The following is a 142,476-nucleotide window of genomic DNA, read 5'->3' as shown; positions in this document are numbered from 1 at the left end:
TGAGTGTTCCATGTTGATAGTGTCGTCGTAAATTACAAGTGTTGATTAGACAAAGTTAAATTAATTCGTCATAAATGTATTTGTTAATAATTCTATTTTACTACAATTAGAATACTTTTCTGTAAACTCGTTGATATTGATTAAACAGATTCATACTTCTCATTGACTTATTTTAAGCATAATTTATTGAATAAAGTTTGCGAATTAAGAGTTTTGACAACCCAAGCAAATTACAAGTGTAGGTGGAGGATGTAAAACGTGTAATGGAAGTGATAATCGGAGAAAAAATAAATCGGAGAAAGAGCTTAAAATGTCTTAAAACACTAATTTTTATCATCCCGAAATTTCAGTGTCACAATGACTGTTTGAGCATTTAAATTACACCGAAGAAATTGAATGCGTTTGAACTAAGTTAATATAAACAAGTTTACAATAAACAGTTTAACTTCGGATTTACAATTTTTTATATAATCAAGTTACCAATGTTCAAAACCAAAAGTTAGATTATTGTCCCAAATTTCTAAAATTTTATGCCGAAACCAGGTAATGGAAGTTTACAAATCAAAGATTTAATACCCGGTTATAGCTGCAAGGCTATAAGTGAAGCTTTTTAATTACTCTCAAACAATGTTTGTAGGAATTATATTAGTCTCATGATCTGACCCATTTCTTTCTTCGGCCTCAAAATTGGATAAACAGTAAAAGCGAGAGGGAATTGTGCCTGAGCGCCTCTACTAGAGCGCGATGAATATGGATACACAAATGAGAGGCCAGTTTCCAGACTCAATTTTGCTTTCAAAAAAAATTGTCACGAAAAAGATTTCAATAGACAGTTCAACTAGGCATTTAGAGCGTGTTGTCTACTGAAGTTAACAAAATGTATGATTATCCTCAATTTCTTCCCAAACATTTGTACTTGAAGCAGTAAAGTGCAGATCCATAAATCAAAACATTGACACGCGGTTATACCCGTTCCAGAGCAATTCTTTCAACGTTGAAATAACTACCCGAAGTAAAAAGGTAATAGTAAATTCAGGGCTCTGTGGCCGTATCGTAAACATCTGGGTGAGACCTAAAGGTATACGCTTAAATAGATTAGCCACCAAGTATTAATTCGACAATTAACATGTTATGAATTTATCTTTTAATAAAATTGACAGTATTGCCTAATTGTCAATTCATTTTTTTTTTGTTTTAATCATTCTTTAAAACTAGAAATGCCCAGACAAACGCAAGCCAGCAAAACCAGTGTTACGAATCCGGTGTTGTTACATACAAACCAGGGTGGGAATATTAACTCAGCGTATAAGAGGTACTTTAACGCATCGCCTGCGCGTAGTGGTTCTGCGGCCGCGGTTTACAGAAGCAAGTCCAGACCTGAAACTCCAGCAAAGTTTGTTCCGGCAACTGCGACGTCTAGGAGCGAAGCGGAAACATCTACCGCGCTGCTTTTTCAAAGTCCTCCTGCAGTCGTGAACAGACCTTTAATTGATTCACCACCAATCAAAAACAGAACTGACATCACTGTGGTTTCGACGGGTGCTGGTGATAAGTACAGCACGAACTGTTCCTTTGATTCTGGGGTAGAGAACAACGCGTCGTCAAATGACGAATTATGACAATTGTATCATATTGAATCAAATTAGACTTGGAAAAATTATGGCGGAAATTTTGTTTGCTTTCATTTCAACGCGCGAAAATGAATCTAAGGTATGAAATTTTAAATTAAAGCGGTTTCGGGGGAAAAAGTGACGAAAAAAGTTTTAGTTGGAGTTAAAAAATGGAAAAGATGAAAATTGAGTTTTAATTTCATACTAATGACGTGTTCTTTAGCGCAAACGGAGGCCTTTTTTGTTAAAATTTTCGGAATATCAAAATATGAACTTGAATTAAGTTTATGGCGCTTTTCATGGGAGTTTTCCCCCAAATTTGTACCTTTTATTAAAGATTTATTTGTCTACTTTTGATTTGCTATGTTTTAATGTTTTAGCAGTTTGATCAAGCTAGGTTTCTGATTTTGCGAACACGTTAGAACTCTGTGCGTATGTGCTGGGGGGGGGTCAGGAAATGGTACGAAGTTGAAGCATTTTCATAACTCAATAATTTTTTTTGACATTTTAAGTTAAGTTGATTCGGACCATTTTGTGCGTGTTGAAGTGGAAGACGTACTGAAGAATAGAGTATAATCAGTAGTGAAAGCAGTATCAGGATAAATTATCTGTTGTCTTTGAGTGTTCCATGTTCATAGTGTCGTCGTAAATTACAAGTGTTGATTAGACAAAGTTAAATTAATTCGTCATCAATGTATTTGTTAATAATTCTATTTTACTACAATTAGAATACTTTTCTGTAAACTCGTTGATATTGATCAAAAATATTCATACTTCTCATTGACTTATTTTAAGCATAATTTATTGAATGAAGTTTGCGAATTAAGAGTTTTGACAACCCAAGCAAATTACAAGTGTAGGTGGAGGATGTAAAACGTGTAATGGAAGTGATAATCGGAGAAAAAATAAATCGGAGAAAGAGCTTAAAATGTCTTAAAACACTAATTTTATCATCCCGAAATTTCAGTGTCACAATGACTGTTTGAGCATTTAAATTACACCGAAGAAATTGAATGCGTTTGAACTAAGTTAATATAAACAAGTTTACAATAAACAGTTTAACTTCGGATTTACAATTTTTTATATAATCAAGTTACCAATGTTCAAAACCAAAAGTTAGATTATTGTCCCAAATTTCTAAAATTTTATGCCGAAACAAGGTAATGGAAGTTTACAAATCAAAGATTTAATACCCGGTTATAGCTGCAAGGCTATAAGTGAAGCTTTTTAATTACTCTCAAACAATGTTTGTAGGAATTATATTAGTCTCATGATCTGACCCATTTCTTTCTTTGGCCTCAAAATTGGATAAACAGTAAAAGCGAGAGGGAATTGTGCCTGAGCGCCTCTACTAGAGCGCGATGAATATGGATACACAAATGAGAGGCCAGTTTCCAGACTCAATTTTGCTTTCAAAAAAAATTGTCACGAAAAAGATTTCAATAGACAGTTCAACTAGGCATTTAGAGCGTGTTGTCTACTGAAGTTAACAAGTTGTATGATTATCCTCAATTTCTTCCCAAACGTTTGTACTTGAAGCAGTAAAGTGCAGATCCATAAATCAAAACATTGACACGCGGTTATACCCGTTCCAGAGCTATTCTTTCAACGTTGAAATAACTACCCGAAGTAAAAAGGTAATAGTAAATTCAGGGCTCTGTGGCCGTATCGTAAACATCTGGGTGAGACCTAAAGGTATACGCTTAAATAGAGTAGCCACCAAGTATTAATTCGACAATTAACATGTTATGAATTTGTCTTTTAATAAAATTGACAGTTTTGCCTAATTGTCAATGCATTTTTTTTTTGTTTTAATCATTCTTTAAAACTGGAAATGCCTGTTTCCAGAATCAGTTTTGTTTTCAAAGCAAATTATGTTGAAAAAGATATCAATAAACAGTTCAACTTGGCAATTGCAGCGTATTTTATAATCAAGTTACCAATGGTTTCCAAAACCAAAAGTTGAATGAATGCCCCCAGTTTTTCATAAAATGTTATAGATAAGTGAAAGCCTACAAATCAAAGAAAGATTTAACACGCGTTAACAGCCTCAAAGCTTTATGGGCGATTTTTTAAATACTCTCGAGACAAATTTCTCAGCAATTATATTAATCCCGTAATCTTTGTGGGATTTTTGAGTTTACTGATTTTTCGTCTGGCCTGTTTAACTAGTCGGCCCCAAAACCGGATAGACAGGAAAACGGGGAGAGAAATATGTGACCGAGCACCTCTGTTCGAGCCCGATGAATATGGATAGACAAATGCGAAGCACGACGTAGGATGTTGTCCCTGAAATTGGTTGTTGATATTCAAGACCAATATTTGTTATGCGGATAAATAATGCGCCAAAATTCTGTTTTCTGTGAATTGAAATAACAGTTTTATCTGGAACAACCTGGAGAAAAACAGAATAGTACATTCAGGATTGTGTGGGCGTGCTGCCGACATTTCGGCGTAAACTATGATTGTATGTTAAATTGCGTAGCCAAATGTATTATTTCGACAGTTGTCAGGTAACGGATTTTTAGTTATCCCAGTCAAGAGTCTTTGTGCCGATATGTCTCAAAAATATGTAAAGAGAAAAATCGTTTTTTGTTCGCTACAGACAATGCGTGATTCACAGAGCTACGCTCAAAGATGTGATATTCTCTCGTCTAATTATTATGAATTAATTTATGAATCGTCAAGAAATGGTGCTGAGAATCAATATTCGGTTCAAATTGGTGAATCTAGATAACTACTATTAGAGTTAGATTAAGTGATGTAAAATCTTCCCAGCATGTATTAAATGATGATGATATCTCCGGAAGTGTGAATGAACTCTTAGAAAAGTGCAAATGCATTCCATTTATGGTTCCCTTTGCGACTGATTTGCTGAAGCAAACCATATTGGGTAACCCTTGCGACCCCCACTATAAATCACGGTGCTAAGATTAGTTTTGTATCTTGACTTTTTCACACTGATAATGGGTATATATACAGCTGATTTTTGAGTCCTTTTTCATCCCCAAATTCAAATCACCATCTTGATCTAATAATCAGATCTCTCTGGTAAATCTCTAAATTCTTCTGTAAAATATCATTCTGTTATTCTCTCATTTTGTGAGAAATTAATTCTTTTACTTAGTTAAAAACGCTTTTTATTCCGCTTGCGAAAATCCATAACCCAACAGGTTATGGGCCCAGCATTTTTCTAAGTCATAAAATTGATTTCCAAAACAAAACCAATTTGTTGTTGACAGTCATAATCCTTTTCTGCTTAGTACCTTTTCTTTTCACAACTGTTTTGCCTGCTCAAACTCCAATGGATCAACAGACAGTGAAGCTGCTGACCTACACAGGAAAGGCACAGGACTTTCCAATCTGGAGCACAAGATTTATAGCGATGATGCAGACGAAGGGACTCTACAAATCACTACTGGGGAAAGAGGAGCAACCCAATGAGCCTGCGCCACTGGCCAATGGGGCAACCAATGATGAGAAGAAGAACCACAAGGTGCTGAAGGAGTCATATGAGAAGGAAGTTGCAGACATCAAGGAGAAACGGAACAATGTGTGGTGCCATCTGGCACTGACTCTTGATGCAACAAGCCTCATGCTGATGAGACATGACTGTGTGGGAGATGATGGCATTGGAGATGGAGCAAAGGCTTGGAAGCTTTTGCAAGAGAGATTTCAGAGTGTGGAGACGCCGACAGTGGTGACTTTAGTGGCACAACTTGCTCGACTGCTGCTCGAGGATTCTGAGGATTTGGACAGCTTCTTCATCAGAGGACAAGAGTTGCTCACAGAGCTACAAGAAGCAGGGGAAGCAGTCTCAGAGACCCTCTTCAACGCCTTGGTCCTCAATGGTCTGCCAATGAGGTATGAAAGTTTTGTTATACAGGAAAGCTTCAACCCGGCAACGAGTTTCACAGAGTTGAGGAAAAGGCTGCAGAACTTTCATGAGAGCACGGTGCAGAGACACAAGGGACAAAGTGGTTCAGCAGTGGCACTGGCAGTGAAGCGTCACTTCAAGAAGGGACCCAAGAAAGGAAACTGCTTTGTGTGTGGGATCCCTGAACACTTTGTCAAGGACTGCAGGAAGAAGGAGACAGCACAATGCAGCAAGTGTGGTGAGAAGGGTCACCTAGACATGGCACGCAAGAGACAAAGAGATGGAGGCAAACATGAGTCAGTGGCAATGGGTCCAACATTGGCTACACCAGACGAGGAATGCTGGGCAGCTCTTACCCAGTGGATGACAGTGGACAGGCATGCTAGTGGACAGTGGTTGTACAGATCACATAGTGACGAACATCGATGCGTTCCTGGACTTTGTGCCCATTCAATCAGTGGTCAGAAATCCCAACGGAGAGGCTTCCAGAGTGGTGGGCAGAGGCTGTGTGAGGATCAGCATACCCTCAAACAAAGGGGAATTCCAATGCGAACTCAAAAATGTTCTGTGCGTAACGGATTTTTCTTCAAACCTCCTAACAGTCTCAAGATGCACGGAGTGGGGACATAGCTTCACTTTCGATAGAGGAAACAGCTGCATGAAACTCCAGAAGGGAACTCGGGTAAAACTAACCCAAGAAAATAATTTGTTTTACTTACCCTGCAGCGTTCTAGAATTCAAGATAAGTTCCAACTGCGTGAAACTTGACAGTGCAAGGAAGTGGCACAGACGATTGGGTCATTTGAATCAAGCGGATGTGGTCAGGAATGCACCAGAGACAGTGGGGGAACTCGATGATGTATGCAATGTGTGCATTGGCCAAGATCACAAAGACTCCAGTACCAAGAGTGGCAGAGACCCAACGAGAAGAGAAGCTGGAGAGGGTGTTCACAGACGTGATGGGACCTTTCAGAGTAGAGTCACTGTCAGGGTTCCGGTTCTGCATAGTGTTTGCAGACCAGTACACGAAGTTTGTGTTTGTGGACTTGCTTAAGGCAAAGAGTGAAGCACTGGCCAGCCTGAAGAAATTTGTTCTCAGTGTGGGGACGCCCAAGAAGCTGAGGCAAGACAATGCGAAGGAGTTTCTCTCAGAGCAGTTCAAGACGTACTGCTTAGATGCAGGCATTCTACAGGAAAAGACCATACCAGAGACGCCACAACAAAATGGGTTAGCTGAGAGGTGCAACAGAACACTGCTGGAGATGGCAAGATGTTTGCTCATTGACTCAGGACTTCCCAAGATGATGTGGGGAGCAGCAATTCTTCACGCAGCAAGGATCAGCAACTTGGTTGTGAGACGAGGAGAAGAAAAATGCCCAGCAGAGCTGATGAGAGTCTTCATGAGGAAGAGGGACAGAGAAGTCAGCAAACTTGAACCCAAGGCACTGGAAGGAAAGTTTGTGGGTTACACTGAAGGAGAAAACGGATACCTGGTGTACATACCCAACACACGCAAGGTGATGGCAGTTCGAGATGTGATCATCAAGGAGTCTGAAGTGGGCTCAATCCCTGACAACAAAGAAACGGCTGGCCTACTAGATGATGGGTCGGAACTGGGAATCTGGCACCCAGATGATGGTCATCAAGACGATGACAACAGAGAACGAAAGGACACATCTACTGCAATAAAGGAGGAGTGGCATGACGCAGGGAGCGTGAATACTCAAGAAACAACACTGAGACCAGAGGCCTCAGATGTTGGAGAAACAGCACTAGATGAAGGATCTACTGCAACAAGAGGGAGTTACAGAGACTCAGAGTCACTGGAAGTCAGTGACACAGAAGACTTCTCACAGTTAGAGACAGTTGGCTTCAATGAAGATGCACTGGAACACGCGGACAGAGCAGAGCCCAGACGAGGGACACGAGCAAGGAATGTTCCGCAATTTTCTGGAGAAGTCAGGACACATCTTGCTGTGACTGAGGGCGACTATGTGGAGCCCAAAACAGTCTACGAAGCCAAGCAAGGTGACGATTGGGACCAGTGGCACCGGGCAATGAAAGACGAGGTCAAGGCACTCCAAGACAACGAGACTTGGAACCTAGTGAGACCACCCACAGACAGAGACGTCATACCGGGCAAATGGGTCTACAAAGTGAAGTTGGGACCCCGTGGTCAAGTGGACAAATACAAAGCGCGCTATGTGGCGAAAGGCTTCAAACAAGTGGAAGGACTGGACTACTTTGAGACTTTTGCGCCTACCTGTAAGCCAGAGACATTCAGGATTCTACTTCAGCCATCAGCGAAGCAGGGCCATGTGATGCACCAATTTGATGTCAAGACTGCTTTCCTGCACTCACCAATCGAGGAAGAAGTGTATCTGGAACAGCCACAGGAATTTGTAAAACGCGGATCAGATGGGGAGAAGTTAGTATGTCGACTAAATAAATCAATTTATGGTTTGAAACAGGCTGCTTACGACTGGTACAAAGAGCTGGCAAACTTCCTACTGAGACAGGGGTTCACCAGAAGCAGGAACGATCACTGCTTGTCAGCAAGATCAGAGGCAGAGGATCACACCTTCATCTTGGTCTGGGTTGACGACATCATAGTAGCATCAAGAAGTATGACAGTGGTCTCTGATGTCAAGAAGGCACTAGAAGCATCCTTTCACATGGAAGACAGAGGGAGACTACACTGGTTTCTGGGTCTAAGAATCAGACGAGAAGAGGGCAAAGTCACAGTCGACCAAGAACGCTACATAGAAACAATGCTTGAGCGGTTTCAAATGGATCAATGCAAACCCTCAAGAACTCCAGCTGATTTGAATTTGAAACTTCAGACAGCACAGAACGGAGACGAAGAAGTGGACCAGAGGATCTACAGAAGCTTGGTTGGATCACTTCTGTATCTGGCCAAACAGACGAGGCCAGACATCATGTTCACAGTCAACATTCTGTCCAGACACATGAATGCACCTACCAATCAACACTGGATGTGCGGAAAACGACTTCTGCGATATCTTCAAGGTTCAAAAGGTTTAAAACTTACTTACACAAAAGAGGCTAGTTATGATTTAGTGGGGGAAAGTGATGCAGACTGGTCTGGAGACGTGAACGACAGAAAATCAACAACGGGCTATTACTTCAAGCTCAACGGACGTGGCGCAGCACTCAGCTGGGGTGTCAAGAAGCAGGCCACAGTTGCTCTTTCTTCATCAGAAGCAGAATATCAGGGCATGGCAGCAGCAGTTCAGGAAGCACTCTACCAGAAACAACTTCTAGAGGATTTTGGCATCCAACAGAAACGTCCAATAGCAATTGGAGAGGGCAACCAAAGTTGTATCAGACTTTGCCAAAACCCAGTCATGCACATGAGGAGCAAGCACATCGAGACAAAGTTCCACTTCATTCGTGACAAGACTGAGGATGGGACTATTTCATTTCATTACGTCCCTACAGACAAAATGGCAGCGGACATCTTCACAAAGTCCTTACCCGTTTCGAAAGTGGAAACATTCAGAGCAGTTCCGATGGGAGCAGACTCTACGCAATTAGCTCAAGTCTGAGTGGGGGTGTTAGAATATCGATCAAACTATAGTCTTAAACTTAGTGAGAATTAGAAAGAAAGTTTGACTAACCAGATTAGAAAGACAAGCAATATGACTTCGATCAAAGAAATTATATAAATGAATCGTCAAGAAATGGTGCTGAGAATCAATATTCGCTTCAAATTGGTTAATCTAGATAACTATTATTAGAGTTAGATTAAGTGATGTAAAATCTTCCCAGCATGTATTAAATGATGATGATATCTCCGGAAGTGTGAATGAATTCTTAGAAAAGTGCAAATGCATTCCATTTATGGTTCCCTTTGCGACTGATTTGCAGAAGCAAGTTATATTGGGTAACCCTTACGACCCCCACTATAAATCACGGTGCTAAGATTAGTTTTGTATCTTGACTTTTTCACACTGATAATGGGTATACATACAGCTGATTTTTGAGTCCTTTTTCATCCCCACATTCAAATCACCATCTTGATCTAATAATCAGATCTCTCCTGTAAATCTCTAAATTCTTCTGTAAAATATCATTTTGTTATTCTCTCATTTTTTGAGAAATTAATTCTTTTACTTAGTTAAAAACGCTTTTTATTCCGCTTGCGAAAATCCATAATCCAACATGCCGATATGTCTCAAAAATATGTAAAGAGAAAAATCGTTTTTTGTTCGCTACAGACAATGCGTGATTCACAGAGCTACGCTCAAAGATGTGATATTCTCTCGTCTAATTATTGCCCCCCCTCCCCCCTATTTTGCGTTTGAGCAAACACTAGTATGCTAAAAAAATCAACCTCAGGTTGCTGTGAGGTAATCCATTGTTCGCACCATTGTCACTTCTTTGCTCATTTTCAGTGTTTTGTAATATTACAAATTCCTGCATCCAGACTCAATTTTGCTTGTAGAATCATTTTTTAAAATAAAGATCCACTGGCGAAAATAAAAACGTAACACTTGATAATTTCTGGAACTTCACCCCCGGAAAACTTTACAGTGAAGAAACAGCTAACGGTTCATCTGCACAATAAGCATAAGAGGGGCGAGCCCGAAACGCATTTCAAATGCCAAAAAGTCACAGATATATTTTGTGTGCAGAAAAGCTGCGGACATATTGTGACAGGAGAACAATTTTTCTATTTTTGACAGCAGGTACTAAAGGACGAAAGTTTTTCAATAGTTAATGTCCTCATCCGGAATCCCACACTAAGACTTTCCGTCAAATTTTAGGCCCCATAGAAACATCGGATCTTTTTCGTTTGTGCCCCCCACCCCCCCCCCCCCATTACATAGTACATTAGCACGTACCATTACATAGTAAATCATTATGTAAAAAAGGCACGTGCGTCTGGGGGATGCAAATAATATGCACTCACTAAGCTGGGGGGGGGGGGGGGGGCACAAACGGAAAAGATCCGAAACATCTTATGTACAACCTCGTGATGTCACTTGTTATCGTTATATCTTCTTTGCTACAAAGCAAAATACGACGTTGGTCAACTTAGATTTACTACGGGAAACACACAAAGAACAAGGGGAACTTCAATATATTGGAGCTAAAGGGCCAGTAAGAGATGTCTTCATCGCAAACATAGTGGATGAGGAAACCCAGAGGGTGTTATTAAAAGAGGCAGTCGACACGCGTTTGTACAATAATTAAAGTTTGGCTCGTGAAAGAGAGAGGTTGTCTCGCTTCCAATTGGTTGAATATGCAAGTATCCCCTGTTGACCAGACCGATCAAAAACGTTCCAATTAGTGTGGGAAATGACCGTTTTTGATCGGTACTTTTAGGTAATTATTGTTTTTGATTGTTTTCGATCGTTTTTGATCGGTAATTTTACGAAATGATTATTTTTGATTGTTTTTGATCGTTTTTGATCGGTAATTTTAGGAAATGATTGTTTTTGATCGTTTTTGATCGGTAATTTTAGGAAATGATTGTTTTTTATTGTTTTTGATCGCTTTTGATCGGTAATTTTAGGAAATTATTGTTTTTGATTGTTTTTGGTCGTTTTTGATCGGTAAATTTAGGAAATGATTGTTTTTGATTGTTTTTGATTGTTTTTGATCGTTTTTGATTGGTAATTTTAGGAAATTATTGTTTTTGATTGCTTTTGATCGTTTCTGATAGGTAATTTTAGGAAATGATTGTTTTTGATTGTTTTTGATCGTTTTTGATCGGTATTTTTAGGAAACTAATGTTTTTGATTGTTTTTGATCGTTTCTGATAGGTAATTTTAGGAAATGATTGTTTTTGATTGTTTTTGATCGTTTTTGATCGGTAATTTTAGGAAATTATTGTTTTTGATTGTTTTTGATCGTTTCTGATATGTAATTTTAGGAAATTATTGTTTTTGATTGTTTTTGGTCGTTTTTGATCGGTAATTTTAGGAAATGATTGTTTTTGATTGTTTTTGATCGTTTTTGATCGGTAAATTTAGGAAATTATTGTTTTTTATTGTTTTTGATCGTTTTTGATCGGTAATTTTAGGAAATTATTGTTTTTGATTGCTTTTGATCGTTTCTGATAGGTAATTTCAGGAAATGATTGTTATTGATTGTTTTTGATCGTTTTTGATCGGTAATTTTAGGAAATTATTGTTTTTGATTGTTTTTGGTCGTTTTTGATCGGTAATTTTAGGAAATGATTGTTTTTGATTGTTTTTGATCGTTTTTGATCGGTAATTTTAGGAAATTATTGTTTTTGATTGTTTTTGGTCGTTTTTGATCGGTAATATTAGGAAATGATTGTTTTTGATTGTTTTTGATCGTTTTTGATCGGTACTTTTAGGTAATTATTGTTTTTGATTGTTTTCGATCGTTTTTGATCGGTAATTTTACGAAATGATTATTTTTGATTGTTTTTGATTTTTTTTGATCGGTAATTTTAGGAAATGATTGTTTTTGATTGTTTTTGGTCGTTTTTGATCGGTAATTTTAGGATATGATTGTTTTTGATCGTTTTTGATCGGTAATTTTAGGAAATGATTGTTTTTTATTGTTTTTGATCGCTTTTGATCGGTAATTTTAGGAAATTATTGTTTTTGATTTTTTTTGGTCGTTTTTGATCGGTAAATTTAGGAAATGATTGTTTTTGATTGTTTTTGATCGTTTTTGATCGGTAATTTTAGGAAATTATTGTTTTTGATTGCTTTTGATCGTTTCTGATAGGTAATTTTAGGAAATGATTGTTTTTGATTGTTTTTGATCGTTTTTGATCGGTAATTTTAGGAAATTAATGTTTTTGATTGTTTTTGATCGTTTCTGATAGGTAATTTTAGGAAATGATTGTTTTTGATTGTTTTTGATCGTTTTTGATCGGTAATTTTAGGAAATTATTGTTTTTGATTGTTTGTGATCGTTTCTGATAGGTAATTTTAGGAAATTATTGTTTTTGATTGTTTTTGGTCGTTTTTGATCGGTAATTTTAGGAAATGATTGTTTTTGATTGTTTTTGATCGTTTTTGATCGGTAAATTTAGGAAATTATTGTTTTTGATTGTTTTTGATCGTTTTTGATCGGTAATTTTAGGAAATTATTGTTTTTGATTGCTTTTGATCGTTTCTGATAGGTAATTTCAGGAAATGATTGTTATTGATTGTTTTTGATCGTTTTTGATCGGTAATTTTAGGAAATTATTGTTTTTGATTGTTTTTGGTCGTGTTTGATCGGTAATTTTAGGAAATGATTGTTTTTGATTGTTTTTGATCGTTTTTGATCGGTAATTTTAGGAAATTATTGTTTTTGATTGTTTTTGGTCGTTTTTGATCGGTAATTTTAGGAAATGATTGTTTTTGATTGTTTTTGATCGTTTTTGATCGGTAATTTTAGGAAATTATTGTTTTTGATTGTTTTTGATCGTTTTTGATCGGTATTTTTAGGAAATGATTGTTTTTTATTGTTTTTGATCGTTTTTGATCGGTAATTTTAGGAAATTATTGTTTTTGATTGTTTTTGGTCGTTTTTGATCGGTAAATTTAGGAAATTATTGTTTTTGATTGTTTTTGATCGTTTTTGATCGGTAATTTTAGGAAATTATTGTTTTTGATTGCTTTTGATCGTTTCTGATAGGTAATTTTAGGAAATGATTGTTATTGATTGTTTTTGATCGTTTTTGATCGGTAATTTTAGGAAATTATTGTTTTTGATTGTTTTTGGTCGTTTTTGATCGGTAATTTTAGGAAATGATTGTTTTTGATTGTTTTTGATCGTTTTTGATCGGTAATTTTAGGAAATTATTGTTTTTGATTGTTTTTGATCGTTTTTGATCGGTATTTTTAGGAAATGATTGTTTTTTATTGTTTTTGATCGTTTTTGATCGGTAATTTTAGGAAATTATTGTTTTTGATTGTTTTTGGTCGTTTTTGATCGGTAAATTTAGGAAATTATTGTTTTTGATTGTTTTTGATCGTTTTTGATCGGTAATTTTAGGAAATTATTGTTTTTGATTGCTTTTGATCGTTTCTGATAGGTAATTTTAGGAAATGATTGTTATTGATTGTTTTTGATCGTTTTTGATCGGTAATTTTAGGAAATTATTGTTTTTGATTGTTTTTGGTCGTTTTTGATCGGTAATTTTAGGAAATGATTGTTTTTGATTGTTTTTGATCGTTTTTGATCGGTAATTTTAGGAAATGATTGTTTTTGATTGTTTTTGGTCGTTTTTGATCGGTAATTCTAGGAAATGATTGTTTTTGATCGTTTTTGATCGGTAATTATAGGAAATTATTGTTTTTGATTGTTTTTGATCGTTTTTGATCGGTAATTTTAGGAAATTATTGTTTTTGATTGTTTTTGGTCGTTTTTGATCGGTAATTTTAGGAAATGATTGTTTTTGATTGTTTTTGATCGTTTTTGATCGGTAATTTTAGTAAATTATTGTTTTTGATTGTTTTTGATCGTTTCTGATAGGTAATTTTAGGAAATGATTGTTTTTGATTGTTTTTGATCGTTTTTGATCGGTAATTTTAGGAAATTATAGTTTTTGATTGTTTTTGATCGTTTCTGATAGGTAATTTTAGGAAATGATTGTTTTTGATTGTTTTTGATCGTTTTTGATCGGTAATTTTAGGAAATGATTGTTTTTGATTGTTTTTGGTCGTTTTTGTTCGGTAATTTTAGGAGATGATTGGTTGTGATTGTTTTTGGTCGTTTTTGATTGGTAATTTTAGGAAATTATTGTTTTTGATTGTTTTTAATCTTTTCTGATAGGTAATTTTATGTAATGATTGTTTTGATTGTTTTCGATTGTTTTACAATATTTTACAATCTGCAATTATTTTTCTGTCATCCCATTGTAACTCATTGGAAAATAAAACTCATTGGAATGTGGGTGATTCGCTCGTACCAGAGGCAGCTGTAACAGTGATTTGTGACGGGTTGCATCTACTAATTAGACGAGGTTGTTTTCAAGATTTGAATTAATCTGAACTAAATAAACTCAGTATCCTAATGGTAAGGAAAACGAAAATTAAAATAAATCGTCCAATTAAAGAAAAAATTAATTCCAATTTCCTAAAATGATCAGTCAAAAATCTAGGCCAAATACTGTAAAATAATCACGTTCAAATATTATACCCATAATTATCAAAAATAACGAAGAGTCCCTTTTAATCTACATGAACACATTGTACAAACTACTGCGTGACGGAGATTTTATTTTAATTTAATTGTTCCAATTTTTTTCACATATTTTCAATTTTTTAATCAGTTCCGTCTCAAAAAAATTAAACGAACCCGCCAGCCAAAACACAGATTAACATTAAACATTTGATCTCATTTACGCATTTAGCCAAATCAATCTACATCCCGACATGGCAAGTCAACACAAACTAAACATCATTTGTCGAGATTTTCCTGGCCGTTATAAGATTTAAAGCAATTTATTTGGACTCAGCGTGGTGCTTGCAGTATTTCAAACAGCTATAGGTTACAACTAGTTGCGCTCCAACAAACATTTTGATTTCTAGAAAGCATTTTAATTGTAAGTCGAAGAACAGAGGATCACATCAAGAACATTTTCGATTTTTAGAAATACATGTCAAAGACAATTTTTGCGTTTTAACTTTCCCATATGCCACTTTCTGAAAACAGAATTTAAAAGCTTGGATACAAAGCTCTCAGAGACGAATGTTTCGCCCTCAAATCGAAATCATTAGCATTTTGACACGCACAGCACCAAATTCAATGAGGAAGTTAAGGTTACTCTGGGTTCTGTTCATCATTTTTTAAAATTCATACCAAATCTTGTTTTATCTTGTTCGGCCTTCAGCAAAAAAAATATTAAATTCAGGGTTGTGTGGCTTATCGTAGACATTTCGCTGTAAGAATATATGCTAATAGTGCGTGGACTACAAGTATTAATTCGACAATTATCAGGTAATCGAGTTACGATTATATTAGTTTTCCTGTTATGAAAAACAAGAGTAAAATTGACAAGTAGTTGATTTCATTGGCATAGGTGCATACTTCAGTCTGCAGTAAATTGAATTGGTATGAATCTACTACAAGTAGAACTTAAAAATTTTTGCATGATTGAGAAAAATGCTTGCCTAAAAAGTTCCTATATAGAGAAACTGCTACCGGTTAAAAGAAATTAGAGTTTGTTCAGATTTTATTAATCGCAACAAAATTTAAAAACATTGAGCACAATTGTCGAAAATTCCACTGACCGTCGGGAAAAACGGTAATCATCTTGATTTTTGACAGCTCTATTTTTGCTGGCAAATTTCTCAAAAGATTATATATCTCACAAGCACAACATACCTTTAAAACAGACACAAAATTTTAAAAAAGTGATTGACATTTGAGTGTTGAACAATAAAACAACAATTTTTCTAATCTTGGAAACCTACAGCTGAAACAGTTGAATCACTGATAATTTCACTTATACTTCAAGTTCTTACAAAATTAAAAGATAGAGAAGTCACACAGATCCTCATTTGAAAATAGAGCACAAAGTCACGGTGTCTGCCAGTTTAAATGATTAAAAAAAATTACATAAAGAAGATTGAACCAAGGGTTACACCAAACCTAGTGGATAATGAAAAGCACTTCATTTTTTGAGAATTTTTTAACTTCGACAAAATTGGGAACGAATTAGCCAGGGATTCTCGTGCTGCGACACAACATGAGTTGTTCATTAATTTTTAGACGCTAAGTTTAAAACTAAAATGTACATTTCCCATACGCATGGGCGAACATGTCTCTCACAATGGCTGCGTTCTCTTTTTCTCTCTCTCCCCGGGCCGAGGCGTCCACCTTGATTCCACCGTTATTAAGCGAGAATAAGGGTATAACGCAATTTTCACTCTTAAAAAGCATGGAAAAGAGTGTAAGAGTGTAGTTTTGGGAAAATGACACTTTTTTGTACATTCTTATACTTCTTATGTCCAATCTTAATACACTTTTAATTATACACTGTAATTACACTCTTTTGTTCACCCTTTATTACACTCTTTTCCCTGGGTAAAGCCTCTGCGAGTATTCTCAGCTCGTTCATAGCTTTTATGTTATGTACGATATCCCCTGAATATGTAAAAATTATGTTTTAAAAAGCTGATTGCTTGAGCTTGCTTAATAATTACTACAAAAACCGATCATAAGAGCTTTGTAGTGATCGGAAATCAGTCAAGTTTTGAAAAAAACTTGTTTGTTTAATTATTCTTCTACGAATACTTTAACGCCTTCGCCGCGTTCAGGGTTGTTTGGTTTTGCTGCATTGTTCACATTTTTTTTAAACATCTATAGTGGTTAGTATTAAGGTGTTTACCAAAAAGTTTTTATTATTGATCCAAACTTTAGGCATGAAATGGATCAAATTTTCAATAGTTGTTGATTTTGATCTAGATTTGATTGAAATTCTATACTTTTACTAAGATAACAAAACATGCTTCCACAACATAACAATTATACTAAGTATTTTTGAAAGCTATATCAAAAAACTATTAGAGAAGCTTTATAGTGGTTGGAAACAAGTGATTTTGCCCAAGATTTATTGTTGATCGTTCTTCTACCAGTTTTGAAAGCCTGGATCAAGTTCAGGGTTAATGATAGCCCAGTTTGCTCTTTTTCAATACAATTTGTGATTAATGTTTAGTGGTTAATCAACAATGTTGATTACTACTAAAATATTTAAAATTGTACCAATATTTTAGCAAAAACAGAGCAATTTGTTTAATAGTGGTCAAATATTACCTTGTTTAGATTCGGAAACCTGTAAATTTTTTTAGCATAACATAGCTAAACCAACAAAATTCACATCATTAAAAAGAACTTTTAAAAGTACTTGAAAGAGCCGATTGAAAGTGCCTTGTAATGGATCAAATTGGTCAATTTTTGCAAAAAAAATCTAAAACAATTATACTTTAACCAATATTTCAATGCCTCAGCCAATTTCAGTTGTGTGACATAGCTAATTTTGTTTGTTTCTTTTTTCAATTTTTTTTAAAAAAACTATATTTGCTAGAATACAAAAGATTGTAACTACCAAACATTTTTAATATTGTCCCATACTTTGAACAAAAAATTTGATCAAACTTCAACTAACTGTTGATATTTCAGAAACCTCTACTTTCTTGCAAAGATAAGAAATTTCGCCCGCAACTCATTACTCAAGTACTAAAAAATTTGAAAATATTACAAGAAAAAGATTGCAGGGGCTCTGTTTTGTTAAAAACCAGTCATTTCTCGGAAGATTTATTGTTCGCTGAATAATGCTTCTACGAATGGTTTAATGCCTGGGCCGAGTTCTGGGGCGTTTGAAAGCTCTTTTTGTTGCATTGTTTATGTGTTTTTTAAATATCGATAGTGGTTAGTTTTTACAAGTGGTTACTACCAAGGATTTTAATTATTGTCCCAAACTTTGACCATAAAAGGGATTAAACTTCAAATAGTTGTTGATTTTTACCTAGTGTAGATACCAAAACCTATAGATTCTAACTGAGATAACAAGCGTACGCAAAATGATGATCATATCAAATATTCCAAAAACTTTAATTAAATTGACTGAAGAAGCTTTATAGTGGTTGTATAGAATCTTAAAATTTAGTGTGGACGTTTTCCCTATTCTCAATTCTACAAGTGTCTCGGATAAAATATTGAAGAGGAATACTACTAGGAGGGGTAGTAACCTCACAAGCCTAGTGCTATTAATTAGAAAAGAAGGTTATACCAGGCCCTCTGTTCAAGCCCCAAAGAAAGTATTTTTAGGTGCAGAGAACTGTAATGAATTGCCAATAATATTGATGATATTAGAATATGTTTGTAAGGCCTCTCTATGTTATATGATATTTTAGCCTTTAAGAAATATTTTACCAAATGAAATTAATTGGTGACTCTGAGATTGAGAATTATACCAGGTCCTCAATTCACTATCTAATTAATCGATCAACCAATATACTTAAAACAAAATAGTAGAAGACGTAGAAGAGCTCCACAATTCAACCAGACGATTATTAACCAACTTGATAGAACGTTAAGATATTGCCCATCAGGTAATTCAGGTTACTGCAGACCGTTTTTATTGTCTACTTGGTTCACCATTCCATACTACATGGGATAACTTAACTTGCCAAGTCTTCGACGAGCAGGCGGGCCTGCCCTCAAAGTGGCTTCACTATACGGTCTCATGGAAGGAGCTCGGCCGATTAACACTCTCTGAAATCAGTTGTCTTGAGGTTGTCCTGGACTCGGTGCTGTCCTCCAGTTCGTTAAGCTAACTTAACCTAATTAATGGTTGGTTGATCACTATTTTACTAGTCATAAAACTAATATAATTCCAATAAATTGAAGCTAGACTGAGTATGAATTCAGATCCTTAGAATATATGCGCTGTTGATTATTAGAAAACCGAAAGAAACGATTAAGTTTTTCCCAGTCTAAATTATTACAAGGCTATGGTTCCTTCAGAACAACTGGTTAAAAAGGTCTATGAGTGCCAAGTATCGAAGCGTTTAGCAAATACCTACGAGATACCAGTTTAAGCTCTACTAAGTTATAAGAAAAGGTCTAAAGAGAGAAAGTAGTTGAAAATTTTCTAAGTTAATTTAACGAAAAGTATAGTTACCAGAGTACACTAATTTCAATCAAAATCTACGATTATATTACAGCGACTGAGATCTGTTAACTCACTCGTCGAATCAAGTTACTACACGAAATTCATTATAACAACAATATAGTTATTTTCCGAATGGTTTTGTTACATCAATCATTGTTAACACAACAATCATTCGCACAAATTGTTCTCTCCCTAATTTGACTAAAATAGTGCCGTATATATACTGCTTATCTATGTTTGGTTAAGATAGTTTAGTCCTATTTTTACCAAAAGTTCCTACTATTTGCGTGAAAAATAACTTTTTGGGAAATGTCTTCAGAAGTTCATTCATGACTTTGATAACCTAGGACCCTAATTCGGGTTTCTAATCCAATATTACGTGGTTGAAAATTTTAGTGTTCAATCTATGATATAACCCTTATCAGAGTCAATATTTACTTATTCAGCCGTTCTCATCAGTTTAAATTTCTTCACTATTATTATCTTTGTACAGTTTCAAATTCAGATTTCGGTTTTGTGTTGGGAATAATTCAAAGTCACTATTCATCTGGTTCTTTTCCAAAAAACGCTTAAGTTTAACTTTCCATTCCTACATATCACCCATCCGGACTAAATTATTCTCCTGAATAGTGAAACACAGTGAAATAAGAGTATAAAGTAAAAGTATATAAAAGCACCATCACCATATTTTGCGGTACAACAATTTTATTGGACTTGAGAGTCTTTGGTTCGCATTCTATTTACAAAGTCAAGTCTTTTTTCCGTATGGGTTGCCTTCCCAGCATCTCTGATTTGATCAGTGGGCGGACTCTCCATCGGACCTCTCTTTTGTTCAAAATGTAAGGTTTCTCCACTGTCAAATGGGTTGCAAGCAGGAATCCACGCATCCATGATAAGGTTTTGGAAACGCCATTTGCTATGAGGTTGGAACAACCTAGAACTTCAAATTAGTCTGCTCTGTCATCAGTGGTCAACGTCGTGGTGTGATGTTTTCTTCTCTGTGTATAACAACTTGCTTTCATTACGAACAGAAGGCTCCAGTTATCAGAAGACACGGCAGGGTGACTGGTCAGGTCAGCTTTGTTTGGGCCTCCATAATGAAAGTTGAGTATTACAACTGATGTAAAGTAATGAACCAATCGAAGGCCTCAACCGTCTCGACCACGCTCAAGATGCAAGTTAATGCAAGGTTGATATAATATTGAGTGGAAGTAAAGTTGATCCTCTGAACATGTTGTCTGTTTCCCTTTAATTTGTTCAAAGAAATCCGAATTCAACTGTGTAAGTTTGTAACCATGGTTGCAGATGAGGAAATGATGAGAGATTTTTTTTATTGGAGAATGCATGTCTTCTACAGTTGTACCGTTCACTCAAATATAATCAAATGAAATTTAAGCATCTAATCAATCAGGTTGGTTACTGCGCCAAATGATTGAGTAATGTTCTCTCTATATAGTTATAAGGAGTACTACAGAGTTCTGCAAGAGGTCTTTTTTTGTATGTCTAGCAAAACTGCAGAGGTTTTGCTATCTTTGTTTTTTGTTTTTTTTAAAAGAGTTGCCTATTCGGTTTCAAAAAAAAATAAAAGGTATTCTAATCCAAAGAGTTGAACTGATTCCCTTGTTGCAATTACCTGACCCTGCAGTCGTCGCCAGAGCATAGAACCTAGGAGAAAAGAAAACAACTTCTATTATTAAATTTGGTTTGGAGCAAATTTTTTTAAAAAAAACAAGAAAAATAAGTATTAACTTCCTTGTTTTTTTTTTGCCAAACGAAACAATACCTTGATAGGAAACTTGTACGAAAATTTCTGAAACCAAAAAATTGAAGAATTTTGTCGCTATTTCAAATGAACAACGACTTTAGATTTCCTTTAATTTTTTTTAAACAATTCTCAAGTGGTTTGTTCAGTTCATGGATTTTGTTTTTGCCCGAAAGCATTTTTGTAAACAAAATTCGTTTTGATTGCTTACGGTCCTTTCCTGAGAAAATCCTTCAAAAAAAGATAAAATAAAAAAAAATCGTTTATTTTGAATAAATGTAAGAGCAATAACTAAAATGAAATTAACAATAAAAAACGACAATTGAGTGAATAGATTTTCAACCAGCACCGAACAACGAATTTTAGACAGTCTATTTTATGTTGCATTTTAGGAAGTTTCTATGAATAACTGAACGTCTGGTTTTCCAATTCTTTTGCTCTGGTCTCAACTTTGCTATGTAGCTTGGGCCCAATCTCTACCATAGTGGCCGATTTGCTTGCACTTGCTGCAGCGCACTATTTTTCTTGCTGCTGATTGCTGCTGTTCAATTAGATTCTGTTGCACTCGAAGCAACCGGTGCATGTCCCCTCGAAGCTGCTGTTGTTCTTTGAGGAGTAGCTTTAGCATTCGGAAAAGATCCGTACTGCTGACGCTCTCATCTATGTGCTTGGTCGCGCCTATTTCATCACACTTTCCAGCATCTTGAGGCCTGTTTGGAGTAGGATGGACGGTGGCCGTAGCGCTCCACTTGTCCTAGTTGTCTTGGGCTTGCTCCATGGTCAAATCGATAGCTTTGCTTAGGGTTACAGATAATCCAATATAAGGCATCTCTCTCAGGTGTTGCTGAGCTGTTCGTATTTAAGTCCCTCCAAAAACAACCAGCTAGCGAGGCGATCCAGTTCTAGAGTGCTGATGTTTGTGTCGGTTTTCCGGCACACTGTTACTGCCCTGTCTGCCCAGCTTGTCAAGCTCTCTCCCCTCCGCCGGAAGGCTGGCGGGATTTTGGAGGTGGCATCTGACATCTCCGTTCTTTTTCCAGGTGGCTTCCTGTCTTTTGATTTATTTTTCACCCTCGGAATCCTTTTGGGTTCCGAGGGTGAAGAAACAATTTCAAAAAAAATGTTTACGGAAAACGTAGTTCTTCGAGAAAGAAAGGTCAATAAAACTATCTTCTAATCAGAAGAGTCCCTCTGTGGTCGCCAATATAGAATCTGAATATTTATTGTGGAGGTTTTACCCTATTCACAATTCCACAAGTGTTCTCGGATAAAATCTTAAGAAGTAATACTAGGAGGGGTAGTAACTTCACAAGCCTACTGCTCTTAATTAGACTAAAGGGTTATACCAGGCCCTCCGTTCAAGGCCCAAAGAAAGAATTTTCAGGTGCAGAGAACTGTAGTCAATTGCCAATAAAAATGATCATATTAGAATATATTGTAATGCCTCTCTATGTTATATGATATTTTACATTCTGAGAAATGTTTTATCAAATGAAATGAATTGGTGACTCTAAGATTGAGAACTATACCCAGGTCCTCAATTGACTTTCTAATTAATCGACCAAACAATATACTTAAAACAAAATAGTAGATGACGTGAACAGCTCGTCGATGTTCACTACACAACTCAACCATACGAGTATTAACCAACTCGATTGAACGTTAAGACATTGCCCATCAGGTACTTCAATTTACTGCAGACTGTTTTAATTGTCTACTTGGTTCACCATTCCATATTACATGGGTTAACTTAACTTGCCAAGTCTTCGACGAGCAGGCAGGCCTACCCTCTGAGTGGCGTCACTATACGGTCTCCTGGAAGGAGCTTGGCCGATTATTACTCTGAGAAATCAATCGTCTTGAGGTTGTCCTGGACTCGGTGCTGTCCCCCAGTTCGTTAACCTAACTTAACCTAATTGTTGACTGGTTGATCACTACTTTACTACTCACAAGACTGATTTAAATCCAATAAATTGAAACTAGACTGAGTATGATTTCAAATCCTTAAAGATGTATTGTGAAGTTACTAAAGTTGTACAAATGCGCTGTTGATTATTAGCAAACCGAAAGAAACGATTAAGTTTTTCCCAGTCTAAATTATTACAAGGCTATGGTTCCTTCAGAACAATAAGTTACAAATGCCTTTTAGTGCTAAATATCGAAGCGTTTAGCAAATACCTACGAAATAACAGTTTAAGCTCTATTAAATTATAAGATAAGGTCTAAAAAAAGAAAGTAGTTGAAAATTTTCTAAGTTAATTTAACGAAAAGTATAGTTACCAGAGTACACTAATTTCAATCAAAATCTACGATTATATTACAGCGACTGAGATCTGTTAACTCACTCGTCGAATCAAGTTACTACACGAAATTCATTATAACAACAATATAGTTATTTTCCAAATGGTTTTGTTAGACAACGCGCAACACAACAATTATTCGCACAAATTGTTTTGTCCCTAATTTGGCTAAAATCGAGCCGTTTATATACTGCTTATCTATGTTTGCTAAAGATAGTTTAGTCCTATTTTTACCAAAAGTTCCTACTCTTTGTGTGAAAAATACTTTTTTGGAAAAAGTAGTCAGAAGATCGTTCATGACTTTGATAACCTAGGACCCTAATTTGGGTTTCTAATCCAATATTACGTGGGTGAGAATTTTGGTGTTCAATCTATGATATAATCTTTATCAGAGTCAAAATTTAATTAATCAACCGTTCTCATCAGTTTAGATTTCATCACCATTATTATCTTTCTACAGTTTCAAATATAGAATTCACTTTTGTGTTGGGAATAATTCAAAGTCAGCATTAATTTGGTTCTTTTCCAAAAAACGCTTAAGTTTAAATTTCCATTCCTACAGGTTGGAAACAAGTCAATTTGCGCAAAAATTGTAATTATTGGTCTTTTCTTTTACCAGTTTTCAAAACATAAGCCAAAATCAAGGTTAATGATAGCCTCATTAGCTGATTTTTCAAAGCAATATTTGATTTTTTTAATGGTTAATTACTAAAGTTGATTAATACCGAAATTTTGAAAATTGTACTAAAATTTTAGCTAAGAACGGAGCATTTTTTTAAATACTTGTTATATGTTGCCTTGTTCAGTTTCGAAAAATTATAGGTTTTTACTGCTTAACAAAACTCAACTAACAGAATTAACATCATTACAGAGATCGGTTAAGAGTTCGGTAAAAACCTGAGTTTAGGGTTCTTGCAATGGTTTAAAAAACGTCAGTGTTTGCAAAACCTCCTTAGTTTGCTTGCCAATATATCAATGACTAGGCCGAATTTAAGAGTGTATGATGGCTCTTGTTTTTTCGCTTTTGATGTACGTTGTGAATCATTATAGTAGTTAATCTTTAAAAGTCTATTACACTTCATTTTTTTAAATTTGTCTCAAAATTTTCCAAAAATTGGAGCAAATTTCAAAGAAAATTGATAAATGTTAGCTTAATAAAATAAAACAACGTGTAAGTTCTTGGAATCATAACAAAGCTCAACTAACGAAGATAATAGAAAAAAAGGTTTATAGGATCTTCATATTAAGCTATAGAAAAAGCTCCTTAGTGCTTGCAAATTGGGCCAAACTTTCGAAAATTTTCAAAAAATAAAGTTTGTTGGGTTTAATAATGTTTTTTTCGGAGTGTTTCAGAAGTCATTTAAGTGACAACTTTTTCTTTTATAGCACTTTACGATTAGCTAACCCTGCAATCAGGCGACTTTTTTTAAAGACCTTGCTGAAAGGATCCTTCCCATTGATGCCAGGAACGTGCTAAAAAAATTGAACAGAGATCTAGCTCTACAAAACATTGAAAATTTGTTGTCCTTCAATTTCTGCAGAAACTAGAAACTCTGGTAAGACCCCATCACAGCTTTTCATTGATATAAGAGTAATCAAGTTTCCGTAAAGAAAAACACAAGGTCATCCAATTGTCATGTCAATGTACGGAATGACTGCATTTCCTCTAATCGACATGATGGTGGATGATCAAAATTTGACTCCTAAATGGCAGGCAGATGATGATAATGTGGCTGGTAGCTTCGAATCACTACAATTTCTAGCACATAATTTCTATGAACACGGTGGTGCACTTGTTTATAATGTGATCAAATTTCATCTTATTACAAAACTTGAGTTCGTTTAGAAGGCGAACAATTTTTTTCCGGGATTAGATGTTGATATTATTAAAGGTCACCAAATTCTGGGTTCAAGTGTTAGACCCGAAAAAAACTACAAAGAATATCTGAAAGAAAAATTAATGAACTTCTATTTTGCTATGTAAAATGAGAATCATGTTGGCTGAACTCACTTCCATTGAGATATCATTTTGATTCAAGCAAGGGAGAGTTTGAAGATGGAATTGTTCATAGACAAGGATGGGATCGTGTAATATTGCCATCAACAAGCGCAAGTGCAGAAATTTTAATGTAAGGCACGCACTGCATTGTCCAATAGGTGGCTATACGCACATAAAACACAATGACATCCGTGACTCTTTTCCCAACCCGCTCAATTAGGACTGCGATGATGTCGAAGTGGAGCCCTAGTTTCAAACTTCGCAAGGGGAGATTTCCGCAAATAGAACTACCACAACTGATGACGACGCTAAACTTGATATCAAGGCTAATGGCTTCTTCGATTTACGTTTCAGCAGAATGCTTTTTATATGCGGAAGGTTTTAATTAAAATGCGAAGAGTTGCCCAAGAAGCATACGGGATACCTACAAATATCAAGAGTCCATTAGGCAGCTGAAATACGAGCAAAAAGGAAAATCGAAGTCGAGATCGCCACCTGTATTTTTATCTTCTCATGTACAGAAGGAGCTAGTCTGTCAGCTTCAAAAGCCATACAGAGGTTGGTTTCCTGGATCAGCAATAAGAAGGATTCATTTTCGGACGTGATCACGTACAAAAGAAAAAATTTGATTGGTTTCACTCTTTTGAGTAAATCCATACTCTGCCTCCGTGGCGCACGCTCCATAAGCAGTTGCTCAAAAAAAGAAGCGTCCATTGGAACCATTGTAGTGTGAGGGAAGCTGTGGATTGATATGCTTAATATTTACTCTAATATTGATTCAAAATCACTTCACATTATGATGTGATTGCTATTTACAATATATATTTTGATTATAATTCTAATTCTTTTAATCTCGATCTTTCACATCTGATGCTTTAAGTTTTGACTACTGTCAGGATTTGTAAAAAAATTTTAGGACTTGATTGCTGCCTCGGAGTTGACCGCAGGGGAGGGGCTTTCTCTTGAATTTTTCTAAGATTCCTGGTATTTGTAAGCATCGCTACTGCTTTCAGAGCAACTTTTTGCCAGCGGTTTGAAAATTTTATCCGCAAAATAGTTTTTGTTGAACCTCGATTCCCAAATTCCGTTGGCCTTGATATATAATCCTGCGTCATTCTCAGTTATCGTTGACTTAAGTGGAAAGGTTCCCCTTGCAACGGCTGAAGATGAGGATCGATCTCGACATCATGACAGACATCACTCGACAAGTTCGCAAAGTAATCCCGAAGTACTTATCTAAAGATGATTACTACTAAAATCTTTAATAGTACTTTAACGAGCCGCTTGCAAGTGCCGTATAATGGTTGCAAGCGGTTCAGTTTTTGCAAAAACTCATTGGTTGAATTATACTTTTACCAATATTTCAATGCCTCAGCCAATTTCAGTTGTGTAACATAGCTCATTTTGTATGTTTCTGTTTACAAATTTTGTTAAAAAACTATAGTGGCTAGAATATAAAAGTTTGTAACTACCAATCAGTTTTATTATTGTCTCATACTTTGAACAAAAAATAGATCAAACTTCAATTTTTTGTTGAATTTTCAAAAAACTTTACGCTTTCACAAAGATAGGATGTTTCATCTACCTATCATCTACAGCTCATTCATCTACAGCTCATAACTAAAGTAATAAGTTTTTGTATTATTTAAAAATTTTACAAAAAAACGATTGCAGGGGCTCTGTTTTGTTAAAATCCAGTCAAATATCGAAAAATAATTGTTCACTGAATTATGCTTCTATGAATGTTTCAGTGACTGGGCCGAGTTCAGGGGCGTTTAAAAGCTCATTCTGTTGCATTGTTTACGTTTTGTTTTAAATAATGATAGTGGTTAGTTTTGACAAGTTATTTACTAACAAGATTTTTAATTTTTGTCCCAAACATGGAGCATAAAATTGATCAAACTTCCAACATTTGTTGATTTTTACCTAGTGTGGATTCCAAAAACTATAGATTCTTACTAAGATGACAAACCTACGCAACATGACGACCATACCAAGCATTCTAAAAACATTAAATAAAATGATTGAAGAAACTTTATACTGGTTGGAAACAAGTCAATTTCCGCAAAAATTTTTGTTTGTTGATCTTCTTTTCTACCATCTTTCAAAACAAGGGCCAAGTTCAGGGTTAATGATAGTCCAATTTGCTCCTTTGTGAATGCAATCTGTGAGTATTTTTGGTGGCTAATAACTAAAGTTGATTACTACTAAATTTTTCGAAATTGTACCAAAATGGTAGCAAAAAACAGAGCAATTTTATAACACTGGTCAAATGTTACATTGTTTAGATTCAAAAACTTGTAAAGTTTTACTAGCATAACAAAGTTAAACCAACAACATTAACATCATTAAAAATAACCTCTAAAAGTACTTGAAAGAGCCGCTTGCAAATGCTTTTTGTAATAGTTGGAAGCGGGTCAGTTTTTGCAAAAACTCAATCTTTGAATTATACCTCTACCAATATTTCAATGCCTCAGACAATTTTGAGTTGTGTGACATAACTCATTGTGTATGTTTCTGTTTAAAAACTTTGTAAAAAAGCAATAGTGGCTAGAATACAAAAGTTTGCATCTACCAAACATTTTTGTTAATGTCTCATACTTTGAACAAAAAATTGCTCAAACTTCAACTAATTGTTGAATTTTCAAAAACCTAAAATTTTCACAAAGTTATGAATTTTCGCCTAGAGCTCAAAACTAAAGTACTGAGTTTTTGTAATATTTGAAAATTTTACGAAAAACCGATTGCAGGGGCTCTGTTTTGTTAAAAACCAGTCAACTTTCGGGAGTATAATTTTTCGTCGAATTATGCTTCAACGAATGTTTCAATAACCGGGCCGAGTTCAGGGTTGTTTGAAAGCTCATTTTGTTGCATGGTTTATGTTTTTTTAAATATCGACGGTGGTTAGTTTTGACAAGTTGTTTACTAACAAGGTTTTTAATTATTGTCCCAGCCTTTGAGCATAAAATAGATAGAAATTCCTACGGTTGTTGATTTTTACCTAGTTTGGATTCCAGAACCTATAGATTCTTACTAAGATGACAAATCTACGCAACTTGACCACCATACCAAGCATTCTAAAAACTTCAAATAAAATGATTGAAGAAGCTTAATAGTGGTTGACAGAACTGAATTTGCGCAAAAATTTTGTTTGTTGATCTTTTCTTCAACCAACATTCAAAACCAGGGCCAAGTTCAGGGTTAATGATAGTCCAAGTTGCTCCTTTTTGAATGCAATCTGTGAGTATTTTTGTTGGTTAAAAACTAAAATTGATTACTACTAAATTTTTTAAAATTGTACCAATGTTTTAGCAAAAAACAGAGCAACCTTTTAACACTGGTCAAATGTTACATTGCTTAGGTTCGAAAACCTGTAAATTTTTACTATCATAACAAAACTAAACCAACAAACTTAACATCATTGATAAATTGAAAATAACCTTTAAAAGAACTTGAAAAAGTCGCTGGCAAATGCCTTCTAATGGTTGGAAGCGGGTCAGTTTTTGCAAAAACTCAATAGTTGAATCATACGTCTACCAATATTTCAATGCCTCAGACTATTTTGAGTTGTGTGAAATAACTCATTTTTTATTTTTCTGTTTAAAAAATTTGTAAAAAACTATAGTGGCTAGAATATAAAAGTTTGCATCTACCAAACATTTTTATTATTGTCTCATGCTTTGAACTAAAAATTGCTCAAACTTCAACTAATTGTTGAATTTTCAGAAAAACCTAAAATTTTCACAAAGCTATGAATTTTCGCCTAGAGCTCATAACTAAAGTACTGAGTTTTTGTAATATTTGAAAATTTTACGAAAATCCGATTGCAGGGGCTCTGTTTTGATAAAAACCAGTCAAATTTCGGGAGAATAATTTTTCGTCGAATTATGCTTCTACGAATGTTTCAATAACCGGGCGGAGTTCAGGGTTATTTGAAAGCTCATTTTGTTCCATAGTTTATTTTTTTTTAAATATCGACGGTGGTTAGTTTTCACAAGTTGTTTACTAACAAGGTTTTTAATTATTGTCCCAGCCTTTGAGCATAAAATGGATAGAACTTCCCACGGTTGTTGATTTTTACCTAGTGTGGATTCCAAAACCTATAGATTCTTGCTAAGATGACAAATCTACGCAACTTGACCACCATACCAAGCATTCTAAAAACTTTAAATAAAATGATTGAAGAAGCTTAATAGTGGTTGACACAACTCAATTTGCGCAAAAATTTTGTCTGTTGATCTTTTCTTCAACCAACTTTCAAAACCAGGGCCAAGTTCAGGGTGAATGATAGTCCAATTTGCTCCTTTTTGAATGCAATCTGTGAGTATTTTTGATGGTCAATAACTAAAACTGATTACTACTAAATTTCTTAAAATTGTACCAATGTTTTAGCAAAAAACAGAGCAACTTTTTTAACACTGGTCAAATGTTACATTGTTTAGGTTCAAAAACATGTAAATTTTTACTATCATAACAAAACTAAACCAACAAACTTAACATCATTGAAAATAACCTTTAAAAGAACTTGAAAAAGCCGCTTGCAAATGCCTTGTAATGGTTGGAAGCGGGTCAGTTTCCGCAAAAACTCAATAGTTGAATTATACCTCTACCAAAATTTCAATGCCTCAGACAATTTTGAGCTGTGTGACATAACTTATTGTTTATTTTTATGTTTAAAAACTTTGTAAAAAACTATAGTGGCTAGAATATAAAAGTTTGCAGCTACCAAACATTTTTATTATTGTCTCTTTCTTTGAACAAAAAATTGCTCAAAGCTTAACTAATTGTTAAATGTACTAATTTTTACTAAATAATTAAAGTAATAAATTTTAGTAATTTTTGAAAATTTTACAAAAAACCGATTACAGGGGCTCTGTTTTGTTCAAAACCAGTCAAACTTCGCAAGAATAATTCTTCGTCGAATTATGCTTCTACGAATGTTTCAATAACTGGGCCGAGTTCAGGGTTGTTTGAAAACTCATTTTTTTGCATTTATGTTTTTTTAAATATCGACAGTGTTTGGTTTTTACAAGTTGTTAACTAACAAGGTTTTCAATTATTGTTCCAATTATTTAATGGTTGGAAGTGGGTCAGTTTTTGCAAATCTCATTTGTTGAATTATACTTCTACCAATATTTCAATGCCTCAGCCAATTTCAATTGTGTGACATAATTCATTTTGTATTTTCTGTTTACAAACTTTGTAAAAAAACTATAGTGGCTAGAATATAAAAGTTTGCATCTACCAAACATTTTTATTATTGTCTCTTACTTTGAACAAAAAATTGCTCAAACTTCAACTAATTGTTGAATTTTCAAAAAACCTAAAATTTTCACAAAGATATGATTATTCGCCTAGAGCTAATAACTAAAGTACTGAGTTTTTGTTATATTTGAAAATTTTACAAAAAACCGATTGCAGAGGCTCTATTTTGTTAAAAACCAGTCAAATTTCGGAAGAAGAATTTTTTTTGAATTATGCTTTTACAAATGTTTCACTGCCTGGGCCGAGTTCAGGGGAGTTTGAAAGCTCATTTTGTTGAATTGTTTACGTTTTTTTAAATATCGACAAAGGTTAGTTTTTACAAGTTATTTACTAACAAGATTTTTAATTATTATTTCAAACTTGGAGCATAATACGGATCGAACTTTAAACAGTTGTTGAATCTTACCTAGTGTAGATTCCAAAGATTATAGATTCCTACCAAGATGGCCAACTTTTGCAACATGACGACCATATCAAACATTCTAAAAACTTTAAAAAAAATGATTGAGGATGTTTTATATTTGTTGGAATCAAGTCAATTTAAGCAAAAGTTTTCTTTGTTGATATTTTCTTCTACCAGGTTAATGATAGCCCAACTGCTGCTATTTTATTGAAATTTGTGATTTTTTTAATGGTTAATCGCTAAAGTTGATTACTACTAAAAAATTTAAAATTGTAACAAAATTTTAGCAACAAATGGAGCAATTTGTTAATACTTGTTGAATGTTGCCTTGTTTAGATTAAAAAAAATATAGGTTTTTACTAGCGTAACAGAACTCAATTAATGGACTTGACTTCAATAGAGAGAAATTTTAAAAGTACTGCAAAATCCTGACTGCAAGGTGATTGTAATGGTTTAAAGGAGGTGAGTAATCGCAAAAACTCGTTAGTTGCATTACCAATAGATCAATAACTAGGCCGAGTTGAAGAATGTATGATGGGTCTTGTTCTTTGGTCTTTTAACGTACGTTGTGAATGATTATAGTAGTTAATATTTAAAAGTCGATTACACTTAATTTTTTAAAATTTGTCTCAAAATTTTCCAAAAAATTGAGCAATTTTCAAAGAAAATTGATAAATATTAGCTTGATAAAATAAAACAACGTGTAAGCTCATGGTATCATAACAAAGCTCAACTAACAAAGGTAATACAAAAAAATGTTTGAAGAATCTTCAAATAAGCTACTGAAAGAGCTCTTTAGTGCTTGCAAATTAGGCCCAAATTTCAAAAAAAATTCAAAAATTAAAACTTGTTGAAGACCTTGCTACTATTTCTTGAAGACCTTGCTGAAGGGATCCTTCTGATTGATGCCAGGAACGTGTCAAAAATCTTGAATAGAGTCCTAGCCCTGAAAAACATCAGAAAGACTTGTCCCTCGCTTTTTGCAGAAATCGGAAACTCTTAAAAGACACCTTCACACCTTTTTATTGATATAAGAGTGTTCAAGTTTCAGGAAGGAATAGCACAAGGTGTTGCAATAGTCATCTCAATGTACTGAATGACTGCATTTCCTCTAATCGTCATGCTGGAAGATCAAAATTTGACTCTTAAATGGCAGGCAGATGATGGTAATGTGGCTGGTAGTTTTGAATCTTTACGAGTTTTAGCAGATAATTTCCATGAAGAGGGCGGTGCACTTGGTTATAAGGTGATCAAATGTCATCTTATTACAAAACTTTAGTTCGTGCAGATGGCAAAAACTTTTTTCCGGATTAGATCTTGATGTTATTGAAGATCACCAACTTCTGGGTTCAATTACTGGTTCCAATAACAATTTCAAGGACTTTCTGGAAAAAAAACTCAATGAACTTCTCTATCATCTATGAGATGGCCGCCAGACATATTAAGGTATACACTCAGAATTTGTACAAATCATTTACAAACGGACTGCAACATAAATTGACATTTATTTCTAAGAGTACTTTAATTTGGACAGTCTCCTGAGAAAAATTGAAATGATATTTGATAAAAATCCTATACGTTTGATTTTGAATTGACCGACTTACAATGACAGATACCGGAAGGCACTCTCTCTTCCGTTTAAATATTGTGGCCTCAACTTCCTTCTTGCTGAAGACAGGGCAAACGAATATGGAGGATCTATTAGGACTGGTTAACCGTTACAAAATCATAATGTTATAGATAAAGTTTGTTACAGGAAAAAATCCCTCAGAAAATTACAAAAGAGAAACAGGAACAAAATCAAGCGAAAACGGTGGAACTCAAAGATCTGATCAATTCAAAGGACATATTCTTTAAATTTTGCTCCGGAAAAAAAGAATCATGTTAGCTAAACTCACTTCCATTGAGAATATATCATTTTGATTTACGCAGGGGAGAGATTGAAGATGGAATTGTTCATAGATATGGATGGGCTCGCGTAAGATTGCCATCAACATGCGCATGTGAAGAAAAAAATAAATGTAGTGCACGCCCTGCGTTGTCCAATAGGTAGCTATACGCACATAAGACACAATGACATCCGTGACTCTTTTCCCAACCTGCTCAATTAGGACTGCGACGATGTCGAAGTAAAGACCTGTTTTCAGACTTCGCAAGGGGAAATTTCCGCAAATAGAACTACCACAACTGATGACGACGCTAAACTCGATATCAAGGCTAATGGTTTCTTCGATTTACGTTTCAGCAGAATGTCCTTTTTTATGCAAAAGTTTTTTAATCTAAATGCGATGAGTTGCCCAAGAAGCAGACAGGATTCCTACAAATATCACGAGTCCTTCAAGAAGCTGAAATACGAGCAAAGGATAATCGAAGTCGAGATCGCCACCTGTCCGTTAATCTTCTCATGTACAGCAGGAACTGGGCTGTCAGCATCAAAAGCCATACAGAGGTCGGCTTCCTGGATCAGCGATAAGAGGGAAGTATCATATTTGTTCGTGATCACTTCATGCTCGGTCGCCATAAGTAGAAGCGGCCATTTGAACCATTGTAGAGGAAGTGAAGCTGTTGTTTTAATTGTTTTATATTTCTATTTTTGATTCAAGATCACTACATTATTCTCTGATTGTTATTTACCATATCTATTTTGATTATCATTCTAATGCTCTAAATCTATCTTTTGCATCTGGTGCTTCAAGTTTTGACTACTGTAAGGATATATAAATACTTATAGGAATTGACTTGCTGCCCCCGAATTGACCGACAGCCTTTTCAATGGAGGGGCTCTTTCTTGAAAATTTTGATAGATTCATGGTACTTGTAGGCTCCGGTACTGCTTTCGGGGCAGATTTTTGCCAGCGGGTTGAAAAATAATTTTTGTTGAACCTCGATTCCCAAGGTCCGTTGGCCTTGATATCTAATCTTGCATCATCATCATCAGTTGTCTTAGATTTAAGAAGAAAGGTTTCCCCTTGCAACGGCTGAACATCTCGACATCATGACAGACATCACTTTACAAGTTCGCAAATGAATCCAATGTTCATTATGTTATAGTGAACCATAATGTATGACATGCTGATAAATTACATATTAAACGCATAATTCGAAATTTTCACAAACAAATAGGAGAACAAAAAGAGATGGTTACTAATAGTAAACCGGATTTTAACAATATAGAGAAGGCATCATACATAATGATGGGAATCATCATGGAATTTCATCTTGACGGGACACGTCAAGGAATGTTTGTTCATGACGGGATTCGTCAAGCAGGTAAACCTGTTATCTGTTAGTTCAACTAACAGAGACCCGTGCGGTAGAAAATAACAATGAGAAAATCCCATAGAGATTAACGAAAATGGGTAAAAATAACCTAAGGTTAATTAACCATTGATAGGACTGAAACCAAAGAACATATTCAAAACTAAACCTTACACAATCGAGCTGCCTCTCTTTAATTGCTTTACATTTCTCATCTTCACAAAACTTCTAATATTTACAAGCCATAGTTCTAACTTTGTATTAAAATGATTGTGCATATACATCTGTTCAATTAAATTCATGTCTGAAACTTGGAAAATTTTCCTTGGTAACTCCGTGGTTTAAAGTGCTTAAGAATAACATTCAATCCAAACCGTAACCGTAAACAGTGCACGGATATTACACTGGCGACAGAGATTTAAAGGAAAGTTAACATTTAAAAATCTTTAACAAATTTGTGGTTAGGGAGACGCAAATAAAAAGCACTTTAACTCCAAAAACTCCGAGAATCGAATTATTCTCGAAACAAACACAAAGATTTGGGATAACAAATCTTCATTTACCAGAAAATTTCCACCAACTTTTGTGAGAATCAATTGCAAAAGCCACAGCGGAGGACATCAGTTACAGGACATCAGTCGCAGGAAAACAAGTGAGAATTTACTCGAGTGGTGCTATCTTTGACTCGTTGGTGGAGACAGAAACTTCCCTGTAAGGAAAAACCGCATCATACTAAGTGAGTAGAACTAAAGAGTTCTGTCTTGTTTTTGTCGTTCGTAATTGAAACTGATCGCCACTGCGTAATTCTTTTTATTATAGGAAATATTTTTTTCTTTTGACCTTAGTTGCTAATTTGACTTTTAGAAAACGAGCGGCATAACCATCGGAAGAAACAGTGCGGGATAGTCGCGTTGTTAAATCAATTGAAACATTTGCTGAAAGTTATATATTGACTTTTTCCGAAACTACCATTAAAAAAAAGAGAATATAAAGGGAAAAAAATTGATCAGGTAACAATAGGTAAAGTAAAAGAAAACTAAAGCAACTAATATCATCCTTGTCGTAAATAGAAAAGAAAATATATTAAAAACATCAATAAAACAAGGAAAATCGGAGTTCAGTCAGAATCATATTAAAATTAAAAAAATTAGGTGGGACAGTGGTCTATAAGACTATAAATTAAAAATTCCTTAAAAATATATAAAAAATAAATAAATTAGTAAAAAAAAAGAAATACAGTATTGAAATAAGCGTTAGATTTTTATAAACAAAAGATTTTAAACATTAAAATAAAGAGAGTGCTATAGAAATTCAAAGATAAACATAGAAAACACCTTCCAGTAACGATCTACTTGATAATCTTATTATATAAACTCTTAATTTCAACAACTTAAAAAAGTTTTAAAAGAGCACGATTCAAGTAGGGGAACAAAAAAAATGGCAACGGGCTCAACCTCTAGAATGCTATTACCGGAAGCATTTACCGGTTCAAACGACTTGGAAAGTTACGTGACGCATTTTGAGCTATTAGCGGAACTACAAAAGGGGAGAAGAACTGAAGGAGATCCGGCTCGCGAAGTTGATGAACGGCCGCATTACTTTGCACTTAGGCTACAAAAATCTGCCATAGAGTTCTATCGCACTCTACCGCAAGCTACACGAGAAAATTATGATGAATGCATTAAAGCTTTTCGAGAACACTACAGCGACAAATCGGTCGTTTTCCGGGGAAGGCTAGCTCGCCGCGTACAGCAACCAGGAGAAAAACTGACAGATTTTCTGGGAGATTTAAAGCAGTTGGCTTTGAAAGCTTACCCAACGGAGTCGCAAGACATTAGAGACCATCTCGTTCAGAGAGGATTTCTAGAATGAATCAACCATAGTCAGGTGAGGTTAGATTTCAGAAAGCAAATAGGCGACAAGGATATGAAAATTGAAACAGTTTTGGAAAGAGCATTGAATCTTGAAGCTGTAACAAGAATAGAGGAGGAAGAGCAAACACCAAATATTGCGGTAATTAGACGAGATGAAACAGAAGATTTAGTGGAGGTCGTCACCAAGCTTGTGAATCAATTGTCAGTAGCTGACAAACAGCGAGAAAACCGTCGAAATCAATCTAGGGAGCGAAGCGGTTCCCGGGGACGGTGGGGTGACGACAGACGTGACAGAGGACAGCAACAAGATCGTGGGTTTAACGATCGGCGGCGGATTCCAACGCCAGGACCTAGTCACCGAGACAGATCTTTTAGAAGAGAGGAACCGTCTAGGAGGAACGACAGGCAGAGTTTCAAGTGCAGAGCCTGTGGGCAAGAAGGACATCTTTCGAGGAATTGTCGAAATTGTGTCCTATGTGGAAGTTCCCAACACCTGAAAAGAAACTGCCCTTTTAAAAAGAAAACCACCGAGAACTGCAATGTCATTAGAGTTTGTTCGACAAACACAATTAAATGTCTAAACGCAGAAGTCATACTTCACGGGAACAGATGCGTTGGGTTAATAGGCAGTGGAAGTAGTATATCGCTTTTGAGCTGGTCCATATACGAAAAAATGGAAAAACCGGGAATTGTACAAACATACAGAAAACGAGTGTTAACAGCCAATAACTCAGCTGTCAAAATAATAGGCAGAGTAACGCTTTTGGTACAGTTGCAACCAAGACTACCGGAGGTTGAACAAGAGTTTGTGATAACGGCAGACGAAGGTATAGAATGTCTGCTGGGAATTGATTTCCTGAAAACCAATAAATGTGTATTGAACCTACACAAAGAGAAACTATATAGCAGTCACTCTAAAATTTCAATACCGCTCATCACAGACAAAACGCAAGGTGTTCAAGTTTTTGCAATTGCGGAACAAAACACTTATATACAGAGTAAAAACGAAAGTCTAAAGAAAATTAGATTAGCTGATGAAAACGGAGAAGAAATTCCGGGAGTGGAAGGATTAGTGGAAGTAAATGAAAATTTTGAATTAATGACTGGTTTGCTTTTAGCCGCCTGTATGATATCAATGGAAGATGGTTGGAGTTTGATAAAAGTGTTAATTCTAACGGACGCACCAGTAACCGTGTATAAAAGCACTAAAGTGGGAACTTACTTTGAAAACAAACAGAACTTAGTTGTGAATTAAGTTTTCACAAACCAAAATAAGACAAAAACATTGGAAACTTTTCAAATGGGAAAACACGCAAGCTTGGAAGGTTCTGAACTAAATGAACAGCAGAAAGAAAAAGTACTGGAATTGTTCACGAGACATCAAAAAATTCTTCTCACGAAACTCGAATGACTTATGATACTGTGACAAAATTAAACACCAGATTAAACTCAACAAAGATGCCCAGCCGTTCAGAAGAAGTTATTGCAGTATGAGCTTTGATAAAAGAAAAGCAATGAAAAAAATTGTCGAAGATCTGGAGGATGCAAAATTAATCGAACCAACCCATTCGTATTGGGCAGCACCATCAATATTGGTGAAGAAGAAAGATGGCAGCTACAGACTAGTTGTAGATTACAGAGGTTTCAATAAACAAATCGGGAAAACCAGTTGGCTGCTACCAAGAACAAATGACGTTATTGATTCTCTAGACGGAAATTGTTTCTTTTCCAATATCGATTTGACATCGGGATATTTTCAAATGGCACTCGATGAAGAGTAACAGAACGTGAAAGTTTTTTTAACTCCAATGGGACTCTACAAATGGAAGAGACTACCCATGGGTTTGGCGTCAGCGCCAGGAGCTTTCCAAAATTTAATGGAATTGATCATGTCCGGACTCTCCTACGAAGTGGCTTTAGTATACCTGGATGACATAATCATCTTCGGTAGATCCTTTGAGAAGCATCTCAATCGCCTAGATCTCGTACTTGGGCGACTTAAAGTCGCTGTATTGAAAATAAAAGGCTCAAAAAGCAGGTTTTTTCAGGAAAAAATTCATTTCCTGGGACACATTGTATCAAATAAAGGCGTAGAAGTGGATCCGGAGAAAGTAGCGGCAGTCAGTAAAATGAAAAGCCCACGAACAATAAAAGAATTGAGAGCTATATTAGTACTAGTAGGCTTTTACAGAAGATTCATACAAGATTTCGGAAAAATAGCAGAGCCACTTTATAAGCTATTAAACAAAAAAGAACGTTTTACTTGGAGCAAGGAATGTGAATCAGCAGTTGAACAACTAAAACAAGCTTTACAGAAAGCACCAATTTTGGGTTATCCGAATGACACGGATCCCTATACGTTAACCACCGACGCCTCTTTGTTTGGCATTGGCGCAATTATTTCCATAGTCAACAATGGGGTGAAAGAGTTATTGCATACGCAAGCAAAACGCTCAGCAATAGTCAACGAAACTATTCTGCGACAAAACGAGAATTTTTTGCAATAGTTTATCAGAAATTATCCTCTGGAACAACAATTTTTAATTGTTACTGACAATAGGGCCCTCACCTGGTTATATAGTTTTAAGGAACAAGACGGCTTATTGGCCCGATGGATAGAAAAGCTCGGACAGTTTGACTTTGAAATCAAACACGAAGCGGGAAAAAAGATGCCTCACGCGGACTATCTGTCGAGAGTTCCACAGACTGAAGACCAAGTCAAAGACTGCGATCAAGTGAACCAAATAAATACGGAAGAAAAAAATATTTGGTCCATTGGATTAGGGAAATCTGTTGAACAACTAGTTGAACATCAGAAAAATGCAGCCGACCTCATTATACTGAGAAACTGGATTGAGAACGGGAAACGCCCTCAAAGAAAACACATGGCAGGAGCCTCTAGGGCACTGTGGAAACTTTGGACTGATTTCAGAAACTTACGGATTGAAAATGATTGCATCAAGAGACATAAACCTATTGACGAATTTAATAACTTAACACAAAGTCATTCAGAGATCACTTTTAAAAGAAATTCTACCTTTCCATCATGAACATTGCGGACACTTTGGTATGGCAAAGACATTTGATCGGGTTCGAGAACAATTCTACTGGCCCGGGATGAAAAAAGATGTCCACGAGTGGGTAAGTTCTTGCGAAGAATGCTGTGAAAAGAAATCTCCACACCAGAAACACATACACAGCCTGACAACGTGGAAACCAAGTCATCCGTTCTGGCAAGTTGCCTTAGACATTATGGGACCTTTACCCGAGTCCAGCGGAAACAAATACATTCTGTTAATTGGAGATCAGTTTACAAAATGGTATGAAGCAACTCCCATGAGCAACCAAAAAGCTTCAACGGTAACTAAGGTCTTTGTAAACGTATGGGTTTCAAGGTTTGGTTGTCCGGCAAATCTTCGTAGCGACAAGGGCAGTAATTTTATGTCAAATTTTTCAAGAACATGTGTAAGGTGCTGGGAATTAACAGACCTTCAACAACAGCTTATCACCCTCAAGGAAAAGCAATGATAGAGCGCACCAATCGCAAAATCGAAAAGAGTCTTGCAAAATATGTGGCTGAACATCACAACACCTGGAGCGACTACCTTCCGCTAGTAATGATGAAGTACAGGTGCTTCAAGTTTTGACTACTGTAAGGATATATAAATACTTATAGGAATTGACTTGCTGCCCCCGAATTGACCGACAGCCTTTTCAATGGAGGGGCTCTTTCTTGAAAATTTTGATAGATTCATGGTACTTGTAGGCTCCGGTACTGCTTTCGGGGCAGATTTTTGCCAGCGGGTTGAAAAATAATTTTTGTTGAACCTCGATTCCCAAGGTCCGTTGGCCTTGATATCTAATCTTGCATCATCATCATCAGTTGTCTTAGATTTAAGAAGAAAGGTTTCCCCTTGCAACGGCTGAACATCTCGACATCATGACAGACATCACTTTACAAGTTCGCAAATGAATCCAATGTTCATTATGTTATAGTGAACCATAATGTATGACATGCTGATAAATTACATATTAAACGCATAATTCGAAATTTTCACAAACAAATAGGAGAACAAAAAGAGATGGTTACTAATAGTAAACCGGATTTTAACAATATAGAGAAGGCATCATACATAATGATGGGAATCATCATGGAATTTCATCTTGACGGGACACGTCAAGGAATGTTTGTTCATGACGGGATTCGTCAAGCAGGTAAACCTGTTATCTGTTAGTTCAACTAACAGAGACCCGTGCGGTAGAAAATAACAATGAGAAAATCCCATAGAGATTAACGAAAATGGGTAAAAATAACCTAAGGTTAATTAACCATTGATAGGACTGAAACCAAAGAACATATTCAAAACTAAACCTTACACAATCGAGCTGCCTCTCTTTAATTGCTTTACATTTCTCATCTTCACAAAACTTCTAATATTTACAAGCCATAGTTCTAACTTTGTATTAAAATGATTGTGCATATACATCTGTTCAATTAAATTCATGTCTGAAACTTGGAAAATTTTCCTTGGTAACTCCGTGGTTTAAAGTGCTTAAGAATAACATTCAATCCAAACCGTAACCGTAAACAGTGCACGGATATTACACTGGCGACAGAGATTTAAAGGAAAGTTAACATTTAAAAATCTTTAACAAATTTGTGGTTAGGGAGACGCAAATAAAAAGCACTTTAACTCCAAAAACTCCGAGAATCGAATTATTCTCGAAACAAACACAAAGATTTGGGATAACAAATCTTCATTTACCAGAAAATTTCCACCAACTTTTGTGAGAATCAATTGCAAAAGCCACAGCGGAGGACATCAGTTACAGGACATCAGTCGCAGGAAAACAAGTGAGAATTTACTCGAGTGGTGCTATCTTTGACTCGTTGGTGGAGACAGAAACTTCCCTGTAAGGAAAAACCGCATCATACTAAGTGAGTAGAACTAAAGAGTTCTGTCTTGTTTTTGTCGTTCGTAATTGAAACTGATCGCCACTGCGTAATTCTTATTAGTATAGGAAATATTTTTTTCTTTTGACCTTAGTTGCTAATTTGACTTTTAGAAAACGAGCGGCATAACCATCGGAAGAAACAGTGCGGGATAGTCGCGTTGTTAAATCAATTGAAACATTTGCTGAAAGTTATATATTGACTTTTTCCGAAACTACCATTAAAAAAAAAGAGAATATAAAGGGAAAAAAATTGATCAGGTAACAATAGGTAAAGTAAAAGAAAACTAAAGCAACTAATATCATCCTTGTCGTAAATAGAAAAGAAAATATATTAAAAACATCATAAAACAAGGAAAATCGGAGTTCAGTCAGAATCATATTAAAATTAAAAAAATTAGGTGGGACAGTGGTCTATAAGACTATAAATTAAAAATTCCTTAAAAATATATAAAAAATAAATAAATTAGTAAAAAAAAGAAATACAGTATTGAAATAAGCGTTAGATTTTTATAAACAAAAGATTTTAAACATTAAAATAAAGAGAGTGCTATAGAAATTCAAAGATAAACATAGAAAACACCTTCCAGTAACGATCTACTTGATAATCTTATTATATAAACTCTTAATTTCAACAACTTAAAAAAGTTTTAAAAGAGCACGATTCAAGTAGGGGAACAAAAAAAATGGCAACGGGCTCAACCTCTAGAATGCTATTACCGGAAGCATTTACCGGTTCAAACGACTTGGAAAGTTACTTGACGCATTTTGAGCTATTAGCGGAACTACAAAAGGGGAGAAGAACTGAAGGAGATCCGGCTCGCGAAGTTGATGAACGGCCGCATTACTTTGCACTTAGGCTACAAAAATCTGCCATAGAGTTCTATCGCACTCTACCGCAAGCTACACGAGAAAATTATGATGAATGCATTAAAGCTTTTCGAGAACACTACAGCGACAAATCGGTCGTTTTCCGGGGAAGGCTAGCTCGCCGCGTACAGCAACCAGGAGAAAAACTGACAGATTTTCTGGGAGATTTAAAGCAGTTGGCTTTGAAAGCTTACCCAACGGAGTCGCAAGACATTAGAGACCATCTCGTTCAGAGAGGATTTCTAGAATGAATCAACCATAGTCAGGTGAGGTTAGATTTCAGAAAGCAAATAGGCGACAAGGATATGAAAATTGAAACAGTTTTGGAAAGAGCATTGAATCTTGAAGCTGTAACAAGAATAGAGGAGGAAGAGCAAACACCAAATATTGCGGTAATTAGACGAGATGAAACAGAAGATTTAGTGGAGGTCGTCACCAAGCTTGTGAATCAATTGTCAGTAGCTGACAAACAGCGAGAAAACCGTCGAAATCAATCTAGGGAGCGAAGCGGTTCCCGGGGACGGTGGGGTGACGACAGACGTGACAGAGGACAGCAACAAGATCGTGGGTTTAACGATCGGCGGCGGATTCCAACGCCAGGACCTAGTCACCGAGACAGATCTTTTAGAAGAGAGGAACCGTCTAGGAGGAACGACAGGCAGAGTTTCAAGTGCAGAGCCTGTGGGCAAGAAGGACATCTTTCGAGGAATTGTCGAAATTGTGTCCTATGTGGAAGTTCCCAACACCTGAAAAGAAACTGCCCTTTTAAAAAGAAAACCACCGAGAACTGCAATGTCATTAGAGTTTGTTCGACAAACACAATTAAATGTCTAAACGCAGAAGTCATACTTCACGGGAACAGATGCGTTGGGTTAATAGGCAGTGGAAGTAGTATATCGCTTTTGAGCTGGTCCATATACGAAAAAATGGAAAAACCGGGAATTGTACAAACATACAGAAAACGAGTGTTAACAGCCAATAACTCAGCTGTCAAAATAATAGGCAGAGTAACGCTTTTGGTACAGTTGCAACCAAGACTACCGGAGGTTGAACAAGAGTTTGTGATAACGGCAGACGAAGGTATAGAATGTCTGCTGGGAATTGATTTCCTGAAAACCAATAAATGTGTATTGAACCTACACAAAGAGAAACTATATAGCAGTCACTCTAAAATTTCAATACCGCTCATCACAGAGAAAACGCAAGGTGTTCAAGTTTTTGCAATTGCGGAACAAAACACTTATATACAGAGTAAAAACGAAAGTCTAAAGAAAATTAGATTAGCTGATGAAAACGGAGAAGAAATTCCGGGAGTGGAAGGATTAGTGGAAGTAAATGAAAATTTTGAATTAATGACTGGTTTGCTTTTAGCCGCCTGTATGATATCAATGGAAGATGGTTGGAGTTTGATAAAAGTGTTAATTCTAACGGACGCACCAGTAACCGTGTATAAAAGCACTAAAGTGGGAACTTACTTTGAAAACAAACAGAACTTAGTTGTGAATTAAGTTTTCACAAATCAAAATAAGACAAAAACATTGGAAACTTTTCAAATGGGAAAACACGCAAGCTTGGAAGGTTCTGAACTAAATGAACAGCAGAAAGAAAAAGTACTGGAATTGTTCACGAGACATCAAAAAAGTCTTCTCACGAAACTCGAATGACTTATGATACTGTGACAAAATTAAACACCAGATTAAACTCAACAAAGATGCCCAGCCGTTCAGAAGAAGTTATTGCAGTATGAGCTTTGATAAAAGAAAAGCAATGAAAAAAATTGTCGAAGATCCGGAGGATGCAAAATTAATCGAACCAACCCATTCGTATTGGGCAGCACCATCAATATTGGTGAAGAAGAAAGATGGCAGCTACAGACTAGTTGTAGATTACAGAGGTTTCAATAAACAAATCGGGAAAACCAGTTGGCTGCTACCAAGAACAAATGACGTTATTGATTCTCTAGACGGAAATTGTTTCTTTTCCAATATCGATTTGACATCGGGATATTTTCAAATGGCACTCGATGAAGAGTAACAGAACGTGAAAGTTTTTTTAACTCCAATGGGACTCTACAAATGGAAGAGACTACCCATGGGTTTGGCGTCAGCGCCAGGAGCTTTCCAAAATTTAATGGAATTGATCATGTCGGGACTCTCCTACGAAGTGGCTTTAGTATACCTGGATGACATAATCATCTTCGGTAGATCCTTTGAGAAGCATCTCAATCGCCTAGATCTCGTACTTGGGCGACTTAAAGTCGCTGTATTGAAAATAAAAGGCTCAAAAAGCAGGTTTTTTCAGGAAAAAATTCATTTCCTGGGACACATTGTATCAAATAAAGGCGTAGAAGTGGATCCGGAGAAAGTAGCGGCAGTCAGTAAAATGAAAAGCCCACGAACAATAAAAGAATTGAGAGCTATATTAGTACTAGTAGGCTTTTACAGAAGATTCATACAAGATTTCGGAAAAATAGCAGAGCCACTTTATAAGCTATTAAACAAAAAAGAACGTTTTACTTGGAGCAAGGAATGTGAATCAGCAGTTGAACAACTAAAACAAGCTTTACAGAAAGCACCAATTTTGGGTTATCCGAATGACACGGATCCCTATACGTTAACCACCGACGCCTCTTTGTTTGGCATTGGCGCAATTATTTCCATAGTCAACAATGGGGTGAAAGAGTTATTGCATACGCAAGCAAAACGCTCAGCAATAGTCAACGAAACTATTCTGCGACAAAACGAGAATTTTTTGCAATTGTTTATCAGAAATTATCCTCTGGAACAACAATTTTTAATTGTTACTGACAATAGGGCCCTCACCTGGTTATATAGTTTTAAGGAACAAGACGGCTTATTGGCCCGATGGATAGAAAAGCTCGGACAGTTTGACTTTGAAATCAAACACGAAGCGGGAAAAAAGATGCCTCACGCGGACTATCTGTCGAGAGTTCCACAGACTGAAGACCAAGTCAAAGACTGCGATCAAGTGAACCAAATAAATACGGAAGAAAAAAATATTTGGTCCATTGGATTAGGGAAATCTGTTGAACAACTAGTTGAACATCAGAAAAATGCAGCCGACCTCATTATACTGAGAAACTGGATTGAGAACGGGAAACGCCCTCAAAGAAAACACATGGCAGGAGCCTCTAGGGCACTGTGGAAACTTTGGACTGATTTCAGAAACTTACGGATTGAAAATGATTGCATCAAGAGACATAAACCTATTGACGAATTTAATAACTTAACACAAAGTCATTCAGAGATCACTTTTAAAAGAAATTCTACCTTTCCATCATGAACATTGCGGACACTTTGGTATGGCAAAGACATTTGATCGGGTTCGAGAACAATTCTACTGGCCCGGGATGAAAAAAGATGTCCACGAGTGGGTAAGTTCTTGCGAAGAATGCTGTGAAAAGAAATCTCCACACCAGAAACACATACACAGCCTGACAACGTTGAAATCAAGTCATCCGTTCTGGCAAGTTGCCTTAGACATTATGGGACCTTTACCCGAGTCCAGCGGAAACAAATACATTCTGTTAATTGGAGATCAGTTTACAAAATGGTATGAAGCAATTCCCATGAGCAACCAAGAAGCTTCAACGGTAGCTAAGGCATTTGTGAACGTATGGGTTTCAAGATTTGTTTGTCCGGCAAATCTTCATAGCGACAAGGGCAGTAATTTTATATCGAATCTTTTCAAGAACATGTGTAAAGAGCTGGGAATTAACAGGACTTCAACAACAGCTTATCACCCTCAAGGAAACGCAATGATAGAGCGCACCAATCGCACAATCGAAGAGAGTCTTGCAAAATATGTGGGTGAACATCACAACACCTGGAGCGACTACCTTCCGCTAGTAATGATGGCGTACAGATCGTCAATTCACTCTGATACGACGTACAACCCATTTTTACCTCCTTTTTGGACGATCATGCGCGCTGCCGATTGATTGCATGTATCAAACAATACAAACCAAAATCTACCCAACTTTGAGTGATTACGTTGGTTGCTTGAAAGACGAACCACAAACGTGCCATGAGCTGGTACGGGAAAGCATGGATGTGGAGCAAGAAAGACAAAAACCTACTATGACAGTAGCACATTTGGACCACAATATGAAGTAGGTGATTTAGTAATGGTGTTCAACCCCTTAATAAAAAATGGCCAGACAAAGAAATTTAAATCCTTTTACAGCGGACCGCAGGTAATACGTGAAATAATAAACGATCTGAACTTTGTTATTGAGGATGTGAAAACAAAAAAACAACAAAAGGTAAACAAAAGTAACAAAACAACTACAATCGACTCAAACGTTTTAACAGTAGAAAAGCTACCACTGATAAAAAAGAACCTAAGAAGGGAAAGATTGAACCGAGAATAACACAAAACGACCTTACGGAGGACAATGATTTTGTGGAAATTGAAGTGGTGACGCCAGAAATGAATGACACAGAAAGAAGAGAAGTTCAAACTGAAGGAAATATTAGTCAAATTAATATTAATACTGAAACTCACAATGAGACAGTCAAAAACGAATCGTTTCAAACACCTATGTGTGGGAGTACAAGAGAATCATTAAATACTATCACCAACAATAAGAGCAGAAGCACAAAGATACCTGCGCCAAAAGTAGCCACACAGCAGAAGCGGGATAGTCTGGTGTCAACATCCGAAAGGAGTGAAGGCGAAGAATTTCCGATATGAGCACGGCTTCTACTTCGCAAAATGTCGCCGAACGACGATATCAAACAAGAAGTGCGTCGGGAATAACAAGACCCCGGAAACTGAAAGACTAGTTTTTATTCGAGGATAACGATGCAGATGAAAAATTTGATAATGATGTATTTTTTAAAAGGTGATACGACAAAATGCAGAGGGCGTGGAACCCACATTGGATCGTGCAGCTGAACTGGAAACTTCTTCAGTTGGTTAGCATATTAGTTTTTCACAATCCTTGCAGATTGTGAGGTATGATTTTGAGAACATTCAACAGACGCAGAAATTTGCAATGACGGAACCGACAAATTGTGAAACGTCACATATAAATGAGGAGCAGGTAAACAAAGGAGGACTGATCCACGCCAAAAGCAGCATGAGTAAACTAAAATACTGCATGTACAGGGCTGCATATACGGTAACTGTGCTGAAAAAAAGTAGTTGGCATGACGACGCAATTTACTTAAACGAAAAACCACAAATAATTCCAACGTTTTACCCAATAAAAGAGTCAGTCTGTCAAAATCTATGGCAGGGACACAAAACGTGGTTACCGGGTCTTGGTGATTTTGAATTCAATGCTCCCAAACAAGTCCTCAACGAGATGAATGTTGACCGAACCGACGCTGAATTTGTTCAGAAGATATCAAAAACTTTCATGAAAGGCGGAGATGAGAAAGGAGTGAATTATGACTAACCCGTGGATTGGATCAATCCAAAAGGTGAAACACAGAAAGGTAACATCATGATAAATGCTGAATTTTTCATGGGGACTTTGTTCAATGAAACTAGGGAAGCAAATGAAGGAACATGGTTATATTTTAAAGACCCTTTGAAGCAGGAGCAGACCTTGTTATATCAAGGAGACACATTTGAAATAGATTCAGTACAATATCTGTTTGACCAGGACAAAAAACAAAACATCTTAACGATCGTTAAATTTTCGGACTCGGTAAAAGCAAAAATAGTCCGCGCTGGAAAAAAAAAGTACTTGACGAGCAAATTAGACAGAAAAAGAATTTAGTTGTCCAGTTGAAAAACAAAACAAAATATATAGACAATTTTCTGCTTTTTGAAACAAACCATAGAAATTTGTTTTACACAACGGAAAAGTTGACCGCAAAGGAACAAAATTTTTCAACAACAGATATATCTGAGACAGATCTCAGGGACAAAAAACTCGATCAACTTTTTGTGTGGGATTTTCGAGGCATGTTTGAAAACCTGAAACAAATAGAGTTATTAAATTGTCACATAGAAAAACTGCACAGAGCTATGATTCTAACGACATCAATTAACGGAAATTCACACCAAATTTTCTTAAGTCAACAAAACGCTCTGGGTACACACGCAGAAAGAGCAAGAGGAATACTTTATGTCCATAGGTGCGCTAAAGTAATCGTACATGTTGTCGAAAATCAGTTTTGTACGGAGGAAGTACCAGTTAGGGTGTCTTCTGACAATACCTCAGAAGTAATTAGATACATGGACCCCATTTCTAGAGTATTCTATAGAATTTTCACACTGATTAATTGCAACCCCATGTACCCGAACGCTTTTGAATTGCAGAATGAGTCATGGATATCATATGGGCGAAAGATACAATTAATTGAAAAACCCAATGATATGCCTAATTATAGAGTTAACGTCAATTAGTCAACTTCGGCGCCAATGGAAGGGTTTTTCAATGACAAGGACCTGGAACTTAGCAAAAGGGCCCAAAGGTTAAGGCATTCGAGAAAGACGATAACAGGAAGAGAAGTTTTCCTGGGACAAGGAGGTTTATATGAGCATGAGACTCTAGAATATTTCAACACGGACTTAAAGTACAATAATCAGTGGCATGAATTACTGACTTTTGAATACTTGGATAATGAAGTGAAACAAATCTGGCATGTGGCAAGGGAAATAACCATCAGTTTGATGACTGTTTTTATTGGATCTAAAATCATATTTTGTTTGGTACGCGTGTTTCTTTCAATCGATATGCTACGCAGTGGCACCAATCCTGTAATTGCACTGCAACCCATTAACCCAATGGGGGAACTAGGTTATTTTCATCATCTAAAACAACGTACAAAGGAACAAAAAGTGACAAGAAAAAGGACAGTCGAACGGTGTGATTGTGAAACAAACCTCGTAGTTATAAAAGCAAAAAAGGCAAAATCTGTACCAGATATAGCAGAAATTGAGATTGATACATTAGACTAATTTACGTGTATGATATGTAGGAATAGCATAACCAAAAGTTGCTGATTATTGCTACTAACTACCCGAGTTGTTCGAGGTCAGGTCGATAGTCAGGCACCAAGTGTATCGGATTGTTGGAGTAACCTCAAACAAAAGGTACGTGGTGGCACTGACGCAGCTGCAAACACCCAATATAGTGGATAGAGCCGCAATTAGCGTTGGGGAGTTAAGTGAGATGCAACACAGAATCGAGGAACAACAAAAGAAGATTGACAACAGCGAAATGCTGGGAACAGCCGGGGCTCGGCTTGAAGAGGAGCTCCGGCAGTTAAAGGTTGAAAGTCAAAGATTAGGTGATCAATTGCTGGAGACCAAACGGCAACTTGAATACGCTGGGAATCAGCGGGAGTCCTGCAGGAGGCAGGTGGAAACATTGAAGAAAGTGTTGGAGGAGGTTACAAATGTAGCCGAAACAAAAACAAGGGAATGTATCGCTCTGGTGGACGAGCGGGAGTGCTTAGCTCGGGAGTTGGAGAATGTCGAGATAGACAATAGAAAGCTAAGGGGTAGTGTAAAAATAGAGCACACCTTAAAGAAGGTCATACAGAGGAGGCTGGAGGCGATCAACGCGCAGAGCCCGTTCATTCGACATCCAAAATTTATGAACATCTATTCCTGCCACAGGGGGCCACAACCAGTACTATCCAGAAACATTACAAAACGTTGGCAAAGCTCTGTCATCCGGACAAGGGTAGTCGTGAGGACATGTTCAAAATCATTCTTCAAGCAAAGAAAATTATGGAAGACGAGGAGGCCCGTAATATTTATGACAAGTACGGGATTGAAAAAGCACAAGAATATATGGACTCGAAAATGGACATTTGAAACTCTTGCTGTGTGAGTGAGTGGAACACTCACATTTTCTAAGAGGGAGGCAGTATAGTGAACCATAATGTATGACATGTTCATAAATTACATATTAAACGCATAATTCGAAATTTTCACAATTAAATAGGAGAACAAAAAGAGATGGTTACTAATAGTAAACCGGATTTCAACAATATAGAGAAGGCATCATACATAATGATGGGAATCATCATGGAATTTCATCTTGACGGGACACGTCAAGGAATGTTTGTTCATGACGGGATTCGTCAAGCAGGTAAACCTGTTATCTGTTAGTTCAACTAACAGAGACCCGTGCGGTAGAAAATAACAATGAGAAAATCCCATAGAGATTAACGAAAATGGGTAAAAATAACCTAAGATTAATTAACCATTGATAGGACTGAAACCAAAGAACATATTCAAAACTAAACCTTACACAATCGAGCTGCCTCTCTTTAATTGCTTTACATTTCTCATCTTCACAAAACTTCTAATATTTACAAGCCATAGTTCTAACTTTGTATTAAACTGATTGTGCATATACATCTGTTCAATTAAATTCAAGTCTGAAACTTGGAAAATTTTCCTCAGTAACTCCGAGGTTCAAAGTGCTTAAGAATAACATCCAACCCAAACCGTAACCGTAAACAATTCACGGATATTACAATGTCTCATGTGGGTGCATTTTGGACAGTGAAGGGCATGTGCCACAGTGAAGTTTTCATTGCATGCCCATAGTGATGGCAGTTTCACCGGGTCCCAGACGTAGCGAAGTGCAATGCCATCACGAAACCCGCTTTTCTTAAGGTCAAAATGATATCGCTTCATTGGCATAGCGTTCAACCAGCTTGATGCTCTTTCCATTAGCTAAGTAAAGTGAGCGAATCTCGTTCTTATTCAATTCGCTCTTAATTCTCGTCTTTTTTGATTTGATACCAAGCTCTTTCTTTTTTTAAATGTATGATTCATAGTTTCATACATTTTTATCTCATAGTGGGGGTTTTTATTTCATGTCTCACTACTCGTCCATTGGATTGTCCTTCGCGGCTTAAGAGCAAACACCCTGTAATTTGTTTACGTGTTGTTGCTTGAGTTCGGGCAGAGATAAGGATAAGGGACTTGACAATTGAACTGATCGTTCATATTCGTTATTACAAAATGCATTTTTTTCAGGTTGATGGTCGCAATTAGTGCTTTGGCCATCAAAAGCTTTCACTGTCTAAGGTCACAGAAGTAACGTCAAGCCTTCAACTAAGAAATATGGCAAATAGTGAGCACGATGATAAATGTGATGTCGAGGGTGATCCTGGTTCCTTGAAGCTGGTTGATCCATCCAACAAATGTGAAAAGCGATTATACCTTCTAGTGGGGGTTGTCATTTTCATTTTAGCGATAGCAGCGCTAGGAGTTGTTCTCTTCAAATACAATTAAAATGTCTCGAGGCGTACGCAAAACACGCAGTCATTCTTCATTGACATTATTTTTACTGCTTTAGATTTTTACTTAAATTGATGCAACAATTACGGAGTGCAATTTAATAATTATGAATTTTGTATGTTTTTGTTTGCGCCAATAAAAGCAATATGTTCGGTTAGTGACACCATGTACGTTGTGCATCCCCAGTTCATTATTTTTCATTGTACCAAAGCATTGTTATGATAGGGCATGTGCTTGGTGGTCGCAAATAATATGCACCTAATAAACTGAGGGGTCACAAACTGAAGAGAACCGGTTTTCAAATCTCCAAATAGAACAGTTGAAAATGTATATAAAATTATATTCTGTTTTCAGATAGAAATGGGTGTGTTTAGATTCTTGTGTTACTGTAGTTTTGTTATTTTCTGTTTGCTCCTATTCCTACCTCCTGACGTCTTTTCAGTGAAGAAGCACGATTTCAAGACTTGCAAAGACAGCAGCTTTTGCATGTAAGTTTCTAAGCGTCATATCAACTCTATCCAAGGGTTGGCAATTATTAATATATTAATTGCTCTCAAACAATGTTTGAGGCATTTATAATTTTCCTGTGGTCTTTTTTTTGTTTTTTGTGCGAAGAGTCTAGTGCTGCGAACCCAGTTATTTTTGCAAGAAAACAGATCCTTGAGAAAATCCGACAAGAAGGGCAACCACAAGCTCGCGAGAATTACCCAAATGAGAGATATCATTGATGAAATTGAGGCTTATGCTCTAGATCTCGCAAAGGAAAGAGGAGAGTCGTGCTGGTTGGATGCCCTCCCGTTGAATAAAAATTTGATCTAACCAATTTTGATTTAACCAAGGGAGAATTTAGAGATGGCTTTGCCCTCAGATACGGCTGGGAACCTGTAAAAATGCCATCAAACTTTGCATGTGGAGAACATTTAACGTGCTCATGCTTTACATTGTCCGAAATGTGGCTATACCCACATCAGGCACAACGGTATTCGCGATTCATTTGCCATTTTGACGAATGAAGTACGTGATGTCGAAGTGAAGCCCTGTCTTCAGACATTGCAAGGAGAAACCTGCGCAAGAAGTACCACAACTGACGACGACGCTAGATTAAATGGCAATGCAAAGGAGCTATTTGGCTCGAGTTTCAGTAAAACATTTATTGATGTAAAAATTAAATTGGTTTGCAAAGAGTTGCCCCCAAAAGCATATCGGATTCATAAATATCACGAGACCATAAAAATTTGAAGTATCAGCAGAAAACCACCTTCTGTCCATTGATCTTCTGTGTTGGGGGAGCTAGACCATCAGTGTCAAAAACGTCGAGTTCGGCAGCAAGAATCAGCGAGAGAAAACAGGATTCATATTCTCACAGGTTACATACATCAGGACAAAACTCAAGCTTCTTGTGGAGCTCCATACCCTGCCTCCGCGCGATCAATGTGCCGGCGTTCTTTTGTCGATGCTTCCATTGGAGCCATAGAAGAAGTGGGGTGGTATTTGTCTTAGATCACCTTATAAAATATTCTAATCTCAATATAAAATTATTTTGTACTCACTTTCTTATTGCTACAGAAGCTATCTTTTTCATTTACGATGCTTTGACGTTTGACTAATGCCAGAGTTTATAAATGTATATAAGAGTTGACTTGCCGCCACTGAGTTGGGAGACTACCGTATAGGACAGGGACTTTTTCGTAATTGACGTTTAATTGCTCTCAAACGAAGTTTGTAGCAATTATATCATTCCTGTCGGTCTTTTTTAATGCGATTTTCGCTTGACCGATTTTTCGTGTGACGCTTTTGACTTTCCGTCTTCTAAAACGGGATAAACAGATAGCGACCAGTGGGCATCAAGTGCTCTTAGATCCTTGCAGCTCTCAGCTCAAACAGTTTTGGAGACTTATACTTTTAGTGTGAAGGGGGTTCTTAGAGGTTGAAGATTCCCCCACTGTTGACCCTCCACTATTTCCCCCACCCCCAACGCGCTGTTGCCCACCCACAGTTGCGCCTCTCCCCATCAGCCCCCGGTGCACCCCCCTTGGGCTACGTTCCAAAAAAGGTCGCTAAAAAACGCGGTTTTTCAAATTTTTTGGAAAATTTTTGTCATTTTCAGTCAGCCCTAGGTGTCAAGGAACCTCTTCTAGGGTTTTATAATAGGTTACGGCATAGTTTTTAATGTTAGCTGAATTGTCTCAACCTTTTAACATCCCGAAGTTAATCATTTTCTTGACAAAACGTTCAAATTTTTTTCAGTTTTTTGACATTTATTTTTCATTATTCAAGTGTTTCCAGTCGTCTTTCCAAGGCATCCTTATGGGTTTGATAATAAGTTACTAAAAAAATTTGTTTGCCACTGAATGGCTTTCATTTTTTTAATGTGACAAATTTTTTTATCGAGTTTTTTTTTTTTATAAAACTTGCATTTTTTCCAGTTTGTGGAAAGTTTTAGTCGGTTTTCAGGTGTCCTCAGCCTAAGTGCAGCATAACCTCCTCTAGGGTTTGAGTATATGTTAATGCATAGCTTTAAGATGTTATAGAATTTTTTTAATATCAGCCATTTAAGATTTTAATATCAGCCATTTTTCAAATTATTTGAAACTTTTTCAAGTTTTTTGAATCTTTTTGAATTTATTGACATTTTTTTTCTGCACCAGGGTTGTAGGGACCTCCTCCAAGTTTTGATGATAAGCTGTTATCTGAATGGTTATCAATTTTTTAATAACTCGAGTTTTAGCAGTTTTTTGATAAAAATTTTTTCAAACTTTAGAAAAATTTTTTGATGTTCCGAATTTATGGATCTCTATGAGCCTCTGATACTATTTAAACCTTGAAAAAGGGATACTGGATAATCTTCTGAGACAATGAAATGGTTTTGAAGGTTTTGATATTTTGAATTGTGGCAACATTTTGTTAAAATTTGCGATGTTTTCAAAATTTTTGACATTTTTGTCCTTTTCGGAGTTTAACGGTCATTACTGGCCAACGAAGCTTTTCATGTCCTGCAGATGGGTTACTTGGCATAACTCCAGTGACAAGCAAATAGTTTTGGACATTTTCACTGCCAAATCTGAAGCTCTTCTTTTAAATTTTCAAATTTTTAAATTATCAGCTTTTTTGATATATTTACTAACAAGGCTAGAAAACTAAAAGATGCAGAGTCGAATCAAGCTAAAGCTAGCCTCACTAAACCGGAGCTAGCTACTGACGAAGCCTACCGCTCACCGGTCGTTTGAGAGCTATTCGCCCGACGTTAGTCAGTTATGTTTTACCGTTAACCATTTTGTGGCGACTGCTCCTGCTTCCAGTTTGGCAACCAAGATTGGGAGCATTGCGTCAGCTTGGGATTAAAATAGCTGATATAAGAGTTCAGTTTGTTTGTCTTCGAGCTACGACCGAATATATCACGCCCTGGTTGATTTTTATAGTGGGCGAGTTCAATTGTCATTCTGTGTGAGATTTGACGCACTATAAAGTCAACTTCGTTATGCAATTCTGCTGATTTATTTTGACCATTAATCGTCAAGGCGACAAGGTTTTTCAAGGCTCAAATTTTTCTTTTGCACTTTCAATTAGGGAAGCTTTATCTAGAACAATAAATTTAAAGTCATCTGCAAATCAAGATCTTTTGGAATTTAGTTTTGTGGGACACTACTTTTTACATCTACAAGACCAAAGTAGATATCGCCTACTTTTTCAAGTTGCTTTCCACGCTCTGGGTGTGATTGATTTTGTCAGTTGTCCTCCAGTTTCAAAGCTTTTGAATCAGAAGGTGATGATGAACTGAGTCTAAAGTTTGGCGAAGTCAAGATAAAAGACACTGATTCTGTCGGTTGTTGTCACCGTATAAAATATTCAAATCTCGATTTAATATTTCCATACCATTTATGATTTCATACCATATCGTCAATTATTTTGTATAAGGATTCTGAAAATAATAAAAGCTGGGTACTTGTTGATCTATTTTCCTAAAATGAACAGGTTTATGTACTCGTGAGTTGACATTGATGATGTCGTGTAAAAGATGAGTTTTTCCGAGACCATCGAGAGACAAACAGAAGACGTAATCGGTACTGGGCTTTCGTTATCTGAACAAATTCTGAAATATGCCAGAAATTAGTAATCTGGCTTTGTTAATCAAAACTCAAGGCGTGGTCAATTAATTGGAAGTAAGTGGTTCGATTGATTGTTTGAAATCGATTAACTTTTAATTTATTGTTTCGTTTTTTTCCGAAAACAATGAGTTGATTTTTTTAAGTGCCCATCCCTTACTCTCATTCATACATGATAAGATGTAATTAAATAGTTTAGGCGCTAAAAACATTCCAATAAAAAGCAGATCGAAAATTTGCTCAGTTTCTTGGAGTCTGATTGGCCGTAAAAAGTTCTTTTCAGTGCTTTGTGACAAGAAAGTAGGCCACATAAGTTAAAGACCAAGCACTACAGGGGGCTTCGTTACTTCTAAGCTAGCTAAAAATAAATCCAAGCCCTCGCCTGTCATTCTCCGAGAGCAATTGGCTAATCAGTTCGTTTTTTTTTTTTGGTAATTACGATCCGTTAATCACAGCAGAAAGTCCAGTCCGTGTGTCGTGGCTAAAATACGGTAGATGATACAGGCGAAGCACACTGTAGCCTGCTCAAGATGTCTGACGTTTTTCAAAAGATGATGATAGAATTCCTTGAAATTATTAATTTGCGGAATTGAACCATGTCACTCTAAATAAACAACATTAATTGAAAAATATAAGAGAATTAAAAAGCAGTTTACGAAAAAATCAGTTTGTGGCACGGCCTATAGAATATCAACAGTAGTTTTGGATTGTATTTTTCGGTTGTATTTCAGAGGTTCAGTTTAACAAATTTTTAATGGACCCTGGTAAACCACATAGGCGAAGCAGCGTGTCGTTTTAGGACGAAGCGGTATTTAAGTTCTGGTCTATGAATGTTCTTGGGTTGACTCAGCATTCAATCGATTAAAATGAAAGTCGTTATACCTTTTGATCTTATTTTTGAAAGGAATGTTTAACTGTGTCCTTCGTGAGCAGTTTTAGAAAAATGTACCTTAGAAAAGTGATGTGCATTTTACAAAATGAGACTGAACGAAGATTAAAGCTTTTACTTAAAAAAGGTGAGCAACTTAACTTACCAAATTGTGACAAATAAGCCCCGAACCTTCGAAAGTGTTCTTCGTCAAACGCAATTTTTTTTCGTCTATTCTCAATGTATACCACTTGGTTTAAGCCGGTTAGCTTTTTTGAAGCTGAATTTTGATACATCAATAGCACCGAATTGACGAAAAAATGTTTTAAAAAATTATAGAAGTAAGCTACAATCTATATGTTAAACAGTTACAATGTGAGGCTTCGTTGGATAACATGCTGTGCTTCTTGTAGCGATAATCAACTTTGCTACAACGTTAAGCACTTTTATAATATCGACGCTTAAATTACGCGAGGCAAGCAGAGATCGGCGCAATTGATAAATCGTCGACAAAAGCAGTAGATGAGGTCTAGGCGTGATCGAGTATACTGCTCAGTTTATAATAGGAACATAAACAAACCTCTCAATCGAAAAAAACTGAAATTTGTGTCATTGGTATCTTGTTCTTCGATCAGCAGTTCTCTGAACTATCATGTGACCCGTTATTAACTAGAATTTTGAAAAAGACAAGCCATCAAAGATACCTCACCAACCGAAAATTTTGATCATTTATCTAAGCTGTAGACAACTACTTCTTTTTATTTGCGCTCAATTATGGATGATAACGTGCTCTCCAATAATAAAGTTGCTAAATGGAAAGTGTGCCGAAGTTTTTTTTTCCACTTCAAATCTTAATAATGGGCAATAATTACCTCTTATGACGTTTTGAAGGACGTTAGTGAACTAATTGGACCTACGTAACATTTTCTAGCAGGCTAGAGAAGAATCGAGTCACCACAGTCGTTCGAGAACAATTATTCCAAAGTTAGTCGGATATGTTTCTCGGGTCTTTGAATCTCCAAGCTTTGTAGAGATATAATTTAATCCTGCTCCTTCAAAGCCATGGGTAAAATTTTTGAAACTGAGCTTTGGGTTATTTTCAAACGGGCAATAGACTTCAGAGCTTACACACACTACTCCGAGTTTGAAAATTTTATTCCTTTGGGCCTTTTTCTTATAAGATTTATTACCAATGAATCAAAACTCTGTACTTATTGACAATTTTTTTTTCAAGTCAATGACTTTTATTTTTTATATTCTTGATTTCACAAATTTTTGAGTTGCCACTCAAAAATTTGTGGGAAGTTTCAAAAAGAAAAGTTTGTAAAATAGTAATAGTTATTTGAAGCCGTTTAAATTTCAGCTGCAACGAGAACTATTGTTTAGTTGTGATCTTGCTTTCTCCGCAATCTAAATGGTTTTCTTAATCAATTTTATTTTTTGCAGCTTATTTGATTTCCTGATTTCATTGCTTCGAACTAACAGAACTGGAATCTGTATCATTTCCCCACAAGAAAAGTTTTGTGTGTGTCCATTATCACGTGTGATCAAACTAATGTCCGTTTTTCCACTAATATTGGTCTGAATTGCCTGACGTTTCATTCACTTAGCTGAAAATGAAGGTTCAAAAGATAACTACACCCATTTACCTGCTTTTCACTTTGTCAAACTTGTTCATTTAACGTCAACTACTTGGTCTAATTTGGAGTCTTGTTTTTTGCATACATTGAATCATGTCTACTGATCTATGCATATTAACTGCTCAAATATAATAAAACCATAAATGATGTCCAGATCTAAAATTGATAATGTTGTTCACAAAGAGGTCAATCTGTTTCTTGGTCAATTACGGCAAGCTAAGTATCTTCTAGCAACGCTAAAGTAGGCTTTTGTGACAAATTTTACAAACGTTAGTCTTATGTTTCAAAGGCATCACGATGTTTACGAAAAGATAGCTGTTTGATTGTCAATAATCAATAGAAGCTCCCGCCCTAAATATTTCTTGGAACAATTGTGAAAACAAGTCCTCGCTATATAACGAAACTTAAATTGTGGGTGGGGGTTGTAGCTGGATAGAGCCTGTTTCAGTCCCTATCAGTGCCAATAACTTTCCAACAATTTTAACGATATTCATAGTTTTGTATGTTCCGAATAAGAGTGCTGTGAAGCGTTGACGGTTCTAAGAACAAATTGAGAAGTCGCCTTAGTTTCTGTTCAGTTCTGTTTCTCAATAATGAGTAATCGGTTAATTAATCTTTCAGGAGACACCGACAGTTGCCAAAGAACAGCATATCTTTCTATGTATCGAAAACAGTGCAGACTAGTAAAGAGACAGTGCAAGTAGAGATCACGAGTATGGACAACAAGAAGCCCCTACTCCTCTCCGTCACTCTCCTCCAGGGTCCTGTCTTCAGATTCAAGGTCAACGAGGTCGACCCCATACACACCCGATTTGAAGTGCCCTATGTTATAGAACAGCTTCCCAAACAGCAAACGTATGTTGATGGATTTACGTAAACAATGAAATTTACCGTTAATCTTTACCATTATTATCAGAACGCATATAAAGTGTTATTTTAAAGCTTAAGCATGCTTTGGAAGTTGATAGGTTTAGTTTTAAAAATGGGTTTTATCCCTAATATCTATAATTTTCATCGGACTGATATCAATTGTTGCTATACAGCTCACTGTTTTTTTGTGTAAACGGAACAATTGACAAGTTAACTTCTCTTTTGTGCGAAGGAACTGTATATAAAGCCGACCTTTTTGAATAAACGTTGAATTGTTTAAAAAGTTTTTGGTTCTCTGAAAGTTTTCTAATGTAACATAACCGTGTCAGAATATCGTATTTGTACCTATTTGTTTAGCATTATTTCTCCATAAACAAAAGTAGTTTGAAACAAATTATGAAGTGTTCCTTTAGGAAAATGAATGATTTGAAAAAGATTTTACCCAATGTTTTTTCTGGAAGTGCTTATAGAAGTATGTTGGCACAATGGTAACCATCCATTTTCTCATATTGCTTTCAAACAAACAAACAGGACAATCAAACGGAGTTCTATTTAATTGCTCTTGAACGAAGTTTGAAGCTATTACTGTAAACGTGTGGCTCTTTATCTAATGCAAAATTTTTGCTTGACCATTTTTGCGTTTTCGTTCTAGAACATTCTTTGACTTCTTGACTAAGTTTTTCATACTTTAGTTCTTCTTTTTTTAGTGATCTAAGTTGCTCTCGTTCTGAAATAAACTTCGTTGCTTAAATCGATTGTGAGTGGAACGAAATCAACGCCATTTTAACTGAGTCGGCCTGGAGGTTAGTCGGTTTATGTTTTCAGTTTCTCAATTGAGGAAGACTCGAAGGAGCGAATGGTGCTGAGTGCTGGAGACGTGAAGTGTGTGATTATGAAGAATCCTCTGGTTGTTTTTGTGCTCCACCAGGGTGAAGTCATAGTCCAGCTCAACAAAGACTGGCTTCTCAAGTTTGAAGAGTACAGGACTAAACCGTAAGTTGATTCATCTGTGGAAATTTCTAAGAATTTTTGGATCTATTCTGCCCCCCCCCCCGTGTTTTAATGCCCGCCACTTGCAAATTATGTGTTCTTATATAGCATGGTACCGTGTAATAAATTAATGCGTGCGCCTGAGGGTAAAAGATATATGCCCACTATGCTGGGGGCTACTACATATGAAGTACGAAATTATGAATTTATTGGGACTTTTTTACACCCATATCCCTCCGCGAAACTCTAACCCTATTATGATATTATTATGGTAATGGAGGTGTACGTTACTGGCTGGTTCTCGATTAATGTCAGATTTTTGCAGTGACTTCATCAGAGTCGCGTAAACTATATTTTAAACAGGAGCTTTGCAATTTTCTACTATTCAAACTGCCGAGATCTGGAATTTCAGACTTGAACATGAGTGTTTCGAAATGTAGCGATGTAATTGAAGTGTTGTTTAGAATGGTGACTGGAGGTGGTGATACTAAAGCAGAAGAGGACGACGAGGACAACGAAGAAGATGATGAAAAGCAAGAGAAGGAACCAGCTGAACAGGTAAAAGAGCAATTCAGATATTTTACACGCAAATAAATTATCAGAAAACATTTAGAAGCTTTCGCCTATTGAAGTATTTTCAGCACATTTAGCTTATCAAAATTCACACGGACAAGTGCTAGTTTGAGTGCTTAGCTTATTTATTTTTTGATAGTTTAAGTAGTTGCAGGGATAGGTTTTTGGGTTAAAGCAAATTTGGATCTTTTCCGTTTGTGCTCCCCCCCCCGTACGTTATAAACCCCCGTTACAGAGCACGTGCCATTACATAGTAAATCATTATTCAAAATGTTGTTGGACTAAGAGACTAAGCTGAGGGGGGGGGGGGGCAAACGGAAAAGATCCACAAATTTTAAGATATTTGTGGGCGGTAACAACCCGTTATGACGGGCTTTTCTATTGTGGTTTTGGATAGAACTACAGGACTTTTAAAAGAGCTATGTAGCTATCAGCAATCTCTGCAGGCTATGCATCATTTATAGTTCCATACGCTGTTTCGGAGGAGGAGGATAGAAATGGACTTTGAATGGTAGAAAATAAGAAATTAATTAAAAAATCTTTTCCTAGTTCCGTTTTCTAAATCCATCTTTGATAAAAATAGGATTCTGAATCAAAGAAGGACGAACCCCCTGAAAAGGAACCGAAGGTGGATCTCGAGGCAGGAATGTGGGAAGAGTCGTTCAAATCCCACCCAGATTCCAAACCTAAAGGACCTGCTTCTGTTGGAATGGACATAGGGTTCCCCGGGTTCAAGCATGTCTACGGAGTCCCAGAACATGCTGACTCTTTCAACCTACGCAATACACTGTTAGTTTCTAGGGAAAACTTCCCATTTGTGCTTTTTAAATGCTCCATGGTTGAACTTGCATCTTCGATTGTCAACGTTGAATAATATCTATTAACTAATGCCGAAGTTGTAATTGAACGTAATTTTACTCCCAAGTTGTTGGTCTTCTTTTTCTTTTTTCGTCGTTTGGCGACAACTTTTTCGCAATTTTTGAAACAAGATTTATTTAATTAATTGCTCTCAAACGAAGTTTAGCAATTATAATTGTCCTCTTGATCTTTTTAAATGCGATTTTTCGCTTGACCGATTTTTTGTCTGACCCATTTGTTTTTCCGTCCTCAAAAACGGGATAAACCGGTAGCGCCCAGAGGGCATTAAGTTCTCCTAGAGTCTCCAAGTATGCGATTGACAAACTGTTTTGGAGACATACTTATGGTGTGAAGGGCGGATCTTAGAGGTTGAGCGGTTAGTCGGTTATGTTTTATTATTCAGCCCGTGAAGCCTCGATTCGACTGCTGCTATTTTCTCAAAAACCGAAAACGAGGAGTATTTTTGCCAATTCGTTCCTATCGGAAACTGGACATCAATTTTACAGCGTTGGTTTGACTTGTAATTGTACAACTACTAGTATTTTGGGTATGGTGTCACACTGTATTTTGTCCTGACATCGCATTCGCAATCCCTGTAAAAAGAACAAAAAGAATAAAATCATGATTTTTGTTTCAGAGACGGCGAGCCCTACAGACTCTACAATCTTGACGTGTTTGAGTATGAACTTGACAGCAGGATGGCCCTGTATGGGGCTATTCCGGCCGTGGTTGCTCACAACACTCGCAGATCAGTTGGAGTTCTATGGTTGAACGCTGCTGAAACTTGGATTGACGTTGATCGACCACAAGATAGCAAGGTAGTGACCATTGTCGAAAATTTTCTCGCAGCCATACAAAGATCTTAATTAATAGCCGCGTTAGCAATTCCAGGCGGCTATTATTGCGCTTCTATTTTTTTTACAATTCAAAGAGTTTGAATTGTGTTGGGGCACTGTGTTTTTTTAAGATGTATTTACACATTTTTTCAATGACTTTTGATCTTTCAAAACGGGATAAACAGGTAAAGGCCAGTGGGCATTAAGTTTCATTAGAGGCCCAAAGTGGCCAAACTACAAGCACAAACAGGCAAAATGATACTAATTTTTGCAATTTTTTTGAAAATTTTTGTCATTTTTAATAGCCGCCCTCATCTTCTCAGACGGCTATTATAGCGCTCCTATTTTTTTTTACTTCGTCGAATAAAAAAATGTTTCGCTTTACCTCATTTTGCCGCTTTTTCAACATTTTGCGTGATATCTTTTTGACTTCTCTAGGCTAGTTTCTCTCTTCTCTCATTCTACTTAAAGTGATTTTGAACATCAGTTGCTCAGCAAAGCAATTCAAATTGAACAGAGTCAGTATAAAAAATTGAAGTCAGAAGTAGAAACGAGATGAACCCATAAAGCCCAATTTTAGATGCCCGCTATTTGAACGTCGTTCCTATAAGTCTTAGTTACCATCTCTAATGCTTATTGGTATTGATAGTAGCACCTGTAGCCTCTCTCTAAGAAAGAGAAGTACGTTATGTTCAACTACGAAATGCCATCAAAATAAATCGCACTTAAAAAATGTTTTTGTACAAAAATCTTTTTTTTTTCAATATCTATTCTTTCAATCCCAATCATGCTTATTGGAATCAACGGCGGCTATTTTCCGGCAATCTTCCGGGTATGTTTTCAGTTTTTTGAGCTTCAGGGAATCTCCTTTAAGGTTTGATAATAGGTCACTGAATAGTTGATAATAACAATGATTCGGTTTTTAACATTTTAATGTCTCGAATTTAGCATTTTTTTGGATAAAATCTGCATTTTTTAAGGTTTCCTAAAGTTTTTGTCAATTTTTGATATTTGTCGATTCTCAGTTGCCAGAAACCTTTTTTTCACGGTCTGATGAAAAGCTACTGCATGGTTGTTATTTTCAATGGATTTTGTTTCAACAATTTAACCTTTCGAATTTTGTAAAATTTTTTGATAAAATTTGCAATTTTTTTCAAATTTTTTCCAAAACATTTGTCCTTCAGTTTTTCTTGCCAAGTAACCTCATTCAGGGTTGATAGTATTTTATTAAATAATTGCTAGGGGGCAATGGAATGGTATTCAACATTTTGATAGAACGAATTTCTTTTTTTGAAATTTGAAATTTTTTCAAAAAAAGTATTGTCTATTGATCTGGATAGCCCTAGTGATACAGAATTGATTCTGAAGATATTAATATCACGATTTTCAGTAACATTTCATTAAAATTTGCAATTGTCTTCATTTTTTAAAAAAAATTTTTGGTCATTTTCGAGTTAATCGATCTTCAAGCACCAATGAATTTTTTTTTCAGGTTTTGCAGATATAATACTGGACCGATTTCAGAAACAAAAATTGGTTTTGAACATATTTTTGAAATATGTATATTGAAATCTATATGAAATATGGGATCAAGTTTTGCCTTAGGGGTGAAAGCTTCAAGAGTTTTAGCAATAAGTATATTTTTGTTTTCTTTGATAGTTTTAGTTTCTCAATTTTTTTTAGATGATTTTGTTTGTTTTGACTAGCATTGTTCAGTTGATCTATTGGTCAGGTAGAGTACTTCTAAGTTTTTCATTCAATTCTTTGAATTGTTTTTCAGGACATGTCCTGCTATGTTTTTTTTACTTCGTCTAACAGATTTTTGTTTCGTCTTACCCTGCGTCCCGCGTTTTTGTTTTTTTTTTAATTCAGTTGCCTGACTTTTCACACTCAATAAAATGACTTTTGAACTCAATGGTGTGCATCTAAGTAGTGTCAAGCATTTACTCCCTAGTTCTCGATTATTAGAGTCTTTAGTTTTTGAAAAGCCCTATTAGGGCTTTCTCCTTATAGAGCTTATGTGTCACATAAAAATGACAGTCCGAATCTAACCCAAAAAGTCTGGTGGTCTTTTAAACGACTGGTGGTCCTAGCCACAAGCATCTGGCGTGGCTATTTTCCGGCAATATGCCGGCTATGTTTGATATCATGCAAATCATTTTTTAAATCAAACATATTTCCTATCATGATCCTTGCATGGAAACTACATGCTTATTATTGGCTGTCAAAAATTATGTGATACGTATAATTGCCGGGAAATCAAGTGTTGAACCTTTAAATGTGTTGTTATGCCAAGTTTTCCATGCGGAATAATCGAAATACTTATATATGACCTGATAAAAATTTGACCTTTATAAAATAATATGACCTTTATAAAACAAGACCTTTATCGTTTCAAGTTCTTCTGTGAGTTTGTCTAGAGCGACATTTTCTGCTCTAATCTGTTTTTAAACAAAATTTTAGAAAAATTTAATAGCTTGAAATAATTACAACCAAAATATTAATGAAGATCACTCGAGCAATAGTTTACAATGAGGTGACAAAACTTTCAAACTTATTGTACGTAATTTTATGCATAACAAATGTACTTCTTTGTTTTAAGTCTGTTTTTTTTTCAGCCTATGCTGAAGAAGCTTGCTGACTTTGTGACCAAGACTGCCTCTGAGGATCTTGTCACCACTCATTGGATGTCAGAAAGTGGAATCATCGATCTCTTTGTCATGGTCGGACCCACTTCGAAAGACGTCTTTGCACAGTATGCTTCTCTGACGGGGTTGGCACCCATTCCTCCGGTTAGTAGTTTGTGTTATAAAATTCTACTGGAATTTTCTTTCGAATTTTTCAAGTCGAAAACTGGGAATGAATACAAAATGAAGAGAATCAATTGATGATAATGGAGTATATGGCGCAATATAAATTTTTACATCAGCCCGAGTTATGTTGATCGGCTTAAGGCTCTTGGAAACCACCAGCAGCTACTCAAATGGACATCATTAAGGGGCGCTTCTTTTCTACATTTTAGAGAACGGCATTGGGTCGCTGTCTCTTTTTCAATGACGCGACGAGGAGATTTTCCGCTTATGATTTTCTGCTTTTTTCAATAAATGAGCGAGTAAAAAATCCCGAAGTTGACGTAGTGGAAGAAGGTTGAAAAAATGACGGAGTGGAAGAAGGTTTTGGTAAATAAATTCGAAGAGCGGAGAAAAAAGAGGTTATTTTGTTCATACCCTCTTTCGAAATTTCGAAATGTTGGCGTGAAAATATTTTCGCTGAGCGATCAAATTGTTTGCATCACTGTGCAATTTCTCATGGCAGTTTTTATTTGCTCTTGAACGAAAAAGGAAATATCTCTCGGAATCTTGTCCCAGATCGTGTTTGAACCCCTCCCAAGTCAGAGAAGTTTTTGCATCATAGAAGTTTCTCTAGCCTATACCACTTCTAAATTGTTTGCCTCGCCCCTCGTTCGAGATCAGTTCGCGTTTAAGATGCAATTTTTCGCTTGACCGATTTTTCGTCTGATTTTTTTGGCTTTTCGTACTTATACCCCGCATAATTTTTAAGCATTATCATCATTCATTCATTTTTTTAATCGTCTATGCATAACTGTATCAACTGTCATTTTTGAACATTTTGTCAGAACAAATGTGCACAGCTCATTCGAGTCTTTCCATTATAGCCCCCTCCCCTCCTCACTAGCGGCCCCCCCCCCACGAAATTATAGAGCCCCCATTATGGTATAAATACCATGATTGTGGGGCTCTAAGCTTTATGACCACTAAGCTGGGGGGGGGGGGTAGCTGGCTGGCTGGCTATTATGGAAAAGACCCGCTTATTTGCCCCCCTTAGTTGAAGGCTTGAAAGCTGGATGGATTCGAATCTTGGCAGAATTTGACTGGAACAATAATATGAACTAATAATATGCACACATAAACACAAGTGTGCTATATGGCAAGTAATAGAAACTATTTATCGGTCAATAATATTTCAGTGCGCAAATTTCAGCATTGAGATATTTTTAAGGCATTTATTAAATGTTTCAACCATAACGGCTGTTATATCAATCGCTCCATTTTGTATGAATCATGCTGAAGAGAAAAGCCTGTTTTATGTTATCTTTTGCAAAATGCTCAAAAGATGGCAAATTTGTAATCCAAATTTTTCTTTACTTTCTGTGTATCTTGTCTTTTTTAAATGTGTAGTTAAACCCCCGGATCTGTTCTGACCGCCCTACCTCATTTTCAATTTTAGTACAAATTTTGTTGATAGCGTTCTGATTGAATTGCTGAGACGCAATTTCAACAATAGCAAATTTTAACAACTAATTCGAAAAACCATAGCAGTTTTTGTGAACTACGATTGCTGCTGAAATTTGGGATCCTATCCATTATTCATATTTCGAACCCTCAACGATTATATCGTTAAGCTTCTATGTAATTTTCTGCGTCTTTCATGAAAAATTGTTGCTTGACCATTTTTGCCTAGAAGACTATCTCGCTCTGTTGAGCGGTTTGGCTTCCGAGTGACTTTTTCACGCTTGGTGTATTTATTTTACATGATCTAAATTGTTTGTATTCAGAATTAAGACGCTAATTTAGTTCGCGGCAATTTAGTACGAAAAGTAAACAAGACGGCTCGGTAATGTGCGTTTGCATATAATGGGCCAACCCAGCTCATTCACATTTGACTTTATTGTCTACGAAATGAGGAAGAGATAAGAGACTTTCAAAAGTTCGCACTTCGAAAATAAATGGTATGAATTAAATATTTCCGACGCAGAGGGTGGATGGGGCGTGCCATTAATGAGACTACAAGACAAGACAACAAACAATTAAACAGCAACCAAAACATTAATTACGGCGAAAACTCAACCCCTATTTTTTAATTAAACAATTAGGAAGAATCAAAAGAGCATCGGATAAAAACTAAGCTACACGAATTATTTTGTTTTTCACTAGAAAGCAGAAGGGATCGGTCGTTAATAAGACTAGGTGGCGATTCAACAAAAAGAAGAACAAAAAGAGGCGAAGTTTAGAAATCCATTGAATTTTCTCGAAACGAGTAAAAAAAAACTATAATCCTTCAACTACAAAAATAATATATAGACTCGCAGGTTACTCCTTAGGAAATTGATGGGAGCTTTCATTTGTGAGACTAAGTCATAATAATACAAAGTTACAGCAAATATAAGTAGAACACTAAATTTCATATATAATTTACGATTGTACAATTTAATTCGAATATACAATTTAAAAAATTAGATATCCACTGAGGCATATGAGCATATATGGCACTTGTTTTAAAGGAAACTATGTGACGATACGCCAGCAACAACCACAAGTTTTGATTAGTGTGAAAAACTTTTTTCTGAAAACAGTGTCAGTCATAAACAGTTAAAGCATAAAACTAATAGATTCATGTTTGATGCACAGGATGGGACATTTTGGGATCACAAGTAGATGGAACCTGTCATTAACAGGGCTAAGTGCTAAGTTGACAAAAAAAGGCATTAAAACTAATAGCTATCAACAGAAGGCATTAAATAGGTTCTCCTAAACCCCCAGAGGAAGACATTGTACTTCCTGTACTTATACAGGAAGTATTTATACCTGCACTTATACAGAACTGTACTTATACAGACCTGTATTTATACAGAATATCTCATGCAACCAGAAAACGAGCAACAATTCGCCGAACACATTGTTCGAGTAGGCTTCCTTTCAGCGCCAATGGGACCTGTCAATAATATGATAATCTGACAAGATTTTAAAAGGAACGACAAGTGTGGGCGAATATACAATAATCAGTTAAATTTTCAAATGGTATTTTAAAAGTCTTATAATCAACATTTAAAAGTTGATACCGGGAAACCGATTAGTTGATGCGTCACTAGAAATATTAGTTGATGCGTCACTAGAAACCGGATTGGACATGTCATCAATGAGATTCAGCTACAAGTTGTCAAGAATGAGATGGGAATTGTTGCAAACAAAATTCTAATACTTTATACCAAGTATATTCAATGTCATGAGAGCCATCAGGTATCAACTGAACATCATTTAATTGGTTTATTTATACTCCTTAGGTCGCTAAATTGTCATTTTATTAATCAGACTAAGTTATGACTACAAAACAACAACAAATGCAGGCAAAACCCAACTTATCCTCATATGTTGACGAAGACACGATAATTGGGCCCTATTTGAGCTTAAGTGGGATCTGTCTTTAATTGATCCCCCATATGAAGAATGAGTTGTTTGTAATTGATATAAGCTTTGGGTCTTTTAAAAATTCGTAATTGTTCCAAAGTTTGGAGTAATACATAATTTGGCTAAAAATATCAAATTTAATTGATGCACTCTTCTATCTTCAAACATGAAACCAACAACAACATCGTTAATAATTGAAACACATTTTGGGAAAAAATTAGGGAAAATGTGAAGAAAGACAACGTTAATCACTCGAACGCTCACAAAACTTTAAACCTCGTTGGCATTCATATCTACAGTAAAACCTATCGCTCGACCAAAATTGACAGAACAGAAAACACTACAGCATATAGTTCCTCCACCCCAAAAAAGGGTGTTTAAACAATAATGAGACTCTGAGGAGGCGGGCGACGGATGCTGTTTTGCACTTCAACAAAGCATTACGCTGGTTATCGCATGTTTTTAAATTTTTTTGTGAAAATTACGAAAAAGATTAATTTTGTTTTTGTGTAATACGTCAAAAATAAGCGAGTTCAGATCAGATCTCAATAAACTTAAATAAATCATTGCCTCGTTTAACTTTATCGCCATTAAACACATTAAAATCAAGTACATAAAAAAACTCGATATTAAGTTAGATGGCCAGAACAAAAGATCGCACCATTTACGTTGGTGATTGGAGTTGTCTGACTGGGGATCTCAATTTCCCAAAAGCTCTACCATTACATTCTCATATTTAATTGCTCTTGAACGAGTTCTATAGTAATTATTGTACACGTGTTGGCCTTTTTTATGGAAATTTTTTTCGCTTGACAGTTTTTTCGCTTAACCTAATCCTATTCTTGAAAATTTGAAAGTTGTTAATTGCTCTTGAACGAAGTTCATAGCAATTATTGTAAACGTGTTGGTCTTTTTTATGCAAGTTTTTCGCTTGAACATTTTGCGCTTATCTTCTAGAACATTCTTTGACTTCTCAAGTGACTTTTTCACGCTTTCGTTCTTCATTTTTGAGTGATCTCAATTGCTCTCACTCCCACCTAAAGCATGTTGCTAATATAAAATTGGTTGCAGCGTAGCAACAAGAAGTTATAATCATAACCACTGCCCCTGAGTGGGCAGTGGTTATGGTTAGGGATCGGGAGGTCAATGGTTGGAATCCCGGCGTGGTCAAATGTGTTTCCACCGGCCTTTTGCTCGAGAGCAATTCTTCCGACATTAGTCGGTTTATATTTTTAATTACTCATTGATTGAAACAAACTAACTTGAAAAAAATATCCTTAGAGAGATGTTAAGATGATGGTCAGTTAAATGGTGATTTGCTTGGTGACGTTTAGAGAACGACGCTAGGATGTGAGGCATTTTCGTCGAAGAAAAATTTTTTAGAACTCTCATTTTCATCTTAGGCGTTCTCAATCGCGTATCACCAGTGCAGATGGAACTACAATGATGATAAAGACTGTCGAGGAGTTGACGAGGGATTCGACACTCACGACATCCCCTATGACGTTCTATGGTTGGACATAGAACACACAGTTGAGAAGAAGTACTTCACGTGGGACTCGCACAAATTCCCTGATTCCAAAAAATTGCTGGATGAGTTGAATGCAAAAGGCAGAAAGGTAAGAGATCTAGGACACAAATTTAGTGGATGCTTTTTTGCCTGTAACATCAAAAGTTTCCATGCAGTGTAGTGAAAATAAAAAGAGTACCCTTTCCATGTTCTCGTGATAATGTTAACGCATATCGTACCTTTCTATTTAGCGAATCATCATTTGCAACAGTGCGTGCGTGGAGGAGGGTTAATTCAACTTAGTAGGGTGAAACCAAAATATTTTTAATAGCCGCGTCAGCAATTCCAGGCGGCTAATATTGCGCTTCTATTTTTTTTAATCGTCTAACAGATTTTTGTTTCGTCTTACCCTGACTTCTTGGAATTGACTTTTTCAATGACTTCAGTGACTTCTACTGCTTTGCAGTTAAAATTTGTGGTCGTGACGTCATTTCTGCTTTTAGGTCAATTGCGTGACTTACCTCACTAAAATGACTTCTGCACTCACTTATGGAACTTTAAATTTTATGAACATATACTAGTTAAAAATCAATAGTGCGCATCTGAGTAGTGCCAAACTTATATGCCCTAATTCTTGAGTATTAGAGTCTGGTCAATCTGTATCTTATTTCTTTAGTTGTTAATAGCCGCCCTCATCTTCTCAGCCGGCTATTATAGCGCTCCTATTTTTTTTACAATTCAAAGAATTTGAATTGTATTGGGGCGCTGTCTGTTTTTTTTTAAGATCTGTTCACACATTTTCATGATTTTTGAAGTCAAATTGGAGTAGTGATTTTGGTCACGCCGAAACAGGAAATGGAGCGAAAAAGCGAGTGGTTTTGCGGCGTGAAATTTTTTCGCTCTAATTTTAAAGTAGAGCGAGAAAACGGTGTTTGAACAAAAATTCGCTTTCTCGCTAGTGGTTTTTTGTTCACATGCGGCAATTTCACTTTGATTTTTACTGTTTCTTCGATTTTTTGGATCGGAATTTTTTCTAAATGGTTTTCCCAATCCATTCATAGTCCGTTCAAGGTCTAGTTTTCCGTTTAGTCAATGAAAATTTTTTGAATTGTACGTCAGGACTTGTCCTGCTATGTTTTTTTACTTCGTCGAATAAAAAAATGTTTCGCTTTACCTCATTTTGCCGCCTTTTCAACATTTTGCGTGAAATCTTTTTGACTTCTCTAGGCTAGTTTCTCTCTTCTCTCATTCTGCTAAAAGTGATTTTGAACATCAGTTGCTCAGCAAAGCAATTCAAAATGAACAGAGTCAGTATAAAAAATTGAAGTCAGAAGTAGAAACGGGATAAACCCATAAAGCCCAATATTAGATGCCCGCTAATTGAACGTCGTTCCTATAAGTCTTAGTTACCATCTCTAATGCTTATTGGTATTGATAGTAGCCCCTGTAGCCTCTCTCTAAAACAGAAGTATGTTCAACCACGAAATGCCATCAAAATAAATCGGACTTAAAAAAATGTTTTTGCACAAAAATCTTTTTTTTTTTCAATATCTTCTGTTATTTCAATCCCAATCATGCTTATTGGAATCAACGGCGGCTATTTTCCGGCAATCTGCCGGGTATGTTTTCAATTCATGGTTGGCCACAAGCGTCTATCGCGGCTATTTTCCGGCAATCTGCCGGCTATGTTTTTTTTTTCAGACCATTTGTTGAGGATGCTTTAGAGGTTTGAGTGAGCACTTTTGATCTGAATTTATGATGTAAACGTTTATATTGGACGAATTGGAACATGATACTGTCTATGGCTCGAAACTGATCCTCATTGTTGTATTTTTCTTACTTTTTTTAGATGGTAACGATAATCGACCCGCATATCAAACGTTCCAATGGCTACCACGTGTATGACGAGGCAACACGTTTGGGTTTGTTTGTGAAGCAGAGTGACAAAACCACAGACTACAAGGGATGGTGCTGGCCAGGGGATTCCTCATGGGTTGACTACTTGAACCCAAGTGCCCAGCAGTGGTGGGCGGGGTTGTTCTCTCTGGACATGTATGCTGTAAGTTGACTTTCTAAAAGTAAAATTTGCGGAAAATGAATAGTACAATACTTGAAATATTATTAATAGCCGCGTCCTCTATTCCAGGCGGCTATTATAGCGCTCATATTTTTTTACAATTCAAAAAATTTGAATTGTATTGGGGCGCTGTGTTTTTTTAAGATGTTCACACATTTTTTCAATGACTTTGATCTTTCAAAACGGGCTAAACAGGTAAAGCCCAGCGGGCATTAAGTTTCATTAGAAGCTCAAAGTGGGCTTTAGTAGACCTTCAAGTGCTTAGAGTGGTGCAGCTGCTGGGATGGTCTTAATTCAAGGTTAAAAGGAAGGTCATTTTTAGGAGTTTTTGGGCTCAAAATGGTGCAATTTTTCATGTTTTTTTTTGTGATTTTTTTTGAGATTTTTGTTTGATTAGTCTTAGGTTGAAGTTTTTAAAAGTTGATGAAGGCCTTTTGCGAGAAAAGACTACGTGTTATGACCATTTTAATGAGCTATATGTTTTGGTACTACAAACACAAACACGCAAAATGATACTAATTTTTGCTATTTTTTTGCAGTCTTTTGAAAAATTTTGTCAATTTTTGTTTTTCCTGCTCCAGGGGCCAGGGAATCTCCTTTAGGGTTTGATAATAGGGCATTGAATAGTTTCTAGTAACAATGGATTGGTTTTCAACATTTAAATGTCTCGAATTTCTGCAATTTTTTTGATAAAATCTGCTATTTTTTTAAGGTTTTTCAAAAGTTTTTTTTGTCAATTTTTGATTTTTTTTCCTTTGTCAAGAGCCAGAAAACCTATTCCACGGTCTGATAAATAGTTACTGCATTGTTGTTAGTTTCAGTGGATTTGTTTTTCAAAAATTTAACCCTTCAAATTTTTAGAATTTTTTTTGGTAAAATTTGCAATTTTTTCCAGTTTTTTTTTCAAAATATTTGTCTTTTCATTTTTCTTGTCTTAGTAACTAGGTAACCTCATCCAGTGTTTGATAATATGTTATTAATTACTTGCTCTTGTCAATTAAACGGCTTTCAACATTTTAATAGAACGAATTTCTGTTTTTTTAATTTTGAAATTATTTCTAAAATCTATTGCCTATCGATCTTTGAGCCAATGAATTTTTTAAGGCTTGGAATTGGTTTACTGAATAGCCTCTAGAGACACAAAAATGATTCTGAAGATATTATTATCACAATTTTTAGCAACATTTCATTGAAATTCGCAATTGATTTCATTTTTTTTAAAGAAATTTTTGGTCATTGTCAAATTAATCGATCTTCAAGGGCCAATGAATTTTTTCGTGTCTTGCAGATAAAATACTGGACTGATCTCAGAAATAAAAATTGGTTTTAAACTCATTTTTGAAATAGGTATATTTAAGGGGATCAAATTTTGCCTTCGGGTTAAAAGCTTAAGAGTTTTAGCAATGAGTATATTTTTGTTTAGTTTGTTTGATTATTTTAGTTTAACAAATTAGTTTATCAATTTTTTTTGATGATTTTGTTTGTGTTTTGGCTGGCATTGTTCAAGTGCTGCTCAGGAAGAGTACTTTAATTTTTTATTCAATTCTTCGAATTGTAATTCAGGACTTGTACTGCTATGTTTTTTACTTTGTCTAAACAGATTTTTGTTTCGTCTTACCCTGACCTCTTGGAAATTACCTTTTCAATGACTTACCTCACTCAAAAATTGACTTCTGAACGCACTTATGGAACTTTAGGTTTTATGAACATTTGAACGTTTACTTATTAAAGGTCAGTAGTGTGCATCTAAGTAGTGCCAAACATATATGCCCTAATTCTTGATTATTAGTGTCTTGAGTTTTTGATTTCGAATATTAATATTGGGATCTCTTTCGTTTGTGCCCTCCCCCCAGTACGTTATGCGCACCCAGTTACAGAGCACGTGCCATTACATAGTAAGTAATTATGTAAAAAAAATATTGCACGTGCATCTGGGGGTGCAAATAATATGCGCCCACTAAGCTGAGGGGGCACAAACGGAAAAGATCCTAATTTTGAAAAGACCTTTTGGGGCTTTCTCCTTATAGAGCTTGTGTGTCTCATAAAAGTGACAGTCCGAAGCTAACCCAAAAAGTCTAGTGGTCTATTAAAGGACTGGTGGTTGTTCTGTCTATCTAATCTCTTTAGTTGTTTCAATTCATGGAAGGCCCCAAGCGTCTATCGCGGCTATTTTCCGGCAATCTGCCGGCTATGTTTAATTGCTCTTGAACGAAGTTCATAGCAATTACTGTGAACGTCTTGGTCTTTTTTTGCTAATTTTTTGCGTGACCATTTTGCGCTTTTCTTCTAGAACATTATTTGATTTCTCAAGTGACTTTCTCGCTTTCGTTCTTTATTTTTGAGTGATCTCTATTGTCCTCACTCCGAAGTAAAGCTTGTTGCTAAAATAAAATCGATTGCAGCATAGCAAAAGAGGGGCCTGATCGCCGAGTGAGCAGTGCGTGTGGTTAGTGATCGGGAGGTCAATGGTTCAAATCCCGGCGTGGGAAAAAGTGTTTCCACCCGCCTGTCGATGAAGAGCAATTCTTCCGACATTAGTCGGTGTATGTTAATAGTCTATTTTAAAACATCCAGTTATTTGTCAGCATTTTTTTGCTGGTCCGACCGCATGTGGCAAGGGAAGCTAGCGTGCTGTTCTCATTTTCGACCCCTAAATGTTGATCGTAGAATGGTGGTTTTCCCCCAAAAACTTTGACGAATTTAATAATTTCTTCAGTTCAATCTCAATTGATGAGATTTTTGGTTTTCTAATCTAGTGGCTGGCTGCGTGACAAGAAAAGTTCTCTTTTTCTCCAAAGATAAGATGTTTGTTATCTCATTTTTGTTTCAAACCACATAGTGTGGAGGCAGTGTGTGTTATAATCGGCGAAAGCAGTGACTATAAAAAGTGCTAGCACGTTATTGTCATAGTGTGGAGGCAGTAAACCACATAATGTGGAGGCAGTGTGTGTTATAATCGGCGAAAGCAGTGACTATAGAAAGTGCTAGCACGTTATTGTCATGCTAGAAAGGGTTATTTGTACTTCCGCCTTCCAGCAGAGCTACCTGGAATGTAGTTTTGCAGGTTTTTTGCTCAATTGATTTCTATCCAATTTGCAATGATTGTTCGGGCATTTTTTTTCATTGCAAAGTTATATTAAATTTTATATGTTTGCAGCTTGTCCTTTTGAAATTGCCCCTAGTTTTGACAGTTTTTCAATTACTCGATTAAATACCAGATAAGTTGTTCTTACTCTTTGAAAGTCTTTAAAGGATTTCAAATGCTGTTCGTTCTCTTCTCTTTCATAATTAATAGCCGCCCTCATCTTCTCAGCCGGCTATTATAGTGCTCCTATTTTTACAATTCAAAGAATTTGAGTTGTATTGGGGTGCTGTCTTTTTTTTTAAAGATCTGTTCACACATTTTCATGATTTTTGAAGTCAAATTGGAGACGTGATTTTGGTCACGCCGAAACAGGAAGTGGAGCGAAAAAGCGAGTGGTTTTGCGGGGTGAAATTTTTTCGCTCTAAATTTAAAGTAGAGTGAGAAAACGGTGTTTGAACAAAAATTCGCTTTCTCGCTAGTGGTCTTTTGTTCAATTTCAATTTTTTGGATCGGATCTTTTTTTTAAATGGTTTTCCCAATCCATTCATAGTCTGTTCTAGATCTAGTTTTCTGTTTAGTCAATGAAAATTCTTTGAAGTGTACGTCAGGACTTGTCCTGCTATGTTTTTTACTTCGTCGAACTTTTTTTTCGCTTTACCCATTTTGCCACTTTTTAATAGCCGCCCTCATCTTCTCAGCCGGCTATTATAGCGCTCCTATTTTCTTTTTACTTCGTCGAATAAAAAAATGTTTCGCTTTACCTCATTTTGCCGCTTCTTCAACATTTTGCGTGAAATCTTTTTGACTTCTCTAGGCTAGTTTCTCTCTTCTCTCATTCTGCTAAAAGTGATTTTGAACATCAGTTGCTCAGCAAAGCAATTCAAAATGAACAGAGTCAGTACAGAAAATTGAAGTCGGAAGTAGAAACGGGATAAACCCATAAAGCCCAATTTTAGATGCCCGCTATTTGAACGTCGTTCCTATAAGTCTTAGTTACCATCTCTAATGCTTATTGGCATTGATAGTAGCCCCTGTAGCCTCTCTCTAAGAAACCGAAGTATGTTATGTTCAACTACGAAATTTCATCAAAACAAATCGGACTTAAAAAATGTTTTTGTACAAAAATCTTTTTTTTTTCAATATCTTCTATTCTTTCAATCCCAATCATGCTTATTGGAATCAACGGCGGCTATTTTCCGGCAATCTGCCGGGTATGTTTCGACATTTTGCGTAAAATCTTTTTGACTTCTCTAGGCTAGTTTCACTCTTCTGTCATTCGGCTCCGAGTCCTTTTAAACAGCAGGTGCTCAGCAAGGCAATTCAAAATGAAGAGAGTCGGTATTAAAAAAAATAAGTCAGAAATAGAAACGGGATAAACCCATAAAGCCCATTTTTAGATGCCCGGTACTTGAACTTTGTTCTCGTAAGTTTTAGTTACTATCTATAATGCTTATTGGTATTGATACTAGACCCTGTAGCCTCTCACTGAGAGACAGGAATCTGTCGGGTTTGTTTTAGATTGAGCTCGTTTGGAATCTTTGTTTCAGTTCAAGTCGCTTCTCATAAAAGGAAGAAAGCAAGAATTATTATTTTGAATCGAAATAGAGATGTCGTGAACTGTTCTAGTGTTGCATATAAGTTAAAGCTGCGAGTTTACTCTCACATTATTAAAATATTCATATAAAGCCTGTCTAAGCATCGATACTATTTGGTCGCAATCAACAGTTGGAGCAATTTTTCGAAGCACTAATGGTATTTTTATCGTTAGCTTTTCATCATTTTTTGCCTGTGTGTTAAGTTTTCGCGTGACTTTCCACAGAAGTGTTCTCAGTTTTATCTATATCGCTCTTAGGTTTTCAAAAATGGTTAGACCACATTCATCAAAAATAGATTGCACTCCAATTTTGGAAAAATTACAGAAAAGAATAATTGACGTTTCTTACTCACTATTTGTTTCAGGGGTTATTTTCATTTCAACCGCCAGTTGTAAAAATTTAGAGAACTGCTTAATGTCTCTTCTATTAGTGACTGGTTTTTTTTCAACTAGATCTGGCATCATTTCGACTCTGTTTGGTTTCATAATCAATTCGTACATTCAAAAGTTGTTGTCTAACTTAGTTTAATTACCCCATTTAAATCCTTTAAGTGGTCAACAGACGAGTCAACAACCAAAACCTTGCCCACCGTCTATTGCAAGAGAGCCAATCCTCGTCTGAATTTTTTGATTTGTCTTTTAGGGTTCGACTCTTAGTCTGTTCACGTGGAATGACATGAATGAGCCGAGTGTGTTCAACGGACCAGAGATCACAATGCACAAGGACGCACTACACCATGGTGGTGTGGAACACAGGGACATTCACAATATGTATGGCATGCTCATGATCATGTCCACAAATAGAGGTCAACTCCTAAGGTCAGTTCAACATCCATGTAGAAATCAGTGTCTCTAGAAATTATTGGTTCCAGTAGCTGGGTTTAAAAGTGCTCTCCCCACACATACGCAGCACACACACACTGCTGATAATCTATAATTGATATTTTGACGATAGAAGTCAGATTAATTCTAATTCTGAGTCGCACCTTTTATGAAGCTCTACAGGCCATTATCAGTGCAGAATCACAATCACACAATAGCTTGTTTCATCAAGGAAAATGAAAAATAGCCCTTGTTTTCTTAACAAAGTCAAATCATATTTCTCTAAAAAAAATCGTTGGATCTTTTCCGTTTGTGCCCCCCATTTACAGAGCGCATGCCATTACATAGTATATCATTATGCAAAAATAATTTGTCGGGGGGTGCAGATAATTTGTATAAGCTGGAGGGGGATTAACCCGAAAATGGTTAGCCGAGCAAGTGCAAATTGATAAATTGATGCTTTGTTTTGAACAGATCGCACAATCAACACCGTCCATTTGTCCTGAGTCGTTCTTTCTTTGCGGGATCTCAGAGATTCGGAGCAGTCTGGACAGGAGACAATCATGCAAGTTGGGAGCACCTGCGAGCGTCAATTCCGATGCTCTTATCTATGAATATTGTTGGACTGACGTTTGTGGGAGCAGATGTTGGGGGGTTCTTTGGGGAACCGACCCCTGAGTTGCTAGTCAGATGGTATCAGGTACGTCTGAAATTTCCTGTAACGATTGATAAATGTGAATTGCCAAATAACCTGGTCATTATAAACGCATGTCGATGTTACTATATTTTCGTGTGATTGCTGGAAGCCAAAGTACGAAAGGTAATTTAAAGTTTGCGGGGTTTATGGACGTGCTAATCTCCGGACCAAAGGAGTTTTCGTTCCATAAAAAATGACGAATCTTCTGATTGGAATAGATTTTTTGTTTTGACGATGTGTCAACTGTTGTTCGAGGGAGGACAAAATTTGTTGTTCTGATATAATTTGTAACTTCATGAAGAAATTACTGCAAATCAGTTGACATCATTGTGCTTTTAAGAAAACTTTAAAAACTTGTTCAAAATGACAAAACTTGCATCAGCTTATCAAGCATAGTAATGTAATTTTAGCTTGCTGCCTTCACCCCGTTTTTCCGGGCACATGCTCACATCGAGACAAAGAGGAGAGAGCCCTGGCTGTTTGGAGAAGATAACACGAAGAGGATACGAAACGCCATTCGGAGACGATACACTTTCTTACCCTACTGGTACACGCAGTTCTTCAAAACATCAGGCTAGTAACCTAGAGAATCGTGATGAGGAGAATTGATTTTGTTATCCCAAATATGAATATTTGTAGAAGTAGGAAAGACAACAAGAAAACATTTCTCTTCTAGCCTTTTTTTATCTTGCCGGACCATAGTCGTAAATTGTGTATACTTGATCACTTGCACAAGAAACATTTTTTCTGTTCAATTGATGTCATAAAACCATTTTCTATGGAGTTTCAGGGTTATTTTGGTAATTGTTCTCAACTGAAGCTAGTTAGTAGCTATTATGTTAGTCCCGCTGGTCTTGTTTGATGCAGTTTTGTTTTTTAATGCATTTTTGTGGTCTTTTTCATGAGGTGGAGCGAAAAAGCAAGTAATTTGTAGCGCGAAGATATTTGGCTCTAAATTCAAAGTCGAGTGAGAAATTGTTGTTTGAACAAAAATTTGCTTCATCTTAAGTGGTTTTTGTTCACATGCGACATTTTGACAATGTTTTTCTTTTTTGTTTTTCTGAATCGCTTTCCCAATCCAGTCTTAGTCCTCTTTAGGTCTAGTTTATTTGTTTAGTCAATGAAAATTCTTTGAATTGTAGGTCAGGACTTGTGCTGCTGTGTTTTTTACTTCGTCGGATAAAAATTTGTTTAGCGTTACCTTAGTTCCAGCTTGTTCAACATTTTGCATGAAATATTTCTGACTTCTCTAGGCTAGTTCCATTGTTCGCTCATTCTGCACAAACTGCTTTTTAACAGCAGTTGCTCGGTAAAACAATCTAAAGTCAACAGAATTCGTATCGAAAATATGAAGAATATTCGAAGAAATAGGAAAGCCACAACGAAGAATACATTTCTCTTCCAGCGTTTTATCTTGCCGGACCTTGGTCATAAATTGTGTATACTTGACCAATTGCTCAAGAAACATTTTTTTTCTGTTCGGTTGATGTCATAAAACTTTTTTCTATTGAGTTTCAGGGTTATTTTGGTAGTTATTCTCAACTGAAGCTAGTTAGTAGCTATTATGTTAGTCACGCTGGTCTTGTTTAATGCAGTTTTGTTTTTTAATGCAGTTTTGTGGTCTTTTTCGTTTTGCATAAGTCAAGATTTTCGCGTTTGACTTCTGATTTACTTCACTTACTGTTTCAACTGAATAGATTTGAAATTCTTTCACGCATTGGATTGCGCAATGTAATGAATGAGAAAGATCAAAAGAAACCGGATAAGCATATAAAGCCCTGTCATTAAATCATATTGCATTAGGTTATCAAAGTTCATTAAAGCGATTGCTAGCTGGCATTAGTATTCTGCTTAGTAGCGTTCAGTTTAGAAGCTGAATTAAGTGTAATTTTAGAATCTATCGGAATATGCAGAATTTGCACACCAAATAAAAAAAATTGACACATTGAAAAATTCCGTCAATTTCTATCGATTTTTTTTCTGTTTGAATCCCAATGTGCGTCAAGTGGCTCAACGGTGGTTATTTTCCGGCAATTAGCCAGCTATGTTTTTGATAGCCACCGTCATTATCTCAATGGGCTATTATTGCGCTTCTGATTGCTTACAATTCAAATAATTTGAATTGTATTGGGGTGCTGTCTTTTTGAAGATTTGTTCACACATTTTTATACTTTTTGATGTCAAATCGGAGCAATGGTTTTGGTCATGCCGAAACATGAGGTATAGCAAAAAAGCTAGTAATTTTGCGGCGTGAAGATATTTTGCTCTAAATTCAAAGTAGAGTGAGAAATTGTTGTTAGAACAAAAATTTGCTTCATCTTTAGTGGTTTTTGTTCACATGAGACATTTTGACAATGTTTTTCTTTTTTGTTTGTTTTCTGAATCGCTTTCCCAATCCAGTCTTAGTCCTCTTTAGGTCTAGTTTATTTGTTTAGTCAATGAAAATTCATTGAATTGTAGGTCAGGACTTGTCCTGCTGTGTTTTTTACGTCGTCGGATAAAAATTTGTTTAGCGTTACCTTAGTTCCAGCTTGTTCAACATTTTGCATGAAATATTTCTGACTTCTCGAGGCTAATTCCATTGTTCCCTCTTTCTGCTCAAACTGCTTTTTAACAGCAGTTGCTCGGCAAAACAATTCAAAGTCAACAGAGATAGTATCGAAAAACGAAATCAAAATTAGAAACGGGATAAACCCATTAAGCCCAATTTTAGATGACAGGTACTTGAAATTTGTTCTTATAAGTCTTAGTTATCATCTCTAATCCTTATTGGTATTGATGCGAGCCCGTTTATTGTAACGAGATCTCGTTAAGAAACAGGAGTATGTCTAACTACGAAATGAAATCAAATTAGTTTGCATTTCAATTGTTTTACATCAATCAATTTTGTCCATTTTTTCTGTTCTTTCAATAACAATCGGGGTTATTGGAATCAATGGCGGCTGTTTGCCGACAATCTGCCGGGTAAGTTCATATATAGGAACGAACATGATAAAGGTAATGTCAATGAATAACCAGAAATCTGTTAGATTAATTTATAATTTTGATTATTTCAATATATAATTCTGATTATTCTGAAGCCAGTATGTAAACTTTGACCTTCCGGTTATTTTTTTTAATTTACATGTTTGGAAAAAATGGTTACTGAATAAATCAACCAGAACAATGTGATCCTGAAAACCAAAAGTTAGAAAATGAAAGTTTGTTCTGTTACAGTAACGGGTCAACCTCTAATGCGACCCTACTGGGTCGAGTTTCCCCAGGATGAGACGCACTTTGCCAAAGAGGACGCCTTCCTAGTCGGACCAAGTGTGCTAGTGGCACCAGTTATGCACCAGGGATCCACTAACGTAGAGGTACATCTCCCAGGAACCACAGGGGATCTGTGGTATGATTACAGAAGTCTTATGGCTACTGCTGCGCCTGCTAAGGTAAATTGTAAATTTAACCTCGTTTTGTGTATTGAGAGCAGTTTCGGGAATTCATCAAATTCTTCATGAGGAAGAAATTGATTTCGAATTCGTCTTGAAAAAATCGTTTTCAAAATAGTCATATTAAGCTTTACTATGTAGAATAGGTTTGAATTACGAAACGTATAAATAGTGCATGAGATCTGAGATATCTCGGGACAAGAAACATTTCCAGCCCGACCCTTTTTGATCAATAGAATTTGCTATATATATGGTTGTTGATAGCCTAGAAATAACTAGAGGATACCAGACGTGTGAAAAAAGGCAGGTGATGGGAAAGGAAAGTCGGCAAAGTACAATATCGCATTAATTTTGTTCACATGGAGAGGAGGAAAGGGTGAATTTGAAGTTTGTTTCAGCCTCTCTGAAAAACTATTTGTTAACTGAGCTAAAGCAGTTTTTGTATCCCAGATAATCAAATGATCTGTAGAAATGAAAAACCGTAATGTTTTTTTTTGTCTTCGAACAACTTTTCAAACAATGTATTGATCTTGTTATGAACTCGGCAAACAGGACTTAGACCAACTAAAATGCAACTAAAATACCTTTACGCTACAAAGTCAATAACATAACGTTGATTAAACCCTACAAATTGGCTGTACGATTTTCTGATTTTTTTGTTCTGAATGATGAGTTTGGGTTGTTTTAGTTGACAGTGGAAGCAGACATGGACTTTATCCCAGTGTTCTACAGAGGTGGATCTATCATTCCCACCAAAGGCAGGATCAGAAGGAGTTCTGTTCTAGCTAGAGATGACCCACTCACACTCATAGTTGCACCTGACTCACAAGTTAGTATACAGTTTATTCTCACATCTAGAAGTAACTTCTTTCTTCCTAGTTGTAGCAGTTAATGTGGTTGTTTGTTTCTTTTTATCGCTGCAAGCTGAGCAAAGCTATGTTTCGGTACTCTTGGTTTTTCTTTTTGTTTCCTCTACTGGCGCTCTGTTCGAGCCCTATTTTTTCACCGCAAACCTCAGACAAACTTTTCATGCCGCTATTTAACTGCTTTTTATGTGCGTGACGTGACGTAGCCTGTTACGTTCATTAAGAGCGAGTTCTTAACTGTATCGCTTGATTAGTTTTCGATCTTTATTGAATCACATCCTCTTTAGATTAATTTTCACATAAAAATTTGTTATTTCAGGTTACTCAACCATTGCAAGGTCTACTGTGAAGGCTGTTTATAATAAGGTAGCACGACCGAAAAAATAGGCAGGCAAATTTAACTTTTTTGGGGAGGTTGATCGACAACTTCAATTCAGATCTGTATCTGCTGCAAGTCTGTATCAGCGGCAGTATCTCAGCTATGACAGACCTTCGCTTTTTCGATTGACCTATTTAGTTTTCGATTGACTTCTTGAATTGTGCGTAATCTAATTTGCTCTTATTCATAATTTCAAGCAGCTGAGCGAAAGGGCACTGTAATTGCTTCCACTGAAAATAGCCGTAGTTCCAGTGGTCTATGGTAGGGTCGTTTCAGTAAAATTCGTCAGACTCCGTGGATATCTGTCTCTCTTAAATGTGATCTTTTTTAACCGGAAACCACAATCGTAAGAGGGATATGCCTGGATTATTACCAAATACAGTTGATGTGTTAAAGACTAAATTTTTTCTGGAGTGATTGTACTAGTTAATAGCCGCCCTCATCTTCTCAGCCGGCTATTATAGCGCTCCTTTTTTTACAATTCAAAGAATTTGAATTGTATTGGGGCGCTGTCTTTTTTTTTATGATCTGTTCACACATTTTCATGATTTTTGAAGTCAAATTGGAGTAGTGATTTTGGTCACACGCCGAAACAGGAAGTGGAGCGAAAAAGCGGGTGGTTTTGCGGCTTGAATTTTTTTTCGCTCCCAATTTAAAGTAGAGTGAGAAAACGGCGTTTGAACAAAAATTCGCTTTCTCGCTAGTGGTTTTTTTGTTCACATGCGGCAATTTCACCTTGATTTTTACTCTTTTTTCGATTTTTTGGATTGGATTTTTTCTAAATGGTTTTTTCAATCCATTCATTGTTCATTTTAGGTCTAGTTTTTTTAGTCAATGAAAGTTCTTTGAATTGTACGTCAGGACTTGTCCTGCTATGTTTTTTTTACTTCGTTGAATAAAAAAATGTTTCGCTTTACCTCATTTTGCCGCTTTTTCAACATTTTGCGTGAAATCTTTTTGACTTCTCTAGGCTAGTTTCTCTCTTCTCTCATTCTGCTAAAAGTGATTTTGAACATTAGTTGCTCAGCAAAGCAATTCAAAATGAACAGAGTCAGTATAAAAAATTGAAGTCAGAAGTAGAACCGGGATAAACCCATAAAGCCCAATTTTAGATGCCCGCTATTTGAACGTCGTTCATATAAGTCTTAGTTACCGCTGTAGTAGCCGCTGTAGCCTCTATCTAAGAAACAGAAGTACGTTATGTTCAACTACGAAATGCCATCAAAATAAATCGGACTTAAAAAATGTTTTTGTACAAAAATCTTTTTTTTTCAATATCTTCTATTCTTTCAATCCCAACCATGCTTATTGGAATCAACGGCGGCTATTTTTCGGCAATCTGCCGGGTATGTTTGAATATTTTTTCGTTGAGGTTGAGATAGAACATATATTTTACCTGATCTCTCTAAATCATTAGTTTGATTTATTCACCCTGCAAGTGGTATTTTAGTCGTTAGTGGGCTTATAGTGCTGTTTTAGTTAAGATCGTGGCCTGGACGGCTGAAAAATTTAGCGTTATTATTATTTTTTTGTTCTCAAACGAAGTCTGTAGCAATTATATTAGTAGTTTTTGTAGTTTTTTTGCAGTTTTTAGCTTGACCAATTTTTTGGTTGACCCCTTTTCACTTTTTGTCCTCAAAAACGGTATAAACAGATATAACCATCAAAAAATATTAAGCTCTCCTACAGCCTTCTGGCTCAGTAGTCTCGAAGTATGCGAGTCACCGAACCTGAACCTGTTTGAGAGACATAAATTCATGATATGAACGTTGGTTCTTAGATTTTCACTGCTCCCCCTTCCACCTCGTTCCACCCGTAACCCCAAAAACTTGACACCCGCCCATGCCCGTGCTGACCCCCTTTACTTTTTCATCTCCAATAATTAAATGGTGTTCATCAACCCGACAATGAGTTAGACGTAATCAAACAATGAGTCTTTTCTCAAATTCAATTGTAATCGAGGATTGTAGCGCAGTGCATCACGGAAGAAATGTAGCTCATTGTACTTGTGTGTATTTTCCGCCAGAGGGATTTTTGCGTCGTAATTCTGTCGAGTGAATTTTCAGACCAAAAGTATGTAGAAAACTGTTTCATCACGCAGGATTCATCGTTTTATCGTTCTGTTATTAAATAATTATATGCTGCACTCATTTTCCGATCTGCTTGCGTGAAAGCGAGGAATAGGATTTTCGGCGAAAGCTCGATAAGGCAGAGCGCCAATTTTGGTTGCCATTAGGCAAAATTTTATGGAACTAACTGTTTGTGTAAATTAGACGAAAACCAATTAAAATTGTTAAAGTCGGTACTTCAAAATCCGCTTCACGCTACAAAGTACTCAAGCGTCCTTAACAATCGTCTTCACATGTTAATAGCCTAACAAGAATACAGAAAGGTTTTTTAATGTTGTCAGTTTGTAGCATTTCAGTTTAATTCTAGGGTTATATCAATATTTTTCTTGAAGATATCCGCGCCACTTAGCTCTTATCTGTTAAAAAGGCAGTTTTTTGAAGAGAAGCTAAATTCAGCACTCAAAATTCCTTTCTCTGATTTTACCGAGGGGCTTAAAACTGATTTAAGTTTGAAAAATAATGTATTTTGTATATTTTTAATAGTCGCGAAGCGATAACTGCTATTGGGGACGTCGTGTTTTTTAATTCGTCCTCTCCATCGGTGATTCTTACGACCTGATTTATTGGAATTGACTTTTAGTGACTTCTAATGCTTTGCAGTTAAAAATTGTGTGCGTAACGTCATTTGTTCTACTTAACTCTCTCAAAAAATGACATCTGAAATCACGTAATGAACTTTAAATTTTATGAACATTTACAAGTCAAAGATCAATAGTGTGCATCCAAGTATTGCCAAAAGCAAATGCCCTATTTCTTGAGCATAGAGTATTGAATTTTTGGTTTAGAATATTAAGTTTGAAAAATACGCTTCACGCTACAAAGTACTCAAGCGTCCTTAACAATCGTCTTCACATGTTAATAGCTTAACAAGAACACAGAAAGGCTTTTTAATGTTGTCAGTATGTAGCATTTCAGTTTAATTCTAGGGTTATATCAATATTTTTCTTGAAGATATCCGCGGCACTTAGCTCTTATCTGTTAATAAGGCAGTTTTTTGAAGAGAAGCTAAATTCAGCACTCAAAATCCCTTTCTGATTTTACCGAGGGGCTTAAAACTGATTTAAGTTTGAAAAATAATGTATTTTGTATATTTTTAATAGTCGCGAAGCCATAACTGCTATTGGGGACGTCGTGTTTTTTTAATTCGTCCTCTGCATCGGTGATTCTTACGACCTGATTTATTGGAATTGACTTTTAGTGACTTCTACTGCTTTGCAGTTAAAAATTGTGTGCGTAACGTCATTTGTTCTACCTAACTCTCTCAAAAAATGACATCGGAAATCACGTATTGAACTTTAAATTTAATGAACATTTACAAGTCAAAGATCAATAGTGTGCATCCAAGTATTGCCAAAAGCAAATGCCCTATTTCTTGAGCATAGAGTATTGAATTTTTGATTTAGATTATTAAGTTTGAAAAGCTCTATTAGGACTTTTTCCTTATAGAGCGTATGTGTCTGATGACAGTTCGAATCTGACACAAATTGGATCTTTTACGTTACCAAATACTTATATAATGCAATTATGCTTCATTTATTTCTGGTAGTGACTTCGGTATAAATTTCAGCAATCTTTTTAAATCAAACCTGGTTAGGTTAAGAATTGTTGGTTAAATACGAAGGTTCTGGTATCATTACAGCGGATCTTATTAGGAACACCGTTGTTTTTTACAATTCAAAGAATTTGAATTGTATTGGGGCGCTGTGTTTTTTTAAAGATGTGTTCACACATTTTTCAATGACTTTGATCTTTCAAAACGGGATAAACAGGTAAAATCCAGGGGGGATTAAGTTTCGTTAGAGGCCCAAAGTGAGCTTCAGTAGTCCGTCAAGTGCTTAGAGTGGTGCAGCTGGTGGGATGGCCTTAGGTTAAAAGGTCATTTTTAGGAGTTTTTGGGCTCAAAATGTTGAAATTTTTCATGTTTTTTGTGATTTTTTTGTTTGTCTTACGTTGAAGTTTTTGAAAAATGATGAAGGCTTTTTGCGAGACAAAATAACTTGTTATGACCATTTTATGAGCTATATGTTTTGGTACTACAAATACAGACATGCAAAATGATACTAATTTTTGCAAATTTTTTCAAGTTTTGAAAATTTTTGTCATTTTTTAAGTTTCTGCAGCTTCAGGGGCCAGGAAGTGTCCTTTGTGGTTTGAGAATAGAGCACTGCATGGTTTCTAGTAATAATGGTTTGGTTTTCAACATTTTAATGTCTCGAAATTTGGCATTTTTTTATATAAAATTTGCAATTTTTTCAATGTTTCCTTAAGTCTTTGTCAATTTTTAATATTTGTCTGTTCTCAAGTGTCAGAAAACCTATTCCACAGTCTGATTAAATGTTACTGCATGGTTGTTGGCTTCAATGGATTTGTTATCAACAATTTATTTTTTCGAGTTTTAGAAACTTTTTGATAATGTTTGCAATTTTTTCAAGCTTTTTCAAAACATTTGTCTTATATTCAGTTTTTCTTGCCTCAGTAGCCAGCTAACCTCATCCAGGGTTTTGATAATATGTTATTAGATGGCTGCTAGGGTGCAATTGAACGGTTTTCAACATTTTAATAAAATTTAATGAAATTTGAGATTTTTCTAAAAATTGCCTATCGATCTTTGAGCCAATGAATTTTTTAATGCTTGGAATTGGGTTAATGGATATCATCTAGAAACACAGAAATGATTCTGAAGATATTATTATCACATTTTTAGCAAAATTTTATTAAACTTTGCATTTATTTCATTTTTTATATATTAAGTCATTTTTGAGTTAACCGATTTTCAATGGCAAATAAATTTTTTCAGGTCACGCAGATAGAATACTGGGCCGATTTCGAAAACTAAAAATGGTCTTGCACATATTTTTAAACATGTTTTTTTAAAGGGATGAAATTTTGCCTAAGGGAAGAAAAGCTTCAACAGTTTTAGTAATGAGTATATTTTTGTTTAGTTTGTTTCATTGTTTTAGTTTCTCAATTTTTTTTTAGTTTCTGAATTGTATTTCAGGACTTGTCTCGCTATGTTTTTTTAATTCGTCTCCATCGATGATTCTTGCGGCTTCTTGAAAATGACCTTTAATTTTCAGTGACTTCTACTGCTTTGCAGTTAAAATTTGTGTGCGTGACGTTATTCGTTCTGCGTTTAGGTCAATTACGTGACTTACGTTGCTTAAAAATTGACTTATGACATCACTTAATGCACTTTAAATTTTATGAAAATTTACTAGTTAAAGGCCAATAGTGTGTATCTAAGTAGTGCCAAAAGCAAATGCCCTATTTTTTGAGCATAGAGTATTGAATTTTTGGTTTAGAATATTAAATTTGAAAAATACGCTTCACGCTACAAAGTACTCAAGCGTCCTTAACAATCGTCTTCACATGTTAATAGCTTAACAAGAACACAGAAAGGCTTTTTAATGTTGTCAGTATGTAGCATTTCAGTTTAATTCTAGGGTTATATCAATATTTTTCTTGAAGATATCCGCGGCACTTAGCTCTTATCTGTTAATAAGGCAGTTTTTTGAAGAGAAGCTAAATTCAGCACTCAAAATCCCTTTCTGATTTTACCGAGGGGCTTAAAACTGATTTAAGTTTGAAAAATAATGTATTTTGTATATTTTTAATAGTCGCGAAGCCATAACTGCTATTGGGGACGTCGTGTTTTTTAATTCGTCCTCTCCATCGGTGATTCTTACGACCTGATTTATTGGAATTGACTTTTAGTGACTTCTTTTGCTTTGCAGTTAAAAATTGTGTGCGTAACGTCATTTGTTCTACCTAACTCTCTCAAAAAATGACATCTGAAATCACGTATTGAACTTTAAATTTAATGAACATTTACAAGTCAAAGATCAATAGTGTGCATCCAAGTATTGCCAAAAGCAAATGCCCTATTTCTTGAGCATAGAGTATTGAATTTTTGATTTAGAATATTAAGTTTGAAAAGCTCTATTAGGACTTTTTCCTTATAGAGCGTATGTGTCTGATGACAGTTCGAATCTGACACAAATTGGACCTTTTACATTACCAAATACTTATATAATGCAATTATGCTTCATTTATTTCTGGTAGTGACTTCGGTATAAATTTCAGCAATCTTTTTAAATCAAACCTGGTTAGGTTAAGAATTGTTGGTTGAATACGAAGGTTCTGGTATCATTACAGCGGATCTTATTAGGAACACCGTTGTTTTTTACAATTCAAAGAATTTGAATTGTATTGGGGCGCTGTGTTTTTTTTAAGATGTGCTCACACATTTTTCAATGACTTTGATCTTTCAAAACGGGATAAACAGGTAAAATCCAGGGGGATTAAGTTTCGTTAGAGGCCCAAAGTGAGCTTCAGTAGTCCGTCAAGTGCTTAGAGTGGTGCAGCTGGTGGGATGGCCTTAATTAAAGGTTAAAAGGTCATTTTTAGGAGTTTTTGGGCTCAAAATGTTGAAATTTTTCATGTTTTTTGTGATTTTTTTGTTTGTCTTACGTTGAAGTTTTTGAAAAATGATGAAGGCTTTTTGCGAGACAAAATAACTTGTTATGACCATTTTATGAGCTATATGTTTTGGTACTACAAATACAGACATGCAAAATGATACTAATTTTTGCAAATTTTTTCAAGTTTTGAAAATTTTTGTCATTTTTTAAGTTTCTCCAGCTTCAGGGGCCAGGAAGTTTCCTTTGTGGTTTGAGAATAGAGCACTGCATGGTTTCTAGTAATAATGGTTTGGTTTTCAAGATTTTAATGTCTCGAAATTTGGCATTTTTTTATATAAAATTTGCAATTTTTTCAATGTTTCCTTAAGTCTTTGTCAATTTTTAATATTTGTCTGTTCTCAAGTGTCAGAAAACCTATTCCACAGTCTGATTAAATGTTACTGCATGGTTGTTGGCTTCAATGGATTTGTTATCAACAATTTATTTTTTCTAGAAACTTTTTCTAGAGTTTTAGAAACTTCTTGATAATGTTTGCAATTTTTTCAAGCTTTTTCAAAACATTTGTCTTATATTCAGTTTTTCTTGCCTCAGTAGCCAGCTAACCTCATCCAGGGTTTTGATAATATATTATTAGATGGCTGCTAGGGTGCAATTGAACGGTTTTCAACATTTTAATAAAATTTTTTTTTGAAATTTGAGATTTTTCTAAAAATTGCCTATCGATCTTTGAGCCAATGAATTTTTTAATGCTTGGAATTGGGTTAATGGATATCATCTAGAAACACAGAAATGATTCTGAAGATATTATTATCACATTTTTAGCAAAATTTTATTAAACTTTGCATTTATTTCATTTTTTATATTTTAAGTCATTTTTGAGTTAACCGATTTTCAATGGCAAATGAATTTTTTCAGGTCACGCAGATAGAATACTGGGCCGATTTCGAAAACTAAAAATGGTCTTGCACATATTTTTAAACATGTTTTTTTAAAGGGATGAAATTTTGCCTAAGGGAAGAAAAGCTTCAACAGTTTTAGTAATGAGTATATTTTTGTTTAGTTTGTTTCATTGTTTTAGTTTCTCAATTTTTTTTTAGTTTCTGAATTGTATTTCAGGACTTGTCTCGCTATGTTTTTTTAATTCGTCTCCATCGATGATTCTTGCGGCTTCTTGAAAATGACCTTTAATTTTCAGTGACTTCTACTGCTTTGCAGTTAAAATTTGTGTGCGTGACGTTATTCGTTCTGCGTTTAGGTCAATTACGTGACTTACGTTGCTTAAAAATTGACTTATGACATCACTTAATGCACTTTAAATTTTATGAAAATTTACTAGTTAAAGGCCAATAGTGTGTATCTAAGCAGTGCCAAACGTTTATGCCCTAATCCTTGAGTATCAGTGTCTTGAGTTTTTGATTTCTAATATTTTTTTTGAATAAGCTCTAGGGCTTTTTCCTTTTAGAGCGTATATGTCTCATAAAAATGACAGTCCGAATCTAACCCAAAAATTCAAGTGTTCTATTAAAGGACTGGTAGTAAATCTGTCTATCTTATTAATAGCCGCCCTCATCTTCTCAGCCGGCTATTATAGCGCTCCTATTTTTTACAATTCAAAAAATTTGAATTGTATTGGGGCGCTGTCTTTTTTTTAAGATCTGTTCACACATTTTCTTGATTTTTGAAGTGAAATTGGAGTAGTGATTTTGGTCACGCCGAAACAGGAAATGGAGCGAAAAAGCGAGTGATTTTGCGGCGTGAATTTTTTTCGCTTTAAATTTAAAGTAGAGTGAGAAAACGTTGTTTGAACAAGAATTCGCTTTCTCGCTAGTGGTTTTTTGTTCATATGCGGCAATTTCACTTTGATTTTCACTCTTTTTTCAATTTTTTGGATTGGATTTTTTTCTAAATGGTTTTTTCAATCCATTCATTGTTCGTTTTAGGTCTAGTTTTTTTAGTCAATGTAAATTCTTTGAATTGTACGTCAGGACTTGTCCTGCTATGTTTTTTTTTTACTTCGTCGGTTTTTTTTCGCTTTACCCATTTTGCCGCTTTTTAATAGCCGCCCTCATCTTCTCAGCCGGCTATTATAGAGCTCCTATTTTTTTTTTACTTCGTCGAATAAAAAAATGTTTCGCTTTACCTCATTTTGCCGCTTTTTCAAAATTTTTGTGATATTCTCTAGGCTAATTTCTCTCTTCTCTCATTCTGCTAAAAGTGATTTTGAACATCAGTTGCTCAGCAAAGCATTTCAAAATGAACAGAGTCAGTATAAAAAATTGAAGTCAGAAGTAGAACCGGGATAAACCCATAAAGCCCAATTTTAGATGCCCGCTATTTGAACGTCGTTCCTATAAGTCTTAGTTACCATCTCTAATGCTTATTGGTATTGATAGTAGCCCCTGTAGCCTTTCTCTAAGAAATCAACGGGCGGCTATTTTCCGGCAATCTGCCGGGTATGTTTTCTTTAGTTATTTCATTTTCATGGAAGGCCAAAGGTGTCTATCGCGGCTATTTTCCGGCAATCTGCCGGCTGTGATCAACTCATTTTTGTATTTTTGTGTTAAGACAATTGTTAGGAACATTGGTTTCCTAAGAAATTTAGCAAGGTAATACTGAAATCTTATAATTACTTATAAAGAAATTACATTAGTTAATTGCAACTGAATCAATTAGAAGTCTCTATTTAATGTATTAATTTATCTATTTCTTGGAATGAGAATAAATCATTAGCCTTGTAGAGCAAGAATATTAATTCACAACTTCCGCTTGAGCCGTGTGTGTTATCTTGCCATATTTATCAGTCGCAAACGTGCATCTTGGAGTCGAATGTCTGTAGTAGAACTGTCTGGACTCGTCCAGAATTGAGTGACCGGATATGTAGATAAGTTTGGAATCGAGCTGGATGTCATCATTGGCTGGTGTGAAGAGATTTGAGGCGTATCGGTTGAGAAGGTTTAAATCGCAGGATAACTTTTGGTTGACTTGATCTGAGGAATTTTTGGCATGACTATGGTGCGGTTCCTGCATCCCAGCATCGACTGGACTCCTAGTCAAGTTCTCAGATTTTTGGGACGAGTTGATTTGGTTGATTCTTTGAATCATAATATAAGAGTTCGTCTTTTGAGGTTGCGGCGTGACTGTTGAGGTTTTGAGCGTTTTTGCTTTGTTATTTGAAGTTTGATTTGCTGTTCCGATTGGAAAGGAATGTTGAATACTTTGTTGTTCGAATGATGGCGATGTTGAATGAAATGTTATTGAATTTTCTTCCGTAATTCGACTTTGAAGGATGTCATTGTCTTTTAGGTCTATCAAATGCACCAAGGTGCATTGAAATATTGAATGTGTTGTTTGGTGGGTTGTGAACGAATGAAGTCCCGATATGCTAATTGCAGTGATGCCACTTCGCGTCACGACTATGTCACAATATGCTAAAATAAGACTGTTTTTTTTTTAAAAAGATAATGAACATGATGTCTTTTACGAGCCAAAATTACTCGTTATGACCATTTTATGAGCTATTTGTTTTGGTACTACAAATACAAACACGCAAAATGATACTAATTTCTTCAATCTTTTTCAAGCCAATATTTTAATTTTTTGTCTTTGTTTTGAGTTTTCTCATTGCTTTGTCATTTCCCTGCCTTGGGGGCCAGGGAATCTCCTTTAAGGTTTGAGAATAGGGAATGGCATAGTTTCTAGTAACCATGGAATGGTTTTCAACATTTTAATGTCTCGATTTTTAGCATTTTTTTTTTGATAAAATCTGCAATTTCTTCTTAAATTTTTGATAAAAATTTTTGTCAATTTTTGATTTTTGTCCATCCTCAAGGGCCGGAAAACATATTTTTGAAATAGGTATATTGAAAGGTAGCATATTATGCCTTCGGGTTAAAAGCTTCAAGAGTTTTAGCAAGGAAAATATTTTCGTTTAGTTAGTTTGATTGTTTGTTTCTCTCGGAGATGAATTTGCTTGTTTTTGCCGGCATTGTTGAACTGATCTGCTGGTCAAGTAGAGTACTTCTAAGTTTTTCATTTATTTTTTGGGTTGTATTTCAGTAGTTGTTTTTTACAACTACTGAAATACAACTGCTATGTTTTTTACAATTCAAAGAATTTGAATTGTATTGGGGCGCTGGCTTTTTTTAAGATCTGTTCACACATTTTCTTGATTTTTGAAGTGAAATTGGAGTAGTGATTTTGGTCACGCCGAAACAGGAAATGGAGCGAAAAAGCGAGTGATTTTGCGGCGTGAATTTTTTTCGCTTTAAATTTAAAGTAGAGTGAGAAAACGTTGTTTGAACAAGAATTCGCTTTCTCGCTAGTGGTTTTTTGTTCATATGCGGCAATTTCACTTTGATTTTCACTCTTTTTTCAATTTTTTGGATTGGATTTTTTTCTAAATGGTTTTTTCAATCCATTCATTGTTCGTTTTAGGTCTAGTTTTTTTAGTCAATGTAAATTCTTTGAATTGTACGTCAGGACTTGTCCTGCTATGTTTTTTTTTTACTTCGTCGGTTTTTTTTCGCTTTACCCATTTTGCCGCTTTTTAATAGCCGCCCTCATCTTCTCAGCCGGCTATTATAGCGCTCCTATTTTTTACAATTCAAAAAATTTGAATTGTATTGGGGCGCTGTCTTTTTTTTAAGATCTGTTCACACATTTTCTTGATTTTTGAAGTCAAATTGGAGTTGTGATTTTGGTCACGCCGAAACAGGAAGTGGAGCGAAAAAGCGAGTGATTTTGCGGCGTAAAATTTTGCTCTAATTTTAAAGTAGAGTGAGAAAACGGTGTTAGAACAAATTTTCGCTTTCTCGCTAGTGGTTTTTTGTTGACATGCGGTTATTTCACTTCGATTTTTACTGTTTTTCTTAATTTTTTGGAATGGGTTTTTTCCTATATGGTTTTTCCAATCCATTTATCGTTCGTTCTAGGCCTAGTTTTTTGTTTGAACCGAATTTCAATTTATCGCTATTGTTTTTTTTCACATGCTTGATTTTTTGATTTTTTTTCCACTTTGATCTGGTTTTTTTAGAAATGGTTTGCCAAATTACCTCATAGTCCGTTCTAGGTCTGATTTTTTGGTAATCAATGAAAATTTTTCGAATTGTACGTCAGGACTTGTCATGCTATGTTTTTTAATTCGCATTACCTTTTTGTCACGTTTTTCTTTACCGAAGTCACGATTTTCACACTTCTGACTTACTTCACTCAGTTTCAGCTGAATGAATTTGAAATTCTTCCACGCATTCAATCACGCAATGTGGTGAATACTGTCAAAGTCAAAAGATCAAAATCAAAAGAAACGAGATAAACCGATAAAGCCCGGTCATTAAGTCATTGAGAATTAGATTATGAAAGTCTTTGCTAGCTGACATTGGTATTAAGCTTATTAGCTTTCGGATTAGAAGCTAAATTAAGTATAGTTTTAGAATGCAACTGGAACTGCACTTTAAATTTTTGGCACTGAAAAAAAAAACAAAAATTCGGTCAATTTGTCTCTTATTTTTTTCTCTTTCTGTTTCAATCCCTATGTGCATCACGCCCGTCAACGGCGTTTATTGTTTGGCAATTTCAAGAAAAAAATTATTTTTTGAGACAAAATTTCCCACGTTAGTTTGGCAGACAATAGCATAATTGGATGAACTTTTCTCGACTGGGAATGCAATTTTTCTCGGCACTGGACGGAAATGCTCAAGCGCGAATTGATATCGAGTTTTTCAAGACTCATTACTGATCGTAATTTGATATACGAAAAAGAAATGGCTTAGATTCTCAAAAATTTGGGTTGTGACGCGTAGTTTTTAGCAAATCGTAGCTTAAAAGTTTTTGTTCAACCTTGTAAATGTTTCTGTAGACACGGCGTACCTTTGACTGAAAATTACTTCTCCTTACGTCAACTTCACTTCTTATCAAATTGAAAACTTGGCAATTTTGTTGAAGTTTAAGTGGCTTGTTTTTCTGGGCAGTTTTCCACAGAAACACTATAGTCAGATGAAATTTTTTGCCTGTTTTATTTACAGCTCGCCATTTCTCTTCTTTCGTTTTGTTACACGTTCTGATTTGCATAAGCTTTTTGATAAGCCTTACATTTTTCGAGTTCCGTATCGAAACAATTGATTTTTGGATTTGACTTTAATCGTACAACTTGGGATTATGTTTCCAACAACTAGGTTGTATGATCTAGATAGAGTATTCTCTCTTTTAATTCAACAGTATTAAACAGAAATTTCCAAGTGAAGATTTGTTATTTTGCTTGAAAGCCGATAGACGAGCCGACTTGTTAAACATGATAAATGGCGGATATTCCGGGTTTGTTTTCAAGACAAATTCCCTTCTATCTGTTAGTTCACATTGTCAAAATGGGGATTTATTAATCCCTAAATTTATTTTCAAATTATGCCTTGAGATCAAATTTTACGAGGGATTTGATCGGAAGATTAGATTTTGGCGACGTTTTAACAACTATGTTATTTTAATTTTCAATTCTCTCTTTTTGAGCTCCATAATATTGGGCACAATGTTGATTTGTATTGTCACCAATTGATAACTTAACTGAGGTAAAGAAAAGACCCCCCTCGTACTGGGGGAAATTAGCCTAATTGAATGTTGTCTTGGGTGTACTGATTTGAAGTGACACTTGAAAGGGGTTTAAACGGGATGGGTGATTTAAATTGTCACCGACCCACTGGGGTGATTTTGAAAACCTGCTTCCGGTCTTGGCTGTTTAATTGATGGGTGAATTTCCGGATAGTAAATTATTGGGTCAACTAATTTGTCAGCTAATTTGCAAGTTTGTGGATTTTTGTTGCATAAATAGGTAGTTTGTGTACAAGATTTAAGAAAATAGGGTTAAATTACTATTATTGACCGCGGTTAAATTATATTGAAAATATCGAGTTTGATTTTTGTAGGAAAATTTTGAGAAATTTTGGATAGATGAAAATAGCTAAACACGTATAAATTTATGGTCAAAGGAAGTGTTCAAACAAAGTTTTTTGAAACAGGAGTTAATTTGTTAAAGCAACTTTGACTATGATCCGGCATTTCGGCAATTTAATTTGCAGGCGGATAGTGAACATCTATTGCAAAACACGATATTCGACGTTACAGTTTCTATTATTTATCTCCCGCCCATCAATAATGATAATTTCCCCAAATTTTGTCAGAAGTCATTAAAAGTAGTTTGAATAAAGTGTCACAAGCCCTAATTTGACTCAAAGCAACTAAACAACAATTTTATCTCCATTATGTAAAAAGGCTCCTCTAAGGGTGGGGGGGGGGGCTGAGTATATTATAGTATATTATCAAGTATGCTCGTGGTTCCAGGACAATTTACTCAATATAACCAATGCCATTATACCCAACCTGCCATTTTCAGAACGAATATTTAGCCGACTATATGATAAAATGGCCCGTGGGACTTTATATGGAATTATCGCAACCGAATATGGGATTATATTGTCCACTTTAGTATATTGAAAAATCCTTGAAACAGATACTGCTAATTCGTTATCGGATTATTGAACGAAAAGATCAAAGGGCTTTGGGTATATTGGCATTGGGTAAAAAAATTGGGTACTTTGTCATGTAACCATGTTCATTATAAAAATGCTTGAATTATGGTCAAATCTTATTCTTACTTTTGTATGTTTTGAGTTGATGTCAACTAACCTGTAGCTAATAGAGTGGTGATTGTGACAAAAATACTCGAGAGCATAGTAGCTGTTGTGAATGCTGTAGCTTCTCAATGCTGAAACTCTTGCTGGTTTATTCTCCTTTTTTCACCTAAATTATTCTTCACCAGTTTTTACGCATCAGTGAATTTTGGCATCGTTGTCCAGACAAACACACACATATCTTCCTTACATCCAATTCATGGAGACAATCAGTGCCAAATTTCCAACACTGTTGAAGTAGTTTTGCCGAAAGTTGATTTTTCCGTTCTTCCTTGTTCACATTCAGGAATTGATGCTGATCTTGTATTTGAGGTTATTCGCGGCTGAATTCACATTGACCGTTGTTTCGAAGGCAAAGTTCTATAACAGTAATTCCAAAATATAGAAAACAAATTTTGGGTTCCTTCTTGGAGTAAAATTGTAGCAGTGAGATCAACTTAAAAACAGGTGAGAATGACAACTGTAGACAAATCTATGGCATTTAGTACATAGAAAAGAGCAATTTTTATTCGTTATTGAGTTGAAAAAAGCCCTCGATTAATCAATGATCGATCATGCCTGTTCATTTTGCAAGCTGTGGGTGTTCTTTGATTGTGATAAATTTCATTTGCCAGGGGTTGCGAAATACTTCTCCTGTCAAAAATAAACAAATAAAAATTATGGGGTCCTTGACAAAAAATTGTGGACCCACTTTCGATTTTTGAGCTCGTGGAGTAAATAAAATTGAGAAGGTTAAAATTGGGCAAACTGTGATGTCAAATTAGTGGAACAGGAAAAGTATTCAAGCTAGTTTTTGCCCCCGGGCAGAGACGTTTAAAAAGCGCACGTGAAATAAAAAGAAGAGTCAAATGACAAAAGATGCAATTTTATGAGGCTAATTGTTACTTGACTATTCCAATTTAAAATCACACAGTTGTACATTCTTGCTTCCTTTTTCGATATAATAAGTTATTATAAGTTGGATTATAATAAGTTATAAATGAGCCATACTATTCATACTGAAATATTCTTCTACTGACTTTTCGAGAACAATTCCTTTTGAAAATTTGAATTGTTCGGGCCATTTTATTTTATAAAAAAGGGCTGGTCGAGTTAAAAGGGAAAATCAAATGCTCAAAATCAAGTATAAACGAAGGATGAATTTTTGGGGAAATGTTTCGTTTTTTCCCCAACGTAACCGGGTTACTCGTCGGTGAAAAGGGACTGAAATGTCTATTGTTTTTAAATCCCGGAATTAATGGGATCTTTTTCGCTCTCAGTCGAGTAAATCAAAATTTTCTGAAAATGGTCTTGACAAATAACGTTATTGCAAATTGCAGTGTTAAAAATGCTATGTTAAAAAAGCAGTTTTAGCTAAAGTTCTATGATAGTTTGGGAATTGCACTCATAACTGTTATTAATACTGGAGCTAAAGAAACAAAACTTCTAAAAGTTTGAGTGTTTTGTTTGCAATAAATTATACATTCTGTCATTTCTAAAATGCATAAAAATCGAAGACAAACAAAAGCTGATTGGCGTCATTTTATGCCTAATTTGACCTGAAAGAAAGTTGAGCAATTATTTGCCCAGTTTAATTCCTTTTCATGCGTTTGTTTGCAATACCCAATTTGACGCTCGTCTGATTGACTTTGCGTGCGACTTCCCAACTAGGGTTCAGTTTTTAGTTATTCATGCTAAATTGTGTGTTAATATTTGAGAATAGTTTTGAGAAGCCTAAGAAATTGACGCTCAACACTCGAGGTCTCGACGTGCGTGAAGACCACTAGAACTATACACTCATATTTGTACACACCTTTTATTTGGCACATTTTTCACAGTTCAAAACAAAGATTCAAGATAAGAGTTGATTTGAATTCAGTTTAATTTGGGTGGCTGTAAAAAATCCTACCCAGTAACTGTATTGGCGTTAATTTCATCGGAAGCGCTTTCGTGAATTTTTCTTTGTGTTGATACCATGTTTGTGACCAATTTACTTGATGAAATTGAAGAAGCTACGAACTTTTCGTCCTCAAAATTGGGATAACATTTACAGACCGGAGGGCATTACGTGGACTCAGCAGTTCGCTTTACTAGTCTCCAAGTATACTATACACCTGTTCAGCACTCCTCCTCCTGGCGATTTGAACCTCCTCCCAACCCAACCTTACCCCCCCCCCCCCCCCAACGCTTGACCCCCCCCCCCCCCCCATCCGCTCAACCCCCCTAATTATCGCTTCCTTAAGCTCAAGCTATCTACTACCAAATTCAACCGCACGCTGGTCGTTTGAGAGCAATTCGCCCAAATTCGGTTATGGTTGACAGCTTTTGAGAGTCAGTCATTAAAATCCAATTCTTCTTCATAGGTTTTGTCAGGCCCATTTGACTTTCTTTCCAGAACAGGATGAACGGGTGATGCTTGTAGGCATTTAATGAATTGCTGTTTTTTAACGGTTTCGCTAGTCTGTGAAGTGCAAATTTTTTTATGCTGCTGGGAATACGTACGTTTTACTTTAAAAATCCAGTTTTGGATCACATTGTGAGTTTTAACAGCCGCATCAGCTATTCAGTTGGCTATTATTGTATTCATTTTTAAGTAATCATTTAGTCATTGAGAATTAGGTTATCAATGTTCATAAGTGTTTGCTAGCTGACATTGGTATTAAGTTTATTAGCTTTCCGTTTATAAGCTGAATTAAGTATATTTTTAGAATCCAACTGAAACTGCATGCCAAATTAGAACACTTTTTGACACTGAGAACAAAACAGAAAAAATCTCAAGCGCGTCAGAGGCGGCTATTTTCCGGCAATCTGCCGGCTATGTCTAGTGGTTATAATAACCTATATTGACGTCATTTGAGGCACCCTTAGCGATCTTAGCCCCCTCCCCCGCTCCAATGAAGCAGGCTGTTAAAGATTAGAGCTCCCTCTAGTCGCTCGGGAGCAATTCTTCCGACGTTAGTCGGTTATGTTTTGACATTTTTAAAAAAAGAGAGCCTTTCTCGTTTTGCCGAAATTTAAGAATTTTAGTGCGTATTTGTTCATGCTTACCAGATTTTGCCAGCTTGAATCTGGCGATGCGTGATTGTTAGAATGAATCAATGCTGAAACAACAAGAAAACGGATTCTGGAAGTTGAAATATTTCAATCAATGTACAAAATTAACACTAAATCGTAGAAGTTTAATTGTAATCACACCACATTAAGCTACGACGCTTAAAAAATTTTGGACTGTTTTATGAAATTGGATTTAGTGTATGCGTAGCTAATAGTGGCATTCAAGATGATTGTAATGAAACTTAATTTTTGTGCTCTTTAATCTTAACGCTTAATAGCACTCAAAACTGTCTATTAAGAAGCCTTTAAAAGATCGTTCAAGTGCAATTTCTGCTGGTTGACGTGATTTATATAGTCTTTTAAAATGGGCTCTTTAATTATTTACGACTCCACTCTCCGCTTAAACACTACCTATCCCCCCAGTTGTTGACTTCTTGTTTATCAAAAATTGAAAGCCACTCAATCGCTACTTCCCAAGTGGACAAACAAAAACAAATTTAAAATGCCTTTCAGTGGAGAATGTTTTGTGTTTTGGATACGCTTTGTTGACAATGATTGCGTTGAGTATCCATTATTATGATGAAAAGTAGACCAGTTTTTGTCTCATGAATCAATAAATAAAATTGAGGAAATATGAAAAATGATTAAAAGAATTGTGAAATCTTTTTGTAAAAAGTTGCAACTAGGCTTGAAAAAGTATGAATTTCTAGGCAACCAGATTATGATCGTGTAATGCATTTTTGTAAATCGTGCATGGAACCGTATCTAGTTCTTGGAAATGGTTGCAAAAAAGTGGCGTCAACCCAGTCGTTTCAAACCTGAAATGTAAAATAGTTTGCAGGTTTTTAGAACACTTCAAAAACTGAATAGCAAAATTAATTTTGTAGTCTTTATTGTGAACGAAATTCAATAATAATTTTGTAGGCAGTTTCAGTGGATTTTTTTTTGCAAGATTTGTTGGTAATCATTGCGCGAAGTTGCCATCACAGTATTGAAGAATTCTTTTCAGTTGTCTTGCGAAACAAGTGGAAAACATGGAAAATATCTAGTAATGAATAATAAACTCTCTTGCAAAAGGAAGTTCACCTGAACTCAAAATTTGGAAAGTCAACGTTTGCGAAAATTTTTTATGTGTAAGCTAAACTGAGTTGCCTTAATTAAAGATTTCTAATTTAGCAGTTTATACTTATTAAGGTAAAGTCAATGCTGGATATTCATAGTATTTGTCCGTTTTGACGTTTTTTGTTCCGACCCACTTAGTGGAAGAGGAACTATACTCAACTGGTTTTCTTTTGTTCAGTCAATTTTGGCCGATCGATATAATCATCGTAAAGAATCGAGAGTGATATCATCAGAAAGCTCTCCCAGCATTGAAATTGAAAAAATTTTGTTTAAAAATTTAATTAAAATTTGCGTTTTACGATAAATTATGGACCTATTTGGTGTTCCTAAACGACGAGAAGCGAGTTTTGGTTTCATCCGGGAATTTACAATCTAAAAGATTTGAATTATTAAGTAGAGCTTTTTTTAATTTTCACAATTTTTGTGGTTTTCCTCATGTCATTCCGAGACAAATCACTTGTTACATTAAAGTTCTATTATTAAGAAAAGCGATTTATGATCAAATGAGGCGTAATGGACAATAGTTTTTTTAGGGAGTCATCGCTCATGGTTTTTATGTCTTCAAAAAATTGTTTTCCTAATTTCTAGTGAATTTTTGTTTTGCCTGCATTTTTAGTGCTATGTCTTAATCTCGTTGACAAAAAGTGCAATTGGTTTCCCAAAGAGGTAACCTATCCATTGCTTTGAATGCCTAACTAATTGTTGTTAAGATTTGAAAACTATTTTCGTTTTTTTTTTAATTTACTTTTTCAAAATCACACATTTCTGTAAATTTGTTGGTCGGTCCCACTATTGACTGGCCTCATAGGCCTAAGGTTGAATCAAAAACTAGTTTGGTCACTAGTTTTATCCTATAACTAATGGTTTTATCACTTTAACGTTACGAGTTTTCGTAATTATGTTTGATTTTTGAATTTTTTTTTCGAAAGATCGTTTTTTTTTGGATTCTTATCACGTTATCGCATTATTGAAAGTTCCCATTGGTGTTGAAAAAGTCTTAGGTTAACATAAAAACAACTCGATGAATATTTTTTGTGGCTTCAAAAGCTTTGACAGTTTTTTCTTGCACTTTTCGTTTGACTGCTCAATTTTTCCTGTATTTGAACTCCTTTCTGTAGTCGTAAGACTTATTGCGATTAATTGTAGATCTTCTTGGGGTTTGAATTCAGATAAATTTAATGGCTTTATATTCTTATGGCACCAGTTGGTTTCATGAAGACTTATTGAATCTGTCTAGAATTTTTTAAAGTTAATAATGGTTTCCATGACTTTTTAAGTTATTTGATTTAAAAAAACTTGGTGGATTTTTGATCTTAGCCCTTTTTTCTTTTTGTTCACTGGTTATCTAGTCACATTGTGGATAAGTCCCATCTGCTTCAAAGTTCAGGATAAAAGTACTTTGAGTCTTATCTGATGGTATTTTGAACATGTTATTGTATAATTTTGAAGTGTTTAGATTTTAGTGTTTGCTGTACTTATTTCTGTTTTTATTTTTTCGTTTGTAATGTCTTGTAATTTTATTGATGATAGGAATTATGAGCTCCCTATTGCTTCATGGCATTTTATAATTCATTTAGTAGTTTTGGTTTGTAGCAATTTTTTCAACTCGAACATCTATTTGTGTATATCTTTTCTAATATCTTCATTTGGTAGACAATTAAGTCAAAAATGTGGAAGAGCGGGGTCGGAGCATTGTGAAAACGCACATTACCAAGCCCCCTTGTTTATAACAAAGTCAGTTGAAGTATTGTCGTTGCTAGTTAAATTTTCTAACTTTGCGAATCTTAAGAAGTCTCAGTATTGCTGAGGTCTTCAACAAATTTTGAATAAAGTTTCTAAGGAATAAATAATTAGACGCAATTAAAGGACAAATGAAATCGCAATATAAAATCAATTCCGGAAAAGATAAATAAAAAGGGTGAACAGACAAAACAGTCCCAGACAAAACAGTCCCGGACAAAACAGTCCCAAATAGCAAAATATTCCCAGACAAAACAGTCCCAGACAAAATAGTCCCAAGAAACCAGACAAAACAGTCCCAGACAAAATAGTCCCAAGGCCATTATAATAGATCTCACACGTATGATTTAACAAGCGGATAATTTAATCCCATGTTCGGTTGTGATAGTTTCATATCAAGTCCCACGGGCCCCTGAGGCATGGCCATGGTCATTAACTATGTTAAAACATACGGATAATAGCGACTGCTAATTTGTTGTCGGATTATTGAACGCACATTTCAAAGTACATTGGATATAATGGCATTAGGTACATTTTATTTGGGACTATTTTGTCTGGGACTGTTTTGTCTGGTTTCTTGGGACTATTTTGTCTGGGACTGTTTTGTCTGGGAATATTTTGCAATTTGGGACTGTTTTGTCTGGGACTGTTTTGTCTGGGACTGTTTTGTCCGGACACGATAAAAAGTTAAGAGATAAAAGTGACAAAAGATTGACAAAAACAGTAAATTTTACGACTCTTTCGGGGGCGCCGAGCAATTAACAAACGATAAACATCTAAGTGACAATCAAGAAAATATCAATATTAATTACCATTCAACTCAAAACATCTGGTTCTGAAAGATCTCAATTATTTCCCCACTTTCTCCAAGCGTTGGCAAAGATTGCTTTGGGAATAGGAAAACTGGAAAGGTGTCCCGAACGGGCGAGAAATAAACGGCAAATGAGGAAATTAAAATTTTTGGGATCACAATGTCTGTTTTTGACTGGCTGGGTTGTTGCTGATAGAAAGCAAAGCACAGCTAAATTTCTTTTTGTACGTGCTGAAGATGAATATGTAAATACGGTAATTGTAAAAAATGAAGGTTAAGCCAAGCCCGGTAGGCCCGAATTGGCTGGTGTTAGCCTCAGTAGGGTGAATGTTAGGTGATTTGAGTTGGGAAAGAATGGAGGAAAAGAAAAAAAAATAATTTGTAATTTATATGTTAATTTGGGATCATTTTAATCGTGTTTTATGGCTATTCTTATCTTTATTGTTGCTGAAATTCCCAGTGCAGAAACGTTCATAATCACTTTTCAATTCTGACACACGGACACGCTGAAATAAACTTTATGCCTCGGAAAGTCATTTCTTATTTTGAATTAATGCATTTAAGATCCGCTGCTTTTTATTGTCCAACTGAAAAGAATTATTTTTTGATGAAAAGCGAATTGTAAATGATTGCTATTAAAGTTGGAAATATTTGGATAAATAAAAGGCAGTTTGCAACATCTGCAACTGTTATATTTTCTTTTTGAAACATTAATGAAACATGATTAATATGAGCAAATTTATTCGCAGACGTGTAACTTCATAAAATTGCGTAGTTTCAGCTAATAAAAATTACATAAAATTTGCTTTCAAGCGCGAAGAAAACCGTTTAATTCAATGAAGCGTTTCTGCTAAAGTTATAAACATGTCATTGTTTTATAACTAAGCGATCAGTTTGTTTTTATTGTTTTTGACGTGTTTGTTGACACTTAACTGGGAATATTTTCGCTTTACTCTTGAAATAACAACCAATCAAAATAATGGCGGGGTAGAATTTAATCTAGAAAACCTGAAACTACCAAACAATTAAGATTTGACTCGGTTCATATCGCGTCTATGACTACTTAACGTAACACAGGGAAGGCTTTGTCAAATTATTGACTGAGAACTTAGAAAGTTATTACTCTGAAACCGTAATATTGATGTATGAGCTTTGAAAAGTTATATTGTCTGATCAGAAGTCAGCCGAAAAATGGCCAGGCTGAACTGCATTTTTAATATCCGCTTCTATTTCAATTATGTAATTTATGCGAGGTTATTCCAATATATATGTGTAATACTATAACAACTCCATGCAGTTTGATGCCGAACTTTTTAATGTCTTACACCAAAAATGCACTCTTTAAAAATGCTTAATCAATGCTCAATGAATTGTTTTTTTTTTTTGCAATTTTTTATGAATAATTCTTTTCAACCATCGAAAAAATATTCGAATAAAATTCAATAAGGATTTCGTGATCAATCGTATAGACGATAATATAGTTTCCGCGTATACGGAGTACGCTGAGCGCTTTAAAGAAAGTTCTATAAATTTCATGTAAACTTCTTACACTCAATATGGAAAAATACTCAACGAGAGACATATGAAAGTTGAAATTTTATTTTCGAATACGAGAGTGAAGGTCTACAGCCTCATTTGGGTTATTCTTTTAATTTTGAATAAACAATTACCGATGACTAAAAGCTCTCGAACGAAGTTTGAGACAGTTATTGTAAACGTGTGTGTCTTTTTTGTGCAAGCGTTTTTCTGGAACATTTTTTTTGCTTTCACTTCTCGAATATCTTTCTCAACCCTGACTTTTGATTGTTGCGTGACATATATTTCTCTTATTCCGAAATTAAGTCTGTCGCTAAAACAAATCAATTTTAATATTAGAGATGAGGAGGCCATAATAGTCGAGTGGTTAAAGTCTCAGTCTGGTAATGTGGAGGCGCGGTTCACACCCCTCCTCGGTCGCAAGTCCTTGCACGGATAAAAATGATCTTGAATACAGTTTTACGAGTTCAATTAATTCGAGTCAATTGTGTCTTCTTGTGATATTTTCTCTAATATATATCCGACGGATTGTTGATTTAGTTCTGTTGTTCAGGATTGAAATAGAGTTCAGGGTTACGTGCTAATAAGAGGCCTTTCTACAAAATTGAACAGGAATTTTACTCTTATTAATTTTAGTTAAATAATTAATAATAAACTGATACCTCCCATTAGTCGCGCAGCCCTAAGATTGAAACTAAACTATCTGATTGTCGGTATTTGACTTCTTTACGTAATGGGCCAAAATATTTTGAGAGAATTCTGTCGAACGTCAGTCCATTTAAAGTACAATTTTCCGAGTTTTTAATAGCCGCCCTCAGCCTCTAAATGGGTATTCTTTAAGTGTTTAATAGCCGCCTCATCTTCTCAGCCGGCTATTATAGCGCTCCTATTTTTTTTTACTTCGTCGAATAAAAAAAATGTTTCGCTTTACCTCATTTTGCCGCTTTTTCAACATTTTGCGTGAAATCTTTTTGACTTCTCTAGGCTAGTTTCTCTCTTCTCTCATTCTGCTAAAAGTGATTTTGAGCATCAGTTGCTCAGCAAAGCAATTCAAAATGAACAGAGTCAGTATAAAAAATTGAAGTCAGAAATAGAAACGGGATAAACCCATAAAGCCCAATTTTAGATGCCCGCTATTTGACCGTCGTTCATATAAGTCTTAGTTACCATCTCCTATGCTTATTGGTATTGATAGTAGCCCCTGTAGCCTCTCTCTAATAAACAGAAGTACGTTATGTTCAACTACGAACTGCCATCAAATTAAATCGGACTTAAAAAATGTTTTTGTACAAAAATCTTTTTTTTTCAATATCTATTCTGTCAATCCGATTCATGCTTATTGGAATCAACGGCGGCTATTTTCCGGCAATCTGCCGGGTATGTTCTCCTTTTTTACAATTCAAAGAATTTGAATTGTGTTGTGGCCCTGTCTTTTTTTAAGATCTTTTCACGCATCCTCATGATTTTTGAAGTCAACTTGAAGTGAATTTGGTTATGCAGAAACAGGAAGTGCAGCTGGAAAGAGTTGTTTTACAGCGTAAACGTTTTGCTCTAATTAGGAAACGGCAGAATTGGGAATTGGTATTTGAACAAAAATTCGTTTTCTCAGTTGTAATTTTTTTGTTCACATGTGACAATTCCAGTTCTGCTATTTTTTTCAATTTTTGATCAGATTTGTTTCTAAGTTCGTTTTTCCCAATCAGTTTATTGTCCATTCTAGATCTAGTTTTTTTGTCTATTAAATAATTTTTTTTAACTGTAGGTCCCTCTACAGTTTTTTAATTCCTCTCAGACGAAATTTGTTGCAATTATATTAGTCCTGTTGGTCTTTTTTATGCGATTTTTCGCTTGAGCGATTTTTCCTCTGACCCCTTTGATTTTTTGCTCTCAAAATCGAGATAAACAGGTAGCGCCCAATGGGCATTAAGTTCTCTTAGAGCCTCTCAGCTCACTAGTCTTCAAGTATACGATTCACAGAAATTGTTTTGGAGACATACTTATGGTGTGAAGGGCGGTTCTTAGAGGTTAACCCCCCCCCCCCCACACACACACACACACACACACACTCCTTGCCCCCCACCCCCATCAGCCCCCCCCCCCGGCGCATCCCACGCAGCGCTCACCTCACGCCTCTTCAATTAAGCTAAAGCTAGCCTCACGAAACCGTGGTTAGCTACTGACGAAGCCAACCGGTCGCCGGTCGTTTGAGAGCAATTCTCCCGACGTTAGTCGGTTATGTTTTATTCGTTCGACATTTTCGTTTTTACATAAGTCACCATTTTCATGTTTGGCTTCTAACTTACTCCACTCTATTTCATCTGAATGGAATGTGATTCAGTAAATATATGTGAATAAATTAAAGTTTTTATTTTGAATCTAATGAAATCAAATTTGAACCCTTCGTGACACTGACAAAAAATAAGGTTGTCATCAATATTTCTTTGTTTTTGTTTTCTAACTTTTTCAATTCCAAGGCTCGGCATAGGGATCATCGGTGGCTATTTTCCGGCAATTTGTCGGCTATGTTTCCTTAATTTGATATGGATGTTCAACTATCAGTCGACTAGTAAATAAATGCAAACATTCAAACTTACCTGACGTCAAGTAAAACATTTGAGTCTATTTAGAATTGAGGTTTATATTGCTTTATATTTCTTAACTTTCCTGTCTTCAATCTGTGTTGAAGAAAAATACGGTTAGCAATTTGGGCTACATACCTGCTGGTTGTTTTTTAAGCCAAATTCTTTTAAGCCAAATTTTCAGAATTTTAGCTAAATTACGGCTGAATATTTAGGAAGCTTAAGCTAAGCGGGAATTTTATAAGCAAAACAAGTCAATGATCGCTAGTGGATAGAAATCGAGTTCGAGCAATAAAAATTAGCGATGAAAGCCTCAGACTATTAATCTGCAATCAAGAAAACATGTCAGAGTTTCACGTGGTTCAGTTTAGTGCCAATAAACGATTGTTGTATTGCAGAAAGTCAGAAAGAATAAGCGATTATTCTCTATACTAAGTTTTGTTTTGTTCCATTTTATTGAGCGCAGAAATTGTTTGATCACGCTGGGTCAGTGTCGGAAGACATCTGGTGTTGGTTTGAGTTTCAGCCATTAGTGATTTACACGTCGCTTAGTACAAGCTGTGTATTAAAATGGAATCCAGAGTCGCCGCGGTTGGTGATAATCTAAAACTTGGCAAAGTTGTCTGGAGTAGAAAAGGTTTCCGGATTGAGCATGTGTTGTCCTGCTGGTTCAAACTGCGATTCTGAAATTAAAGTCTAACTTGCGTGTTCATTTCTGTCAAAATAACTGTATTTTGTAAAACTGGAAAAATGAAAAACGGCAATGGTGAAAATCGAAATCGACGCATTTTAATAGACGTATCTTTAATCAATAAAAGTTTGATCATTAAGTAAGTCGGGGCTAATTCGAAAATGATGAACTGTAGGACTGGAATTTAAATTGTTATTCCTTCAAAAATTGGAAACGTCTGGAATGGAAACTTGAACATGAAATGTGAAAAAGATCATCAGCTGAATATTGCTCAAACAAGATCTTAGCCGCCCGAGGGACTTAGTGCCCTCACACGAGGGCACTTGCGCCCGAGTGCTGAGCACGATGCCGGATGTGGACTAAGATTTTGTTATAATGTGTTTTGAGAACCAAAGAGTACGAAAGTGTTGAATTTCTACAATTTTACTGATTAGTGCAAGTTTTCTTAAAAATGTAAAGGAGTTGAAATAAACCAATTGTCTCCAATTGCAAAGCAGCAAATTATTTATAGTGGTTTGATTCAATTGTCAACAGTTAGATTTCTAACTAAGTCTATTTTTTGCCCTAAACTTAGTGTCCTCAGTTCAGTCATAACTGTTCAGACACAAAGTTTAGGGCTGAAAATTAATTTTACTTCTGTAAGTCTAATTTCAATCTTTTAAACTAAGCTCTCTGTCTCGAAGCCGTAGTGACCGATGAAATCGTACCCTGGGTTCTATCCACCTATTCAAGTAGGCGGAACGGGTTAAACCACCTATCCAATGGACCTTCCTAAACCACCTATTCGCAATGTACCTTCCTAACATCTGTCGTTTAAAAGGAAATCATTTTGTTGCCTAATCTTTTTGACAGCAGAAAGAATTGACTTTGACAGCAGAATTGAGACTTTATATTAATTTCAGTTTTTTTCTTAAGCTGTAAACGCACCACTGTTTTTATGTAAAAATCACAAATTTTTGTTCATGTGAGTCCCATGGTGAAATTGGATCTGTATACGTCGATATTTTTTACAGTTAATCAGTTACTTCAGTCCATTTAAATCGAATCACCTAGCAGCATTTGAAAATTATGAAAATTTAGATCAAGCAGTGTATCACCTACAGAAACAAAAAATTTTTTGATCTATTCTGCCACCCCATCAGTTTTTAACCCTTACATACTAATTGTTTTATATAGCACCTCACTATGTAAAAAATTGGCACATGCTCGGAGGGGGGGGGGGCGTAAAGTAATGTACCGACTAAGCTGCGGGGGGGGGGGGGGGGGCTTAGAAACCGGATCATGTGCTGTTTTTTTCTTGAGATTGCTGAACTCGAGAATCAAATGATTGTAATGAACTGTAGCTATTTTTTTTTAATCTTCAGGACTCGGCCGAGGGTGATGTGTACTTGGACGACGAGCACACATTCCAATACAGAATGGGCAAATTCCTCTACAGACACTTGACATACTCACAAGGAGAGATCAAGTCACAGATGGCCAAACAGATTGTGGCTGAGCCAAACTTCACTGCTACCCTCCCTGTACACGGGTGCGTAGAATATAGCTATAAACAAACCCATGATGCCAATCATACAACTTTCCTTGATTTCATACCAGGTCGTATATGATTCTAGGTAATCGTACAAGGTTATAGATGATTCTTAGTAATCTGAATAGGTTATATGTATGTGATTTGTATGGTTTTTAGTAGCCATACAAAGATCATGCAAAAATTATATTGTAACTTATTCCGAAAAGGCCTCAATCGTTATGGTCTAAGTTACTGATACCGAAAAAATCAATCCTCGATGCAAAACGTGCGGAATTTTTTTCTTGGTCAGCATACATGGTCATAGATGATTTGTATGATTTCTTAGTAGGCATACAAATATCATACAAAAGTGCTGCTCGTGGCTATTAACTACACGATTGTTATCGCCATTGAGAAATTATAAAACTCGAAGGCAAAGCATAGTTGTATAACTTTGAGATGGCGGCCTATAGCAACAGTGTTGTAATTTTTTTAACCAACTCTCGAGCGATTATTATAAAAGTTGCATAACTTACGCCACACTGTTTTTTTAGTTGGACTATCTTTTTCTGTCACTCATTTCTCTCCATTCCTCATAAATCAACAGTGGCGGCAAAAATTCGGAAGCTGAGTTCAGCCACTTTTTCTGATTTTTGTTGTATTCATTGGGCGCTCTGGCAATTTATTTATTTTATCGGTAAGTTATGCAAACTGATTAGCGCAGCAACTGTTGATTAATGGTTGTCACCAGCTTCAGTTGCTATAAGAACATTAAAATTTAATCAGTTTTTTCTTACCGTTTTGTTCTTTTCGAAGTAGACAGATAAACGCTTCCTTCTTGTATGGGCTACCTGACTCTGATGATGATGTCACTGAGATAATCAGGCATTAATCGAGAACCACTTAGCGGTTTGAGATGTGTCAGAATTTCGAAGTGACTTTAGCTGAGTCACGTGACCATGATTGAAACACGAACTTGCTAGTATGAAATCTGCCGTTGTATATAGGAAAATCTAGCATTGTAGAAATCTGGTAGTTCAGAACTTTCACGTGCGTGTTTCAAACCACTATTCCTGTAACAGCAGTGGCGAGAAAAGCGATGTTCTCTGATCGTAATTGGAGTGATCGGCCACTGTCTGAGATTTTTAGCGAGAAAAGCGATGTTCTCTGATCGTAATTGGAGTGATCGGCCACTGTCTGAGATTTTTTTAGTGTTCAACGGTTGTCGGCAATTTCCTTAGTCGATAATTTACCTATCTGTTGTTATCGCAATGAGAGTTGTTGACTAAACTTTACACATCAAGTGATGTCTGGTTATGTAATTAGAAGAATAGAAGGCTATAGTTTTTTGATGCTTCAGGTCTCAGAATTTCGTCTCTCGTGTGAAGGTTGAGAGAGTGATTGTGCTGAATGTGGCCAAACAACCCAAAGAGGCTATTCTCACCTCAGGTCAGTAACTTATCGCGACATCATTACTACTTTGGCGTAGTCAATTACTGTTTAATAGCTGCAAAGCGATATCTGGGACTCTTAACGGCCTTCTCTTGGTTTTACTTATTTCAAGATTTTTATTGCGGCCGCTTCGAATATGCGTTTTGGTCATTTATTAGTTGCTCTCAAACGAAGTTTGTTGCAATTATATTAGTCCTGTCGGTCTTTTTTGTGCGATTTTTCGCTTGACCAATTTTTTGTCTGACGCATTTGACTTTTCGTCCTCAAAAACGGGATAAACAGGTGGCGTCCAGCGGGCTTTAAGTGCTCTTAGAGCCTTTCAGCTCACTAGTCGTCAAGTATGCAATTAACAGAATCTGTTTTGGAGACTTATACTTCTGGTGCGAAGGGCGGTTCTTAGAGATTGAGCAGTTCGCCCGACGTTAGTGGGTTACGTTTTTAATAGCCGCCCTCATCTTCTCAGCCGGCTATTATAGCGCTCCTATTTTTTTTTTTTACTTCGTCGAATAAAAAAATGTTTCGCTTTACCTCATTTTGCCGCTTTTTCAACATTTTGCGTGATATCTTTTTGACTTCTCTAGGCTAGTTTCTCTCTTCTCTCATTCTGCTAAAAGTGATTTTGAACATCAGTTGCTCAGCAAAGCAATTCAAAATGAGCAGAGTCAGTATAAAAAATTGAAGTCAGAAGTAGAAACGGGATAAACCTATAAAGCCCAATTTTAGATGCCCGCTATTTGAACGTCGTTCCTATAAGTCTTAGTTACCATCTCTAATGCTTATTGGTATTGATAGTAGCCCCTGTAGCCTCTCTCTAAGAAACAGAAGTACGTTATGTTCAACTACGAAATGCCATCAAAATAAATCGGACTTAAAAAATGTTTTTGTACAAAAATCTTTTTTCTCAATATCTTCTATTCTTTCAATCCCAATCATGCTTATTGGAATCAACGGCGGCTATTTTCCGGCAATCTGCCGGGTATGTTATGCAATTTTGACTAAAATGCGTGCGTGACGTCATTTTAAAATTCTAAGTGGAGCTTTTTCTGTTCGTTCACGTGATTTAGTTTTTAGTTACATGTGGTTTACCTCACTCTTAAAAATGAATTTCCTCATCATAATGGCTTTTCTTTATTTCAATTCGAGGAGATAAAATCAAATGTGTATGTCACTCTAGTTGAAGGTTTTTTGAGAGCAGCTAATAGAAGAAGCAATAAGTTATGCCAATCAAAATTTATCTAATCAAAATTTATCTCAGCATTTTTTGGTTTGTTTTTTTTTTAACTGTTTTTGTGACTGCAGATCCACGGAGCTAGTTGTTTGAGAGCAATTCGATTTACCTTAGTCGTTGTGTATTTTATTTGATCTGATGAATGCATTGCAGTTCAATTAAAATTTAATGGACCAGTCTATTCTTGAAAATTTGAAAGTTGTTAATTGCTCTTGAACGAAGTTCATAGCAATTATTGTAAACGTGTTCGTCTTTTTTATGCAAGTTTGTCGCTTGAACATTTTGCGCTTATCTTCTAGAACATTCTTTGACTTCTCAAGTGACTTTTTCACGCTTTTGTTCTTCATTTTTGAGTGATCTCTTGCTCTCACTCCGAAGTAAAGCTTGTTGCTAATATAAACTCGGTAGCAGCAGAGCAAAAAGAAGGGACTGATAGCACAGTCGGCAGTGCATAAGGTTATCAACCGGGAGGTCAATGGTTGGAAGCCCGGTGGGGTGAAATGTGTTTCCACCCGCCTGTCGTTCGAGAGCAATTGTTCCGACATTTAGTCGGTTTATGTTTAAACGATGATAACGGAAACTGAAAATCTCACTCCTCATTTGGTCAAAAACTTCCAAGTTATCCCATTACTTTTCTTTCTTTTTCGTCTATTATGCATTCAAATTACAACATTGCAGAAAATCAGTTCTGGAAGTTTTCACTGAAAACGGTAAACTTAAGCCATTGTCTCTGCTAATTCTCATCATAACAATCTGGCCTATACAATATGCAACGTAGTTTCTGTGACCTATAACTAAATGACAAGCGCTTCTGAACGAAATTAACTTGCTTGTCTTTCTGATTAATTGCTCTCAAACAAAGTTTGAAGTTGTAGCAATTATATTAGTCCTGAAGTCTTCTTCAATGCGATTTTTTGCTTGACCGATTTCCTTCGTCTGACCCTTCTGACTTTCCGCCTCAAAAACGGGATAAACAGGTAGCGCCCTGAGGGCATTAAGAGGCTAAGCATCTCTCTAAGAGCCTTACGCTTTAGTAGTCTCTAAGTATGTGTATTGACACAGTTTGACCCAGCCTTATTTAGCCCTTTTCCCCTCAGTAACCCCGCACTCATCAGCCCTCATTACCGTCACAACCCTGACCCCTATAACTTTACCCCCCACTCCGCTCACCCCCCACCATAATGCTAACATCCCTAAGCCTCAGCTGACTATAGCTAAGTGTTTCTTAGATTTTTACACTCAAAAAATATTTCAAAAAATTTCAAAAAATATTTGGGAATTTTTGAAATTTACTTTTCGTTCATTGTTATGTTTTCAATAAGTCGGATGAAGGGCAGGCCTCATGGTTTGCTAATGCATCATTAATGAACCTGATTAATGGAACCTGAGGTTTTAGCTAGTAGCTGTTATCACTTCGGTACTAGTTTTCAAAAATAATTGCGAACTTTTGAGTTTTACCTGTATTGTCGTGGCTTTTGTTATCTTATCAAATACCAAGTTTGAGATATTTTTTAAGTTTTTGAATCTTGCTTTTATTTGACGTTATTTTTGTCCCTTTTTTCACTAATGGAAGTTAAAAAGATGTTTTTAGCTATACACTTGTATGCTATGCTGTGGTTAATAATATTGTTGTTTAGTTGTGGGTTTTTGTAATTAGAGGCCACTAATTTTCAAAAGATTCTATTTTTGACAAGTTTCTTTTTTGCGCCTTTTTACTGTCCCTCGTTGACTTTATAACGATTGTTGCATGGTGTACGCGTTATAGGGATATGTAGTGTCAATAGTTATTAATTACTCTCAAATGAACTTTGTAGCAATTATATTTGTCCTGTCGGTCTTTTTATGCAATTTTTCGCTTGACCGATTTTTGTCTGACGCTTTTGACTTTTCGTCCTCAAAAACAGGATGAACCGGTAGAGCCCAGCGGGCATTAAGTGCTCGTTGAGCTTTTCGGCTCCATTTCTGCTCAAACTGTTTTGGCGTGAAGACCTATACTTATTGTGTGAAGGGCGTTCTTAGAGATGGAAGACTCCAACACTGTTGATCCCCCACTATTGCCCCACACCCCACACTTTTGCCCCCCTCACCCCACTGTTTACCACCCTCTTGTTCCTCATTAGCCCCCCAACCCCCTACCCCCACCCTCGGCTACGTTCGATCAACCGATCGCTAAAAACACGCAATTTTATACTAATTTCCACAATTTTTTTCAAGCTTTTTGAAACTTTTTTTTAGTTTTTTAAGTTCTTTCAGCCCTAGGTGTCAAGGAACCTCCTCTAGGATTTTATAATAGGTTACTGCATAGTTTCGAGTTGTAATGGAATGGGTTCAACATTTTAACATCACGAATTTTAGCATTTTTTTCACAAAATTGCAAATTTTTTCAATTTTTTAACTTTCATTTTCCATTATTCACGTCTCTTCAGACGCAGGGGTCAGAAAATTTCTCAAAGTTTCTCTGGCCTCAAGAGCCTAGGAATATCCTCTAGGGTTTGAATGTAGGCTACTGCATAGCTTCTAGATGTAATGGATGTTTTTCAAGAATTTAATATCAGCAATTTTTTAAAAATATTTGCAATTTTTTTCAAGTTTTTTTGAATCTTATTGAATTTTTTTTATCATTTTTTGGGCACCAGGGTCCTAGGGACCTCCTCCAAGGCTTGATGATAAGCGGTGGCATAGTTTCTAGAGCTAATGGAATGGTTATCAATGTTTTAATGACTCCAGCTTTAGCAATTTTTGATAAAGTTTATTTTTTTTCCAAATTTTGAATTTTGTTGTTTCAAATTTATGGATCTTCAAGAACCAGTGAAACTTTTTAAAGCGTGAATTAGGGCTACTGGATCATCTCTTGAGACAATGAAATGGTTTTGATGATCCTGAATTTAAGCAAGATTTTTTTTAAAATTTGCGATTGTTTTCAAAATTTTAGAATATTTGTGTCTTTTTCTGAGTTTAACGATCATTACTTGCCAACGAAGCTTTTCAAGTCTTGCAGATGGGTTACTTGGCATAGCTCCAGTGACAAGCAAATAGTTTTGGATATTTTCACTGCGAAATCTGAAGCTCTTCTTTTAAATTTTCAAATTTTTAAATTATCAGCTTTTTTTGATATATTTACTAACAAGGCTAGAAAACTAAAAGATGCATAGTCGAACAAGCTAAAGCTGGTCTCACTAAACCCTGGCTAGCTACTGACGAAGCCAACTGCTCGCCAGTCGTTTGAGAGCAATCTGCCCGACGTTAGTCGGTTATGTTTTAATGTCTTTACGACACTATTTGTTGGAAAAATAAGAATTTAAACATGTGTTCAAAATTTTTAGAGTTAGTTTTGTGTTTATTTTTGTTTTTTGTTGCTCATTTAAAGTCGCATGCTTTGCTGACTCTCAATTTAAAAGCTACTGGTAAATTCTTGATGTTAGAACCTTTGTTAATTCAATTGTTTGGATTGTAATTCAGGACCTGTCCTATGTTTAATTGCACTCAAACGCCCTATTATTCTCTGAGTAAGAGATTCAGTGAAACTGTTTTGAAGAGGAAATTTCAGGTTGGTAAGTTTCGTTGTCTTAAAATTTTGATCCCCTCAGTCACCACAGAATCAGTATCGAAAAACGAAATCAAATAAAGGATGATGCCCAATTTGAAATGCCCGTTACTTGAGCTTTGTTCTTTTAAGTCTGATTTATCATCTCTAATGCGTAGTGGTATTGATACCAATTTCTAGGTAAAAAGTGTTAAAATGAAAGTTATTATTTACCTTTGAAAAGCAGAATTGAATATCATCCTAAGAATTTATATGGTTTTACTTGAATTTTTCCTATCTTTTTTGCTTTCCTGTAGTTTTTGACTTTTTCATTTATCTTTAGAATTTAATTTTTTACAGAACCATTCTGAATAGCCATTAGCAATTACGGAGACAAAAGATTTTGAAAAGGGTCTGGCATCTCAAGAAAATAAAAAGTTATTCGCGTTAGATTAGTATGATGGCGTAAAAAGCAATATTAAAAACGCGAACTTAACTACTCAGGTCTCAATTTTTCGCAAAGAAATCTGAGTTTTTTCGAAGCTTTTCCGGGTTAATTGATTGGCCAAAATTAACTCAACAAAAATGGTGGTTCCGCATAAACTTTTTTCGGTTCCGCATAGTGCCGGTTCCGCATGGTAATTTAATTCGGTTGTATTACAACCTAACCAGTATGCAGTAGGTTAACTGCCGCCTAATGAACATACGCATATATCAAGGAGTAGAACTTACGACTCTGTTTTTCTGAATTTTTCCGCTCGGTTTCTTTGAAGTTTTCACCACGAGATTTAGTAATTAACAGATCTATTTTCTTTTTGAGCAGTTTCTTAAACTTAGTTTACTAATTGCTCTCAAAACGAAGTTTTTAGCGATTATATTACTCCTGCTGTGTTAATGCAATTGTTTTGCTGCCATTTTTCTGACCGTTTGTTGTTCTGACCACCGATGACTTTCCATATGGAGAAACAGGTTAAACCCCGGGGGAATTTAATCTCTGTGTTAATTCTCTGAGAGCCTTTACTATTATCTAAGTATGCGATTCGCCGAAACTGTTAAGACATAAATTAACCCCTTCTTTCACTCCACCCCCCTTCCAACAATGGATTTGGTAAGCGTAAATTTACGTTGTAATGGACAATTTTAGGTGGTTTCAACACTGCTCTTTTTTTGCCCCTACCGTTTACTTGCTCTCAAACGAAGTTTGAAGCAATTAGTGTAAAGGTGTGTGTCTTTTTTATGCAAAATGTTCGCTTAAACGTTTTTTTCTAGAACATCCTTGCGATTTCACTTGTTGAACGACTACTAACGGCAACCTTTGCCGTCGTTTGAGAGCAATTCGTCCGACGAATGTAGGTTGTTTTTGTATCTATTGGAGATCTAAGTAATGAAATGTTTTCTTTCAGAAGTTATTGCGTTATATGTTTAGTAGGAAAGATAGAACGGTTGAGAGGAGGAACTTTTGCAAAGATTGATATATATTTTTGCAATTCTAGGCAAAGATTCCCGATCATTAGTGGTGCTCTACGATGCTCCCTCCAAATCAGCCACGATTCGCAAACCAGATGTCAACATCGCCGACGACTTCACCATCAAACTAGTGTATTAATCACGAATACCAACCACACATTCATACATACTGACTCTTATATCAAATAATCTTTCGAACAAATCAGATCTTTCAATATCAAGTTGAACAGATCTTGAACTGTGACGTCCCCTTAGTAACTTAAACCAAATCTGGCAAAGTTTGGGCAAAAATAACCATTGTGTACTGGACCTAATCAAGATGTCCACTGTATATAAACATCTGTGTTTTTAGGAAATGTGATTGAGTAGCACCTGACTGTTATCAGAATTTATTATAACAACAGTACTTGAATTGTTGGTACGTTCAATTGCTCCAACACGAAATTCGACCCTTCATTCACACTTGCTTCAACCATTCCTGCAAAAATTCGGCTTCTGGAAATTAGGATCATAGTGACAGAATAATCTGATTATTGAAAGCCTATCAATTTAAATATTTGAATTATAACTGAAAATTTTCTGCGTATACTATACTGTACTTGAGAAATATGTACCACGAGTGTTTTATTTTTGTTTTTTTTTCTATGGATGAAATGTGAAATCAGTACAACATCAATGCTGTTTTTTGATTGATCAGTTTTAACTCAATAAGGGTATTTTTACTCTTAAGCTCTCGCACACTTATCTAAAAGTCACAGATTGAATTACTTTACTTTCTTTGATTATTTTTTTTGTTTTTGGGTTTAGTAGGTTTGGACTGAATTACTATGAACTTCAAAATGATTAGGGTTATTCGTTTTGGAGCAATTTCCTTGACGTTATTCGACTATGTTTGTGACTACATTATTGTGTTGATGCTGTCCTTATGAACTCAATCTTGTACCCCGAAACCTTTCGAGAGCTTTGTTGGTTCGTGGTTCATCAATTTGATGTTTAACCCGCGTTCGTGATCACGATGAAACTGCAGTAATTACCCGGGTATTGTATCTGTACAAGTAATTTGAAGGTAATCTTTCTTAATATTCGTTGAAATTTTCCCCGAATATACACACGTATAGTGCTGAACTATATTGTTGGTTTGTGCTACCTACTTTTAAGTGTTGAGTTTAAATTTAGTGACCTTTTTTGTGATTTTAAAATATATTTATATTACAGAAAGTAAATAAATGATGTGTATATTTAATTTTGTCGTTGCCGATGTCGACGTTATTTTTTTCTGTGTTTGAGACACTCATCGATCTATTGTAAAGTGTAATTTTTATCATCTACGTTTCGGTAAAAAGCAGTCAAATTGAGCAAACGAAAAGTTAACCGTCGTCCTACTTATGTTTAGGGTTTTCAATTTAAAGCTTTTAATACACTTGTTTTCTGAAGAATATTAGAATCGTAAAGATTTTTTCAAGAAATTGCGAGTAATGATTAATTGCTCTCGAGTTTGTGGCAATTATATTAGTCCTGTGGTCCTTTTCACCGATCAGCGCACATCCCCCGCAATCCCCAAGGTCTGCTCACCGTTCCACTCGTAGCCCAGCGCGCTCGACCCCATAATTCCGTGCCCCCACCGCTTACCACGCGCCTGTTCAATTAAGCTGAAGTGAGCCTCCGTAAACTCTAGCTAGCTACTGTCGAAGCAAACCTTCCGCTAGTCATTTGAGAGCAATTACTCCGACGTTAGCTGGTTATGTCATGTGCTATTTTCACTTGCTCTCAAGTAAAAGTTTCATATCATTACTCGAGTTTTTGTGGAAGACTCAAAAACTGGATATAGCGGTATCAAGTCGGAGAAAGTTCGTAGCTATGAAATAGACGGAAAGGCAGAAATCCTTGCTTTGAAAGCTTTGATACCTTCTCCTGTATCGTCTCATTAAGCAACAGGAGTTTTTTCATCTACAAAATGACATAAAATAGTTCGCACTTTAAAATTTCTCCTGCAAAAATTGTTTTTATTATTTTTGCTTCTTTCAATCCCAATTGTGGTCATGGGAATCAACGGTGGCTATTTTCCGGCAATCTGCCGGGTATGTTTATGATCAGAAGTTTATATAAGTAGATTAGGACTGCTGGTCCTTTTAAGGTGATTTGTCGGTCTAACGTTCGGTCAGGTTTTTCGTCTCTCCCGGAAGGCATTTCTTTTACAGCTTTACGGCTCACTTGTCTCTAAGTATCCGATTCACCAAAATTGTTTGAGACATATTCAAGGTCTGAAGGGGGGTTCAACCCTGCACTTCCTGCGTCCCCCTACCGCCTCGCCTCTTCACACTCATAGCACCCCTAAACCTATGCGCACCCCATTTCTTGATTGAGTTAAATCTAGCCTCCTGATCTGCAGCTAATTACTAACGAAGGTAATTGCTCAGCAGTTGTTTGAATGCAATTCGCTCTACTTTAGTGGGGTTTGTTTTAATTTAAGGATTTTTCAGTTCAAATACAAGTTTTACATTAATGTCCTCATATGTTATACCGGCTTTATGGCCACAATTATTATACATGTAAGCTGAAGATAGTTATATTCGGCTGCTTCTACTTTTTTACGGGAAGAAGAGTATTGGCATACAAAAGGATTTTTAAGCGGAAGCAAGTTTGTCCATGACAAGGTAATATTGAAGTCGAGAGGTTTTTTGAAACGTTTTCTTTGCATAACAGTCCTTCCCCTTAGATATTTTACCCCAACCCCCAAACAGAACAACGCGTACCCTATGAACCGATCCCCCCACTAACCCACTGTCCATCAAACTCCCTCCCGCGCATCTATTCAGACCCTCAAACCAAAAATGTTTCTTCTGTTAATTTTTTTAACACCGTATATAGTTTTAATAGGCCATTAGTTTTTATTTCTTTGATATTTCTGATTTATTTCAGGTTATGTTAGTGATTAAATTGCACAACTCTTTGAGTTGTTTTTTCGATATTCTACGGCAAGGTTTTTATTTTGTCATCTGATGCTTTTCCGTTTTACCTTTTTTAAAAGCGTTTTTCAAAGCATAAAATATATCAAAACTGAAGGTCAAATTTTGGATTGTTTTTTCCTCTCACTAACGGCTTTTGGGCACTCGACATCATTTTCTCACTTGATCCATCAGTTTTCATTTGTGTGATTGACGTTTTTTCTTCAAAATTTGACTTTAATCGGAATTGATATAAGGTCAAATATGGCCATGTGTGTAATTATGGTTCAAAAAAAAAAACTTTGCAATGAATTAATTTGAACTAGCCATATTAATTCATCGCTATAAGCTTTTTTTTACAAACTGTTATCGGCGTCGATAACTTCTATCTGTTTCAATCTGTATTATTTGCCCCACAAGTCCGTTTCCGAGCTATTTCGACAATCTGTGGGCTACATTTCAAAAATGTTTTGAAGTTTAAATTTTATGTAGGTTATGAGCAAACAGTTTTAATGATCATAAAGATATCAACAAATTTTTAAATTGAGGAGTTGTTTTGCTCTTGTCCGAGTTTCTCAATTTATACGGATTTCTGGGATTGAATATTATTCTCTCAGTACGTACTCAGTGTCTTTTAATTAGTAGCTGTAAATAGTTTTTGATACCTTGGAGAGCAGACAATTTTTTATCTCACTTAGTGGGGGGAGAAACTATATACTCAAAGGGTTTTTTGTTCCGTCAGTTTTGGCCGATCGATACAATCATTGTAGAGAGTTGATTGGTATCATTAGAAAGCCCGCACAGTGTAGATTATGGAAATTTGTTCAAATTTCTTTTTGCAGGGAGTTAATCAGATTTAAATTTTTGAATAGTAGGCGATTTTCATTCACCTTTCCGTATTTGTGACCTAATTTTTGTCAATTTTGTTTAAAATATTTTAAAATTGTTTACGGTAATAGTATTGATTTCATTTTTAAGGACAGAGGAAGTTTTCTGAACTTTTAGATCCTAGATTTTGGCTAGAAATTTAACTGAATTTCTCAAAATTCAGACTTTTCAAAAATGGGACCTAATGTTTTTTTAGACCCGTTTCCTGAAACTTGCTGGACGCAAACACCAAGTTGTACTCTTGGTGGCTTTAGGAGTCAACATCTCGGCCAACATGCGAGCAAGCTGTACTCTTGGTGGCTTTAGGAGTCAACATCTCGGTCAGCATCAGTTTCAAACTATTTCGGTAAAGATTACGCGAAAGAACTATATGGAGAACCGCAGTCTTCCAGGTTAACCCTTAAAGAAAAATGACGACGCTAGGGGGGCGAGCTTTGCAATTCTTTCGGTAATACACAACAGTCGGTGGTTTATGTTTTTTAGTGGTTATTCCCGCAAAATTCAAACTATCGCTTTAACGGCTGATATGTAGGTCTCATGAAGTTGCAATGCAAGCGAACGTTCGAAAACCCCTGACATGCAAATGAACATCACAATGCTCATAGCTAGATGTTCTGAATTTGACCTTTGAACTTTGAAACAACCGATAACGTTGCAACTTTATGGTACTGACTAGAAGTTCAAAATTAAGACTTGCAGCAGTCAGTTTGAATGTCTATTTGCATGTCTTGTGCTTTTTGTTCACATGGTTTTCGTTCATTTGGTTCTTGCAACCAGATACCCTAAGATTGCCGACTTTGATCTCTAAATCACAATTTTTGCCCCATTTTTTGGATGAATTCCCATCAAAACAATCTGGAGTATCTTCTAAGCGAATTCGTTAGACGCAATTAGAATAGTGAACAAGTGGATCTTCAGAAACTCTTGCTCCATTTTCGTTCAATTGGCAGATTCTTCCATAGCAGAAATTGTAAGACATTCTGCAGTTCGGGCACATAGCATTCCGCACGTCAAACGATTGTTAATGGTACGAGTTTTGAATATATGGTCCACCAATTTAGCTCCTTGTTGAACAACTGTGAAGGCAATTGACCTTAAAAAACAAAAAAGTGAGCCCTTATCGTTAAAACTATTTTAAATTTATTGGATACAAAAAGTTTTGGAACTAGAATTATTTTGAGGGTTATGTCTAGAAATTATTTATAATTAAAAACTGCCGGCAATTTTGTTAAATATTTTCAGGTGGAAGCTTCGAATGCTTACCGCTTAGGTTAATATACTTAAGGTGAACGCAAAGTAAGCCGAAGTAGAATTAAGCCGACATTAAAGCAAGCCGAAAGTTGTGTAATAGCTTTTAATGTATCAGAATAATACATTGTTAACCATTACAATCAACACTGCGCATAGTGTTATAGTGCATAATGTACTCCGATGTAACAAAGAAGCAAAAATAAATCAATTTTTGGACATCTAGTGGGTGTCGGACCACTGTCCATGGCCATGCCTCTCATCTGCTGTGGGACGGAACGTACCTATGTCCAGACTTTCGTGCTTTCAATAAAACTTGTGCGTTCTTCCTGCGTTCAAACACACCTATGTCCAGACTTTTGTGCGGTCAGAAATTTTTGTGCATTCTTCATGCGCTCGAAAGTTTGTATGTCTAACTTTTGCGCGTTTATGTTCAGACCTATCGCCAGTTTTAATTATATAAGTTGTAAACAACGTTTTTATAATGTACTCATTTGAAGTATAAATGTCTTAGGGTGATGATTGAGATGAAGTTCTCATTCAGTTGTTGCATTTTATATTATAAAAAGTTGGTCGACGAAAGTATTAGTTGAAGTGGGTGCCAGCCACCCAGTAATTAAAAATTGATTTCATTTTGCAACTTCAGCAATGATCTATAATTCTAGGCGTGAAATTGTCCAATATAAAGCAAACTGTTGGATGGGACTGCTCCTGCGTTCGACGTTTTTTAACTTTCAAACTCAAGTGAGCTGAGGTTTTCTTGGTAGAAAGCTTTCACTTGAGTTAGGACTCTAATAAGAGTGTTTAGACAAACATGGGCTCATCGGTTTTTGGTCTTCTTGTTTCCATTCAAATGATTTTTGTGCGCTCGAGTATCATTATGTCCATGCTTTCGTGCATTCAAAGTTGCTTGTAACCCGACAATCGTGCGTTCAAAAATACCTGTGTCCAAACTATCGTGCATTCGTTCGTGTTTTCGGGCTGTGTAATTTTGAACGCACGTCACCCCCCTTCATTTCTGTCCGGACATATTGACTTTCGGTCGGGGACCGCAGCCTGGGTGGTACATCAATTTCGTTCCTTGTTGAACAACTGTGAAAGCAATAGACCTAAAAAACAAAAAAATATATAAATGCGACCTTGCGCTAAAACAATATCAAATTGTTTGAATACAAAAAATTTTGGAACTAGAAGTACTTTAAACCGTGAAGTATGTCTAAAAATAATTTATTGTTAAAAAATCCCGGCAATTTTATTACATATTTTCTGGTGAAAGCTTACCAAATGCAAACTGCTTGTCTTAGGTAACCTTAATATTTTCAAACTTTAATCGTACATAGCGTTTCTAAACAATGTTGTTTCTTAGATTCCACTTATAGACCTTTTTCTGTGAAACTCAAACCACTGACCTCTTGAATTTTGCCTTTTCTACTATATCGGCCTCCAGGTAGTCTCACAAAAAAATATTGCTTGTCGGCGAACTCTTTGAATCCCTTGAAAAGCGTAAATTTTAGTTTAAAATCAGCTTTGAATTTTAACAGAGAAAATTTGCATTACGTTTTTGTACTAGACATCGGTACATTGAGAACCCTCTGTTTCTGATATTTTAAGCGTACCCTAGCTTAAATTGTTTAAATTTAAAGATAAATAACATTTTTGCGAAACATTAAACGCTTAATTACCGCAAGATCAACACTTAAATGTCGATAATTAAATAAGTTTAAAGCCAAATTGAGCCTTGCGACAAAAACACTAAAACATATTGAGTAGACTCCAGCAAATTAAGATAGTATATACGCTTTCAAAAGCTAACTTTGTGCAATGTCTGCGATTGTACATACTAAAATGTTTTAAGATCTACAATTTTTGTCGTTGAGAATGCGCATGTTAAACGCTTGGATACGCTAAAATTATTTAAATCAAGGTTTAGAAAAGCTAAATTTTGTATGACATAAGCTCGAAAACGTTATATTTTAACAGACACATGCTTGTGAACACCTTTTTGTGAGATCAAGGCTTCCAATTGCCAATTTTGTTTGATAAGCTCTAACGACCTTAGTCCAGACCTGGAATTATGAAAAAAACGTCCTCGACAGATTTTCGATCTGAAAAAAATTTTTCTGGACTTTAACTGATGTCCTCGACTTTGGCTGGAACTAAAACAACCGTTTTCGATTTTGGCTAAACAATAGAAGCATAATGTTGAATATGGCTGGACAATAAATTGTGTCCTTGAATTTGGCTGGGTTGGTTTTAATTGTTCTGGAAAGTGAATGGACAATGAGCAATGTCGTCGACTTTAGATTCTGCCGGTGCTGTGCACACTAAATAAAATTAAGGTACAGCCAAGGCCTTGATCGATTGACGCACTGTATGAAAAGGTAAACAGAGGAAATATCAAGGCGAAAATTTGAACTTTGAATGTAGTAACTTTGATCGCCAAGAAAAAGCATAATTTCATAAGATCAACAAACACTTTAAAAAAGAATTGTGTTGGATCACTAGTGAAAGTTTTCTCTCAGTGTAGAAACTATGAGAACAAAACCGTTATCTGTAAGTTTTACCGTAACAAAATCTAAAATATGAGAGATCAACGCTAATATTATGTAATATTATGGTGTGTAAATGATTTTAAAAAGTATGTAAAATTGAAACATAAAAACGGTAAATTGCGTTATAATGAGCATAAAATAGCAGTGAGCAATTTAAAATATTTTTCTTTGCTTCGAAATAATAAACAAAGATTTCTAAGCCGTGCATTTTTTATCTGTATTACAAGATCGACCTGTTTGAATTTGAAATGCAATACCTTTCCAATTTCAAAACTAAATATTGTTCAATAATAGAATTAAGCTAACAATTGTTTCGCATTGCCAATTGAGTTACACACACACACACACACACACACACACACACACACACACACACATATATATATATATATATATATATATATATATATATATATATATATATATATATATATATATATATATATATATATATATATATATATCGGTGCAGTTTAGCAAATTATTTGTCAAGTACAAAAACAACACTGGGTTAAATATATGGCAAAAACCTTTGCGCTGCAAATGTTCGGTGTTAAAAGACCATTGTTCGGTTTGTTCAATTGTGTGAGCGCCGCTATTAAACGGCACCAGGATCCATCAGAGATCAGTAAATCAATTACGAGATTGAACAGAGAAAAAGCAAAGAGGACGACTGGAAAACTACGAAATTTGAAAAATCGGGAATCGCCATTTGTTCACTCCTATTAGTTCATGAAGGACAATTTTTTTAACCCGGGTAATGTTAGCTCTAAAAAATGTTCAGACAACTAACAAAAATTGCATTTTATCCACAATTGTGGCCATTAGTGCTTAAGTGCAATTTTCTCCTCGTTATTGCCGAGACTCATCCGATTTTTTTTGTTGATTTCGTAGCTATGTATTATTGAGTCTGTGCCAGCCAGAGAGTCCAATATTTGGTCGCAGCAGCCGCCAAAATCGAATCCGTCTATGATTACTTTTGTATTGATATAATCTAACCTATGAGAGAAAGGCAGAACTTGATCTGTATAACTGCAATTGACAATGTTGATGTTATTATAACTGACAGACATAAGACAGAAACAATAAACATGCATCAGAATTCTCATCAGTGCTATATGCAGGTAATATCTTGGTTTTTGATATGAAAGGATTAAAAGTAGAGAGGATTTAGTAGTTTTAAATTGAAACAAATCAGTCCAGAAGGATATTGAATATCTGAAGTATTGAAGTACGATGACAAAAAAACAGTCAACAAAATATGTTTACAAAAAACGTAAAAACTTAAAATTAATGTCTTAAATAAAGAATTACAAGAAATTACAAGAAAGCGCTCGCAAGTGATGAAGATGCTACAAAGAAATAAATTGAATCTTAATATGTACGGAATAATTTATGATGGAGAAAAAACCTTGATAAACTGGCGTACTAGTAGGAATAAAAAGTGAAAACGAGCTTCAGATAAAGTTTCTACGACAAAATTATTGAGAGTATCGAAAGTAGCGACAATTATGCTCATGTATACAACAATTTCTCTTGAAAAATTAACTTTGTTTCCTTGAATTGGGGACATAAATAACATAGTCGAATGAATTTAACCGCATAAAACAAAATAAAATTTGAAAATATCTGTCAGTTTTCTTTTGATCACTTGTCCGACCACTCTGGTTTCTTTGTGGTAATCTAATCGAAGATACTTCAGAAAAACAACAAATCTCTACATATATTTCGACAAACAACACAGATATGGTTTTCAAGTTGTAGAATAATTATATCATGTCTGTCATCTTATTTTTAATTTGTAATCCCATCCTGTATTGAGAGTATATAAAAATACACACCGAGGTAAAAAAAAACTGCAGAGAGTAATAAAAACTCGCGCGACTGAACATTCAGCCCATTTAAGATTTCGTTTTCTAAAAAAGTACATTGAATTATGTGAAATTGGTTGAGAGTGCGAAAAATGGATACAAAAGAAATGTTTCAGAATTGATTCAAATTTTTTACACCAATTTTTGCAACATGAGCAACTTAAGCAAATAACTAAAGTTCGTTTAAATAGATACTAAACCAATTTCAACCACGCTTTGAAAACAACAAAGTGAGCCGACAGCGCCAGAATATTCCATCTGAGATTTGCATAGTTACATAAATTATATTATAAATTAAAACTCTGTAGATCATGAAAATGGTTATAAAAGGATTTTATTTAAGAGAGCAACCACATGCAACTAGCATAAGTGAAAAGGCTCTGTATTTTAAGTTATACTTACAGGCTTTTTGTCAAACTTTACTTTTTGTTATATTTCTGAAAGTCGAATTTTTCTTGAATATTATTGTAACTTTGAGACCCTACGGCCGCCAAGAACCTGTCTAATTGTTTTCTGAAAAATATTTCAAGTCTATTCAGAATGATTTAAAATTGCTCATTTAAAAATTTTTCATTTTCATTTGTTAATCAGCTATTATTGCAAGGCTTTTGGATTCCAATTTTCTTGGAAAGAGATAATAGGACCTCGAGGCAGTCAAAAACCTGGTCCAATTCTCTCCTGAAGAATGCGTTGAGTTCAATCAGACAGAAAAAATTACTTATAACAATTGCTCCTCAGTATTAATTAACATTAGTAAAAATTGGGTAGAAAAAGAAGATTAGTAAATTATAGATTGCTCCCCTTTAGCTCCCCTTTAGCACAATAGTTTAGTGCCGTTTAAGTAAAATCAACGGCAGATAGAAACAACTAACTTATCAAATAGATGCTCACATTTTAGTTCTGGTTTAAGGTGACAAATTTGGCCACCATAATCCAAAAACTGGGCATTTAGTCGTATTTGTGTTATCTAGTTCAAGTTACATTTGGTAGATGTGGAAATTGAAACTTAAGAATAACAGGAAAACGAAAGTTAAAGTGATTTGAACTAACCTTTGAATTTTCTCGATGAACCGTATAAAACGAAACCGAAATTAAACCAAAGAGAATTATAGTTATTTGTACAGATCAAGATTAGAGTTATGATTTCATTCTCTGAAACTAAATTGGTACCAAATTTCAAAGAATGATATTATTCGGACCTGATAATCTTAGTAAACGAAACACCTTGAAAGTTTATTAAAATTATTATTCGAAGATTAAGGCATGAACAAATTACCTGGAACGCATTTTTCGGACCATACATAATACGTACGGATATACAAAACCCCTCGAAATCAGGTCACATTTAAGGCCCTAGTAAGGTATTTTCTCAAACAATTAGGCTAAATTAAGCCCGCAGGACTCAATTATCTCGAGATATGAAAAGATAAGCTTGTATAACTACAGCTAATTTTTGAGTAAAATTCACTTGCTTGTTATATAACCTTCGTTATTCTCAGCGGTAATAGTATTTCCTTTGTTTGATTTTTCTGACTTCTTAGGGTTAATCAATAGAGTCGGTGTAGACTCAGAGATCGAATAGAGAAATAGAAAATAGTTAGTAGACTTGTTATAGAATAAACTTTGTTTAATTCTGGCTTTGATTTAGTTAGGAATAAGGTCTGTGGTAACTTTGCTATCTTTAATTTATAAGTCTAGTAATTTCTTATGTTATAGTTTGGCTTTAATTCAAAACGTAACATAGCTACTTAGGAATATAAGTGGTTTTACAGAGATCAAAGACTATTAAGTTAAGTTAAGATCTCCCGGGACTTGGACATCAAGAGAGTGAATGCAGACTTCTTCAAGACGAGAGTTTCTAAGAGTATCAATCGCCGCGGTCCTCTGGAGACTGAATAAGTGAAGCCACTCTGAGGGTAGGATTGCCTGCTCGTGGAGGACTTGGCGAGTAAAACTAACCATGTAGTATGGATGGGCGAACCAAGTAGACACTTAACACGGTCTGCAGTAAACCTGATGTACCTGACGGTCAATAGAACTTGCGTTCTTTTTTCAAGTGTTTCAAGTGGTTGATACTCGTCTGGTTGGGTTTTGGTGTGAACTACGACAAACTTCGCTTCATCTTCAAATTTAGTAGTCTTTCGGGTCACAGATTGGAGGTAGGGCCCTGTATAACCCTCTCTGTTATAAAGGAAAATAGGCTTGAGAAAATACCACTACTCTAGTTCTCTGTTTCTTTTAAATTATTCAGTATCTACAAATTGTTGGGATTTGATTAGGAATCTCCCCACCCCAGTCTTTCAAATTTTACATTGGCGACCACAGAGGGATTTATCGTTAGAAAAAGTCACAGGCTTTACTGTAAAAGCTGGCGAAAAAGGAGAATACTTAGATATAAAACAAAGAACGCGAGCACGGCTCACGTACCGTCAGTGAAACTTCAAGAAAAAACTTTGAACAAAAAGAGAAAAGATTGCTTACGAAACAATAGAGAAGAAATACTGATCATAATCAAAGTAGCTTTCATCAAGACTGTATAAACGAAAACTGACTACTAACTTGAACAGAATTCACAAGAGGTTTTAACGTTTGAGTTACTGCGAATCCAAATTGTTTTTTCTATAGTTTTTAGATACTGTTTCTTTGTCTTTTTTGAAAAAAAAGTCACTGACTGGGGGGTTCTTGAAACAAAAAAAACAAAGGCATTAAGTAAAACATTTTTTGAGGTAGAACTCAACTAACGTTCCTTACGTGAATACAATACAAATGGCAAACGCAAACAACAACAACACCCAGCAGCAAATCGTAGTGGCTGCTCCACCTCTAACTCCCTTACGTTATCCAAGCAAAGACTTCGACTACTTCGAGCGATGGATACGTCATTTCGAAACAAAGTCTCAGGCAAACAATAGTGATGACGCCAGGCAGCGAGCAGTCCTCCCCACTTGCTTCAACAACTACGCACTTGACGAGTACTACAACCTCCCGAATCATTACTTCAATCAAGTACAAAGACAACCTGCCCCAACGATCGAGCGTGTGCTCAATGCCCTCAACCACTGAATAGGAGACTTTCCTAATGCAAGGAGTGCCAGAAACGAGTTCAAGAACCCCCAGCAAAATGAAGGGGAGAGCATATAAGAGTTCTCACGAAGAATGCGAAAACTAGGCGAAGCAGCAAACGCCCATTTGAATGCAGCCGCGAGGCAAAAAGCAAATAAGGACGCATTTATTGATGGATTGTTGGACAATGGGATACGATATACCCTCCTCAAAGAAGATCCGGATACTTTCAATGCATCCGCACAAAGAGCCATTGCCCTCGAAGCAATTGCGAAAGTTGAGAACGCCCGATACCTACCAAGACGAACAAAACACGTACGTTGGACGCAAGGCGACGACGAAGAAAATGGGAGAAAAGTCCGAGATTTATCGACGAGTGTGGGCACGGGACAAAGTGACTTGATGGAAAGTCAGATCAGGAGTTTCAACAAATTGTTGGAACAGCAGGAACGTCACACGAAAATCATGGAAAGAATTCTGGATACGCAGAGCTAGTTCAATTTACAGCGATTCAACACGATTATCTAGTTCAAGTTACATTTGGTAGATGTGGAAATTGAAACTTAAGAATAACAGGAAAACGAAAGTTAAAGTGATTTGAACTAACCTTTGAATTTTCTCGATGAACCGTATAAAACGAAACCGAAATTAAACCAAAGAGAATTATAGTTATTTGTACAGATCAAGATTAGAGTTATGATTTCATTCTCTGAAACTAAATTGTTACCAAATTTCAAAGAATGATATTATTCGGACCTGATAATCTTAGTAAACGAAACACCTTGAAAGTATATTAAAATTATTATTCGAAGATTAAGGCATGAACAAATTACCTGGAACGCATTTTTCGGACCATACATAATACGTACGGATATACAAAACCCCTCGAAATCAGGTCACATTTAAGGCCCTAGTATGGTATTTTCTCAAACAATTAGGCTAAATTAAGCCCGCAGGACTCAATTATCTCGAGATATGAAAAGATAAGCTTGTATAACTACAGCTAATTTTTGAGTAAAATTCACTTGCTTGTTATATAACCTTCGTTATTCTCAGCGGTAATAGTATTTCCTTTGTTTGATTTTTCTGACTTCTTAGGGTTAATCAATAGAGTCGGTGTAGACTCAGAGATCGAATAGAGAAATAGAAAATAGTTAGTAGACTTGTTATAGAATAAACTTTGTTTGATTCTGGCTTTGATTTAGTTAGGAATAAGGTCTGTGGTAACTTTGCGATCTTTAATTTATAAGTCTAGTAATTTCTTATGTTATAGTTTGGCTTTAATTCAAAACGTAACATAGCTACTTAGGAATATAAGTGGTTTTACAGAGATCAAAGACTATTAAGTTAAGTTAAGATCTCCCGGGACTTGGACATCAAGAGAGTGAATGCAGACTTCTTCAAGACGAGAGTTTCTAAGAGTATCAATCGCCTCGGTTCTCTGTTTCTTTTTAATTATTCAGTATCTACAATTTGTTGGGATTTGATTAGGAATCTCCCCACCCCAGTCTTTCAAATTTTACATTGGCGACCACAGAGGGATTTATCGTTAGAAAAAGTCACAGGCTTTACTGTAAAAGCTGGCGAAAAAGGAGAATACTTAGATATAAAACAAAGAACGCGAGCACGGCTCACGTACCGTCAGTGAAACTTCAAGAAAAAACTTTGAACAAAAAGAGAAAAGATTGCTTACGAAACAATAGAGAAGAAATACTGATCATAATCAAAGTAGCTTTCATCAAGACTGTATAAACGAAAACTGACTGCTAACTTGAACAGAATTCACAAGAGGTTTTAACGTTTGAGTTACTGCGAATCCAAATTGTTTTTTCTATAGTTTTTAGATACTGTTTCTTTGTCTTTTTTGAAAAAAAGTCACTGACTGGGGGGTTCTTGAAACAAAAAAACAAAGGCATTAAGTAAAACATTTTTTGAGGTAGAAATCAACTAACGTTCCTTACGTGAATACAATACAAATGGCAAACGCAAACAACAACAACACCCAGCAGCAAATCGTAGTGGCTGCTCCACCTCTAACTCCCTTACGTTATCCAAGCAAAGACTTCGACTACTTCGAGCGATGGATACGTCATTTCGAAACAAAGTCTCAGGCAAACAATAGGGATGACGCCAGGCAGCGAGCAGTCCTCCCCACTTGCTTCAACAACTACGCACTTGACGAGTACTACAACCTCCCGAATCAGTACTTCAATCAAGTACAAAGACAACCTGCCCCAACGATCGAGCGTGTGCTCAATGCCCTCAACCACTGAATAGGAGACTTTCCTAATGCAAGGAGTGCCAGAAACGAGTTCAAGAACCCCCAGCAAAATGAAGGGGAGAGCATATAAGAGTTCTCACGAAGAATGCGAAAACTAGGCGAAGCAGCAAACGCCCATTTGAATGCAGCCGCGAGGCAAAAAGCAAATAAGGACGCATTTATTGATGGATTGTTGGACAATGAGATACGATATACCCTTCTCAAAGAAGATCCGGATACTTTCAATGCATCCGCACAAAGAGCCATTGCCCTCGAAGCAATTGCGAAAGTTGAGAACGCCCGATACCTACCAAGACGAACAAAACACGTACGTTGGACCCAAGGCGACGACGAAGAAAATGGGAGAAAAGTCCGAGATTTATCGACGAGTGTGGGCACGGGACAAAGTGACTTGATGGAAAGTCAGATGAGGAGTTTCAACAAATTGTTGGAACAGCAGGAACGTCACACGCAAATCATGGAAAGAATTCTGGATACGCAGAGCCGGTTTTTAACAGAACTTGCTCCAGCCCCTAGAGCGTCGCGCAGCCCCGCCAGAGCTGATCGGAACAGCAACGTACAATGCTATTATTGTCAAGACTGGAGGCACTTTGCAAGCCGCTGCCCGAAACGAAGCACTACCCAAAGAAGACAAGAAGATGGAAACGTCGAAACACAGTCAGCTGTTTAGATGATCCTGCAGAGAGCAAAACGACATGAAACCTTTTAAAGTGCAATTATCGAGAATTCTAGTGGCATTTTTGGACCTACTGTTTATGTTGATGCAAAATTGAACGGAAAAATGCACAGGGCACTGCTCGACGCAGACAGTAATATGAATATTATATCTGAACAAACGTACAAACTTTATTCACCACCAAGGTTACTGTCTGACTTCCACGATACAGTCTTATCTGCAAAAAAACAACCCGTTCCACATTCTAGGAAAGTTTATCATAATTCTTGCATTCGGTTCCGGAATGGTCGTTGAGACGGAAATTCTTGTCACCCCGGACACAGATGTACTGTTGATCTTAGGGACACCTATATTGCAGCAAAATCAAATGTCGATCGACTTTCAGTCAAGGCAACTAATGATGGACACAGAAAGCAGTACAGTCAATTTAACATTTCTCTGGAAAACAAGAAAACCCGGACATGTCAAAGTGTGCGGCGCGGAGAGTGAGTTTCAATCCCACAGACCTGGAGAAACACAAACAAACAGTTGTCCCATGTCACCATCAGAGGGTGAAATTGGACCTGGTGAAATCGGGTTTAACAGACCACGAGACTGGACTCAAGATAATGAGTACCGTTGCCACTTTTCGGGATGTTTTTGCTCTAAACGATGCAGAGTTGGGTCAGACACATTTAGTGGAGCACCAGATTGACACTGCAGACGCTGGCCCAATTAAATTTTCTCCCTATCGATTAGCATCCGGGAAGATGGCAGTTGTGAAACAGGAAGTAGACGATATTCTCTCCATCTAAAAGCCCATACAATGCGCAAATTGCACTCGTAACAAAGAAAGACGGCAGCAATAGAATGTGTGTAGACTTCAAAAAATTCAACAAGGTAACTAGAAAAGATGCTTTCCCATTACCCAGAATCGACCAAAGTCTTGACCATCTTCACGGAGCTAAAATTTTCTCAAGCCTGGAGTTAGCCTCCAGATACTGGCAGGTCCCACTAGCAGAGCCAGCGCTACCAATAACTGCATTCGTTACCCCTGACGGTGGTCATTACGAGTTCCTGCGACTACCATTTGGTCTGTGCAATGCCCCAGGCACATTTCTACGTTTGATGACAGCAATCTTTAACGAGTACCTCTTCAGTTTTGTTCTCATATTTTTGGACGATGTCCTAGTCTTCAGCAAAACAGAGAAAGAACACAAAGAAAATCTCCGAATTGTGTTTGAAGCCCTACGGAAAGCAAATTTGAAACTTAAATCAAAGAAGTTCAAATTATACCAAAACTCAGTTACAAACTCAGTGCCGAAACAATTTCTCCCGATGAGGGAAAAATTAGAGCCCTGAAAGAGTGGAAATGTCCTGAAAATACTACAGAAGTGAGATTGTTCATTGGATTCTGCAGTTACTATCGTCGATTCGTAAAGGACTTTGCAGGGATAGCAAAACAACTACATGATATCACAACGAAGAACCGCAGATTCGCCTGGACACCGGACTGTCAAGCTGCTTTTGAGAACCTGAAAACGGCAATGATCGAGAGCACGGTTTTGTCGCATCCAGACTACAGCTCACCATTCGTGCTAGATACAAACGCAAGTGACAACAGTTTGGGCACAGTACTCTCGAAAGTCATAGATGTTGTTGAGTATCCAGTGGCGTTTGCAAGCAGAGTGCTATCTCCAGCCCAATGTAAACATTCAAAAGCAAAGCGGGAGGCACTAGCTGTTATCCAGACGATGAAGTGGTACAAACCATTATATTGGGCGACAAGGTTTGTGTTGAGAACAGACCATGCTTCACTTCAATGGCTGTTCAGGCAATATAACGATGGAATGATCTTTTGAATATTACAAAAGTTTAAAGAGTTTGACTTCCAGATGGTTCATCGTCCTGGTGAGAAACATGGGAACGCAGGAGGACTTTCACGACAGTGTAGCCAGACCCCCGAATTGACTGAAGAGTAGCAGAAAGAGATGTTCGGCGACTGCCCCCCAGCTGAAATTTTACGCGACGCACTCGGGCTTATCCAAATGGTGACTTCACCGGAATCCTACCCAGGTTCATCAACAGATATAAAACTAACACACACACTAACACCCAAAATTCAAATGGCAAAGACTCTAATGTTCACCAGGCATGAGTTCGAAGATGGGACTACAGAATGGATTGAAACGCATACGGATTCAGATTTCGGACCACAGAACACAGAGTGGGACTCCAAATTGCCCCATAAAAAAAACTCTACAACAGGACAGCGACACTGACGACAAACATGAAATTCCTTACAGTATGAGCTTTCGGAAGCTCTATGATGCTGTGACGAAAGAACGGGCATCAAGAGGAAAATATTGACTCGACTGGGCGACCGACGAGGAGAGTGATTACTCCTCCCAGGTTGGTGGGACACAGATGACCACAGAAACTGTCGATTTGACCAAACCGAGATGGAAATTCCTGAAGCTGACAACGGAAGCAACTACTGCTGCCATAACAATTTTGGAAGAGTTCGAATGACCACAAATCCCTTGGCAAACTTAAAGTGAAGAAAACTGCAGCTATTGCAGCCGGAGAAGATGAGCTGGTACTCTGGTGTGTGTGTGTTGGAACAAGTAGAATTGGCAGAGGGAGTTCTCTACCAAAAATGGCTCACTGAAGGAACAAATTCTAATGTCAGACAGTTCGTCGTGACCACAAGTCTACGGGAGAAAGTGCTAGAACAAATACACGACTCTAAAATAAGTGGGGGACACTTCGCTTTTCAAAAGACACTCGACAGAGCTAGGCAACGTTTCTGGTCGCCAAATATGAGAAAAGACATCGAGGGGAAATGTGAAAACTGTTTGACTTGTCAGTCACAATCTACAGCTGGGAAGAAACGGAAAGCACCACTGCAGACAAACAATGCAGGAATTCATTTCAACAAAATTGCCACAGACATCCTGGGGCCAGTTACCAAAACAAAAACAGGAGGGTACATTTATTTTCTCGTACTCACGGACTACCTCATACAATTGCAGAACACACCTTCCGAGGCCGTGGCAAGAGCAATCGTGGAGAAATGGATTCTTCTGTTTGGGGCCCCATATTCAATTCACTCTGACCAGGGCTCAAACTTTTGCAGTGAAATTATCTTGGAACTCTGCATGCTGTTTGAAATGGAAAAAACAAAGACCTCCTCTTACCACCCTCAAGGCAACGTCATGGTTGAGCGACACAACCCGGTCATTGCTGATGTAATTGCGAAATACTGTGCAGGAAATCCGAACACTTGGGAGGAGATGCTCCCATATCTGAGAGAGAAGTCTTTGGAGAAAGCTACTGCAATGGTGATCGAGTTTGGCTGTTCGCTCCCCACGAAGCCAAATCGAGAAAGTTCTTCTTGCCGGGAGATGGCCCCTACGACCGAAACCCGTGAAAGAGGAGCCGGATAAACGCAAGATGTTTACTCGACCTTCACCAGTAAGACGACAGCCAAATCGAGAAGCAGCAGAAGACATGGAAGTAACAGCAAATCTAGGACTCTTCTCGGAAAACACTACAAGAAGACTATTCCGCCAAAACACAGAAAATCCTCGAAATACCTCGTGATACAAATGGATGGAGGAAGAAGAAGACTTCTTCCACAATCTTTTTGAGGAACAGGAGAAAAGTTCTGCGATCAGACGAGAAGCAAACCACGAGATTCAGGACGTCGAGGAAGTACAGGCAACTGAATTGACGGAATTTGATGAGAAAGAGAGCATGACAGAAGCCAACCTAGAACTTTTTCGCCCAAGTGCCGAGCAAACGGACCCACCAGAGACAACGGATCAACAAAGCACTACCCCGGATATGACTTTCAATACAGAGATCGTGAACACCCTTAGACCTCATAAGGCAAAAGGGTTGAAACGGACACCAGTGACACTCAACTTCGAAAGGCCGAGCCCAAGCCTACTCTCTAACACGGAGGGACGCCCCAAGCGGGCAAAGCGATTTCCCAAAACATACGGAATCGATGACGAATGGAAACATTAATCATAGCGCACACAACGATCCTCTCGACTCAAAAATTTGAAACGTTGCCAAAATATTTTTGTATCAATGTACTGTAAACACTTTGATAGAAAGAATTACTGTGGACTAATAAAATTTTCTTCTTCCAAGCCACTCGCTAAACACACAAAAAAAACGATCAAAAGTTTCGAAAATTATTGATTAAGACTTTAAATAGTACTTAAGCATAGCAACACTGTTCGAAACAGAAACTAGACTATAATATGAGAATCACTTGAAATTTTCCTAGTTCAATTAAGGTTTCCGGACCATTAACAAAAAAGAATATTAGAACAAAGCAAATGAGTCTTGCACAAAAAACATAAAGATCGGGAACTAGAAACAATTTGATTACAAAACCTAGTTCCAAATAATAATTGCACAGTTTTTTAAACAGAACTGAAACCTCAATATAGCAAAAACTTGTCGCCACAAGTGCAGTTTACTCTAACTTTGGCATTATTTAGATGAAGTGGTGCTAACTCTTTCTTTTTTATCCCGTTGACTCTAGCAGAAGAAGTGACAACTAGAGCAAACATTGCGTTCGTTCCACAGACTCCAATCGCTCTAGCTGATTCAATTGAACTGATAGAAGTTATAGTGCCCTTTCCTAAACCCTTGGACATTGACTGGGGCAGATTTAACAATTTTTCGAAAATCCTCAAATAGACGGAAATTCACGTGTGGAGAGAGACGCAGTGGAGATACTGCAATAACCAAAAACACGGAGCTCTTGAACAGGAAGAGAAAGTCAATAACGCAGCTGGCAGCGGGAGCTGCCGCCGCACTTGCTTTTGGAGCCCATAGTCGATAAAACAGCTTGCAAAAAGCTCTCCGTTTTTCATATTTGTCAGGACTCAGAAGAAAAAATTCGACAAATTGCAAGTCACTTGGACCACATGGAGAACGAGGTGCATCATTTATCGCGCAACACAGATGACACAATACACTTCCTTGGCAACGAAAATTTAAAACAGCAGGTGAAAACAACAAACGAAAACTATCTTGAACTATACAGCTGAGAACTTTGGAACCGTAGAGCAAGCCATTAACAACCTTGAACACGATATGGAACACGTAAAGTAGGCCCAGGTCTGCGACAAGAGGAGCCACTTGTTCACGTTTTTCCTCAAAACTCAAAGCGTGATCAATAACGTTTCCTTCGCGTTAATGTCTCTTCATTCGGAAGTGCAATCCTTTAAGTATGAACTCGAGCAATTCAATAACAAAGACCGGGAGGCTTTCCAGGAGATGTCGAACGGAGAAATACCATCAAAACTTGTTTAACCGGACAAACTGCAACGAATCCTACAACCTCATCGATTCCATCACAAAACGATGTCAATAACACGCCAGCATGTTAGTCTCTACTATGAACTTGAGCTACTTTGTAATGTTTTTATTCGGGACAATGGGCTCCTCTTAAAAATCCAAATCCCGATGTCAAGTCAAAACCTCATCCACAAAGTCTTTAAAGGAGTGCCCCTTCCGCAACGTATTGCAAATTCAACTACAGCGTCAGTGCTTGCACCCGAGCTTGAACTCCTTGTCGTCTCGGAAGCTACTACTAACCTTGCTGAAGCTGACGAAGCACAGATTCTCTCTTTTCAAAGTTAGAACCGACTATAACTCTCTGAACAACCCACCTCAATGACAAGAAACCAACAAGCTGGTTGTCTGGTGAGTCTATTTTTTGGTCACGAAGCAGCTGTTTTACAGACCTGTAAATTTGATATCATCCACCTTCCAATAATGCCTACTGCAACCTATTTAGCTTATTTAAAATTTCTTATTTCATCAGCAACCACAAAATACTGGATAAATGGAATTACAGATAAAACCCGAAAGAGCAGTAGATTGAGTGGATGCCAAAGTTGCACCATACAACCTCCTTGTGACGGGAGAACTGAGATATCTAAAAGAGGCTTGGCTCTGCGCACCTCAACAGACAACTGTCAGAACAAAACTGGCTTGGTTATGACCGTAGGGCTCAACCCTCTACTTCAGGAAGCGTTAACCCCGCTGATAACAAAAAAACCACGAGCTTAGTTCCCTAAATACCACCATGGACTACCAAAGAATAGTAATAGATCATGTCAAAGACGAACTACAAGCAAAACCACCACTTGAAATAGACATCGCAACGATCAAAAATTTGGTACGAGACTTTCATCGAAGCAACCAAGAGCGACCAAGACAAAACAGCAGGAGGAACTGCTAATAATGTGTTAGGCTTCTTAGGACTATTTTTATCACTTTTTTCTCAATCCCAATAATTTTACTCTGGAAATGGAAGAGGTTATGCTTCAAACGGAGGGCACAACCTCACATAATGAGCGAAATCTATGACAAAACAGAGGACGAAAACCGCACAACACAGCACACAGAGTTACTTTGTAGAGGCAGAGAGCAGAACAAACTAGAGTCGTCCGCATTTTAATGAGAGTTGTACCTCCCTTGTAATCTCTTATAACCTTGTATACTTGTTTTCCTCACTGAATTCATTTGCTTAATCGGCGCTAAAAATTTGTGATGAATTATAACTATTCAGGAGAATAGTTGAGTCCAAGGGGGGAGTGTAGAAATGGAAACTTAAGAAATACACAAATACGAAAGTTAAAATAATTTGAACTAACCTTTAAAAATTCTCGATGAACCGTATAAATCAAAACCGAAAATAAACCAAAGAGAAATATAGTTATTTGTACAGATCAATATTAGAGCTATGATTTGATTCTCTCAAACTAATTTGGTACCAAATTTAAAAGAATGATATTATTCGGACCTGATAATCATAGTAAACGAAACACCTCGAAAGTATACTAAAATTATTATTCGAAGTTTTCGGCATGAACAAATGTCCTGGAACGCATTTTTCGGACCTTACATAATACATACGGAAATACAAAACCCCTAGAAATCAGGTATCATTTAGGGCCCTTATAAAGTATTTTCTCAAACGATTAGGCTAAATTAAAACCGCAGGACTCAATTATCTCGAGATATGAAAAGATAAGCTAGTATAAATACGGCTAATTTTTGAGCCTTTTTCTTAACCCAATTTCCTCATTTTAATTTCACTTGCTTTTTATATAACCTTCGTTATTCTCAGCGGTAAATTCTTTCCTAAGTTCGACTTTTCTAACTTCTTAGGATTATTCGATAGAGTGGTGTAGACTCAGAGATCAAATAGAGAAATAGAAAATAGTTAGGTGACTTGTTGTGGAATTTACTTAGTTTAATTCAAGCTTTGATTTAGTTAGAAACTAGGTCTGTGGTAACTTTGCAATCTTTAATTTATAAGTCTTGTAATTTCTTAAGTTAGAGTTTGGCTTTAAATCAAAACGTAATATAGATACTTAGGAACATAGGTGATTTTACAGAGATCAATGACCATTTGGGTTAAGTTGAGATCTCGCCGGACTTGGACATCAAGAGAGTGACTGCAGACTCCTTCATGACGAGAGTTTCTAAGAAAATCAATCGCCGCGCTCCTTTGGAGACTGAATAAGTGAAGCCACTCTGAGGGTGGGATTGCCTGCTCGTGGAAGACTTGGCGAGTAAGACTAACCCATATATTATGGATGGGCGAACCAATTAGACACTTAACACGGTCTGCAGTAACCCTGAAGTACCTTATGGGCAATAGATCTTGCGTTATTTTTTCAAGTGGTTGCTACTCTTCTGATTGGGTTGTGGAGTGAATTAGGACGAACTTCGCTTCATAATCACATTTAGTAGTCTTTCGGGTCACAGATTGATCACTTAGTATAACATGGTTGCGTTGAGAAATTGGTATATTTCTCAATCATAGTTCCACTTGTTTTATAGTTGTTTTCCTTTTTCCATACACTTAGCTCATAGTTGAGGCTAGAGAAATCTGAATCCAACTTTATCATTACTATTTGAAAAATAATGCCGCCTCCAATCTGAATCTTAGGAGTAACAGAACGGCCCGGTATAACCCTCTATGTTATATAGGAAAATAGGCTTGGGAAGATACCACTACTCTAGGTCTCTGTTTCTTTTTAAATATTCAAGTGTCTAGAAATTGTTGGGATTTGATTAGGGAATCTCCCCACCCCAGTTTTTCAAGTTCTACAGAAGAGGCGATAATCTCTAGTGAAAACTACACAAGTTAACTGTCTGCCGTTAAAATAAATAGCGTAAATAAATTTGGGATAAAATATTGAAATATTGAATATAAGGAGGACATATTAGACACAATCTAACAAATGAATAACTGCGTATAGTTTCCTCAGTTTAATGAGGGCAAGTTGAAAAGCTTTCAAAGGTTGATTTTCAATGACTATTCAATAGACTCTAGAGGAAGAATTTTTATCAATTGTATCTCAAGTAATTGAAAATCGTATGAAGGTATCAGGCTAAATGAATAGATAAACTTACCCCACAAAAACCAATAATTTACACAGAATAACAACAATTATTTGTGACAAAAACTTGTCTATATTTGTTGATCACGTTTATTTGATCACTTGTCTGATCACTCTCGTTCCTTTGTGGCAGTCTAAGCAAAGATGCTTCCGGAAAACAGCAAATCTCCTTATGTATTCCGATAAACAACACAGATATGATTTTCAAAAGCTAAAATAATTGTTTCATGTCAGCTATCATTGCTAGGTTTTTGGATTTCAATTTTGTTGGAAAGAAATGCAATCATAGGCAGTCAAGAACTTGGTCCAATTCTCTCATGAAGAGTGCAAATATTACTTTTCTATTTTTTAACAATTGCCCCTTAGTTTTTTTTACTATTAGTAAAAATTGGAGGAATAAAAAGATTAGTAAAATACAGAATTGGTTGAGCTCCCAGTTACCACATCAGTTTAACGCCACTTTACTAAAATCAACGGCAAGTAGATAAATATTAATTTATCAAAAACATGCTCACAAGTTTAATTCTGGCTTACGGTGACAATTGGTGACACCATATTTTTTTAAAAAATGAACGTTTTGTCTTATTTGTGTTATCTAGTTCAAGTTCCATTTGGTAGGGCCGATAATCTGTAATGAAAACTATACAATCTACCACTCTGCTCTTAAAATAACTAGCAACAGTAAATTTGGGAAAAAATGTTGTTTAAAAGCAGACATATTAAAGACAATCTAACAAATGAATAATTCCCGGGTCGAGTTGTCACCGCCAATCAACGCAAAATTATGTAAGACAAGCGGTTAATGCAGTCAAATTGCATAAATCAAGCGGTGAATGCGGTGAAAAAAAACTTTATTGCCTGGTAGCGCTGAAATTACAAAATATGACCGCTGAATTTAGCGGTGAAATTACATAAATTCACCGCTTCGAAAAAATGTGTCCAAATTACGTAAGATAAGCGGTGAATGCGGTGAAATTACTTAAATTCATCGCTCAGCTTGGTGGTGAACTTACATAAACTCACCTCTTAGAAAAAATTGTTAAAGATGTATTGAGATCAGCAAAGAATGCTGTGAAATTAATGGTGAATGTGGGACGAATTGTTAGATTTGCCTTCCCACTAAAACTGCCCCTTAATCTTACATCTTTTTGACACTTTTTTCTAAGCG

At 36.2% G+C, this 142,476-nt stretch overlaps 2 protein-coding genes across 7 annotated transcripts; one reads left to right on the top strand and one right to left on the bottom strand.

Moving 5' to 3' along the window:
* Window positions 1-51,390: 51,390 nt before the first annotated feature.
* On the top strand, window positions 51,391-118,778 carry LOC142354388 (neutral alpha-glucosidase C-like). The gene is made up of 18 exons (XM_075406667.1): window positions 51,391-51,520; window positions 58,265-58,498; window positions 59,339-59,506; window positions 59,968-60,061; window positions 60,660-60,865; window positions 61,572-61,752; window positions 64,389-64,562; window positions 69,380-69,595; window positions 71,336-71,545; window positions 76,886-77,061; window positions 77,539-77,764; window positions 78,172-78,334; window positions 80,978-81,192; window positions 81,881-82,021; window positions 109,540-109,706; window positions 111,049-111,137; window positions 117,385-117,490; window positions 117,711-118,778. The coding sequence occupies exons 1-18, from the start codon at window positions 51,393-51,395 to the stop codon at window positions 117,721-117,723; spliced, it is 2,907 nt and encodes a 968-aa protein (XP_075262782.1). The 5' UTR covers window positions 51,391-51,392; the 3' UTR covers window positions 117,724-118,778.
* LOC142353995 (uncharacterized) lies at window positions 91,463-108,434 on the bottom strand. 6 transcript variants are annotated; one of them, XM_075406242.1, is made up of 4 exons: window positions 107,623-108,434; window positions 99,691-99,743; window positions 96,659-97,023; window positions 91,463-92,415 (listed from the first exon to the last, which is right to left on the bottom strand). In XM_075406242.1, the coding sequence occupies exons 3-4, from the start codon at window positions 96,702-96,704 to the stop codon at window positions 91,736-91,738; spliced, it is 726 nt and encodes a 241-aa protein (XP_075262357.1). In that variant the 5' UTR covers window positions 96,705-97,023; window positions 99,691-99,743; window positions 107,623-108,434; the 3' UTR covers window positions 91,463-91,735. The 6 variants fall into 6 exon arrangements, with proteins under 6 accessions (XP_075262357.1, XP_075262355.1, XP_075262354.1 ...); XM_075406240.1 differs by lacking the exon at window positions 107,623-108,434 and adding an exon at window positions 103,371-104,011; XM_075406239.1 differs by lacking the exon at window positions 107,623-108,434 and adding an exon at window positions 102,593-102,837.
* Window positions 118,779-142,476: the final 23,698 nt, after the last annotated feature.

The sequence above is a fragment of the Convolutriloba macropyga genome, chromosome 15 (assembly GCF_964194025.1).
Source record: "Convolutriloba macropyga chromosome 15, txConMacr16.3, whole genome shotgun sequence".
NCBI lineage: Eukaryota > Metazoa > Xenacoelomorpha > Acoela > Convolutidae > Convolutriloba > Convolutriloba macropyga.
Note: the sequence above shows the minus strand (reverse complement) of the source record. Positions and strands in the feature narration are given on the sequence as shown.

Excerpts from the sequence above, each read along its gene's own strand:
- LOC142354388 (XM_075406667.1), top strand. The coding sequence starts at position 51,393 with ATGGGTGTGTTTAGATTCTTGTGTTACTGTAGTTTTGTTATTTTCTGT. Across the intron at positions 71,546-76,885 it reads TCTCTCTGGACATGTATGCT|GGTTCGACTCTTAGTCTGTT; the intron begins GTAAGTTGACTT and ends TTTGTCTTTTAG. Across the intron at positions 77,062-77,538 it reads AATAGAGGTCAACTCCTAAG|ATCGCACAATCAACACCGTC; the intron begins GTCAGTTCAACA and ends TGTTTTGAACAG.
- LOC142353995 (XM_075406242.1), bottom strand. The coding sequence starts at position 96,704 with ATGCTCTCGAGTATTTTTGTCACAATCACCACTCTATTAGCTACAG. Across the intron at positions 92,416-96,658 it reads CACCACTCTATTAGCTACAG|CATATTGTGACATAGTCGTG; the intron begins GTTAGTTGACAT and ends GTCTTATTTTAG.